The sequence below is a fragment of the Scardinius erythrophthalmus genome (genome assembly GCF_964197995.2).
Source record: "Scardinius erythrophthalmus genome assembly, chromosome: 12".
Lineage (NCBI taxonomy): Eukaryota > Metazoa > Chordata > Actinopteri > Cypriniformes > Leuciscidae > Scardinius > Scardinius erythrophthalmus.
The window spans coordinates 29,677,148-29,821,326 of record NC_138232.1 but is presented as its reverse complement, the minus strand read 5'-3'; the positions used below and the strand labels follow the sequence as shown (position 1 = coordinate 29,821,326).

Below are 144,179 nucleotides of genomic sequence, written 5' to 3'. Positions count from 1 at the left end.
ACAATTTTAGATTTTTAACTGGAGAAATATAAAGAGATCTGCTTACCAGCCATCTTGAAGGTTCTGGCACGTTTTGCTTAATTCTTACAGTTTTTTACGATTGCTATGACAGATTTTTCAATACATTTAACAATTTTCCAAAACTCTTAACACAGTTAGCACTACATCCGTCTGTGTAAGCTATACTATTAACACATTTCTTGTTGCTTTAACACAAAATGCATACAGTTAGCACAAATTTAAAATGCTTGAACTTCTTTTACACAAAAGCTCAAACAAGACCAAAACAATGGATTTTTACTGCCAAATTTACCAGTGCTTTAACACTGTATGTCAGAACATATAACACCATGTTCTAAACCTAACCTTACAGGCTAAAGTCAAGGTGAACAGCTGTTTATATTGTGAACTGAAACACAAATATATCCCCTGTATTTTATTCTATTCTTACTGAGAAACAGCTGATTGAATTATGCAAATAATTAGAAGATTACTTTTTTTTTTTTTGTGCCTTTTCTGTTCGTATATTTTGTATTTTCACATTATTCCATTGCTAGTGAGAAACAGCTGATTGAAGTTATGCAAATATGGGACAATGTGGCATTCCACCATTCACGTGCAATCACAGCCTGGTTTGATGCCCATCAGAGGATGATGTCCATTTTCCTTGCCCCTTACTTCCCTTTCCTCAACCCCATTGAGGAGTTTTCTCAGCCTGGAGATGAAAGGTTTTTGACCATAGTCCACAGGACCAAATGTCCCTCCTGTATGCAAAAGATGCTGTATACCAAGACATCACAGCTGAACACTACCAGGATAAGGCAAGCCAAAAGATTCTTCCCAAGATGCCTTGCCAGGGAAGATATCAGGTGTGATGTGGATGAGAAAGTGGACAAATGCAGAAGACCGGGCAGATTAGAAGATGGCCTTTTCTGTTTGTATATTTTGTATTTTCACATACAGTAATACTGTAAATGGCAGCTATATTGCATATTTTTGTTATCTTGCAGAAATGTACTGTTGCAAATATAGCCGTTACTGCAGCAATTCTGTCTCGGTCTTCTTTTTTCATAAACCATACATTCTATAAAGCTACTCTAAGAAGGGTCATTTATTTTGTTGTATTGAATTTCTGCTGCTGCTGCTGCAAAAAAAAAAAAAAAAATGCATGCATTTACATTACAAACAAAACAAAAATGTAGAGAGACTTAAAAAGAAACTGCAGTGCAAAACACAATCTATGATCAATACAATATACTGTCTATTGTATAAAGGCATACCTGACACATATCAAATAATGCAGTCTCTGTAATTTCAGCTGATGATAGTGTTTTTTTTTGTCATTGTGTTATGATTGACTAAATGTTCCTGTTGGAAGAGAACATGTGTTAGTGTTTTGAATAATTATTTGATTTTGAAACATGTCTGCAGTGTTTTGGTAAACATAGTGTATTGTGTTAGTGTATTATTGTATTTTGAAAATTAGTTTTGGAGTTTAGTTTATAATGTGATTTTGAGCATGAAATTAACCGTTTTCCCAATTGTGTGTTTTAGGTGTGTTGGTGCGTTAAGAGTTTAGGAAACTTGTTAAATGTATTGAAAAATCTGTCATAGCGATTGTAAAAAACTGTAATCAATATTTATTTTAAAATTTTGTGTGTAAACGGCCCTTAAAAATGTTGAGGAGGATGGCAACATCAGTCATGGACACTTTACAAATGAATATCCAATCTGTCATTTTTCTGTCATTTGAAAACATATAGTAGAACATCCATTTATTTTTTTCCAGAATATTTTCATTTGAATCTTTTTAAATTACAACATAACATACATTCATTGCTAGACGCATTGCGGTAATTAGAATTTTAGCAGAAAATGCAGTAAAATACAATAATAATTAATTCCTTTGTTGAAATTACTCTTTGTGCAAGGTAGAGAAAACTAATGTCTTTATTATGATTTTTTTATATATATTACTAAATTACATGTTTCATTATTTAAAATGATTAGTGCTGCAGTTTTAATGGTTTTGTGTGAGAATGATCCAAGTATATATATATACAGCGGGGGAAATAAGTATTGAACACGTCATCATTTTTCTCAGAAAATATATTTCCAAAGGTGCTATTGACATGAAATTTTCACCAGATGTTGGTAACAACCCAAGTAAGCCATACATACAAAGAAACAAACAAAAATAAGTTCAGAAATTAAAGGGGGGGTGAATTACTGTTTCATGCATACTGAGTTTTTTACACTGTTAAAGAGTTGGATTCCCATGCTAAACATGGTCAAAGTTTCAAAAGTTAAGTTGAACGTTTGAAGGAGTATTTTTGTTCCAAAAATTGTCCTTCCGGTTTGTCACAAGTTTCGGAAAGTTTTTTTCGAGTATGGCTCTGTCTGACGTAAGAGAGGGCGGAATTTCCTTATATGGGTCCTAAGGGCACTTCTCCGGTAAGATCGAGGGCGCGCGCGCACTCGTAAAACAGAGCAAGAGAGTGAAAGCAGTTCGCCATCAAAGCGCCCTGCCCGGCTTTTGGGAAGTCAATGTCACCAAAGAAGTGTGTTTTTGGTTGCCAGGGCAAGACAACCCTGCACAGATTCCCAAAGAACCCGGCGTTAAGGCACCCGTGGATGGAGTTTGTTTTCCTGAGCATAAACGGAGTTGTTGTTCCCTGCATTTCGACGATGATTGTTTTATAAACAGAGCCCAGATCGATGGATTTGCAGATCGTCTAATGCTTAAGGATCAAGCAGTCACAATGATAAAGGTTCGCGGTCGTTGGAACCGGACGGTGAGTAAAACTGTTGAACAAATGTCTCTGTGTGTTGTTAGCTATCGGCGCGTTAGCACAGCTTTAGCTTCGCCCACACGGCCTGCCCCCAGCCGCTCGTTTTTTTCCGGAAAGACTCGGTACAGCCAATCTTTCAATTAAAAATATAATAAAACAAAAGACTTTTTGGAGATATGAAGGATGCAATATTACTCTATAGGTACTCAAGATTAACAGGAGATTGAGTGAAAATGAGCATTTCACCCCCCCTTTAAGTTATGTGTAATAATGTGAAATGACACAGGGAAAAAGTATTGAACACATGAAGAAAGGGAGGCGCAAAAAGGCATGGAAAGCCAAGACAACTGCTGAAAACTTACAGTAATTAAAAAGCAATCCAGCCCCCTGTCAGTGGAAATTAATAACAGCTGGTTCAGTCCCAAATGATGGCCTACAAAAAGGTCTTATTGCCAAGGTGTCACACAAGACACATCTCATGATGGGTAAAAGCAAAGAGCTGTCTCAAGACCTTCGCAACCTAATTGTTGCAAAACATAATGATGGCATTGGTTATAGGCGCCATTCTAAGCTTCTGAATGGTCCAGAGAGCACTTTTAGGGCCATAATACGGAAGTGGAAAGACAATAATTTCACCATAAATTTGCCTCGACCAGTGCTCCTCGCAAGATTTCTGATAGAGGAGTGAAAAGAATAATCAGAAGAGTTGTCCAAGAGCCAACACCAAGTTGTATGGTGTTTTTATGGTAATGTGCACTGCCATTTCTCCTCCAAATATGGTGTGTATTATGGCATCCAAACAGTTCAATTTTGCTCTCATGTGACCACACTATATTCTCCCAGTATTTCACTGGCTTTTCCAAATGTTGTGCAGCAAACTTTTAATGAGCTTCAACATGCTTTTTTTTTCAGTAATGGAGTCTTGCGTGGTGAGCGTGCATACAGGCCATGGCGGATGAGTGCATTACTTATGTTTTCTTTGAGACAACAGTACCTGCTATCTGCAGGTCTTTTTGAAGCTCTCCACAAGTGATCCTTGGCTCTTGGACAACTCTTCTGATTATTCTTTTCACTCCTCTATCAGAAATCTTGCAAGGAGCACTGGTCGAGGCAAATTTATGGTGAAATTATTGTCTTTCCACTTCCGTATTATGGCCCCAAAAGTGCTCACTGGACCATTCAGAAGCTTAGAATGGCGCCTATAACCAATGCCATCATTATGTTTTGCAACAATTAGGTTGCGAAGGTCTTGAGACAGCTCTTTGCTTTTACCCATCATGAGATGTGTCTTGTGTGACACCTTGGCAATGAGACCTTTTTGTAGGGCATCATTTGGGACTGAACCAGCTGTTATTAATTTCCACTGACAGGGGGCTGGATTGCTTTTTAATTACTGTAAGTTTTCAGCAGTTGTCTTGGCTTTCCATGCCTTTTTGCGCCTCCCTTTCTTCATGTGTTCAATACTTTTTCCCTGTGTCATTTCACATTATTACACATAACTTAATTTCTGAACTTATTTTTGTTTGTTTCTTTGTATGTATGGCTTACTTGGGTTGTTACCAACATCTGGTGAAAATTTCATGTCAATAGCACCTTTGGAAATATATTTACTGAGAAAAATGATGACGTGTTCAATACTTATTTCCCCCGCTGTATATACACTCACCTAAAGGATTATTAGGAACACCATACTAATACTGTGTTTGACCCCCTTTCGCCTTCAGAACTGCCTTAATTCTACGTGGCATTGATTCAACAAGGTGCTGAAAGCATTCTTTAGAAATGTTGGCCCATATTGATAGGATAGCATCTTGCAGTTGATGGAGATTTGTGAGATGCACATCCAGGGCAGCTTCCGTTCCACCACATCCCAAAGATACTCTATTGGGTTGAGATCTGGTGACTGTGGGGGCCATTTTAGTACAGTGAACTCATTGTCATGTTCAAGAAACCAATTTGAAATGATTCGAGCTTTGTGACATGGTGCATTCTGCTGGAAGTAGCCATCAGAGGATGGGTACATGGTGGTCATAAAGGGATGGACATGGTCAGAAACAATGCTCAGGTAGGCCGTGGCATATAAACGATGCCTAATTGGCACTAAGGGGCCTAAAGTGTGCCAAGAAAACATCCCCCACACCATTACACCACCACCACCAGCCTGCACAGTGGTAACAAGGCATGATGGATCCATGTTCTCATTCTGTTTACGCCAAATTCTGACTCTACCATCTGAATGTCTCAACAGAAATCGAGACTCATCAGACCAGGCAACATTTGTCCAATTTTGGTGAGCTCGTGCAAATTGTAGCCTCTTTTTCCTATTTGTAGTGGAGATGAGTGGTACCCAGTGGGGTCTTCTGCTGTTGTAGCCCATCCGCCTCAAGGTTGTGCGTGTTGTGGCTTCACAAATGGTTTGCTGCATACCTCGGTTGTAATGAGTGGTTATTTCAGTCAAAGTTGCTCTTCTATCAGCTTGAATCAGTCGGCCCATTCTCCGCTGACCTCTAGCATCAACAAGGCATTTTCGCCCACAGGACTGCCGCATACTAGATGTTTTTCCCTTTTCACACCATTCTTTGTAAACCCTAGAAATGGTTGTGCGTGAAAATCCCAGTAACTGAGCAGATTGTGAAATACTCAGACCGGCCCGTCTGGCACCAACAACCATGCCACGCTCAAAATTGCTTAAATCCCCTTTCTTTCCCATTATGACATTCAGTTTGGAGTTCAGGAGATTGTCTTGACCAGGACCACACCCCTAAATGCATTGAAGCAACTGCCATGTGATTGGTTGATTAGATAATTGCATTAATGAGAAATTGAACAGGTGTTCCTAATAATCCTTTAGGTGAGTGTATGTTTCAATTACAGCCCACTAGATTTTCAGCTACTTTTCTTTCAACTTTTCTGAAGAAAATTATTTTTTTTTTGTCAAACTTTTTGGTATTCATCTAGCTTCACTAAAATTGGCAAATACAAAACTTACACTATAAGTTTACACTATTAGGACAATTGGGGACATGCTGGCTAAATGTTGTTAGAAACTTTTTAATATATAAAACTGTTCTCATGTAACCAACCAATATGATGGCAAGATGTCAAAAAGCATGTGGCTGTATAGCAATGCTTTGGCATACAGACATATTGTATAAAACCATACCCTGATAATATCAACTTGGTTACAGTGCCACCTAGTGTATAATAAGTAGGTTTAATTTTCTTTCATAATATAATTACTGTTATATTGTAACTATGAAACTTGTAACAGACTATTAAAACTTGTAACAGATTTGCTGCTGTCATGCTTGACCCTGTAATAAAAAAATAAAAAATAAAAATCACACTCATGAATTGACAAGGAAGAATTTTTTTAGTCTGTATTTTACCCAACACCGGAAGTTGCTACAGTACAGAAGGACGTTATTGTGTCATAAACGAACAAAAAGAGAAACAGCAGACATGATCTTAAAATCTAAGTTACAAAAAATTATGCAGCCATGCATGGAAACAGAATGTTTATTTTTTTTTATCATTATCTCCTTAAAATCAAAAGGCACAATAAAAGGCCCTGAGGTAATGAGGCCACAAAGGTTTTATGTCCAAAATACTAAAAATTCCATGTTTTCAATCCTTGAATTCAAGTGCCACTTTATAGCCATTCATGCAAGTACAGGAATCAATATACTGCCAAGGCAAATCAGATATTTTGAGGCATTTACCAAAAGAAAATAATCATTCACAAGAAAAAGTTGTCTGATAATAAAAGGACTTGGCTTCAGAAAACGTAAGTGTACTTGATTGATACAGTTTAAAAATAATCTAGAGTCAACAAAAATTGAATTAAATTCATAACACACTCATTAAATAATCACAAAATTGTTAATTAAAAGAACAATGACATTGTCTTACATTACCACTGCCCAAACTGTTGCCATTCCTAAAAATACCCCAAATCAACTGACAGTCTTTAGGCTTAGTTCAAATCTTGAACTCTGCTTAAGGTCTTTGCAGTCTTTTTTTAGAAAAAAAAAAAAAAAAAAAATTTTTACAATAATTTCTTTTAAGTATATAAGACAGTCAGCAACTAAAATAAAACAAGCGTTTAAAATGGAGGAGCAAGACCCTCTTTCCTCTTTCCCTCAACTACATTTACCTTTTTATTCCTTGAAATATAATTTTTCAATGTTAAGCTTGAGATAATTTTCCCTTTTCTGTCTGGATCTCATAAACCCCTCTCTATTTTTCCCTATTACAGTACAAATGTGCAACAATCAAAATAAGTAAAAGAGAGGGTAAAGAAAAATTAAATTGAAGCAGCGCTGCTTAAAATCTAAATTAGAAAAATCAACAAATGGACATATTATTTGGTCTGTAAAAAACACAAACTCAAAAAGTAAAGGGTAAGTGAAGGAAAAAAAGTAAAAGATAAACAGTCAGTTTAATGTAGCCCTGTATTTAGATTTGGCACTTTTCCTTTCAGCAAGTAGAGAATTGCATCGGAATAAGTGAGGAGAGAATAAGAGCGAGAAAATAGGAAGAAAAGAGATGGAAAAGAAGGGGATGAAGAAGGATTTACTGTACAGCTACACCAATAAATGAGGTACTCCCGATGTGGTAGATATGGTGCCACATCAAGGTGCAGTAGGAGGAAAAAAGACAATGACATGAAAAGTCCTGAGGGTGTGTACAAGAGCTGAGTGAAAATGATGGGTGCAACAGAGGAAGGCTCAGATAATGGCGTTGGTGCCACGAAGGCCGACCCCACGGGCAAACTGCTCCAGCAGGCCTGAGATGGCACCAGAAGGGCTTGGAGATGACGATTTAAGTCCTACTGTAGAGCTATAGGCTGAAAGGAACAGCTCCCTCACTGCCTCCAACCTCACCTGCCTTTCAGGTACAAATGTGCACCTAGAAAGAAAAGAGAGAGAAGAAAACACAGAAACGGCATTTATCATATTCTCTCCCTTCACTCAATGACGTCATTTTTGTGCCTTCCTCCCACACAAAAACACAGCTCAATATGTACAAAAAAATCTTCATGTATTTTGAGATCCTACAATATCAGAAATTAACATAACAGCCATTACATTTCTGGCATATTTACAGTTTTACACCAGCTGTCATGTTTCCATACGCAGAATTAGTGATGTTAAAACTACACCACAATAAAACAATATATATAACGATAACATCTTTCTGCAGTAATGATAGTATAGACTTAAGTGTTTGTTCCATATAGTAGTGATCATTTCACATTTATGCATTTGGTAGGACCTTTCATCCAAAGTGAATTAGGATGACATTGACCATGACCTTGGACGTGGCTAGCCTCATGCTCTACTACTTGAGCAACAGGAACACTTATCCTATTCACTTTGAAGACTTTACATTCCACTGTAAGAGTTTGTATTTTACATTTCAATTTCCAAATGCCCTACTAAGACATTGCTATGCCATATGGAATAAAGGATATATTTGATGTATAAAACTCACTTGCTATGTCAGAATATCTCTACTTCCATACTGGTAGGTGAAAAACAGTATATGAGCTGTGTAGTATGTCCGAATTCTCATAGTACTCATAAAACAGAAGGCGAAAAATACCTGGTGACCTGCTACTTATGGCGAGATATTGAAGTGCGCATACTATAGAGACTTTACCATCCCATGAGGCCATAGGAGAGGATTTGTGAATGGAGGTGAAGAGATGCAACTGACAACATAGGTCACATGACAATGACAACATGGTGGATGTAGTACGTCCAAATTTCATTCATACTACACACATTCATACTATACAGACCATACTTTTTTAATGGTCACGAAGTAAGTTTCAAACCAAACGTAATACCTACTACACAGTAAGGGATTTCGGACGCAGCAACTGACTGAAATTGCATTTTGTGACATTTAGCTTGTCTACATGCTCTATAAAGAGCGCCGACTGCATGTGGCTTTGCATGATTAGCTGCGGGCATAGGATCATCGAGTATAGGATAGGCTACCCAAATATTAAAATTCTGTTAATTACTCATCCTCTTGTCATTCCAAACCAATAAGACTTTCAATTTTAAAAAAAAGAAGATATGAGTGATTTCTGTCCCTCCACTGAAAGTCCATTCCACCAATTGATACTTCATAAAGTTCATAAAGAGATTGTAAAAGAAATCGTATTGAATCAAGTGGTTTAATCTAAGTCTTCTGAAGAGACATGATCTCTTTAAAATGATGAACAGATAATATTTTTGACCTTTATTCACATATAAACATTGATTAGTGCACTTAGATAGAGAATATCGAATATGGTAAACAGAAGCTTAACCATATGTACTTGATGCACAAAAACAAACCTCTTTTGTTCTTTCTTAAGCTTAAACATGCTTGTGTTACAAGCAGAAACAAACTTCATTGACAAATCTCAACAGTTTGAATCGTCAGTGTTTTGGGTGAATGGAGGGAGGGAGAGAAATCTCTGACTTCATAAAAAATATGCTTATTTGTATTTCGAGATAAAGGAAGTCTTATGGGTTTGAAATGAGGGTGAGCTGAATTTTCATTTTTGGATGAACCCTTCAAATGCACTTGAATGACAAAAAAATTTATGTAAACAGTCAGTTATGTTTTAAGGCAGTGGTTCTAAAACTTTTTACACCAAGTACCACCTCAGAAAATATTTGGCTCTCCAAGTACCACCATAATGACCAATATGAAAATACAGTAGCGTAGTAGGCCTAACTATTCAGCTACAGTTATGCACAGCTCCAAAATGAGGCAGCTTAATTTCTAATAAGAATATTTATTATTGTCAGCCACTTTAAACATTGTAAAAAGACAGTTTGAAAATTTACAGTGCTGCTTACATACAGGTAAATAAAAAACTTAAATAATGATTCAATTCAAATTTATTGCACCTAAAAGTGAAATAAAAACTGTAGCCTACTGTACTTAAAATATTAAGTAAAAAAAAAAAAAGTACTGTACTTAATTAAAAAAAAAAACACAGGCGGTGTATTCATATAACCTTTTTAAACGTACATTTAAAATATTCTGGCTGACCCCTGTGAGTTTTTCAAGGCGATCATTATTTAGAACTGATCACTTTATTGTTTCCATGGTGACGCGCCATTGCACACCGCAGCCACAATAGCGCTGAATGACTAATGATCTGCTTTTATTTCATTTTTTTATTCAAAATATTCACAAATTTTGTTAGCTATGGCATGAAATATTTGATATTCCGATTGTCAAATATATGCAAGTGGAAGTGTTATGTTGTTTAAACACCTTTATAACGATCGCGTTAGTTGAGCTATAACGTTATGCGCCGTCATGTTTGTGCCATTGTTCAGAGAATCGGATCTGTTGGATTTACAGGACTTGATTCATCCACTTCTCCCGAAATACATGAAAGTAAGTGGCCGGTGAACTGTGAGAAGAATAGAGTTAATTTTAAAGTTACACACAATGTGTAACTTACACAATCTGATATTTCCGCTTCCATAGACATCAGTGTGTATTTTACAAATTCTAAATGTATTGTTTTTTTAGTAGGCCTACTTATGTGAATTTAAATGTCTGAAAGCACATTTGAATTTAGCAGTTGATCACGTGATGCACTGTCCGTTATATTGGATCTACTCACACCGGTGTAATCGTATCGTATGCTCCAGGGACCAGCCAAGACCTCTATGGCCAAGACTGATCACAGTAAAAGATCACACCGGTTTGATCTTACATGCGAAATTCAGTGAGATTCCTCTGCGTACCACTAGACGGAGCCTCACACTTTGAGAACCACTGTTTTTAAGGGATTGTAAACAGATGTGACAAAACATCTTATATGTCAAAATAGATCTGGACATTAGGTAGGCTATGCCCATAACCATAAGGAACTGCAGCCTTTAGGTCTGCCGTTGTCTATGATGTCATTAATAATAAATCAAACAAACAAACAAAACAAAAAAACTCACTGCTCTTGTCTAAAACTTTAGTAGCTATAATATGCCCTCTTCAGTTAGATACTTAAAGCATTCTTTGTTTATTGCTTCTAACGTGTTTCTTTGCTCTTCTTTATTACTGATTTCCTTGTATGTTTTGAAGTTCACCACATCACTACATTTTTTATTTTATTCTTTTTAATTATTGTAATAGTACATTCAAAATGAAATGTATTTATAATAATACTCAATTACACAGATAATCTCAATTACAGACTTACATACACTATCATGAAAACCCTGACTCATAATAGCCTATTTATTTTTAATTTTTTTTTTAAATATAATATATTGCTCTTTTAATCTCCTTATTACAACTTTGTCAATTTTTTTACATGCAAAAATGTTGTTGTACAGAGAGCACATGTTGTGTAGTTTAACAGAAATCAGAAATACTTGTTCCAAGCTTTATTTCTGATTTCTGTTAAACTACACAGCATCAACCGGCTGGGTCTGATGAAGCAGAACGATAAAAATGGATGAAATAAAAGAGAATGAGATAAAGAAGGGCTGAACTGTATACAGCTATGATCTTTGCAAACACCTTCTTACTAATCTAGTGCACAAATTATCTTAGTGGTAAACAGCAGGACAAGTAGCGGAGAATACAAGAATACAGTGAATAGGAGGGGTTGGAGTGTGTATGAGACTTACATTCGTCCACTGGGACCCTCATCCTGGAAGCTGAATGGAAAAGGAGACTCTGAGGGCACGGGGGGAAGATCATGGATGCTCCCACATCCTGAGACAATCTGCCAACTGCCATAATCTGTGGATAGCGAAGAGCCTGATCGAGCATACTCGACTATTGGTCTGAGATTGAGAGAGACATTCAAAGTATTAAAAGATTAATAGAGCAAGAACATTTTTTAGAAAAGTTAGAAAGGACAGGTCATTTTGGCCAGTGGGGTTGGTCCAATAAAAAATGTTTGGCTCTTTGGTACTTAAAATTATTATTAAAGTGTGTATGTTTTGACAAATTTCAACTTTATCTAAATGATATAATATATTACCAATCACACCTTTCGATCACTAAACTGCTCCATATAATTACTTGTATCCACTTTCAAGTTCAAGTTCAAGAACAGGAATTGGTTCTTAACTCAGTTTACTTTTGGGTTCACAAATGGGTCTAAATTGGTTATTTTACAGAAGACTAATTGTGAAAATATCATAAGGTGCTTTCATGAAGTATGTACACTGAAAGACAAATTGGTTGGTATAAGTCCTTCAAGTCATCTTCATTTATATAGCGCTTTTAACAATGTAGATTGTCTCAAAGCAGCTTCCCAGAGATAACTTCAAAACACAGACAAAACAAATTCATCAAGTTTCAAGCAAAACAAAACACAAGCACTACAAAATAAACTTTACAAGTACCCACCTCCTTCCTGGCACAGCTAATGGGGTGCTTCCCGTCGGCCGTGTGAGATTTTGATCTGAGTGGTTGGATGAGGAAGAGCTTGAGGACTTAAAGGACCCCAGAGGACTGGCCTCAGTGATAACATTAGGTATTCGCTCCTCTGAAGTGATCGGTCGGTTCCAAAGCACAGAATTAGAAGACAATGGCATGCCCTTCCTCCTGTGATAAACACTAAATAAGTTAACAGCATTTAAAACTGCAATTGTCAAGACAATTATTTACTCAAATAAAATCATGTGAACATTTTTTGTTAATTTCTGCGATTATTATGGATTGTTTAATGCATTCAAAATAATGATTGTAATCATCTGTAAACATTAGTTCAATCAATGAATTTAACCAGCATTTATTAAAAAACATGACATGTACATAGGCTTGGTCTTGGCGGACTAGATCTGCTAGGCTGCTGCTGCTGGACGAGTGAGGATACATCTAAAAATTCACATGAAAACAGTGAACTGAATTCAGGCTGCTGTAAGGAAACATAGGGAGACCCCCCATTGTTAGTTCATGTAACTAATGTATTAACTAATGTTACAAATGAAACCTTATTGTAAAGTGTTACCATAATAATGCAGCATCCGTTTTTCCCTCCACTCCCGAGGTTACGCCTTATATATTTCTGTGGCTAGATATGTATGCTCACAGTAGAGTGCTGCTCTCCCTCGGCCGAGTGAAGCTGACCAGAGCACATATCTTATGATTGGCCACACTCCTGATCTTGCCAGTAACATGTGCTTGTCTTACACAGGTGTAAGTGCATTCATACTATTAAGGTGCCATTAAAGGTGCTTATTTTGTAAGTCCTACCCGCTAGAAGCCTGTGGTCCAGTGGTAATCAGATCTGTAGCTTCTGCAGGTAGACTGGAGGGAGCAGATGTATCTTCTGTGATGAGAGAAAAATCACTGCTCAGACTTGTCACACTACCCCGATCTCTGGACTCTGAGAGAGATAGAGAGAGACGGAAAGAAAGAAAGAAAGAAAGAAAGAAAGAAAGAAAGAAAGAGAGAGAGAGAGAGAGAGAGAGAGAGAGAGAGAGAGAGAGAGAGAGAGAGAGAGAGAGAGAGAGAGAGAGAGAGAGAGAGAGAGAGAGAGAGAGAGAGAGAGAAAGAAAGAAAGAAAGAAAGAAAGAAAGAAAGAAAGAAAGAAAGAAAGAAAGAAAAAGAAAACCATAAAACAGCAAGCCATGTATAATAAAGTCTGTAGTCTATTTAAAAAAAAACAATCCTGCAGGGACAACCACAAGCAGGAGAATCTACTATTGGCTATGTATACTAGACAGTTCTTATAATCATAGTATACATATTCATTGAATCACTAATTTTAACTAGAATGCATTTCCGGAGGAACTGCGAAGTGTGCTTGCTCGGGTAGTGGATAAGGGTGCGTTGAAGTTTGCTTGATCTGAGAATTTCAACAATAGTACTTTTTTCAAGATTGTGCAAAAAGATGAAAAGTTATGTGCATTAAGAGACATGTCTGCAATGTAGACTAGTGCCAATGGCATTGTTTATGTGGCTTGGTTGTTGGTTTTGAAATAATTGGTTATGAATATACAGCAGAGAGTGGGAGTGTTTTGGGTGATGAAATAGTAGCCTATTGAAAAGAAGTTGACAGTCTTCATTTACTGTATCCAATAAGCCAATACAAAACTCACCCAACTGTTCTGTGGTTGAGTGTTCCCTTTGATTAGGAACAAATTTACTATCTCAAATTAAGGTCTACCGTAATTAGCGATGCTTTGATTGCTGCTGTCAAGATGGTTGTCATCACCTACACAGAAACGCTGATTTTTATAGCCTACCGTCAGTCCTTATATTGTAATTAAATGAAAAACGCTATCAGTTTCACTATTAGCTTACTCTAGCGATGCAATCGCAACAACATGGATAACGCTGTTTGGCCTTGCCTAACTTTATATGACATATGCACCATATGCTAGAGTTACACATCCCGCTGCCATTTCAGGGCTTGAATTTCGGTGCGGAAATGTGGGGATTGCGCATAATTTAAACCATTCCCGCAAGGTTAGCTTTTATAGTGCGAGAAATTCCCGCACAAATATATTCGCTTCATCTCAGAACAAATGATAAAAAAAATAAATTCACAGATGTGAGAAAAAAGATGTCAAACTGTCTTTTATTTTCGAATTTAATTCCTCAATCAGAGCTGGACCGGCATTTTCTGTCTTCCGCTGAGCCCTGGCCGTAGACAGATCATGTTTCACGCTGTCAATGCAGTGGTCTGCGTTGCGCTGATCTTATTCACACTATCGAGTGTAGGTGCAGCATTCTAACATTGAGTCATAATGAGCTGTTTGTGAAGAAATTATCCGCTTCCAAATGATGTCATTTTAATCACAAAATTGAAAGATTAAAAAACAATTTGCTCTTTATGGTGTGCGAGTGATAGAGCGCGGCAGCAACGAAACAACTGATCAGCTTGCAGCGTAACAGCATTGAATGCTCGGCCGAACAGCTAATCATAGCTGTACAGGGCGCCTTATTATTTTTCATCTCCATAAATATATCTAGTAGTAAAGATAATGCAAGGGCTATAAATCAATAAATCTTTTGCTGATACTTCCTTGTCATCATGGAGAGCTCAGTTCATGGTTGCATAGCAACAACAGATGCCACGGCAGAGCAAGCGCTTGTGGAAAGGAGACAGCGCCGCACCCGCACTTTCCACTTGTTTTTACACTAGAGCGACATTGTTGATTGTTTGAGCATGTGACTGTGCGTTTCTCCTTGTTTTCTATTGTTATGCGCAGCATATTTCCCGCGCGCACAAACACAGCCACAGACAATGAATTGTTTGTTCGGTTAGCGAAGAAGAGCATGATGTATTTTGTATAAAGTTTTTTTTTTTTGTTATTAACTGTTTTGAGAACTGGAAATGCACAATTCATGCATACAAATCTGTAGATATTAATAAATGAAGATGATTAAATTAGACCGATGCATCAAAAGTTATTCTCCCCCCCCACCCATAATCTTTAGATCCCCCCCATCTGACCCATGTCAGCGGGGAATTCCCTCCCAGTTTAAAAAACGAAATTCAGGCCCTGCATTTATTAAGACAAAAACGAATGCAGTCTATACACTGACTTGGCAGCTCTGTGAAATGTAATACAACAGTGCCACCTACTGTCTAAATGCATTAACATTAAAAGTGTGAGGTGAAACACTTTTGCATAGACACAAGTAAATGGGTTTGTCAATTAGCCTGAAATAATTTTTTTTTTTTTTAAATCAGATCTTGTGCATCCTCACATTGGAGTCCTGAGTTCATGTACAAAGTTTGGTTTCGATACGTGACAGCATTCCTGAAATATGAACTACTTCCTGTTTTGGCGACTACGGCGCCGATTTCGTTTGGCTGTGACGGGCAAACACTTCCGAAAATCAAAAATCCTTCTAGTAATTTTTGTGAGGCTTGGTCCAAGGATCATGTACGTCCAGTTTCGTGAAGTTCGGACCAAATTTGTGACCTGTGAAAATTTAGTTTCGCTTTCTGTTCAATCCAATATGACGGACGAACGACATGGACTTGTGATGTCATCTTCGCAAGCAACTTACACCGGTACTGACCGGACGTTTTAAAGTTGGAACGGTGTCTCTGTCTCAAAGGGCCTAGGCGCAGGAGCTGGCCAAAATTTATGTCCCGGGAATAATAATAAGAGGAAGAAGAAGAAAACTTGAGAAGAACAATAAGTGTGCTGCTTTCAGCAAGCACACTTAATAAGAATAAGAAAACTTAAGAAGAACAATAAGTGTGCTGCTTTCAGCAAGCACACTTAATAAGAATAAGAAAACTTAAGAAGAACAATAAGTGTGCTGCTTTCAGCAAGCACACTTAATAAGAATAATAAAACTTAAGAAGAACAATAAGTGTGCTGCTTTCAGCAAGCACACTTAATTAAAAGCTATTCTGAAACAGCAGTAAATTAGGAAAACAGGACTTACTTAACTGGCAGAGGTCATCAACTGTGAAGTCAGCATCTTTGAACTGAGAATTTTTTCTTCTGTTAAGAGTTATAGAAAAGAGAAAAAGAAAAAAAATGGCAGAAAGTACAATAAGACAGTCACAAGATGCAATGCAGAACAGAAATGTTTTTCATCAATTTGGTATTTCAAACTTTAATTTATGAAACAATCACAGAACCTATAAATATATTGAACTTACAGCCTGCCTTATTAGTGGAATTTGACAAAATTTTGAGTGCAATACAATTGGAATGTATTTGCTAAACAATTGAATCTATTTTGCTGTGTGGGAATAATACATTAAACATTTCACTATTCACACTAATTAGACAAACAATCTGGGAGGAGCTTGATTTTTATTTAAAAAAAATATCTAATCTAAAGTTATTAAAGAAATAGAAATCCATATGGCCATTTGATTTGGAGGTACAGACACATTTAGAGGAAGAAAAAGCCTTTTTCGTTATCAGGCTGGTGCAAATCTCACACATATGGAATTTTGTAAAAACTGTATCTTGTTCAGGTGTTATACATAATTTGTGATATCATGCAATGCCTATAATTACTGATTGTCCTGTAGATATGCCGAATTCAAAGTTCAACATGTATTTGATAATTACGGACCTATGTACTCCAAAGAATCTTCCTGCACAGTTTTTTTTTTTTATTTAAGCAAAAATCCAAGGATTAGTTTGTAAAATTAGGTTTCGCAAATAATAATAAAAAAATATTAACTCAAGAAACACTAATGTAAAGGCAAAGTTGTTCAGAGTGAGGGCCTAAAGAAAAAGGTTTTGATTTTTTTGTTATTTTTTGTTGAGGTAATACAATTGGAGACAAGAGACCGTAATTCCAATGATAGCAATACTCCTGAGTCTATGATAAACACTTGAGAAATATAGGCCAAAATGCTTTTTTGCCAAATTGAAATATTTCCAGTTATTGATCTATGGAGTGCACTGTTTATGTTGAGATCATGCAAAAAACCTTACAGTTTGCAAACATACTTTATGCCATCTTAAATATTTGCAAATAATTCCTACAAATTTTCCACAGACCCCCAAGAGTTAAATAAGTCATCTGGATTTTGTTTCCAATTAAGCTTGTTTAATAGCTACTGTACGTTGGGGTGGGCAACTCTGGGCCTTGAGATCCACTTTCCAGCAGAGCTTAGCTCAAACTAATCTAACACACTTGAACAAGTGAATAAAAATCTTCAGGATTACTAAAAAGCTAGGCAGATGAGTTTGATAAGGTTTGGAGCCAAACTCTGCAGGAAAGTGGATCTCAAGGGCCAGAATTTTGTTATATAGTGATGCCACTACAGACAAAATAAAAAGTCAAGTTCTAAGAAAAAAAAAAGTTAAATTTCTTAACCTGTAGGTGGCTCTAAGCCAAAACATCTACTCACATTGTGCTTTTTTTTTTTTCAAAATCAAGGTGAGAACCAACCTGTACTGAAATTACTGGTTATTATGCAACTTTAAAAATCACACCCTTGTAATCAACCACATGTGGTTGCACCAAAAGGTCACCTACCAGTAATTTCAACATTTTCTTAAGCTCACAATTTTTGCATGTTTAAAATAAAAAAAGGTTAAAAGCTTACATAAAAAAAAGCTTATTGTTTCTATTTAGATTCAAAGACTATCAAATTGCTATATTCTAAATATACTCATGAGACACACAAATATTATTCTTATATTTAAAATCATAAGTCAGATAGCTTACCTTTGTTTCTTTTTGACTGAAAATGTCTCACAAACAATATGCTTCAGAAAATTGAAGCAGAAAAAGAAAATCTAGGAGAGAGAATATCAAAACTTAAATTGTTTTCAGACAAAATAAAATGATAAAACACAACACTCTTGACTTATATGTGCAATAAACACACAAATAATCATCTATACAATTCTCACACATGAACAATGACTGGACGGTGCACACCAAACCATAATTACCATATAAATCACATAGACTCTATTCCATTCAAAAGTAACAGACAATTTCATGGTGTAGGTTTAAAATAGGTGAAGTCTCACCTCCTCTCCCTTAGAGAGCCGGTCAATGTGACTAGTGAAAAGGACACAAACAAAATCAGTGAGAATATCCTTATATTTCATTGCATATTTAATTATGTTAGATCAAACATCACTTCCTGCAGACATATTTTCTTTTTATTCACCTTTCAGACATTATTATATTATATATAAAAATTATATTCATGTTGTTCAACAAAATATAAAAAATCAGATATATATGTGGTTACCATTACTTGAAGATGCTTTCGTGTTTTGTAATTATTGCTTGCAAATTGAAAACTGCCTTTTTTATCTAAAACAAACTAAATAAAAAAAATAGTAACATTCGAAATGAATCAAAGGGAACACTTGGTGCCGTGTAGCTTTCTGGGTTTCTAACAAATTAACGTCATAAAGCTGCTAAATAGTTATCACATAATTTACAGTCACATGGCAGACTGCAGGTCACATACTTCCTGGGCTGCATGTGTCAGTCAAACAAGTGCCAAGAGATGAATGAAAATGTTAAAGAACTTCTCTCTCGGTATATCAGAACTGATATATATAACAGATCAGTTGTGTGCATTTAGTAATATTAGGGTTGGCGTGATCATGCATTCAATGAGTTTGGTACTTTAGTACCATTAAATGTTACCTTTGTGTGATTTATTTTATGTTTTAGAGAAATTAAAGTGAAAAGAATTATCAGCTTATGCCAGTCGTTTAATACTGGTACATTCTAAAACACAGATGTGTAAGTCAAACAGGAATGAGACTAACCCAAAAAGAAACCAGTCATATGCGATAGTCAGGTAAAGGATCTCAGACGGCTCCAGACTGGCATGAATGGCACCATCCTATGAAAATGCAAAATTAATTCAAACACTGAACTCTTTAAACTTAATAATTGCTAAACATTAGCCACAACACAAAGAATTGTAAGGATAGGAATGGGGGAAGAAATGAGGGTAGTTAGCACTGTGGGGTGAATAAAGTTGAGTAAAATGAGGTCAGATGTAATGAGAGACAGAAGAATGGATACTCACTGCCCACAAAGAGAGTCTAAGCAGGGACACAAAGAGGGGTGTCCTGTCCCAGCCTGATATACAGTGCACCAGTAAACCGTTCTCATCTACAACACACAACAGGCCACAACACACCAAACAGTTATCTAAAACTATACATACGAGTAAAACCTGTTGTACAGTTTGATGAGGACGTGTGTAAATATAATAGTTTACCATCAGAGTTGATGATGTGTAGAAGCAATTTCAGGTAGTTCTGAGTCTGCTGCACCAGGTCCCATGACTGAAAAACACGAAGGCCATAATTCAATTTAAGAACATAAATCTGTGGATCACCATCCTGCATTCTTTATAAACCTCTGTTAGAGTATTAACCATTAAGCTACACTGTTTATGATAACAATTACATTTTTCAAAATTTTCATTTAATTTTGTGGAGACACCTAAAAGCTACCAGTCAATACAATCCTCTCCCTCTAGGACTACATTTTAATATGTATCAGTAAGCACTGTGCCTTGGCACCAATTACTAAACTATTTTTGACAAAAACTCTCAAATTCACTCTCAAATTATCCAAAAAGTATTATTGCGGGCAGTGTAGTTTGTATTTTGAATGTGAAACCTTCCAGCAGAGTTTACATACAGCTTGTGCCGTTTCCTTAAACCCAAACAATTCCTGTTTTTCAATCTAAAAGACAGTCAATAAAGTTGAAGAGTAGCTCTGAGAACCTGGTATTCACTCCAATTCATGTTGAGGTTTCTTGTAAAGCAATCAGGGATTGTCAAAGGAGCATCCACATAGTCCTACACACACAAACACACAAAAATAATGGTCAGTGTAAAATCAACTTTATTTACTCTGTCCAAACAACAATCTAGCCAATTATGCAGACATATGAAATTGACTTTGTGTTTGTACTTGGTATGGACCTGATTCCAGTTGAAGACAAGTCCTTCTGCTGTGTAATCTCTGTCTTTATATTCCCTGAAGAATTCACATCCTGAAAACAAGCACATGAAATTACTACTATTAAAACTACAGTACAATGGACTGATTACTGCCATTTAATAAGTAGAATAGAATAAAAATTAAATCAAAATGAGCATTAACTCAAGCAAGATCTACACCTGGATAAGGCACAGAGAGTAGGGTGAAGTCAGCATAGCGTTGGGCCTTGTCCACCTTTTCTGAGGAAGTCACACTGAAGACAAACAAAATTGTAAAGAGTAAGAGATCACTGAGAAAGACAACACAACAACACAAACATAAAACATTGTCATGTCATTGTCAATGAACAGTGGCCAGGGTCCAAAATTAACTCCTGCAGAGTGCCAAAAGTGGGTAAATTTTCCATTTGGCCAGGAAAATGCTGAATTTCGCAGTGTCACATGCCAGTCAGACAGGTAATAAGTTCATTGCAGATAATTTGGATTTTATTATGTGTGCTGTGGTGGTACAGAAAACTTTACAGAAGTATGAAGTATGAAATACTATCGTAACCTTGGTTCACTGAGAGGCAGGAACAAGACATTGCGTCAGCTGACGCTACGGGAACTCCTCCCTTCTCCACTTTTGTTGAAATCTTATAGGCTAACGCCAGCTTGGAACAGCTGGCCAATTGTCGCCAAGTATGCAAATACTGACAGGCTCGCGGGCAGTATAAAATGCATGGGCGCGACAATTGCGTCAGAATCGCGACTGAACGCTTACACAACTGATCGAACAGTGAACACGGTGGCTAACGCAATGTCGTGTACCGCCTCTCAGGGAACCGAGGTTACGATAGTAACCGGAGACGTTCCCTTTCGAGAGCGTTAACTTCTACATTGTGCCAGCTGACGCTGCGGGAACTGTATTAAATCCCGCGTGAGAGTAATGAAGATAAGCCCTGAGAAAACGGAGCCAAGCTACAAGAGCCACGGAAAAGAAACAGTCAGCTAATAGCCGTGCCGCTAGGAGTGCTCGCATCTGAAAGGTGGAACTAGACCAATGAGACATCAGCTCTAACCCTATCAAAATTTGCATATACAAACAATGAAATGAAAGCAAAGGCTGCACTGATCCAGGGCAGACACAACACAATAAGCACTCAAGCATGAAAGTAAAACACAGTGTCAAGGCGGTAGCGGTAACAACTGTATTAAGCACTAGTAGCCATATACACAGAGTCAACAGCATAGCGGTAAACCACTGCGTACAACTAGGACAGTCCACAATACATGAGTAAGGAACTTATCTCACCGAAAGCACTTGAGACGCCACAGACGGTACATCCAGCTTGTAAAATCTGGCTAAGGTGTTCTGAGAAGACCAGCCAGCAGCAAAACATAAATCCTGGATAGACATACCTCTAGACCAGGCCCACGAAAAGGCAACAGCCCTCGTCGAATGAGCTCATATGTTACGGGGACAATCCTTCCCCTGGCACGCGTAAGCCAGCACGACAGCGTCCACAATCCAGTGAGAAAGTCTCTGTTTTGATACAGTTCACGTCTTTCCCTTAATACAGCAACCAAAGCTGGCCCGACTGAAGGAAGGCTGTCGCGCGATTCACATACATCCTGACAGGGCAAACAGCGCTCATGCGAGGATGACAGGTCAGTAGATAAGCAGGCAGAGGAACATCCTGTGCTTTGAGGGGTGTAACGTTAGAGAGAGACTTAGGCACATGGCCCCGTCTCGGCCGGAGAGTAACACTGCAGTCGACGGGTCCGAAACAGATAATATCACAGTCCATGAGAACGTGTGTTAGTGCCCAATAGGGCTGTCACTTTTTATTCGATATTCGAATATGCATTCGAACATGACGTGAAATATCCGAAACCGAACTATAAATAAACTATCCGGTTTTTAAAGTGCCATGTTTTGCGCATTTTTTACAGTCTATGATTAGACCGTTTGCTTTTTATTTTATTGTTTGCCATCTCATCCAGTAGCGGCCGCTCTAAACGTATTGTAGCGTAGGCCCATGACCAAATCAAGCGAATAATAGCCAATAGCCAGCTTGTTTTGAAAATGGAAGATAACGACAAGACAAATGAGTCTGCGCTGTAATTCCTGCCTATTACACACACACACGACCCACAGAAAAGACGCGTGTCAGTATCGAGTTCTCTTTCGGGCTTGAACAAACCATAACACACAAATTATGCCAAATGTCTGTTTTGTCGAGTGTCCTCATAAGAGCAGTCTTAAATGATTTAAATAAAGTCTTAAATGAACGTAGAGATTTGTGAGAAAATGCGACGCGTGTCAGATCGCGTCTCTGTCCGCAGCGGCTGGTCTTAAAGTGTCATTAATGTTAATCAAATAACAAAGGTAAGAGAGTACATTACTCACTCAGACCCGGCGCCAGGAGGATTATTATACCGGTAGCCTAATCATGAATGCACTCCGCTATCTTTTAACACATCTCCGGCGAACGGCTTTTTCACGCAAAAGAAAAACTCTTCATGAAGCACAGTGAAATTCAGCGACCATGTGGCGTTTCCTGATGGATCGAGGTTGTTCGTTAACTTCATTTTACATTTTACTCGTAGATATTTGAATATATTAGAATACATTTCTTGATATTCGATATCCATTCGAATTAGATTTTTCTCAAAAGTGACAGCCCTAGTGCCCAATGCACTTAGCTGAAGCAAAGGCAAGGAGCAGAGCCGTTTTTTAGGGAGAGCAGAGCCGTTTCTTAACAGCAATCAAAACCAAGGGCTTGAAAGGCACGAGTGACACAGTGTTGAGTGTATGAGGAGGAAAAGGCTTTTTGTGTGAAGGGATGTGTGCTCTTATTTTGGAACTCACACAAACAGACACAGCATTCACACAAACATTGCAAATGTCGCCTGCAGGAGCAGAGGGGACATGATGAAGAACACGGCGCTTGGGGGCAGGGTCTCTAACAAACTCTCCCCTCCATTTGGATGGTCCGTAGGACGAAGGCTTGGTAGCCGAGCCGTAGCGGGCGCAGGCTTCTCCGGACTGCTCAGCCAATCTTAGGTGAGACGAGGTGCCGACGAAGAGAGAGACCTCGATGAGGGCTGGAACGAGCGAAGGGGCAACATTCGTGACTCATAGCCTTCGCGCTTCTGCGCCTCAGAGAAACGCTCAGTAACTGACTACACGGCGTCACCAAAGAGGCTGGAGGGAGTGATTGGAGCCTTTCTTTTTTCAGCCAGATGAAAGGACGGGCACAGATGCACGGCGACGGTCAGCATGAAGAAAGAGATTCTGACGCTATTGTCACGCTCATGCATTTTATACTGCCCGCGAGCCTGTCAGTATTTGCATATTTCGTGACAATTGGACAGCTGTTCCAAGCTGGCGTTAGCCTATACGATTTCAACTAAAGTGGAGAAGGGAGGAGTTCCCGCAGCGTCAGCTGACGCAATGTAGAAGTTACTGCTCTCGAAAGGGAACCCATTTGAAAAATGGCAAAGTTGATAGTGTTGCCACTGGAATCCATAATGTCACGTGCTGTTATCTTGCATTTACGGTAATTACAACATGGCGTGAATGTAGCATAAATGACAGTAACGTGTTACTACGTTCAGAGGTGTAAATGTGTGCGTTTCTGTAGATTATTCTTCCTCTTGCCCTTTGAAAACTGTGACTGTGCTTTTGTTTTTTTGTTATCTATAATTTAGTGATTGTCCTGCTGTGGAACATGTGAAGTGTGAAGTTTATATTTTAACATTTATGTTTAATCTTTTTGGCACACAATATAGAGCATATAAAAAAATATTTCTGAATAAATTTAGAACAATATAGAATAAAAATAAAGATTTCAATGGTAATTGTTTTGACACATTGGCTGGTAGGCAAAAAGTTAATTTTGGACCCTGATATTTTGGGTGTGAAAGGCCTACATAATTTATGGCACACGTCATTCGGAGAATGGCACATTATGTAATTTTTAACAAAAGCATGAATTTAACAGGAAGTTCACTCACTTGAGGCCAAACTTGACCTTCTTCTTCTCCACCATGAGGTCACAAATGTAGTGTATAGACAAATACTTCAACAGCTTAATGTCAGAGCCCCTAACCTTATCAAACAACTGTGAATCATTCCTGTAGAGTGAGAAAGAAAGAAAGAAAGAAAGAAAGAAAGAAAGAAAGAAAGAAAGAAAGAAAGAAAGAAAGAAAGAAAGAAAGAAAGAAAGAAAGAAAGAAAGAAAGAAAGAAAGAAAGAAAGAAAGAAAGAAAGAAAGAAAGAAAGAAAGAAAGATTATTCTCACAAAATCAATTAATAATTCGAACATTTGGCTCCTTGTAAGATTGTGTTCCTTGCCAGCTTATCTTACCGAACTGCACAGTCATCCTCCAGAACCTCTTCAGCATCACCCAAGGTGTCATCTGAACCACCTGAAATAGTTTGAGACTAAACCTAATGCAATCCAACAAGTAATTTTCACAGCAACATCTGTACTGCCCTACAGCTTAAGCTCAGTCAATAACTGTAGCTTGAGCAGTTCAGACCATGATTGAAATGTTTCAATAATCTCTTAAATGTATTAAAGGGGTGGTTGAATATATTTCACTAACTTTAGTTAGTGTGTAATGTTGCTGTTTGAGCATAAACAACATCTGCAAAGTTACAACGCTCAAAGTTCAAAGCAAAGGGAGATATTTTCTTTTAAAGAAATTGCTTTTTAAGGACTACAACAAACAGCTGGTAAGGACTACATGACATTCCTCCCGGGTTAGTGACATCACTAACCCTAAAATTTACATAAAGCCTTCCCGGGATCGTGATTTATAGATTATCATGACAGAATATGCTAATCAATGACTAGAAGATAACTACACATAAGCACCATAAATTCACCAACTAACCATTCAGAAACGTCCTGTTGCTTCTACATGTTGTCACTTCTTCTTGAGTCTCGTCTCCATCATTATCTGAATCCGGTTTGAACATAAAAGGCTAAAGATTTTTGAAATTTTCAGGACACAAGCTGTTGAAGCTCCGCCCTCTGTGCTGGGAGCAGCAGCTCATTTGCATTTAAAGGAACAGACACTAAACGGTGTGTTTTTGCTCACCCTCAAAAAGTGACAACTTTAACATGCTATATAAAAATATCTGTGGGGTATTTTGAGCTACAACTTCACATACACACTCTGGGGACATCGAAGACTTATTTTACATCTTGTGAAAAGGGCATTATACCACCCCTTTAAAAAACAGCCCCTGGTCTCTTACATGTGTACCGCAGCGTTAGCAGGCATTATGCTTTTTATTCTAAGGTTGCATGCTTTGCCTTCAAGTGGCTTTGGCTGAACGCTGTTACTAGAAACTCCCGAGTAGTAATATCAGAGATTTTCAGAGATTCAGAAACTTAGCACTCAGATTCAGAGACTCAGGACATCAGAGATTTATTTTACATTTTGTGAAAAGGTCATTATACCACCCCTTTAATGGCGGGCAGTCGTGGCCTAATGATTAGAGAGTCAGACTGGATTCTAAAGGTTGCAGGTTCGATTCTAAATACCAGCAGGAAAAAAATGCTGACGGGGAAGAATGAACAGCACTTTCTTTCACCCTCAATACCCACGACTGAGCAAGCTACCAAACTTCAATTGCTCCCCGGGTGCCCAATCACTACCCACTGTGTTGTGTGTGTGTCCACGGTTTTCACTTTGCAGTGTGTGTGTTCACTACTCACTTTTCATAATGTGTTGGAAGAAAATTGTATTTGGATTATCCATGCATTAGTTCTTAAAGTGACAGTAGCCTAAACCTGCTTCTGTCTGAGTCCTTAATATGAATTCAAACAACAAAAGATAAAGAGAAAAATCACTCACTGCTCTTGACTAACTTTAGTATCTTTAATAAGGGTTTATACAAGGGAGACTATTAACTGTTATTTTACATTTAATTACATTATTCAATTTCTGTAGGTAGTTTTTCTTACCTGAATACTACTGTTAAACCTACCTGACGAAAAAAATACTATGGAAGTCAATGGCTTCTGTCAACTGTCTGGTTACCTCAACATTCTTTTAAAATATCTTCTTTTGTGTTCAACAGAGGAAAGAAACTCAAACAGGTTTGGAAAAACATGAGGGTGAATATATGATGACAATTTTCATTTTTGGGTGAACTATCTCTTTAAAGCAATGTTTATTTCATTTTTTATCTTTGTTCTATTGTATTTATTTCTTCTTATTTTTGTTTCTTACTTAATGACTGTTAAAAATTAGTTGTATGATATCCTATGATATTTTGCTAGACTAAAAATAAAACAATTCAGATGACTAAAATATGACTAGCATAAATCTAAATGGCAAGACGTTGACTAAAACTAAATCAAAATGTGCTGTCAAAATTAACACTGTCTGCAAGGAGTCACTCACACAGGACACATTCTGTCTGCACTGTCAGCGATGACATCTCAGATCAAGATCTGTATACTCCATTTAACCAAGGTTGCAAAACAAACTCCATGTTACAAATATGGTATAACAATCACTTCTACCACTAAAGATTGCTTTATAAATAGTCTTCCTGATCGGTTTCCTCTCCTTGGCAAACCAGATAGCTATTGACTCTCTCTTTTATAGCACTTTAGACACAGTTGCTCCTTTGCACTTAAAGAAGATTAAAGAGAAAGTTCACCAAAAAATGAAAATAAGCCCATGATTTACTCACCCTCAAGTCATCTTAGGTGTATATGACATTCTTCTTTCAAACTAATACAATCGGAGTTATATAAAAAAATCCAGCTGATGGCCGTACGCATCGATTTACGCCAAAAGAGTAACCCTTCAACTTGACGCACAACGTTGTGACGGAAATTGACGCCAATTGATCGCGGTTCAAACAAACAGGACTGGGCAACCACGTTCGTCATTACGTTGCGTGTCAAGTTCGATCACTAATATTAGTCTGTATGTCTCATCCTTATCCCGAGGTTACCGTAGTCAGTCGGATCCGGTCCATATCCAGATCAGATGGACCTGCACCTAGACACGACCAAAACGCCTATAGGCGCACATTACTAACGCGCTCTTTTAATAACAAAAAAATGATATTGCACCATTCACTTTAGACCAAGTTTCAGTTGGTCAATGGCACAGTCTATTTCTGTTGCCTCAAAATAGCAACGCACCAACAAAGCGCCTGAACACACCTCGTTTTCAGACCAACACGCCCATGGGTGCACAAATGGGCACAAATGCATTTGCTATTTAAACAATGTGGCGCAGGATGTGAAAATGATAACTGCGTCGGACTGAAACTAGCAAAAAACACTTGCATCGCGCTTGCCGCTGCATTGCGCCGGGTGTAAGATAGGGCCCTAAATCTGTATCGTCTAAAGTGCTATATAAATAAAGGTGGCTTGACTTGCACTATTTTTCCATCTTGCAGCTGATGCTGGTACAGCTTGTTTTGGAAAGAGGAACAAACACAGAGCTGTCTTAACTAATAGAGTGTGTACCTGAAAAAATGTAGTTGTATCCAGTGCGTCCATAAAGTTCGCCCCAACCTGCTAGTGTGGAGGATCGACACACATGCTACAACAGAGGAGAAAAAATAGGAGTTTAAGGTTGCCACAACAAAAAAAGAAACACAGGACTCTGGTAAAGCTAAAGGAGGTTTGAAGTTTGTTGTTAGCTCCCAGTAAATTATACCAACCTTTAAAGTCAAAGGCTGATAGTCCAGAACTCAACACTTCAGTACTAAAGATCCCGACAGCCAGATTTTACAATAAAAAATTAAATCTGTTATTGACACTATGATTTGTCTACTATCAATATATTCAAATGTCTAAAAGGGGCATGTCCTACAAGGATAACATTAAAGGGATAGTTCACTTTGAAATTAAATTTTGGTATGTTTTAGCTTACCTGAAGGGCATCCAAGATGTAGGTGTCTTTTTTTCCGTAGTAGTTTCAATTTTGATATTTTTAGGTCAAACCGTTCTTGTCTGACAGTCATATAATGCAGGTATATGGATACTGTCTCTAAGAGCATGCACAGAGTCGAAATTAAAACAATTCCCCATCGTCCAAATTAAACAATTCCCCATCGTAGGTACACATTGATGGCCTAAGACACGAAACGAGCGGTTTGTGTGAGAAAACGAACAGTATTTATATCGTTTTTACCTCTTATAACACAGCCGCGTCCAAATGATCTGAGGGCGCAGGCGGGTATAGATATATACACTAGATGTCGCTTGGCTGCGGTTTCGTTCCAATGAACTGCAGTAGCGAAGGCGACATCTAGTGTATATATCTATACCCGCCTGCGCCCTCAGATCATTTGGACGCGGCTGTGTTATAAGAGGTAAAAACGATATAAATACTGTTCGTTTTCTCACACAAACCGCTCGTTTCGTGTCTTAGGCCATCAATGTGTACCTACGATGGGGAATTGTTTAATTTGGACGATGGGGAATTGTTTTAATTTCGACTCTGTGCATGCTCTTTGAGACAGTATCCATATACCTGCATTATATGACTGACAGACAAGAACGGTTTGACCTAAAAATATCAAAATTGAAACTACTGCGGAAAAAAAGACACCTACATCTTGGATGCCCTTCAGGTAAGCTAAAACATAACAAAATTTTATTTCAAAGTGAACTATCCCTTTAAATAAAGGATAGCATGAACATTAAACATGAAGCAGCAACAGAAAGCATCTGGTGGTCAAAAAAATACTATGAGGCAAACTTTTCAGTGAAAATTTGCCGATTTGATTGGAGTGGCAAGATAGTTACCTTTCCATTGTAGAGGATGACAGGACAGACAAATCTCCCTCTACAACGAGCCATCTTACTACGGTTGACCAAATCCTGCAATTTACTGATCTGCACTGTACTCTCAAAGCTAAACAAAAATGAAGAAAAAGAAGAAAAAATTACAATACACTGGTGACAGACCAAAATATTGGCTGATATTCTACCATTCGATCAACCAAGAACTTTGCCCACTTGACCAATTAACAGAAGTAGTCATGAGAATAAAAATTCAATTTCAACATTTAAACATTATGCCAGATGCAAGATTCTGGTTCAGTGCTAACCTAATTTAGATCTAAATTAGCATTGTTTTGGATGTTCGGTAAGTTTCGTCTCAAACAGGCAATACGTCATAAAAGCCGACCAATCAGATTGTGAAGATAGTATCTCTTTGTCTTAAGGTTCGGTGAAGATTTCTTCGGACACTGCGACAGATAAGGCATTACATCATCCTCTGTGTTGCCTTCTTTAAAAACATTAATTTAAAAAGTAACAAATAATAATTAAATCCAAAACGAAAACATATTTAATATACTCTACTTCCCTGCAATGATGAAAACCTGCAGCGTAATTAAAAATAGTTAAAATGTCTTAAAAATACTTTCGTAAGGAAACGATTATTTTACACTCCACGTAGGGTTTTGCACTGTCTACTATTAATTGTTTTATTTGTTTTGATGCATTTATCATCTATTCTGTAATGTGATGTGATCCTTAACAAGTCCCAGTCAGGTCCCCACTGTCCTTTTAAGTAAAAGGGCAAAAAGCTAATAATCAAAACAAAAAAAGATTTAGATATATCTATCATCTATAAACACAAAAGTGTGATTTACATTAAAAATTAAATTACAGCATAAAAAAAATAAACAATGAATTTTAATTTCTGAAATTCTTAACCATTTGTTAAAGCAGAAATTAGCTACTTCGTTGTAAGAAAAGTAATGTGTTGTCACATAATATGGCATTGATACAAAAACAAGCATTAGAAGTAGTGTTGACAAACTGTGCATGTCAGTTTTCTGGTTATAGAACTTAAGGCCCGTACACACCGGGACGAATATCGGCGCGCGTTATTCGCCAGCGTTTTTCAACGCGTTTTTTGTGTTCACACCCAAGCGATTTTCGCTGACGATGAGCCGAGTGAACATGCAAATTCATTCCCTGACATTAGATGGCGCTTAATACCACTCCATAACAGTTCTCTTTTATCAAGATTTTTGTAGTCGCTGTCGCGTTTGTCATAGTTCTTTATGTTCCGACACCAACGAGACCAGCAGCTCTACAATCATCTTGCCTTGCATCTTCCTCGTCTAATTTCTTCCCGGCAGTGTTTAGATGCTACTTGGCATATATCTTCTTCGCCGTTACGTATGTGTGCTCGGCAAGATCGTTTTGTGTTTGAGCGCCCCCAAGTTGTGTTTTACTGTAACTTCAGAAGCTCCAGACACGTGAGCAAAAGCGCCAATCTCATTGGTCGGATAGTTTTTGACGCAGCGCGTCAAACCAAAAAAACGAACCCGAGGAGTTTTTTAAAAAATGACGCTTTTACGCGTGCCGTTTTTCGCGTCGGTATGCACACTCACATTGGCGCCCTTTGTTTAGTTACGAGGCGTTAAATGTCGGCGAATATCGCGCGCGAAATTCGTCCCGGTGTGAACAGGCCTTTAGTCAGGGTAGACGCCACATTGAATTTCATGTGGATGAAAACAAGGCAGTGAGAGAAAGACTTAAGGCCCGTACACACCGGGACGAATATTGGCGCGCGTTATTCGCCAGCGTTTTTCAACGCGTTTTTTGTGTTCACACCCAAGCGATTTTCGCTGACGATGAGCCGAGTGAACATGCAAATTCATTCCCTGACATTAGATGGCGCTTAATACCACTCCATAACAGTTCTCTTTGATCAAGATTTTTGTAGTCGCTGTCGCGTTTGTCATAGTTCTTTATGTTCCGACACCAACGAGACCAGCAGCTCTACAATCATCTTGCCTTGCATCTTCCTCGTCTTGTTTCTTCCCGGCAGTGTTTAGACGCTACTCGGCATATATCTTCTTCGCCGTTACGTATGTGTGCTCGGCAAGACCGTTTTGTGTTTGAGCGCCCCCAAGTTGTGTTTTACTGTAACTTCAGAAGCTCCAGACACGTGAGCAAAAGCGCCAATCTCATTGGTCAGATAGTTTTTGACGCAGCGCGTCAAACCAAAAAAACGAACCCGAGGCGTTTTTGAAAAAATGACGCTTTTACGCGTGGCGTTTTTCGCGTCGGTGTGCACACTCACATTGGCGCCCTTTGTTTAGTCACGAGGCGTTAAACGTCGGCGAATATCGCACGCGAAATTCGTCCCGGTGTGAACAGGCCTTTAGTCTTTACCATGGTATGCGCTGTATACATTTATAGATTATACATTTTTCAAAACTCACAACTTTCAAACAGAGTTTTTGGCTACTGAAAAGTCTTTTGGAAAGATGTTTCGTTTTGGAAAGATCAGTTTGTTGTTAAAAACAGTACAACCCATTGAACACACCTACTTCTATCCCTCACAGCCATGTTTTCATTCCTGTCGAAAAGTAAATATAACACTACCCTGACTAATGCCTGGTTCAGATTACACGATTTTTTTGTCTGTTACGATAGTCACTGTGTCAGATTACACGATTTTGACTCCTAAAAATCTTGTCATGTCGTGGACAAGAAACATGTCAGACTACACGTTGCTTTCCGACCAGTCATCGCGAGCCGTCTCACACGCTCACTCACTCGCACATACACTCACTCACTCGCGCACACACACACACACACACACACACACACACACACACACTCGCACTCTCTCTCGCGCACACACACACACACACACACACACACACACACACACACACACACACTCGCACTCTCTCTCTCTCTCTCACACACACACACACACACACACACACACACACACACACAGTCACACACTCACTCACTCACTCACTCACTCACTCGCGAACACAGACTCTCACTCACTCGCGCGCCGTCGTCGTAGAGGACCGTTAAAAAATTAAACATGCTAGTCTTTCTGTCGTGATGTCGTGAAGCATCGCAGACGCGACGTAGGTTGTCGCCCACTATGACACACTATACGAGATGAAACGATCGAATCTTGCGTCCCGACGCCCGTTGTCGTTTGCGAATCCCCACGACACCCTACGTCAAACGGATCGTGCCAAAATCGGGCTAAAATCGTGTAGTCTGAACCAGGCATAAGGTCTATGATCGATGTTTAAGACCTCACACAACTGTCAACAATGATAAATTACATTTCTATTGAAATACCATACTGAAATTATTACATTAAATATTAAGGAATTGTATCTATTACTGATGAATGTAAGGTGTGTGCATTATTTTTCTAATAATTCAACGGCCTGAAGTCAATTATATACTGATCCAATATACTGTTAACGTTTATGTTCACTTAAAGACATAACCAACTATGTTTACTAGGATACTCGCAAATACACTTTTTTTACACAATTTTATGTGAATTCATCAGTAATACCACTCCATAACAGTTCTCTTTTATCAAGATTTTTGTAGTCGCTGTCGCGTTTGTCATAGTTCTTTATGTTCCGACACCAACGAGACCAGCAGCTCTACATTCATCTTGCCTTGCATCTTCCTCGTCTAATTTCTTCCCGGCAGTGTTTAGATGCTACTTGGCATATATCTTCTTCGCCGTTACGTATGTGTGCTCGGCAAGATCGTTTTGTGTTTGAGCGCCCCCAAGTTGTGTTTTACTGTAACTTCAGAAGCTCCAGACACGTGAGCAAAAGCGCCAATCTCATTGGTCGGATAGTTTTTGACGCAGCGCGTCAAACCAAAAAAACGAACCCGAGGAGTTTTTTAAAAAATGACGCTTTTACGCGTGCCGTTTTTCGCGTCGGTATGCACACTCACATTGGCGCCCTTTGTTTAGTTACGAGGCGTTAAATGTCGGCGAATATCGCGCGCGAAATTCGTCCCGGTGTGAACAGGCCTTTAGTCAGGGTAGACGCCACATTGAATTTCATGTGGATGAAAACAAGGCAGTGAGAGAAAGACTTAAGGCCCGTACACACCGGGACGAATATTGGCGCGCGTTATTCGCCAGCGTTTTTCAACGCGTTTTTTGTGTTCACACCCAAGCGATTTTCGCTGACGATGAGCCGAGTGAACATGCAAATTCATTCCCTGACATTAGATGGCGCTTAATACCACTCCATAACAGTTCTCTTTGATCAAGATTTTTGTAGTCGCTGTCGCGTTTGTCATAGTTCTTTATGTTCCGACACCAACGAGACCAGCAGCTCTACAATCATCTTGCCTTGCATCTTCCTCGTCTTGTTTCTTCCCGGCAGTGTTTAGACGCTACTCGGCATATATCTTCTTCGCCGTTACGTATGTGTGCTCGGCAAGACCGTTTTGTGTTTGAGCGCCCCCAAGTTGTGTTTTACTGTAACTTCAGAAGCTCCAGACACGTGAGCAAAAGCGCCAATCTCATTGGTCAGATAGTTTTTGACGCAGCGCGTCAAACCAAAAAAACGAACCCGAGGCGTTTTTGAAAAAATGACGCATTTACGCGTGGCGTTTTTCGCGTCGGTGTGCACACTCACATTGGCGCCCTTTGTTTAGTCACGAGGCGTTAAACGTCGGCGAATATCGCACGCGAAATTCGTCCCGGTGTGAACAGGCCTTTAGTCTTTACCATGGTATGCGCTGTATACATTTATAGATTATACATTTTTCAAAACTCACAACTTTCAAACAGAGTTTTTGGCTACTGAAAAGTCTTTTGGAAAGATGTTTCGTTTTGGAAAGATCAGTTTGTTGTTAAAAACAGTACAACCCATTGAACACACCTACTTCTATCCCTCACAGCCATGTTTTCATTCCTGTCGAAAAGTAAATATAACACTACCCTGACTAATGCCTGGTTCAGATTACACGATTTTTTTGTCTGTTACGATAGTCACTGTGTCAGATTACACGATTTTGACTCCTAAAAATCTTGTCATGTCGTGGACAAGAAACATGTCAGACTACACGTTGCTTTCCGACCAGTCATCGCGAGCCGTCTCACACGCTCACTCACTCGCACATACACTCACTCACTCGCGCACACACACACACACACACACACACACACACACACACACACACACTCGCACTCTCTCTCGCGCACACACACACACACACACACACACACACACACACACACACACACACACACACACACTCGCACTCTCTCTCTCTCTCTCACACACACACACACACACACACACACACACACAGTCACACACTCACTCACTCACTCACTCACTCACTCACTCACTCGCGAACACAGACTCTCACTCACTCGCGCGCCGTCGTCGTAGAGGACCGTTAAAAAATTAAACATGCTAGTCTTTCTGTCGTGATGTCGTGAAGCATCGCAGACGCGACGTAGGTTGTCGCCCACTATGACACACTATACGAGATGAAACGATCGAATCTTGCGTCCCGACGCCCGTTGTCGTTTGCGAATCCCCACGACACCCTACGTCAAACGGATCGTGCCAAAATCGGGCTAAAATCGTGTAGTCTGAACCAGGCATAAGGTCTATGATCGATGTTTAAGACCTCACACAACTGTCAACAATGATAAATTACATTTCTATTGAAATACCATACTGAAATTATTACATTAAATATTAAGGAATTGTATCTAAAACAAACCATTAAAATTGACATTTTCATATTTTTCATTTCATATTTGACATGCATAGTGAAACCACAGCACACACACCATTTAGATGAAAACATGACTCATTGATGTAATCAGTCAGCTATTTTATTCCATTAGTTACTCCTGCTCGGAGGATATGGATATAATGGCATATTAAGCCAATAAGTGGTATTTTACTGCCCCCTGCTGTTTAAAATAGTCATTTTGTCATATTGTTCTATAATTTATATTTAGACTTTATAAAATCCCTATTTTAACATTTACAATTACATTTACTCAAAATCCATCTGTTAAAGTATTAGTATTGACAGTTTGATCACATCATATATTTCAAGTATCTGTATCTACAACATAATAATGTGTGTGTGTAGTCTTAGGTTTCTGAATAAATTCTGAATAATCTGATTAATAGCTTACAAAGACTTTGTGAAATGTTTATAGACCATTGAAATATATTTTCATAATGACATATCCCAATAGCATTGTCTTTGTGTGTGTGTGTGTGTGTGTGTGTGTGTGTGTGTGTGTGTGTGTGTGTGTGTGTGTGTGTGTGTGTAAACATGCATTATGGAGTTAAAATGGAAAAACTGGTTTGCTTTAGTACAGAAAAATGGTGAAAATCATGAAGCTTAAAGTGAAAGTGAGCCAATAAGTGGTCTTCTACTGCCCTCTGCTGGCCATTCTACTTATTAATGAAGTCTACTCACATATGCTTTTGCATTCATTATACACTAAAAATCACTTATGTAAGGAATAATTGACGACAGGCCGTTGAATTATTAGAAAAATAATGCACACCCGAGGTGGTAATGCGGTCACGACGCGAAGCGGAGTGGCCGTTCACCTCGGGTGTGCATTATTTTTCTAATAATTCAACGGCCTGAAGTCAATTATATACTGATCCAATATACTGTTAACGTTTATGTTCACTTAAAGACATAACCAACTATGTTTACTAGGATACTCGCAAATACACTTTTTTTACACAATTTTATGTGAATTCATCAGTTCAAGCACAAGGCGGCAGGAAAGAATCCAATGCAGTATTCAAAGTAAACTTCTTGTCTGTAAATGTCCTGTAATAATGTAGGGAACCACTCATTTGGAGTGAGTGTCCCTTTATGTCAATCCAAATGACGCATGTGTGCTGAGTAATTGATCAGCAATCCCCCGTGAGTTACATTTATGCATTTGGCAGATGCTTTTATCCAAAGCGACTTGCATTGTATTTCAAGGTACACATTTACATTCTTATCAGTTCTTGCTTTCCCTGGGTATCGAACCCATGACCTTGACGTTGCAAACACCAACACTCTACTGTTTGAGCTACAGTTAACATTAGTAGCCTAAAATGTGCCTCGTTTAACATTTGCTATTGACATAGGCCTATAAGACCAAACTACAAACTTTCCAGCGATGTCTGTGAAAAAGAGATGTGCTTGACAAACTTGTGAATATGCTCCTAGTTTCGCTTATCAGCTCACACACAGCATCTATTTAGGCATAAATATTTGCTATTTGTTTTACATTCTATTAGTTCAATACTTCATAACATCCTTCTCTGATATATCTATTCTGCTCTCTGTTTGCTCTGTTATTGGTGTTTCTTTGTCACAAGCACTGTAATGCACACGCTGCATGGTATCAGTTGTTGGTATCAGAGCATTTTAGAGTACGAGTACACGAGCGCAGTATTGAGCAGTATTGGGCAGCAATATCGATACTGGTTTCGGTATCGGTGCATCCCTATATAAAATGCTGCTTGCTGAAATTCACTTTTCCCCAATATTACTACTATTACTATTATGTCTACTGTGTGTCTTCAGTAGACTAACAGAGATGGTGATGTTATTACCTCTCTTTATTATTGTCTGAAGATTCATATTCCAGAAACACAATCTTCCGTGGGTAGTGACCACACACCTCCCCATTGGTGTTGTGGATGATGCTATACTTGTAGTCCCGGTCAAACAGCTCCAGATAGCGCTTCTCTATTCTTTCTATCTGAAAATACATATAAAATACATTAAGCTTTTAAAGGCTTTTTATAAGAAGCAGCAAGTTCAAACACTCTAATTTTAGTAAGAAAATAAAAACTAAAGTATTTTACTTTTTTGAATGCTGGAATTTAATCATAAGTCAGCAGCAAAAAATAATTGGTAAATAACATGAGTCCTCTTATATACAGTGAGGAAAATAAGTATTTGAACACCCTGCTATTTTGCAAGTTCTCCCACTTAGAAATCATGGAGGGGTCTGAAATTGTCATCGTAGGTGCATGTCCACTGTGAGAGACATAATCAAAAAAAAAAAAAAATCCAGAAATCACAATGTATGATTTTTTAACTATTTATTTGTATGATACAGCTGCAAATAAGTATTTGAACACCTGAGAAAATCAATGTTAATATTTGGTACAGTAGCCTTTGTTTGCAATTACAGAGGTCAAACGTTTCCTGTAGTTTTTCACCAGGTTTGCACACACTGCAGGAGGGATTTTGGCCCACTCCTCCACATAGATCTTCTCTAGATCAGTCAGGTTTCTGGGCGGTCGCTGAGAAACATGGAGTTTGAGCTCCCTCCAAAGATTCTCTATTGGGTTTAGGTCTGGAGACTGGCTAGGCCACGCCAGAACCTTGATATGCTTCTTACAGAGCCACTCCTTGGTTATCCTGGCTGTGTGCTTCGGGTCATTGTCATGTTGGAAGACCCAGCCTCGACCCATCTTCAATGCTCTAACTGAGGGAAGGAGGTTGTTCCCCAAAATCTCGCAATACTTGGCCCCGGTCATCCTCTCCTTAATATAGTGCAGTCGCCCTGTCCCATGTGCAGAAAAACACCCCCAAAGCATGATGCTACCACCCCCATGCTTCACAGTAGGGATGGTGTTCTTGGATGGTACTCATAATTCTTCTTCCTCCAAACACGTTTAGTGGAATTATGACCAAAAAGTTCTATTTTGGTCTCATCTGACCACATGACTTTCTCCCATGACTCCTCTGGATCATCCAAACGGTCATTGGAAAACTTAAGACGGACCTTGACGTGCTTGTTTAAGCAGGGGAACCTTCCGTGCCATGCATGATTTCAAACCATGACGTCTTAGTGTATTACCAACAGTAACCTTGGAAAAAAAATCATATATTGTGATTTCTGGATTTTTTTTTTTAAGATTATGTCTCTCACAGTGGACATGCACCTACGATGACAATTTCAGACCCCTCCATGATTTCCAAGTGGAAGAACTTGCAAAGTAGCAGGGTGTTCAAATACTTATTTTCCTCACTGTACTTGTGTTTGTATTGTATATTTGCATTTCCTTAAATTGTGACTTCTTCTCATCACTCATTTGCAAGGATGTTACACCATTGTAAAGCGTTCACACTGATTTTGGCCTGTAGGGCCATATGAGTGTCCGTGTGAGTGCAAATTCATTTCAGAGAGCCGAGGTTCCGTTAATTTATTGCTTGGCTTCTGAACTGTATGTAGCCTGAACCTATTAACTAAACTTAAACTGAAGTGATGCTTTAACAGTTCTGGGTCAAACAGGGTAACTCTGATGTCAATTATGAAATGCTGATGCTATGAGAATACTTTCAATAAGACAAGCTGACTATGTTACAATGGAATATTTAATTGTGGGTACAAAGTGGACCAATTAAAGTTGTTGTGGTCCATGTAGACAACATATAATATTTTTTTTGAAGAGGAGCACGTCAGGCAACAGAGAAACATAATTTAGTCTTTAGGGTTGTGGATTAGTTTTAACTACTGTGAGATATTTGGTACTAGTGGGTTATAATGACACATCTGAACACCAGCATCCTCTCTTCATCACATCCAAATTTTGCTCCCCAAAAAAATTTGCAAAAAATGTAGAAACGAACTTGAAGAAAAACATGTATAAGGTTTTTTTTTTTTCTCTGCTTTAAGGGTGATTATGGAAAAAAAAAACTGACTCATGAAACCAGTTTCCCTTTGGAAGTTCCTTACAGTCACATGAGCTGCCAACCTAGATAATATTTACGGTCCTGATTATTATACATGATTACTATTAGTAATAACGTGTAATTTATGTTGTGACATTTTCTAAATCATTCATTTTATTTATTTATGTATTTGTTTATTAAGTTGCTTATATTTCATTTGAAATGTGTATAAAAGTTTTTTAAAATCAAATTAAACCAACATGAATACATGGATTACATTTATAAGAATGTGGGAAGTGTTTTTCTTTATCAAGTCAGTGACCCATTTAATAGCTGCTGTGCATTATGGGAAAGAACTGATTGATGTTTGACGTGTTCGGTCTTACCCACGGGGTGACCTCCTTCGCTCTGAACTGGCTCTTAGAGAACTCATCGATCAGATCGGTTATCTCCTCGCTCCTGCTAGCCATCATCGAGCACGCGCCGTCACCCGCCTTCTGCTCGATTCGAACCCGCCCTTCCTTAAATAGCGCAGCTCCCTGGGGCCGAGAAGATCCTCCAGGCCATCCCTTCAGGACAAGCTTCTTCCTCACTGCCCGCTTTAAGGCGCCGGGGCCGGAGCCGGAGCCGGGGACGCGTCCTGAGTTCAGGGTCCTGGCGAGATTATCCCCCTCCACAGCACTGGTGATCAAAATAGCCCGTTTCCAACGGTACTATAAGACACGAGAAATACTTTAAGAATTCTTACCGCGATTATTTCTCCAATCGGCAAAAATAAAAGTATTGTCCGTTTATAATGAAACCCCCGCTTTGGTTTGTCTTTTATTTTTAGAGCTCACATTAGAACACTGCATCGCACAAAGTAATCTCAACACCGGTCACTAAAACAATCACAGGAAATCCGCGCGACATGTCTTCAACTTAATTTTGATATGGAGACAAATCATTCATTGTTGTTTACAACGCCAAAACTTTCGGATGTTTTAAAAGCATACAAAAAACGGTTTTGTAATATTGCATTGAAATCTATCCGTCTTTGGATATAGCCAAGGAACTTTAACCAGGGCCAGTAGTAAACAGGAAACTGACGTGATCATGTGATCAATACTTCCTGAAATGTGACGTCAAGCGTCGCTGAGCTATCTATGGTCATTTTAGACAAGATCGTTTTGCTCTTGTTTTTATCCAAATGTTTAAATAAGTATTAGATTCAATAATCGATGTAAATCAATCTAGATTCGTGAGAAACAGTTATATATTTAATAATATTTCATTTATTTTCAATCATATTGATTATTCTGACCTTATTAGAATAAATTATTTGATCCTTTTTTTTTACAGTCTATGGTTTTTGCTCACCCTCAAAAATTGACAATTTTAACATGCTATACAAAAATAACTGTGGGGACATCAGAGACTTATTTTACATCTTTTGAAAAGGGCATTATACCACCCCTTTAAGGGAGGGTATATCGATTCTAGCAGAGAATTTATTGTGATATCTTTGTGCATCATGATATATTTGTGCATCAATTACATCTACTGTTGTAAGAAACGTAATTGTTATATTATTGCCATTGTTCCAGTATTTATTGCAAATATTTAAAATTTGTTTGAGTACGTGTTTGACATATGACATAATGTTGAACTTTTATAGAACATAATATTTAACTTTTCTTAATATAAATATAAAATAAACAGATTATTATTATTATATATCATGGATCGCGGTTATGGAGGACGAAATCTGCAAAAACAATAAACATGCAAATATATATATATATATATATATATATATATATATATATCCACAAAATTCTACATAGATAAATATATAAATAAATGTGCAAATAAATACATAAATCCACATATTCCTGCATAAATAAATAAATAAATGTGTGAGGACATAAATAATAAACTGATAAAATGAATGTTGGGGTAAATTAAAAAAAAATGTTAAAGGAAATGCTAAACTGAAAGTTGTCTTTTTCTTTCAAACAGATTATTCATTTTTCTCCATTGAATGCATAGACAGTGTATAAACGACACAGCGACCCAATAGGTTTCAACGGAGAAAGGTGAAGTCAATTAGAAGCTCTCACTTCCTGATGGTCGAGCCTACTGCGCTAGCCTGGTAATACCAAACTCTGCTACTTCGCTTTGCTTCGTAGACAGAAGGTGTTTCTCAATGTCAAGGATACTTCCTTGGCAGGACTGGTCCTTCCAAGTCACTTCCTTCAGAGGCTAGGCGAGGCTCTTCTTTAGCATTCGGAGAACACGTAAATGGAACAGGCTAGCAAGTGCACGTCAGTTCGTCATTACGTCAGTGAAAATGAAAAACAGAGCGTTGCTATGGACGCAGTTCTGTTCACTCAGGCAATATAATCGTTTTTAAATCAATAAACTCCTTTTTAATCATATTGATTATTTGACTGTCAAGTGTGTTTAAACAGTGCGGGTCAATTTGACCCATAACATAATGGATGTAATTATTTTTTTAAACAAATGTTTGGTAACGTAAATATATTTACATTTGAAAGCATATTGACCCGTTATCCTCGACATTGGAACAGTCCTTCGACGGATGTCGATGACGTAGCATCCTCGAAATTCTAGGCATTTCTCAATGTTAAGGAAGGATCCTCGTAAGCCAGAATTTCGAGGATGCTACGTCATCGACATCCGTCGAAGGACTGTTTCAATGTTGAGGATCCTCGGAATTTCCACAAAGGACTGAGTCCTTCGTTCGAAAAATATCCCATATACAGGAAAGGATGCATATGTGTAGCCTTCGCGCTCTCAAATCACCCACAATGCGCACAGCTTTGCTATCTTGTTCAAAAAATTCTAAATGTTGGACGTTAACGGAGTCGGAGCGTTACCGGGTCAGTATGCTTTCAAATGTAAATATATTTACGTTACCAAACATTTGTTTAAAAAAATAATTACATCCATTATGTTATGGGTCAAATTGACCCGCACTGTTTAAACACACTTGACAGTCAAATAATCAATATGATTAAAAAGGAGTTTATTGATTTAAAAACGATTATATTGCCTGAGTGAACAGAACTGCGTCCATAGCAATGCTCTGTTTTTCATTTTCACTGACGTAATGACGCACTGACGTGCACTTGCTAGCCTGTTCCATTTACGTGTTCTCCGAATGCTAAAGAGGAGCCTCGCCTAGCCTCTGAAGGAAGTGACTTGGAAGGACCAGTCCTGCCAAGGAAGTATCCTTGACATTGAGAAACACCTTCTGGCTTCCGAGGATCCTTCCTTGACATAGAGAAACGCCTACTAGTGTCTGGAATGGCATAATAGAGAAGTGTTTTCTCTCTCGCGGGGGTCGCTTGTCTGAAGTTTAAAATCATTGGTTACCCGTAAGCCAATCACTTAACGTTTGGTTATGGCATGTGTTATGCGCATGCTCAGCCGCATCTAACTTCCACTGTAAACACATGTATGATGCGAAAACAAAAACCATTGAGCAAAATACCGGAGTGAACATGGCTGTGAACGACTTTTGCAGATTATGTGAAGTAAATCTACGCATCCACGGTACAATCAGCGTCTACGTCACGGCTCTCAGCCCGCCCTCTGTTCGTTGATTGGCCCGGCTGTTTTCAGGCCGGAGGAAAACGGAAAGCTATGATGCTGTCTCAGACTGAGTACAGAAGTGAAATGAAATTGAGCTGAAGTACGAAGTCTGACGTAGTCAGGCTAGTACTGCGCAGACTCAAACTGAGCTTGACGACGTAGATGTGACATGAGCAACCCGTCTGTCTTCTAGTAGCTGTGCCAAGAGAAATCTGAATCATTCCCTTCCGAAACTTGCAGAGATGGAGATCGTGAGTAGGAGCTGTCCATGAGCTAGGAGCAGGAGAAACTTTTGCTAAGTATTTTGATTAATTATTTTGTCATTTTGCCTCCACATCCCCCCGATTGCACGCAAGCTTCTCCTCCTGTCCATACGGTAATTTCTCTACTGTGCGACAGAGTCGCGTGGTTATGACGCAATTGTTAGCCTATTTTTTACAAAAACTGCATCTACGGGGCCATAACGTAAGATACAAGGTAATGGAGCCTTTTATACATTTTCATGTTTCTTTAGAAATAAATAATGGACAAATGGAGTCTTTAAACGCCTCAGATGTATAGTTATTCGCTGTCAAAGTGACGCCAAAATGAATGGGAGTCAATGGAATGCTAACAGCAGGTGATGGTCCGCTAATCAATGGCAGCGCCCGGGGAAGCTTCAATATTTTATGAAACCCTGCCCCCCTGATTGAATGTAGCTACGTATTTATTTTTCCTTGGCGCAACATGCAAATGAGAAGGTGTCAATCAAACATCAGAAGGCGATCTCTATGCCACCATTGGCTGACACTGTTGAAAATAGATTTAGCATATACTGTATTTAGCAAAATATTCCTCTCTGTAGATCATTTTTCTAGCTATGGTCATTAAATGGTTTTCCTTAGGTAAATGTTGCGTTACGTGACATAGCCTATAGTTTGTTTGCACTTGACTGTAGCGTGAAATGCAGATGGAGGGCAGGAAGCGATTTTCTACATAGGAAGTACTAGCACAAACTCAAAATAAACCAGGTAGGACTCATTTATGGCATTACCACCAGAAAATGTGTAGTAGTATTTAATTATAGGCGTAGTGCAATATTGAGTGATATTGTATATTGTCTAAAGAAAAGAAACAATATCAAGGTTATCTTTCTTTGGCTTTCAGGTTTTACCAATTGTAATAAGAAAAATTAAAATAAAATTTTAGTATGCCCTATAAATCTGTTTTTTTAATGAACAGATTCAAATCTAATCTTAAATGTGGTTTTATCCGCACTCTACAGACCAGTAATCTGCAGCTAACAGAGCAATTCACATTCTTTTTTTCTGCTTAGTAAAGCACATTCCACAAACATTTGTAGTTCCACATTTACTAGAGACATAACACCAAATATAGAACATAATTAACAAGACAAATGTGTTAATCCACAAGAAACTGTGCAACGTAAACTGACTGTCATAAAACTGGCAGTCATTGGCCACTGACTTCATTGCCATTATATAATAGGCTGAGGTGCCTCACGTGATTTAAGTAAGCCTGTATGCTTTTTTTTTTTTTTTTTTTTTTTTTTTTTTTTTTTTATGGTAAGAGCTACAGACCTTCTCATCTCACAAAAATAAGAAAATCTCTGATATTACTACTCGGGAGTTTCTAGTAACAGCGTTCAGCCAAAGAAAGCCACTTGAAGGCAAAGCCTGCAACCTTAGAATAAAAAAGCATAATGCCTGCTAACGCTGCGGTACACATGTAAAGAGACCAGGGGCTGTTTTTTAAAGGGGTGGTATAATGCCCTTTTCACAAGATGTAAAATAAGTCTTCGATGTCCCCAGAGTGTGTATGTGAAGTTTTATCTCAAAATACCCCACAGATATTTTTATATAGCATGTTAAAATTGTCAATTTTTGAGGGTGAGCAAAAACGCACAGTTTTGTGTCTGTTCCTTTAAATGCAAATGAGCTGCTGCTCCCAGCACAGAGGGCGGAGCTTCAACAGCTTGCACTAGCACAGACATGCACTGAAAATTTCAAAAACTTTTAGCCTTTTATGTTCAAACCGGATTCAGATAATGGAGACGAGACTCAAGAAGAAGTGACAACATGTAGAATGCAACAGGACGTTTCTGAATGGTTAGTTGATGAATTTATGTAGCTTATGTGTAGTTATCTTCTAGTCATTGATTAGCATATTCTGTCTTGATAATCTATAAATCGTGTTGAGGGGGCGGGGTTTATGTAAATTTTAGGATTGGTGATGTCACTAACCCTGGAGGAATGTCGTGTAGTCCTTAAAAAGTGATTTCTTTAAAGTCCAACTGAAATCAAAATTGACCCTATTTACTTTGTTAGCGCATATTACTAGTCTTGTGGTGAACAATTAATCCGTGCAAGTTAAAACACAGAAAAAAATTGTTTGCCGTCGTAATCTTTAATCAAAGTCTGAAAAGTTACTTCCGGTCTGGAATGGCGTCCCTTCTCTGATGACGTAGGTTTGAGGACTTGGGTTGGGAAACGCTTAACCACTCCCCTCAAACCGTTAGTCTGTAATGAGCGAGAGATGGAGAGGAGGAGCGCTAGAGTAAAACCCTGCCCTCTGTTCAATATTCCGTTTCACTGGGAAATACGTCACAGCACTGGAGAAAAGTCGTTTGCAACTTCCGGTTCACGCGGACTTTAAAAGCAAATATCTCCCTTTGCTTTGAACTTTGAGCATTGTAACTTTGCAGATGTTGTTTAAACTCAAACAGCAACATTACACACTAACTAAAGTTAAAAAAGTGAAATCATAAATTAACCACCCCTTTAATGGATGTCAATGGAGGAGAGGCTTCACTATGCTGAATAAACCGCTATTGTGAGGAAATAGCTTATCATTTAATGTTTCGACAGCCCATCTTAAACATGTTTGCTCTTAAACATTCATTTTGGATTCATCTATTTTTAGAGTTTACAACAAAAAAAAAAACTGTTTTATAAGAGAAGTCACAGACAATTGTGCGACAGTTATGATTCAATTTACGGCACTTCTCATTCACTTCTATGGTATCCGCAAACTGTCACATAGCTCTTAACTAAATTCAAAGGCTGTGTATATTCATGTATGTATAAATTGGTGCTCTATATATTTTAAATTACATGATAAAATATTTCAACTGTAAAGAAAATGGCTTCAACCCGGAATGTGTAAATCATGTTTTTATTTATTTATTTATTTATTTATTATTGAATTTAAGATAAAACCTCTTGAATGTATCAGGATGAAAAGCTCTTATTCCTGGCCTGGGCCTGTACACACTCCTCAGTTTTATACCTAAAGAGTAAAGAAAGAAAATACATAATTAGTAATATTTGGCTGGTCAAATATGCAAACAGCATAAAGCTGTAATTCTAATACAGTGGTTCTTAATCCTGGTCCTGATGACCCACCACTCTGCACATTTTGTATCTCTGCGTCCCAATGTCCATACTATCCATCCTAAATAGCATGTGAGATTTTTCTGTAGATATGAAAAATCGGGTACTTTTAGCAATATAGCGAGTGAATTATGTATATGATGTATATTATGATGTTATGATGAACTATATTTCTCCACTGACGTTCTAAGTTGTTCAAAGCATTTCTATAAGTATGCTGATTTTTAGAAGGCAGACTGAGATGGCGAACGGGAGCATGGTTTGTGTAACATTAGCAACACATTATTAGCTGTTTGATAACGTAGTCAAGCAAAAGACGAATCGTATTAATCACCGTTATGTGTCCGATGTTGTAAAGAGCGATACCTTAAAAGTTGACAGAGTGGGTCTCTTAGCTGGGGCCACGTTCTCTCTTGTTTGGTGGGTGTGTCAAAAATGTCAGCCCAATCAGCAGCAACATGTATATAAATCACGCAGTATTAAAGAGACAGCTTGCACAATGGGTCCAAATAAAGTTGTTTACAACATGTCCGCTGCTGCTCAGTGTACGCAACAACTGAAGATATTAGAAGACATATTTGTCGTAAGAGTTTTATAGTAAAAAATATAGCATATCAACAGTGATCAGCAATAATTATATAAGCCTAATACTCACAATAAAAATAACAAGGTCAAATAGATCATAACACAGTCGGAGGTAAGAATTGGATTACCCTTCACCTGAAATATTTGTCTTTTCATCCTGAAATGTGAGACAAATGGATCACAATAATTAGGAACCACTGCAGTTTCCACAAATCCCCACAAATTCACTCGATTGGGATGTTCTCTTTTATTCTGGACGACAAGGGCTGTGACTGTAACATCAAGTGTATTTTGGAGCATTAAACACGTATTTATACTGATTTCATCAGGCTCTGAAAATTCTTGAAAAAGAACACAAAGAATGGCCTTTTCAGCTGCCATAGTTGCAACTCTGGGTGTTCAACGCACCACCGTTTCCGTTTAAAAAACGTTTTGAAACTTTTTGTCGGGGCTGAAAACACAAACACAAAACACAATATATTCCTGACAGTAATCCCATAAGGCGCTGTATGCAAAAGTCTAACTGGAGGGAGGGAGGGGGTTTAGGACGAGAGCGAGGAGAGGCTGAAGATGGACATGAGACAGGAGGATTCAGCAGAGAGGAATGCCACGGCAGAACTGGCAGAGGGAGGAGTCAAGGCGGAGTCCTAAAAGTCTCATGGCACGCCTGGTCGTCAACCGATGGTGGTAGGGAGGGACGAGGTGGAAACCCTAGCGAAGCCGCAAGGATAACAGCCCAGGGCGACATCGAAGACGGGGGTCTGCCAGAACGGGGCGACATCGAAGGGAGCGAGGACCAAGGTGGAACCGGAGAAAAGTAGGATCCCGGTGAAGCTGGAGGGTTGAGGCATAGCCGGAGGCCCTGGAAGTCCACAGCGAAACTGGCGGAGCTGTAGCATCTGGACCAATCAGACACACACAAATTATTTATTGTATTCCTTATATAATCCAGCAAACTCAGTCTCCTAACAAAGGTCTGTGAATCATCCCCCAAAACTGCAACTAACATCCCAAATGCAGCTAACACCGGGCCTCTGGTTACAGGACACATGAAGACTGAGAATGTTTATGATCCAAAGGAATTTTAGAGAGAGGTTTGACTCTCACTTAATTTTTGTTCAAAAGGACAAATAAACCCTTTTAATCCTATATATTCTACATATAACCACTTGAGAAATGTATAAACATGTATCCAATTTTCCCATCTCATGATTTTCCTTTTATAAGGCTTGGCCTATATATTAATTCAGACTCTTTTAGATTAATGTTTCAGTTTCAGAATCGCATACTATGGTTAACTAAAATCACATGTGTAGCATGAACTCCAATTTCTGTTCCCTATTTGTTAATTTACATTATATTTTGCTAACTCTGTGACACATTAGGCAAGGCAAGGCAAGTTTATTTATATAGCACATTTCATACACAATGGTAATTCAAAGTGCTTTACATACTATTAAAAATAATCAGAAGAAATAAGAATATACAGTTTAAAATAAAGAAACGAGAAAGAACTAAAAATAATTAAAACAGTTTAGAATAAAGAACAGTTTAAAATAAAGAAATGAGAAAGAACTAAAAATAATTAAAACAGTTTAGAATAAAGACTAAAATAAGACACAGTATAAACAGTCGGACAAACAGTGACACAGTGCTCATTCATTAAATGCAAAGTTAAACAGATGTGTTTTGAGTCTGGATTTGAATGTGACTAAATTTGAATCTGTTGGGTTTGTATTCCGTGAGCATATCTGCAATGTATTGAGGTCCTAGGCCATTAAGTGATTTATATACTAGTAATAATACTTTAAAATCAATCCTATAAGTAACTGGCAGCCAGTGTAATGACCTGAGTACTGGTGTGATATGATCATATTTTCTGGTTCTGCTTAGAATCCTGGCTGCAGCGTTCTGTATGAGCTGCAAATGTCTTATGGTCTTTTTGGGAAGGCCAGTGAGGAGTCCATTACAATAATCCACCCTGCTGGTGATGAAAGCATGCACTAGTTTTTCTAAGTCTTGACTGGAAACAAAGCATCTAATTCTTGCAATATTTTTCAGATGATAGTATGCTGATTTAGTTATTGCTTTGACATGACTATTGAAACTAAGGTCTGACTCTAAAGACACACCAAGATTCTTGACCTGATTTTTAGTTGTTTGACCTTTAGAGTGAAGGTATGCGTTCACCTTGAGAACTTCATCTTTGTTTCCAAACACAATGACTTCAGTTTTGTCTTTGTTTAACTGTAGAAAGTTTTGGCACATCCAGCTGTTGACTTCATCAATGCATTGGCACAGGGAGTCAATGGGGCTGTAATCGTTAGGCGATAGGGCTAAGTAGATCTGTGTGTCGTCTGCATAGCTGTGGTAAGAGATTTGGTTCTTTCTCATTATTTGGCTCATTGGGAGCATGTACAGGTTGAACAGGAGTGGCGCAAGAATTGAGCCTTGAGGGACTCCGCATGTCATGGGCGTCCACTCAGACTTATGGTCACCTATACTCACATAATAACCTCTCCCATCTAAGTATGACCTGAACCATTTTAGAACTGTCCCAGAAAACCCCACCCAGTTTTCCAGCCTGTCTAGAAGTATTTTGTGATCGACAGTGTCAAATGCAGCACTGAGGTCGAGTAGAACCAGCACTGATAATTTGCCTGAATCCGTATTTAAGCGAATATCGTTTATTATCTTAATGAGCGCCGTCTCTGTGCTGTGATGCAATCGGAAGCCAGATTGAAAATTATCAAAGTATCCATTTGAGTTTAAGAATTTGTTCAGCTGGTTGAAGACAACTTTTTCAATGATTTTGCCTGTGAAAGGAAGATTTGAGATCGGTCTATAGTTGCTTAATATAGAGGCTCATTGTCTCCATCTTGGTATAGCATTATAAGAATATATCTATATAGCATTATAAGAATCTTGAAGGTTCTTCTCTTAAATACCCAATCAAATGACATATGCAAATGGCCTGCTAGAAGGACAAAGGGTCATAAAATTTCCCTCTAATGGAACAACTTCTTATTGGCTCACAAACCTCCAGAGGGTGTGACATCTTCACACTTTAAAGATCACTGATCACAGATTTCCCTGCTTTCTGAGAAATCCTTATGTGAAGATGATGCTGAACTGGAAATCTTCTAAGGAGCCCTAAGTTTGTGCCAGGCTGCGGCCTCGTCTTTCCATTCACCAAAGATCCTCTGACTCAACTGGTTCTCTCTCATCAAGACAACTTCAGCAAAGATCAACTGGAGCTTCAACTAATTGCATCAGGACAGTTTTATTCAAATGGGTGAGACATGCAAGTATCAAACTTAGTCTCACTATGTGATACATTAAGTATCCCTACCCCTTTTAAAGAAGGGTGTGTAAGAACCAACAACTGATGGTTTGCTCACGGCTGTTGATCTTCTGAATTTCAAACAAGGCTTTAACTTCTTACTTTCCTGTATTCTGCTTCAGTTCGGTTTCCATTGCAAACTACATGTATGTGTGTGTGTATGTTAGAATAGTTTAAGTGTTTAATGTAGTTAATAAAGTCTAGTTCGTATCACACTCCAGGTTGTTTGTTGTTTTGCTCATAATTGGAGTCCCTAATCATGCAGATTTTGGATACATGCTCTGAGTAGTACTAAATAAATAAGTAATAAAGTTATTTCCCATAGCCAGGAAATTATAATTTTTTAGAATTAATTTATGATTAATACTGAACGTTCGCTGGACGAACAGGTTAGTTTATTGTGGTATTTATTCTGCTACATCAAGTTAATTCTATTAACTGATCCAAAAATTTATAATTAATTATAACGAGTTAATTTGCTACAGAGCCTTAGTGATGGGGGACCAACGGCAGAGCTGAAGGAGCAAAGAGCCAAGACACATCTGAAGGGCTGGCAGGTTGAGGTGGAGAACTAGGCCTGGAGGCCAGAGGTGTTGCCAGGGGATCCGTATCACACAGCCGTGCTGGTGTTGAATGAGCCCAAGATGGAGACAATGAGCCATCTGGAATAAGCAGCGAGGATGGAGTTGAGGAGCTATGAGACACCAGTGTGGCAGGTTAGTCTGGGGAATTAGACGAAGTAAGCAGAGATGATGGTAACAATGGGGTGGGCAGGATATTGGGTGGGATGCGTTATCCATGATGTTGAGTGTAGTGGACTGGAGAGGGATGAGCTCCTTAGTGAAATTGATGAGCCAACGCTCCTCAACTGGCTCATCAGAGAACTGTCTCACCGGACCTGACTCCTCGCTGGATCTGGCGATCGGCTCCAGCTTAGGAACAGGTGTGGCGACCTACTCTGGGGTGGATTTGTGGTGCTCAAGCTTGTGGTCTGCAGCAGGTGCTGACTCAGGTTTTGACTCTGTGGCGGGCATGAGCATCATCACTGGATCAGTTGCAGGAGGTCTTTCTGTGTTTCCGGGACAATCCGGAGACTGGGACGAAGTGTTTTCTCTGAGGTGGGCAGAGAGTTGGCTGCTGGATGTGTTGATAGTCCTGGGGAGTAGGAGTTAATGGTGTCGTTGTCCTCAACGACTCCCACGGTGAGGGAGGATCTGCACACCCACAAGGCGTAATCGATGAATTGATGAATGGATGTTGATCCTTCCCCAACAGCAGCATCTGGCCAAGTATATTGTCCATCCCGCTTTAGAAATGCTGTTTTAAAATTTTATCGTCCCAGCGCGCCTCGAGTTCCAGGTAATCCTCCACATAATCCTCCAGCGACCGGCCGTCTTGTGAAACGTAGTCCTCATAATCCATTTTGTGGGTCGATTCTTCTGTCACAACTGATGTGGTAGTTAATAGAATCATGACGATTAAGATCAAATGCAAACTTGTTTAAGGAACACAAAGAAAATATAGAGACAAAGGCATAGAGAAACATAACATTAACTACTCACACTAAATATGAGAACTAACAATGACCTGAATTGAAGAACAAGAAACAAACACACTGGAATGAAAGTAACACAAAACACAACATAATCCTGACAGAGGGCTTCCCGGGAAGGCATACACGCCAATCATTTTGGCTCATGAGGAAGGTGCAAGTGTTTTCCTTTGAGCTTTTTTTTATTCATATACTTTTTTTTTTTGTAGATACATATAAATAAAAAGAAATGAGTCAAGGATCATGGATTACTATTATATATAAAAGTATTCTATAATCATATAAAACAAAGGAAATACTTAAAATGTAATTAATTTGTTGCTAATGTTTTTATACAATTATGGTCTCCCATGTGAGACCATAAACCAAATCAACTGAAATATATTTATATATATATATATATATATATAGCCTAATACTTTCACAGTGTTGGGTTTGTGTTCCCCGGTTGTCCAGTAGATGTCCTCCTTCCCCGGTGTCACTTACATCATGAACTACGTTTCCCATCATCCTGTCTGACTATCACGATCATTGCACTCAGGTGTTCCCCGTCATTATTGCACTCAGCTGTTTTCCCTCACCTTGTTAGTTTCTGTGTATTTATACCCTTGCTGGTTCAGTGTTTGTTGTGGATTCCTTGTTGTATGTATCATGCCACTTCCGAGTTCGGTTCCTGTCTGTGTCTTGTTTGTTGTTGTTCATGGATTGCTTCATTGGATTTTGACCTTTTTCCTGGACTAGATTGTGAGTATAGATTATCCCAAATAAACTGCAAATTAGATCTTTACCCTGTTTCCAGTGTCTGGATCGTGACTGAAGGAATCCACCATGTCTCGATCCAGCAGTGGGATTTCTCGATCTGGAGAGTCGGAGCCTTGTATGACGCTGTTCGAGTGTTTTGCCTTGTGGGCTGGTAGGACTAAGGAAACCATGGCGGTAAACACCCCTGTCCATAGACAATTTTTTGAGGGAACCCGTCTGGCCAGGTTTCCTGGGACCCGTGTAGGCCGCAGGGGAGGAGGTGGTGGATATGGACCCCAACACCACTCTCCGCTTCGGTCTTTTTTCAGCCCCGAGCCCGAACTGTCCAGCGGTTCCAGATCTGAGCCAGAGGTTAGCCCAGTGGTCCCTGTTCCGGTGGTCCCGAAACGGAGGAGGAGAAGGAAGACTTCCTCCATGCCTGTTCTGGTGGTCCCGAGTCCGGTGGTCCCAGTTCTGGTGGTCCCGAGTTCTGGTGGTCCCGAGTTCTGGTGGTCCCAGTTCTGGTGGTCCCAGTTCCGGTGGTCCCAGTTCCGGTGGTCCCCAGTTCCGGTGGTCCCAGTTCCGGTGGTCCCGAGTCCGGTGGTCCCAGTTCCGGTGGTCCTGAGTCCGGTGGTCCCAGTTCCGGTGGTCCCAGTTCCGGTGGTCCCGGGTTCGGTGGTCTCGAGTCCGGTGGTCCGGAGGCGGAGGAGGAGGAAGACTTCCTGCCTCCCCAATGGCCCGGAGGCCGTCCCCTCCGAGCAGCCCACTGTCATCCCTGAGATCGTCTCGGAGCCGCCCACCATCAGTCCTGCCACGGCCAAGAGAGTGGTCTTCCTTTTTTATGCAGTGGCGGTACTGCAGGCGTGGAGGAAGCACAGGACGTCTGCCGATCCAGAGACTGTTCCTGAGCCATGTCTTCGGACAAGATGGCCGCCGCCGCCGAGCCTGTTCACGTCATGCCTGCCGAGCCTGTGTCTTTAGACAAGATGGCCGCCGCCGAGCCTGTTCACGTCACGCCTGCCGAGCCTGTGTCTTCGGACAAGATGGCCGCCGCCGAGCCTGTTCACGTCACGCCTGCCGAGCCTGTGTCTTCGGACAAGATGGCCGCCGCCGAGCCTGTTCACGTCATGCCTGCCGAGCCTGTGTCTTCGGACAAGATGGCCGCCGCCGAGCCTGTTCATGTCATGCCTACGGTGGCCCAGTAGTGCACAACACAACGACATTTAAAAAGCAAACATAAGTTCACAACACAACGAAATAAAGCCACAACACAACGGAAATAAGCCACAACACAACGGAAATAAGCCACAACACAACGGAAAATCTACAACACAACGAAATAAAGCCACAACACAACGGAAATAAGCCACAACACAACGGAAAATCTACAACACAACGAAATAAAGCCACAACAAAACGGAAATGCTCCCGACCACTAGACGGCTCTCGGAGCGCGATAAAGTTAGTTTGACGCGCTACCACAGCGCTTGATCCCAGAGGAAACGTCTGCCAATTCCTCCAAGTTGTTAAAACGTATAATTTGTATTAATTAAAATTACTTTTAACATTCAAAAACAGACATGTTCAAAATCCAAAGCTTGATTGTATTTGATAGTAGACTGACTTAATACAGGTGACTTTTTTCCAATACCCTTCATGTATTTACAGTAAACATTTTTTTTAGGAAATTTCTGTAAAAGTTTTTTTTTTCTTTTATCATGTCACAAAGCTTGTGGTTCTAGTGACCAGACTGACTTATTATAGGTGGAATTGTGCCAATACCTTCCTATTTCAACAAATGTTTTTTATTTTTATTTATCAAATTATATTATAATAAATTATACGTTTTAACCACTTGATGGAATTGCCAGACGTTCCCTTATGGATCATGCGCTGTGGTAGCGCGTCCAAGCGTTCTCGAGTATAAATCAAATACGCAGCTATAATTCATGTAGGTTATTTTGAAGTAATATTTTATGTCTATATACACTGTTAAAACTAATCGTGGTATTGATATATTAAGACTGCTGACTCTATAGAACAATGGCTAGGAAAACTAACTTTACCGGGCTCCGAGAGCCCTCTAGTGGTCGGGAGCATTTCCGTTGTGTTGTGGCTTTATTTCGTTGTGTTGTAGATTTTCCGTTGTGTTGTGGCTTTATTTCGTTGTGTTGTGGCTTATTTCCGTTGTGTTGTGGCTTTATTTCGTTGTGTTGTGGCTTGTTTCCGTTGTGTTGTGAACTTATGTTTGCTTTTTACATTTCGATGTGTTCTGCACTACTGGGCCACCGTACATGCCTGCCGAGCCTGTGTCTTCGGACAAGATGGCCACCGCCTGTTCACGTCACGCCTTCCGAGCCTGTGTCTTCGGACAAGATGGCCGTCGCCGAGCCTGTTCACGTCATGCCTGCCGAGCCTGTGTCTTCGGACAAGATGGCCGCCGCCGAGCCTGTTCACATCATGCCTGCCGAGCCTGTGTCTTCGGACAAGATGGCCGCCGCCGAGTCTGTTCACGTCATGCCTGCCGAGCCTGTGTCCCCTGACAAGATGGCCGCCGTCGAGCCTGTGTCTGTTTCTGAGCCGGTGGTGTCTGTTCCTGAGACGGTGGTGCCAGTTCCAGTGCCTGAGCCGTTGGTGCCAGTTCCAGTGCCTGAGCCGTTGGTGCCAGTTCCAGTGCCTGAGCCGTTGGTGCCAGTTCCAGTGCCTGAGCCGTTGGTGCCAGTTCCAGTGCCTGAGCCGTTGGTGCCAGTTCCAGTGCCTGAGCCGGTGGTGCCAGTTCCAGTGCCTGAGCCGGTGGTGCCAGTTCCAGTGCCTGAGCCGGTGGTGCCAGTTCCAGTGCCTGAGCCGGTGGTGCCAGTTCCAGTGCCTGAGCCGGTGGTGCCAGTTCCAGTGCCTGAGCCGTTGGTGCCAGTTCCAGTTCCTGAGCCGGTGGTGTCTGTTCCAGTTCCTGAGCCATGGCCGCCCGAGGGGTCGTCTCCGCCGTGGCCGCCCGATGAACAGTCCGCTCCGCCCTGGCCACCTGAAGGGTCGTCTCCGCCCTGGCCGCCCGAGGGAGAGTCTCCGCCCTGGCCGCCCGAGGGAGAGTCTCCGCCCTGGCCGCCCGAGGGAGAGTCTCCGCCCTGGCCGCCCGAGGGAGAGTCTCCGCCCTGGCCGCCCGAGGGAGAGTCTCCGCCCTGGCCGCCCGAGGGAGAGTCTCCGCCCTGGCCGCCCAATGGAGAGTCTCCGCCCTGGCCGCCCGAGGGACTGTCTTCTTCTTCGCCCTGGCCGCCCGATGGACTGTCTGTTTTTCCCTGGCCGCCGGCTAGACCGTCACCCCCTGTTCCTGTTTCCCTTCATGGACCTGGCCCCCCATCCCTCCCCCTGATCCTCCACCGTTCCACTTCCCGCCTGGACTCTTTGTTTTGTAGTATTTGTCGTCTTGGAGCGTCTGGCAGCCGCTCCGTAGAGGGGGGGTTATGTCACAGTGTTGGGTTTGTGTTCCCCGGTTGTCCAGTAGATGTCCTCCTTCCCTGGTGTCACTTACATCATGAACTACGTTTCCCATCATCCTGTCTGACTATCACGATCATTGCACTCAGGTGTTCCCCGTCATTATTGCACTCAGCTGTTTCCCCTCACCTTGTTAGTTTCTGTGTATTTATACCCTTGCTGGTTCAGTGTTTGTTGTGGATTCCTTGTATGTATCACGCCACTTCTGAGTTCGGTTCCTGTCTGTGTCTTGTTTGTTCTTGTTCATGGATTGCTTCATTAGATTTTGACCTTTTGCCTGGACTAGACTGTGAGTATAGATTATCCCAAATAAACTGCAAATTGGATCTTTCTCCTGTTTCCAGTGTGTGGATCGTGACAAATACAGCCCAAATGTTGCCCATATGGGATGCTCAAATAAACAATAATGGGCAACCTAACTGGGACCCACAACTTTAACCAAGCTGGGGCCCACATTCAACCCATTAAAGTGCCCACTCTGACCCCATGCCCAGATGATGCCCATATAACCCAGATTAAACCCATGTGGGGCATGTTGGCTGGACTGTCACCTCCTAAAGCAATGGGCAGAGCCACTACCTCACCTTGCTGTCGTGGTTTTAGAGGGAACCTCAATGGTCGATGTTGCCAAACAGCTCAACCCCTCTCAAAAAGGTGATTTCCCACAAAAAGGTGATTTCCCACAGATGGTACAGGATGTTCAAGGACATCTTCTTGGAGACCCCTTAGCAGACACGTTACTGTTCATAACATCAGATCCCCCAGAGATGGGCAGTATTTCAGTTAAATATGTCAAATACATATTTAATTACAATGTTTTCAATTTATTTTGCTTGATGGAAAATAATCAGATGTACTTTGTTACAATATACTTTAAAAGATTGCTATTTTTTTGTGTATTTTAAATACTGACTCATCCTCTTGGGTTCAGCATGCTATAGTTGTGAACTGTTTGTTTTCCTTATGACAACCCAAGGAAATAAGCTGCGTTGGTGCTCAGTGCACAATGACTAAAGGTAAAGTATAGTATAAAATACCATCAGATATAGCTCCCTGAATGTCATTATAGGACAGAAGAATAGAGAGCAATTAGCAAATAGCTGTGCTGCTCTAAAACTTGCCAATTTACTTGGTAGCTTCCAATTATTGTTAACATAGCTATTTTGTTCCCATGGAACTAAGTATGGAACTAAAACTAAGCTTTTTATCAGGTAAATTTAGACTTTTTTTTTCCAAAATAGCTAGCGCCATCCTCATAAGGGTGACGTTATCTGTTTGTGATATAAAGTGATCGTGTCTCTTCAGAAGACTTGAATTTAAAGCAGCACTCAGTAGCTTCGGGATTTCTTCGCTGTATTCTCGCTTTTTGCTCGCAGGTTTCTCTCTAGAGCTCCCCCCACAGCTTCTGAATAGATATTTGACAAAACTGTTGTAAAAACTCATTGGTGATTCTCAGACACCAGAGGCTATAGATCAATGACATCAAAGCAAATGGGACATTCTTTAAAACGTCTTCTTCATTCGGGTTCGGACAGCGTGAGGGAGCGGGCACCAGGGGGGTGCGAAACGACCACCATTCAACCCGAAATAAGTAATATAACCATTCCAATGACTCCGAAGCCGTTCAGTTAAGGTAAAAAAAAGTTATTTAGTTCACCTTTAACCACTCCATTCATATGGATTACTTTTACTGTGTGTTTATGAACTTGACATTTTGTCTTATATGTCAACAGAAAAACAGAAGACAAAGAGAAAATCACTCACTGCTTTTGACTGAACAACTTTTAAAAGGTAGCTTGAATCATAGAGAGAGATCCTGTTCTCCTCTCCCATTGCTTTCAGAAGAAGACTAAAGGAATATCAGTATCATAATAAGCTTTAAAAAGACTATAAGTCTGTTGGCTTTGACAAGACAACCAATTGTTTTGGGTGTGTTGGTTCAAAAATTAGATCAAGAATAAACTAATCCGTACACCAAATATGGTGTCAGACAATTCTGGTAAGAGGAAACCCCAGATAATACCTTTCACTCCCTCCTTTCCCTTTCCCATTCCCATTCCCATTCGCAATTATCTCATTATCATTAATATGGATTTTCTTATGTAAATAAAAAAGCATGTGAATATAAACTATATAAATATTTTTTTCATAAAATCAAAGGCTCTTGATTACTTTTGAGCCATGGTTTGTAGACATACATGTTGTCAACATAACTGAATCCATGTGGGATATTGACACCAAAAAAATGGAAACCTAAAAAAATGTGCTTCATGGTAACGTCTAAATTAATTGATTTTATTTGAATAAAAAAAAATTATTTAACATTACTGAATCAACCTAAATATTAAAGCTGCAAGCAGCGATGAAAGGGCCCTCGCACCCGTGCCGCCGCCACCCGGTGGCTTTAGGAAGACAGAGCATGGTTGGAAAATGTGCATTTAAGGAGGTATATATAGTAGTTGCTAGCATGTTTAGTATGTTTTTAGCATGCTTAGTACACAATAGTTATGTGGTTAGTACTGCATTACTGTGTTAACCATGTCAGTTTCTGTTGCCAGTAGGTGGGGCTATGTCTATATCTGAATATCGCTATGTAGATGTGTTCAGTGCAGGACTTTTATCAAACATGTGGAGTTTGGGGCAGATTGGACATTGTATGCTTGAGTTACAACAACTTCCTTTAGCATTTCTAGCATGTTTTATGATGTTTCTAGCATATTACATATTAATTTTGGGGTAGATTGGACATTGAATGCCTGAGTTACAGCAAATTCATATTTAATTGCAGTAATAGGATGCTTTAACACTTAGCTAAGTATTTGATTGCATGTTTCTAGTATGTTGCTAACATGTTTAGCAGTTGGTGACACTTTTTTATATGTTATTAGGAGTCCAGAATAGTGTTAAACGTCACTTCCTGTTGCCAGCAGGCGGCGCTATGACTATATCTGAATATGAGCATGGACTTGTGTTCAGGAGATAACTATTATCAAACGTTTGAAGTTTGGGGTAGATTGGACATTGTATGCCTAAGTTACAACAACTTCCTTTAGCATTTCTAGCATGCTTTAGAACTTAGCTAGGTGTTGCTAGCATGTTTCTTGCATGTTACATATTAAGTTTGCGGCAGATTGGACATTCCATGCCTGTGTTACAGCAAATTCATATTTAATTGCAGCAATAGCATGCTTTAGCACTTAGCTAAGTGTTTGCTAATATGTTTCTAGTATGTTGTTAGCGTGTTTAGCACTTGCTGGCACTTTTTTATATGTTATCAGGAGTCCACAACAGTGTTTAACATGTCACTTCCTGTTGCCAGCAGGCGGTGCTATGACTGTAACTGAATGAGCATGGTCATGTGTTCAGGACAGAACGCTTATCAAAAGTGTGAAGTTTGGCGCAGATTGGACATTGCCTTCTTGAGTAACAACAACATCCTGTTTCATTGAATTAGCTAAGTATTGCTAGCATGTTTTAACATGTTTCTAGCATTTTTAGAAGTCAATGGCATTTTTAACATGTTGCTAGAACGGCATCAACGTGTTAAACATGACACTTCCTGTTACCAGTAGGTGGCGCTATTACTATAACTGAATATTCTCATGTAGATGTGTTCAGGCCATGACTCTTATCAAACGTGTGAAGTCTGGGGCAGATTGGACATTCTGTGCCTGAGTTACAACAAATTTCTATTTAATTGCAGTAATAGCATGCTTTAGCACTTAGCTAAGTGTTTGCTAGCATGTTTTAGCATGTTTCTAGTATGTTGTTAGCATGTTTAGCACTTGCTGGCACTTTTTTATATGTTATCAGGAGTCCACAAGAGTGTTAAACATGTCACTTCCTGTTGCCAGCAGGTGGCGCTATGACTATAACTGAATATGAGCATGGTCATGTGTTCAGGACAGAACGCTTATCAAAAGTGTGAAGTTTGGGGCAGATTGGACATTCCATGCCTTAGTTACAGCAACTTCCTATTTATTTGCAGCAATAGCATGCTTTAGCACTTAGCTAAGTGTTTGCTAACATGTTTCTAGTATGTTGTTAGCATGTTTAGCACTTGCTGGCACTTTTTTATATGTTATCAGGAGTCCACAACAGTGTTTAACATGTCACTTCCTGTTGCCAGCAGGTGGCGCTATGACTGTAACTGAATATGAGCATGGTCATGTGTTCAGGACAGAACGCTTATCAAACGTGTGAAGTTTGGGGCAGATCGGACATTCCGTGCCTGAGTTACAGCAAATTCCTATTTAATTGCAGTAATAGCATGCTTTAGCACTTAGCTAAGTGTTTGCTAGCATGTTTTAGCATGTTTCTAGTAAGTTGTTAGCATGTTTAGCACTTGCTGGCACTTTTTTATATGTTATCAGGAGTCCACAAGAGTGTTAAACATGTCACTTCCTGTTGCCAGCAGGTGGCGCTATGACTGTAACTGAATATAAGCATGGTCATGTGTTCAGGACAGAACGCTTATCAAAAGTGTGAAGTTTGGGGAAGATTGGACATTCCATGCCTGAGTTACAGCAACTTCCTGTTTCATGGCGAAACATCAAAATTTGTCAGGCCGCCGAGGACCCGCCCTTCGACGAAAACTCAAGATCTTCGCAATTTAACGTCGCAAAGGCCTTAAGATTACACTCACCAAATTTGAAGATGATCAGATTAAAACTGTAGGAGGAGTTCGTTAAAGTACGAGGCCTGAAAATGGCAAAAAGTGCACAAAAATCAGAGAGGAAGTTGAAAATGGCTGACTTCCTGTTGTGTTTAGAGCTATGCTCCAAGAGACTTTTTTGTAGGTATTAGGTCCTTTCACATATGTACCGAATTTCGTACACGTACGTGGAACACAGCGGGAGGCGCACTCCGTTGAACTTTTATAGGTGGCGCTATCGAGCCATTTTGCCCCGCCCAATTCTGAAACCTATATCAGATGTAAATTTTCGCCAGTTCTGACGCGTGTGCAAAGTTTCGTGAGTTTTCGAGCATGTTTAGGCCCTCAAAAATGCAATTAAATGCGGAGAAGAATAATAATAATAATAATTAAAGCTGCAAGCAGCGATGAAAGGGCCCTCGCACCCGTGCCATCAACACTCGGTGGCTTTAGGAAGACAGAGCATGGTTGGGAAATGTACATTTAAGGAGGTATATATAGTAAGAGTATGTCAAAGTCAGTTACAAAATGTTTTGTATAATGGTGATAATAGCATGCTTCATGACTCAGCTAAGTGTTGCTAGCATGTTTAGTCTGTTTCTAGCATGCTTAGTACACAATAATTATGTGGTTAGTACTGCATTACGGTGTTAACCATGTCAGTTTCTGTTGCCAGTAGGTGGCGTTATGGCTATAACTGAATATGAGCATGGATGTGTGTTCAGGACAGAACTCTTATCAAACGTGTGAAGTTTGGTGCAAATTGGACATTGCCTTCTTGAGTAACAACAAAGTCATGTTTCATTGAATTAACATTCTTTAGCACTTAGCTAAGCATTGTTAGCATGTTTTAACATGTTTCTAGCATGTTTAGAACTCAATGGCATTTTTAACATGTTGCTAGAACGGCATAAAAGTGTTAAACATGTCACTTCCTGTTGCCAGTAGGTGGCGCTATTACTATAACTGAATTTGAGCATAGACATGTGTTCAGGCCATGATTCTTATCAAATGTGTGAAGTTTGGGGCAGATTGGACATTCCATGCCTGAATTACAGCAAATTCCTATTTAATTGCGATAATAGCATGCTTTAGCACTTAGCTAAGAGTTTGCTAGCATGTTTTAGCATGCTTCTAGTATGTTGTTAGCATGTTTAGCACTTGCTGTCACTTTTTTATATGTTATTAGGAGTCCATAACAGTGTTAAACATGTCGCTTCCTGTTGCCAGCAGGTGGCGCTATGACTATAACTGAATATGAGCATGGTCATGTGTTCAGGACAGAACTCTTATCAAACGTGTGAAGTTTGGGGCAGATTGGACATTCCATGCCTGAGTTACAGCAACTTCCTGTTTCATGGCGAAACATCGAAATTTGTCAGGCCGCCGAGGACCCGCCCTTCGACGAAAACTCAAGATCTTCGCAATTTAACGTCGCAAAGGCCTTAAGATTACACTCACCAAATTTGAAGATGATCAGATTAAAACTGTAGGAGGAGTTCGTTAAAGTACGAGGCCTGAAAATGGCAAAAACTGCACAAAAATCTGAGAGGAAGTTGAAAATGGCTGACTTCCTGTTGTGTTTAGGGCTATGCTCCAAGAGACTTTTTTGTAGGTATTAGGTCATTACATGTATGTACCGAATTTCGTGCACGTACATGGAACGTTGCGGGAGGCGCACTCCGTTGAACTTTTATAGGTGGCGCTATCGAGCCGTTTTGCCCCGTCCAATTCTGAAACCTATATCAGATGTAAATTTTCGCCAGTTCTGACGCGTGTGCAAAGTTTCGTGAGTTTTCGCGCATGTTTAGGCCCTCAAAAATGCAATTCAATGCGGAGAATAATAATAATAATAATAATAATAATAATAATAATAAACAGAGCAATTCCAAGAGGGTCCTCACACCATCGGTGCTCGGGCCCTAATAATAAACAGAGCAATTCCAAGAGGGTCCTCACACCATCGGTGCTCGGGCCCTAATTATTAGGTTACACCAACAAAGCTAAATTTAAGGGTACGGTCAGGAAGAAATAGCCTAGCTTTAATGTAAAAGACTACCATTTTTTACAGTGTTGAGATGCAGAGCTTTAATTTACTTTAATGTTAGTCTACTATTTATAGCTCTCTTTATTTTATTGTCTGTAATATGCTGTGCAAAGAAAAAAACAAGTAAAATTCATGATTTATCGTTAAACTATAGATAAACGAGATGTTAATCTTTAAGGTAATAATAAATTGGTAAGGTTTCATGCTGAAAGCACAGAAATTATGAATAAACAGATAAGCCATTAGTTTTCGCTATCGTTGATTATCTGTTCCTGTCATGTCTTGGGTTATGCTCAAATAAAAGGAGCCATAGCCTACAACAGTAATGTGCTCTATAATGAGTCTGGAAACAATTTCAGCTACTTTGTATTAACGCATGTTAAAGGGGCGTGTGTAGCCTACTTATTGAAATTTCTGCAATCACCCAAATCGTGTACGCGCATTCACCGGCAGAGCCATTCTGAACATCACCAAGCGTGTGCGCGCAGAGAAGAAATAGCCTAACGGGACAACGGAGACGTGGTGGTTTTGGTAAAACCGCCAAACGAAGTGCTCTTCTGAATGAAAATCAGATGTTTGTTTGTTTTTTCAGGTTATTTTTACGACAATGTGCGACGTCTCTTGCTGATGTTCCAGCTTTCGTTATTATCTGCTTTCGCTCGTCTGCGGAAGATCCGTAATTGAGATCTTGACAGCATTACAGCCGGTGAGAGGTGCACCGGATATGCTATTTATACCCAGACACATTGAGCAGCAATAATGCGAATTGTAGAATTGTCATAGACATTTACTTTGCCATGTAATCTCAGACGTCTCGCCAGCATTCTTGCACGGAGAGCGGAGGTGGAAAGGAACAGAACGGTTTTTTTTTATTATTTTTTTATTTTATTTTTTATTCACCGAATGCATTATCATAACAACGCTCCAATCGATGACTTAATTGTTTCATGATCAATTCTGATGTGACAAAGGACGTACTGTATTTGATGGGCTAAATCAAATCAAGGAAGGACACCGCTTACATCTTTACTACTTCAAATCAGACAAATATTTATTTATCTCCAGTCAGTGGACTCGCGGTAGAAGCGCATTTCTGAGGGTACCGGTGGGGTAGATAGGGGGAGATAGAGACGCCGGAAATAGCAGAAACAAATCACAGGAGAGTAGACGGTTGGGAGCAAGCGAGAAAAAAAAATGCTACCTTCGCAAGAAGCCTCAAAGATTTACCATGACAACTATATGCGTAACTCTCGAGCAATCGGTGTTCTGTGGGCCATCTTCACCATCTGCTTCGCTACCATCAACGTGGTAGTCTTCATCCAGCCTTACTGGATCGGGGACAGCGTGAGTACACCACATGCCGGTTACTTCGGGTTGTTCCATTACTGCGTGGGTGACGGTAACTCGAACCGGGAGCTGATTTGCCAGGGAACATTTTCCGACTTCAGTTCCATCCCGTCCGGCGCGTTTAAGGCGGCCTCTTTCTTCGTGCTGCTGTCCATGGTGCTCATTTTGAGCTGCATCGGCTGTATGGCGCTCTTCTTCTTCTGCAACACCGCCACCGTATACAAAACCTGCGCTTGGATGCAGTTGCTTTGCGGTGAGTATTTTTTTTTTTTATTACTGACGGTTTTTGTTGGAAATAGATACATCTAGAATACGGCATAGGCTATGTATCTTTTCCTCAAAACCAATGTAAACGGTTGTTGTAAGAACTGATATGCTTGTTTATTTGAATTGAGCTCATTGTGGGTGCGTGTGTTTTCAGGGGGTTCAATAAAGCTGCCTTCTAGACCATGCCTTCTAGATCTGAGGTAGCGCAGAGGGAAATGTTACTTTGTGTGAGATTTTAATATTACAAAATGTACTGTTGGTTATTTCTCCCTTTTTTCCCAACAGAACAAACAAAAAACAATAAAGCACTGTGTTGAACCTCTTTTTATGTTTGAAATATTTAATGCTGTTCATTTCCACATGGCAGTGTTCTGATTTGCTCTAGAAGACAATAAATCTTCTATTACTATTTTCTATTCCCTGGAATGGGGTCATTTAACGTTGTGAAAAAATGATAAGACTGTGCAAAACAGGTCTTCCACCATGCTGATTGTTGTGTTCTGAACATTTGTTGTGTTAAGCTATTTCAATTACTTTTGCTTGATTTGTTCATTGCAAACAGCTGAAAGTCAGTACATTTGGCAAACAAACCTTATTTGCAATGAGGGTGGAATAATTTTGATTACAACTGTAGGGTTTCAGCATCAGCCATAAGTGGCAATCATCTACGGGTCCAAGCTTTTGTTTGGAGAACATCACTTAAACAGACAAATTTGAACAAATCGATCCTGTGGATGATGTGGATATAATTGTTTTGGTGTCAGTATCTATCTAACTTGATCAGAGTAAAGGGATTTCTTAAGCTATAGTAAATAATTCAAGATATATCATTTTGATCGACAGCAGGTCGTTAAGGCAAAATATGCATGTATAACATGATATGGTATTGACTGGTGGCCATATTTTTTTAATTATATACATTCCTTTTAGGTTTGGAGGGTAGGGGGCAGGCAGACCATGATATTGGGTATTCAACTTTATAGGTTTCACATTGTACATTCACAAAACCTGTTTTAAAAAAAAAGCTTGTCTCACTCTTGCACATCAGTTGTTCTTGAATGTAAGTACCATCTGAATGTACCATCAGTTTGTCCTGAACAGACTTTTTGGACCATATAACAGTAAGGTTAAAGCATTTAAAAATGGTATATTCTTCACTCCAATTAGGATGTTTTCCACCACAGTTTGACATTTAGTTTTTCCCCCAAGCTGAAAAGAAATACATCACGTGAAAGTTTCTGACTATACAAAGCATGTGAATATTTATTGAGGCAAGGGACGTTCTGACTATTATTGGTTAATTGTTTGTTGCTAAACAATTGGCCATTGTATATTCAGCAACAGAATAAAAAATAAAAAGGTAGTTGTGACTTTTTATCTCAAAATTCTGACATTTTTCCAAGCTTAGTTCTCACTATTCAGACTCACAATCACTAGTTTATATCTCACAATTGCGAGAAATAAAGTCAGATTTGTGAGATAAAAAGTTGTAATTATCTTTTTTATTTTTTATTCCGTGGAGGGAACAATCTTTCATATGGGGGAGCCCATCTTCCTTTGGTAAGACATATCAAAACTAGCAAAACTGTCAAAAATCTCACAACTACATACAGTTAAACTCATCATTTTGACCTTTTTTCTCACAATTCTGACTTTATTTTCTCATAATTGTGAGATACATATTTGCAATTAATAAAAGGTAATTGTGACATTTTAATCTCACAATTATTACTTTTTTCTTGCAATGAGTTTATAACTCGCAGTTCAGACTTTTTGTATCTCAGAATTGTGAGGTATAAACTTGCAATTATTTTGCAAGCTTCCATACTCCCAGATGACTTTGGTTCCTACCGATATAAACTTGCAATTATTTTTTATTTTGTCGTGGAAACAAGCTTCCATACTCCCAGGTGACTTTTCAAGGATTTTTCCTCAAATATTTAAACATCTCTAAACATCAAGAGTTTTCTCTTGCCACTGTTGCGTTTGGTTGCTGTTTGGTCACTGGGGTAACTTGAGATGTAACTTCATGAATGTAAAATCTTCATGAAACTGATCAGGGTAAGAGATAAGAGTGGGACTGCAGGAGCCTGATCTAGGATGATCTGAGAAATAGGCCTGACTGTCAAATGGGTAGCCCGGGGCAATTCTGTAGTACATTCTGTCATGTAGCCTTGCTTTTCATTTCTGTAAAGAAAGGGTTTTATGATGGCATATATTGCATCTGCTTTGCAAAGAACAGTTTTCAGCATTTAGAAAAAACTCTGTACTGGGCAACATTTGTTTTCTTTCCTTGTCTTTCCTGTCCTGTTTGACCATGTGAGTGTTTTTAGTCTTAAGTTTAAGTTTAACTTAACTTTGGATGTGTATATGTCACATATTATAGCCTACATTAATTCAGTTACCACATGTTTTTATCCTTAGCAAATTATCTGTGTCATTGTATGCCAGGCAGTGAAGTGCACATACAGTATAAGGCAATTATTAAAGTGAATGGTTTCCTTTTAAATATGTACCTAACCAGCTATGTTTAAAACTCTGTGGTGCAAAAGTGACAGGTGTACGCTGTTGTCCAGGACACGTTTGTGTTTATACTATAAATACAATGTCGTCACCTTTGTTTCTTAAAAACACTGAATGTGGTTAGCATGACTGGATCACAATATTTTATACAGCACTTGAAATTTTAGATTAAGGAAATGTAATCTCTTAGAAATGTTTTTTTATTTTATTTATTTTTTATTAATAACTAAAACTGTTTCACCCACAATTTTTACTCTGAACAGAACGTTAGGTTACTTGTAGGGATGGCGAAAACTAAAAAATTTCTTGACCGACCACCGAGCCTCATTAGCCGGTTGAAACCGGTTAACCGATTAGTTTAAAATATGCTACGCTATTTGAAATAACAGCCATTTCGAGCTGCGCCTGCAATTTCGCAACTCTGTCGCATCTCTCTGCCGCTCTGCCTCCCGCTAACACACACACTGCCGCCATTCCACTCACCTTTTTTTAATCCCCTACAGCGCGAAACATGAGTCCCGCAAACGCGGCGCCGAGGAGCTTGTAATCGGAGGACAAATGGCTCGTTAGTTTCGAAATGGTTTGGGTACAAGGTGATCGCGTTGAAAATAAAGGCGTTTGTCTAGCGTTAGAAGCTCATTTGAAATATTGCCGCGGCTCATTTAAGAAAATGACAGCTCCAAAGAGACGCCGATTTAGTTTGAAGTAGTGCTAACAATAATAAAGAAAGATGATGATCATCATCACCTTGCATCATAGATGATGTGCTACTACTGTATTTAAGCACTGTATCACACAAGTTGCAACTTACATCTGTGTCATTCTTTTTGGTGAAATGGTCCCACACACTACTTTTCTTTGCACGCTTCATCCTGTCGTCTGCCCTGGCTCTAGCCTCGAGTGTTTTAGCCTGTAGCCCAGACCTGGGCATATTACGGCCCGCGGGCCACATCCGGCCCTTTGTGTATCCCTGTCCGGCCCAACATAGATTATAAAAATATCTACCGTATTTTCCGCACTATAAGGCGCACCGGATTATAAGGCGCACATTCAATGAATGGCCTATTTTAGAACTGTTTTCAGGCGCACCGGATTATAAGGCGCATAGAATAGAAGATACTGCAGTCAAACTCGACGCGTCCGCATGAGCGCGAAGGTAATAAAAAAACTAATATCCGTCTGCTCGGGCAGATTCGACTTAACAGCGCGCGCGCCTCCGCATCCGAAGATGCACGACTTTGAGTTTGAATCTGCCCGAGCAGACGGATATTAGTACATCACACCAGCACCCAGTTTGCACGTCTAAATCAGTTGTATGGTCTGGTGTTCAGTCTAAAACAAAACAGCTGTGTCAAGTATAAATGCCTCGTCTGTTTGGGGAGTTGCGCGCGCACTCAGCTAAGGCTCGCGCTCTGTTGCCAGGCGACAGTATAAACAAGGTTTAAATCAGCGGTTGTTACTTTTTATATAAGGCGCTCCGGATTATAAGGCACACTGTTGTTACATTTCTATAAACCTTTTGTTAGGCTATTCTTTGTTTTTGAAGATTAACAAGTTCAAATTAAATTGCACTGATTCAGTGATTGTTTTTGTTTTATTAGACACCACAATTTCACTTTTCACAAATCTTCAATTTCACACCTAATATAAACAGAATTTTATCTTAGTTTTATTCTACTGATTACCAGTACCGGCTATTCATAATATATAATTTAGGGAATTGTACAATGGAAGAAAGCTGAGCAGAATTAAGTGTTATTGTTGGTGTGGCCCTCTGACACGATTCAGGTTTCTCATGTGGCCCCTTGTAAAAATGAATTGCCCACCCCTGCTGTAGCCTTTACTTTTCGCAAACCTTGTGAGCGCGCGAACCCAAACGCTGTGACCTCGTGCCAAATGTTTTTATTGGTTTATTAATTACAAACAGAAAATTGAGTCTGAGGGATTTGTTCACTTCACACAAAAAGATCTTGGAATGAGATGGCTAACTGTAGTAGCGTTTAGTCCACTGTCTATAATAGCCTAATTTAGAGACTTTTTTTTTTTTAACCGACTACCGACAACTTTGATCGGTTAACGTTGATATGGTCAACCATCGGCCAAACGGTCATTGGTTAATCCCTAGTTACTTGCGTAACCCCAGTTCTCTGACAACAGAAGTGATGTATCTCACTATGGGAGCTCCTCAGGTGTGACCGACTGTGGAAGCACCAATTACACCTCGTCTGTCAGACTGAACCAATCGTTACAGCGATTAGGGAATCCCGCCTCCCTGGTATATAACTCACAGCAGCCCGCAACTACATCATTCTACGCTGGAGAACATGTCAACAGCTTTTTCGTCTTAAGGAACTGAAGTACTTTTTTTTGTATGCTTCAACCTGAAAACTTCAAAAAGGTAATCATGCCTTGTGAAAAACGCTTCAGGAAGTGTGTGCATTCGTCTCTAAGATATTGATACTTGATAACACACAACTTGTGTGTTTATTATTTGGGCTCATGGCATGCACGATCAGTTCTTGAGGGATCTGCTTGTGCCACTATGAGTTTTTTTCCCTTGAGAAAACTCCACTCTCGTCTGCTCTCTTCTCAAGGGAAGAGGGACAGACATCTGTTCCAGGCAATTCAGGTCCCGCTCGCTCTGAGGCAGAGTAGAGACTGGAATTCTTGGGTTTTTCAGAAGGAGCTTGCTGAGGAGGTTCAGAGAGTTGTTAATCTCTCACGCCCTTCAGAGACTCGCGAGAGTGAGCTGCAGGATGAGGATGTGTTGTCACTAACATCCTCTGATTCAGCAGCGAGTGCTCTGCTGTGTATAAAAACAACCAGCCCAAGAGAGCAGGAGATGGCTGATGAGGGTGAAGAGGATATACAACCCAAACCCTCACACCTGGTGTTTGGTGTTTTTAGCCCCCAACGGCGCCTTCCAGGCAGCGAGGGGATGGGTAGGTTTAAAGTTGAGGTTAGGGTTAGCTGCCTGGAAGGAGCCATTGGGGGCTAAAAACACCATCGAGCCTCACAGCCACCCTGCACCGCGTATGTTAAGCTGTTGTGTGTTATGGAATGTGCTTCAACAAGGCTTCTGCTGTCGTTGGAGCACATGAGGGAAGAGAACGCTTGTGACAGACTGGTGAATGGTTTCTTTCCAGCCATAAAGCTTCAGCTCTCATGAGCCTTCCATTCCTGCTGAATCTACACAATAAGATCGGAAAGGCATGGAAGAACTCGTATTCAGCACGTATTCATCGCCATCGGTGAACTACGCTGATGTTTTGGGGAATGCGCGAACACGGGTATGTGTCGATGCCCCAATTGACGGGATGTTTGCTAACTATCTCACGGCTGGAGAGGCATCGACACTAAGTGCTCCGACCCTGCCTCTTAAGCCACTAAAATATGACAGCACACTTAAATGGCAGGGCATACACGGTGGCGGGTCTGGCTGGTGATGCCTTGCACCCAATGACGGTATTGCAAGCATACCAGGCTGATCAGCTGACAGATTTGAAGCATTTCAATCTCTCACCCCAAGCGCTTCTTGCATCAGCCTGAGGCTGGACCTATTATGAGTTATTCCTTCAATTTGGAACCCTTCTGTAGGTCTGGCGTCGGGTTTGGTAGTAAGTGCGCTCTTTCGTGCTCTTATGGTGATAGGCCTCCATTTTGTGATTGTCGTTTAGGCCATTGCTCTATGGGCAGCAGGTTGAGCTCTGTAGGTCTTCTCCCTTTACGTGAGTTTTTAGTAAGGTTGAATAATAGACCATGGTCCCCTGTTAGGAAGTATTAAGGGGGTGTTAAATATGGTTTTCATAGGATGGTGAAATTAGGGCCCTGAAGTTCCCATATATAGGTAGGTTATGCATACCCTTCCCATAGGCCTTCTCTTATGTTAGAGTCGGGTAATGCCAAACTTTAGTAGTGAACAGGTTGGCTGTCTGGGAAATTCTCTAGTGAGGCCACCGTTCATCCGAGCACCTAATAGACATTTTTTTGTGTGAGATGGCTTCCTCCCTATCGGGAGTTATTCTACTGAGGCCACCGCTCTGTCAAACTCCAGATAGAACTACAAGCCTTGGCCCTCTTCGGGCCACCTTGATAGCCACCTTATACTAGAGCAGCAGTTCTCCTCTAACTTTAGAGAGTCGTTGAGATTATAGCTCTGAACTTCAGTCACTTTATATCTGGCTTAGGTTTAGTAACTTGGAAATTGGAAATTGGTATTCCTGTAAATCTAGTTGTTCCTAGTACTGGCCTCCTCTTACTACAAGAGTCGTCTAGCCAAGGCCCGCCTTTTGCACTAGGTGTAAAAATGCTAGTGGTGTTACAGGGTAGATAGCAGCATAGGTAGCAGGCTATATTCAAAAAGCCTCCCATGCAGATATCTCATGGGCGTTGTCAGGCCTTTTCTCTCTAGAAAGTAAGAAGCAGTATGCTCAGGCCTTCAACCTTTAGAGCTGAGTATTGTAGCTAGTTTATCCAGCTAGGCCTTAAAATGTACAAAGGTCTCCATAAAGACCTTATTGTGGCCTCCATTTCCTTGGGTTTAGTAGAGAATGTAAAATCTGTCTTAAATCTGTCTAAAATACATGCTGATAGTACTCCCCTTGTTAGGGTCTTTATTTAGAGTACTTTGATACCCATAGCTCATATGATATCACCCTTCACCACCCAGGCTCAGGTAGAGACAGATTAGTTACTCCCTCCCACTTGGGATGGTTGAGTATGCTCCCTAAGAGCCGAAGCACTGCCAGGGCTGATGCCTGTGACATTCGAAGATGTAGGCCTTAAAGTAGTCCTCCTCGATAATTCGGTAGCGTCAGATTGTACTCCCCTTGCTTTAAAGTGTCGATAGCACTTTTGCTGAGTACACTGCCTGTTGGCAATGTGAAATAAGTATAACCAGGCCCACATAGATGTCTGTGAGAGCACCTGACTTATGTAGCTAGCTCTGCTAACAGTCCCGCTATCCAGTAGTTAGGCCTTGACAGACCCCTTGAAGGCGGATCCCCAACGAGTTGGATGCTTAGCACTGCAAAGGCAAAACCTAGCCCCTAGCCTGGTCAATACTTTTCAGGTTTTGAGTATAGTGTTCCAGAATCTATCTGAGGATCGTTCTGCATGAATACTTAGCTCCATAAATCTGGTCGGAAGGTCAAAGGACTCTCACGAGGCCTCCCTGTTAGATCAGCCCTAGAGCTGGAGGCGCTCCCCTATTAGGGTCCCTTTCAGAGTGCCCAGCCTCCACATGGCTTTGAAGCACTGTGTAGATCCAGGATTGGGTAGAGTTACTCCCCTCGTTCTCAAGAGTTAGAAAGTGCTATGCTGAGTTCTACTCTCCATGATGCCCGTCTTTATGATCCGGTCTGTGAGTGATCACTGCCACTATCTGCAGTCCTCCCTATCGGATGCCTCCACAAGTGAGGCAAAATATGTTAGAGACTCTGTTTAGGAAACAGACAGGTTGTTGACAAGACTAGGTCATTAAATTAGACCAGGTCAGTCTCCCTGGTGGCATGTGGGGTTGACTTCATGTCCCCCTCAGAAAGTGACTGGACAGGACTCCTTTGGAGCCCCTGGCCATATTCCCTTAAAGGAACCCCTTCCACAGAAGTTGTTGGTTCCAGAGCCTTTGAGCAGCCTTGGTAGGCCTTCGTTGTATCGAAGGCCTCTTTGAGACTTATAGCTTGGGCAGTGGCCGTAGGGAATACTGTCACTGACAGCCTGTATGTGACCTGAAGGGGGAGTGTTTTTGGCATTTCAGTGAAACTGCCGTTTTTTGTCACAGCCAGAATTTGGCATGCACTCCCCTCAGCATGGCAACGTGGGTAGATTGTTCCCCATAGTATTCTGATGCAGTGCGAGTTCCCTTTCGAAAGGGAACGTCTCAGGTTACGACTGTAACCTATGTTCCCTGAGAGCAGGGAACGAGACACTGCGTCTTTTCGCCATGCCTCGGGGGTTTGCCTGCTGAACAGTCCCTTCAGACGATAAGTTGTTGACAAGGTCTCCAGGCTCCCCTTATACTTCCGGGTCGCACTAGTGATGATGTCATAGGCTGTCGCCGACCAATAGGATTGGCGTGATTAGATAAGCATTTCAGACACCGGTTCATGCGGAGGCGTTCCCCATAGCGTTCTGACGCAGTATCTCGTTCCCTGTTCTCAGTGAACATAGGTTACAGTCGTAACCTGAGACGTTCTCTTTCTAACATCTGTTCGGTATCTCATTATAGGATATAGACCACTCCCGTATTGCTGTATGAACAGACGCAACATTGAAGGTGGCAACAAGTGGACTTGGTTCTGACACTAAAGTAAAACCTGTGCTCTTATAAGCCTATATTAAAACCCTAAAGTGAATAGGCACCAGGGTGTTTTACTTTTTATGTGTGAAAGACATGTGCGAAGTGCTAGGACGTTTCACGCGCCGCTTCCACATCAAGCACTGAGTGAGCCAACGATGGCTCGGTCTCATCCAATCTATAATATCTCACAAAAGTGTGCGGTGATGCTCAGCTCTCCGCAGCACAAATGTCCTGAATAGAAACACCCCTGAACAGCGCCCAGGAAATAGCCATTCCTCTAGTGGAATGAGCTCGGAGCCCTGGTGGAGATTGTACATTTTTGTCCTTGTAACACATTACAATTGCATTCACCGCCCAATGAGAGAGCCGCTAATGCAAAATAGGTCTCCCCTTGAAATTGTCAGCCCACGAGACAGAGAGCTGACTGCGCTTTCGTAACACACTTTTTCCTCTGTACGTAAGTGTGCAGAGCATGTACCAGGCACAGACAGTTTAACTGGTCTTGGCTGCAAACTGCATACAGGAAGAATGTACAGACAAAGCATATTTACTCACCCACTTTGCTGTAGTGAGAGCCAGCAGTAAAGCTGACTTTAAAGAAAGACGCTGTAAACCAATACTCAGTAATGATTCAAAAGGAGGCTGGGAGAGCATGTCATAAATCGACATATCAAGGGGGCTTATCATTCCTGAATCCAACCCCACATGACATGCTGAAATGGCTGAAAGATAGACCTTTATGGTCGAAAAGGCTCTAACTTTATCTAATAGTTCCAGCAGAAAACAGAGAACATCCAATACAGAGCATAAGAATGAGATGATTCGTCTCTCTGCACACCATTGTTCAAAAACTCTCCGCTTATGATCATACAGTGAGCGTGTAGAGGGTGCCTGCGCACTCTGAATCGTTTCGATCACATTAGGGGATAACCCGATGGTGGTTAAATTCATCCTCTCAAGGGCTAAGCCCAAAGAGCTATCTTGTGAGGGGCAGGATGAAATATCTCTCCACCTGCCTCTTTGCGGGAGAGGAGAGGCCAGGGCTGGTTGTATAGAAGTGGGATTATCTCCGCTACCCACAATTTCCCTGACCAAAACGGTGCAATCAGAATCAGTGAATGTCTGAATTCCCTCACCCTCTGAAGTGTTGGCCCGATGAGGCTCAGCAGCTCTCAAGGGCTAAGCCCAAAGAGCTATCTTGTGAGGGGCAGGATGAAATATCTCTCCGCCCGCCTCTATGCGGGAGAGGAGAGGCCAGGGCTGGTTGTATAGAAGTGGGATTATCTTCGCTACCCACAATTTCCCTGGCCAAAACGGAGTAAAATCAGATAAAAAGCACGCACATCCAAAGCATTATGTTGAAGACGAAAATTAAATAAAGAAAATTAATAAAAAAGGAAAAACGGTGCAATCAGAATCAGTCAATGTCTGAATTCCCTCACCCTCTGAAGTGTTGGCCCGATGAGGCTCAGCAGGGGGAATGCGTACAGCAACGAGTCGAGCCATGGGTGGGCTAGAGCATCCATACCCAGTGGTGCATCTTCTCCCACTTGGGAAAAGAGCAGAGGGCACTGCATGTTTTTACGTGATGTGAAGAGATCTACGGAAGCTTGTCTGTATCTCAGCCACATCTGTGTCCATTCTCCGTATATGGGATTTCCCCTGGACAACAAATCCGCCCCTCTGTTCATTATTCTCGGTACATGCGTGGATCGTAACCAAGTGCTACCCCACACAATTAGTCTCTGCGCTAGTCTGTGCAGCTGTCAAAAGCATATAACACCCAAGCATGATATGCAGATCGCATGTGGATCTTTCGCCGAAATCCATAAGCCACACAAACACATGAATCTTTTCCTCCCATGTTCTCTGCCGTTCTAGCAGTGGCCATAACTCTTTCCACCCTCTTAGTTCGGTAAACTCTCACCATGACGTGTACAGTAGGTTTACCACCCCAGAGCAGTGTTATACTAGCCTGGAAATCCAGACCTAAATCTAAAAGATTAATGGCCCAGCTCGAGGGGCGGCACCAAGCGTGAATTTGAAAATCTCACTGCACGCAATTGGATAACACTACAACCAATCACAACAATAAACCCCAGCTACTAGCCGAGCTAACCTTATTAGACATTCTCTGATTATACTCTTACAGTATCCAGTTGGCGAAACAGCAAAAACGTCCTTCTTGCAAAGGAAGGATTCGAGCGGCATCTTCTGTTCCTGTTTTAGATAAAAAGCCAAGTCTAACTCGTTCATTGTAGCTGCCAAAGCCGTTTCAAACTATTATTTCAACAATTTATCCATAGCCATCTTGCAATGTTTACTAATGACTTTGACGTCACAGCGCTGTCGTCATCTGTTTAGCTCGCCTCTGGCCCGCCTATATCAGATAACCCGATGTGATTGGTGCAGCTCAGATCGCGGGGCATATTTAATGAGCATCATTATTCAACACCAGAGTAACTCGCTGAGCAAATTCAACTTGTGCTCTCGCGAGAAGTCTGGATTACCAGGGTAGTGTTATACAGAATTATTTCTATGAATAAACTCTTATTTTCTCATATCAAATACGAACTGAATCGTATTCGATCAGAAGATAAGGCTGTTTATTCTCCTATGAGTGGAAAAACTAGCAAACATACATAAGTAACAGCAATACATAATATTTACAGCGTTTGCGACGTCACCGGTTGGCTTCGTTTGTAAACTGTTCAGCAGTAATAATGCGTCAGTGAGTACAGCTTCCACAATCTTCACGTGGAATAAAGTGAGAATGACGTAGCAGCGGGATGCAGTGAGTTAGATACCAGGGAAGCGGGACTCCCTGATCGCTGTAACGATTTGTGGTGCTTCCACAGTCTGTCACCCCTAAGGCGCTCCCATAGTGAGATATCGAATAGTTGTTAGAAAGACAACTGCAATTCTATAAAAAAATTTTTTTTTTAAATACATATTGCTTTAAAGCAACTTTACAAAAATTCATGATGTTTTTGTTTATAATACCTTGAGGTCAATCATGTGATATGAATTATTTGTGACAAGCACTTTGGAGTATAAAGCTGTATACATGCATGCATAACATGATATGGTATTGACTGATGACCATATTTTTTAAATTTGACACATTTTACACATTCACTGCTCCGTGTGTGTGTGTTCAATCCTCACTGCTGTGTGTGTGCACTTGGATGGAGGAAATGCAGAGCACAAATTCCGAGTACACATACAGTATTGGCTACACTTTCACGTCACTTCACTTTGTCATTGTCACATACTGGGCCCTATTTTAACGATCTGAAACGCAAGTGTCAAAGCGCAAAGCGCAAGTAACTTTGTGGGCGGGTCTCGGCGCTGTTGCTATTTTCCCGGCGGCATAAATGACTCTTGCGCCCGGCGCAAATCTAAAATGGGTTGGTCTGAAGTAGCTTCATTATTCATAGGTGTGGTTTGGGCGTAACGTGAAATAAACCAATCAGATCATCATCTCACATTCCCTTTAAGAGCAGACGCGCTTTTTCCTTGGCGTATTGCTATCATAAAGGCGGATTTGCCAGGCACGCGCCAGGGGCGGTTCATAGCCGAGGAGGTCGACTGTGAGGAGGTCACAGTCGTCACGGCCGTAAAAGAGAGAGAAGTGACATTGGGGATGGAGAAACATACCCAAATTAGCTTCGGTTAAACAGGTATATAATAATGTGGGTAAATGTGTAAGCTAGATGTATGCTTTTATAATAAATTGTCTATCTATCTATCTATCTATCGTTTGTAATAATATGATTTGCAAAAATGAAAACTGCTGCTTCTGTGCAGATTAGAGAATCAAAGTGTATGCGCGTTGTGCACGCTATACATTATGGTCAAGCATGCGCCCTTAAAATAGCATAATGAACAACGCGCAACGTGCCACTGACTTTAGACTAGGTTTTTTCTGGCCAGTGGCGCAATTGTTTTATGGAACAGTAAAATAGCACCAGGGATTGTTTGCGCTGGAACACGCCTCCTTTTTTGCGCTGAACCGTCCAGGGAGCGCAAGTTCATTCCCTAGTTTAGCGATATGCTTCTGTGGAGGGAAAAGCGCGCTTTGCGCGGGTGCAAAATAGGAATGAAACATGCGTCGGTGTACAAAGTCAATTGCGCTGGGTGCAAGATAGGGCCCATAGTCTGTTATGGTTTCTTTTTCCCTGTGTTCTGTTTCTGTTTTGCCTGCCTCCCTAGTTAGTTTCCCTGGCTGTTAATTAGTTCCATATCAGTCAGTCATGTTCAATGATACATGTTCAATATTACGTCAGAGTGAACTGACGAATTGGGATTTCAAATCTCAATCACATTTGAGTGTAAACGATTCTAGCCAATGAACATCAGGGAGTAAGATTTTCATTGCAAATCACACTCTGTGAAGCAGGCAGGTGCTGAACTTACCCATTCAGCTTTTGCTTCGGAGCCGAGTGTTTCTCACGATTCTGCTCTGCAATCATCATTCAAGTGTGTACAACGAATCAGGAAGAAGCTCTTTAGTGAGTGTTGGTGTGACGGCGGTGGTTGCTTCTAAAAGAGCTTTCTCTGCATTCATTGCAGTTATCCTAAAAGAGTATTTCACATGCTGCAGTGCAGACTGCCTAAAGTGGGTCTTGCACGCTGTGTAGCGACCGTCCCTGTGCGCTTCAGCACTAAGAGAGCTTTTTCCCTAAAAAGAGCAAGTTAGTGGTGAGCGTCACTTTAAAGACATGGGTTATCACTGCAACTGAGCATATTATTCGCCGCTTTGGATGAAGATCAGTTGTCGATAGCTGCATCAGAGAGAGGGCTATTATGCTCTGGAGATGAAGATGACGCTGAGCTTCCTGCTTCAGTGGTGTTTTTTGATACTAAATAGGATTCAGAGTTGTTAGCCATGCTTTGCTCGGGCAGAAGCACCCCCTGGCTAAACATTGCAGAGGTGCAAGATGTCGACAAAGTGCGCTTTCTTGATGCTCCCATCTTACAAGGTGGCCTTTTCAGCAACACTGTCGAGGACATGCCAAGGGCATCCGTCCCCCTGTGGTAAAAAAAAAGCAAGCATTCAGCTGCGATGTTGGCGCACGACACCTTTCTGACAGATATTTGTAGAGATGCAAGCTGGCCGACACCCAACACATTTGCAAGGTTTTACAATCTCTGTGTAAAGCATGTGTCCTCCCGTGTACTGGCTACCAGTAGCTAGTCATTGGGGGGGACCCGCTCTGTGTCACGTTTGCAGCGCCACTCCCCTCTTAGAACGGGATATGTGCGTTTATCTGCGCTATAGATGACTTTCCTACCTGGCGAACCCTGCATGGAGATTCTTCCAACACCCTCGGAAGTCAGATGCAGCAGACCTGTCAAATGCTCGGTCTAGCACTCGTGTGTATACCCAGAAGGTCAGTCCCTGTGCAAGACTAGGTGCCCATGTGTTGTGATTCGCCTACGGGTGATCCCACATGTGTATTCATCCACAGTATGGCTTACCTGTCGGCAAGCCTGTGTCTTTCCCTTGGCAGATACCTTCCATCTGTAGCACTGCCCTAATGGTCAGTCCATATGTGTAACTCCACATGTTACCTCCCTATGGGCAGGATGTGGTCTCCTTAGCGTCCACTTGTGTTTAGAATAGGCACGGTTTCCCAGTGTTATTCAAATAGTCTCACTGTGTGGGTAAGAAGGAACAGCAGTGATAAAATCTCTCTGCATTAAAGCCCTGTCCTTTCTCTGCCCCAGCAGGTGCGGGGGGATTAGGCGCTGGATGGGGCAGCAATTGTGGCGCATTGGCAGGGATCCCAATTCGTCAGTTCACTTCTGACACAACGTCGAACGTGACTGACTAATAGGGAACGTATAGGTTGCTAATGTAACTCCCGTTCCCTGAAGGAGGGAACAGAGACGTTACGTTCCATCACCATAATTGCTGTACCACCACTTAAATGACTCAGCTCCTCAGAGCAAAGGTTGAAGGGGTGAGTTCAGCACGATTCCATTCATACCCGCTTTGCGGGGGTATGGTTTGTGATGCAACCAATGTCAAGTCAAGTCACATTTATTTATATAGTGCTTTTTACAATACAGATTGTTTCAAAGCAGCTTTACAGAGATAAAAGGAAAAGAATGCAAAAAAGTTTGTTTCCAGAAGAAAATAGTGTCACAGTCCAGCTTAAGTAAGTTCAGTGATGTTTCATTTTTGTTTTAAAAAAAGTTATTAATTTAGTTAATTTATATTTATGCAGCTGCTCTGGAGTAAACCGTGATGTCATCGTCCAGCTCAGTTCAGTTCTTGTATAATAGTGTCAATGCAGGCAGATCAATATTATTGTTGAATCTTAAATTAAATGTTAAATTTAATGTCCCCAACTAAGCAAGCCAAGCCAATGGCAACAAAGGTGGAAAAAGGCAAGGAACCAAAACTCCATCAGGTCGGAGAATGGAGGAAAAAAACCTTGGGAGAACCCAGGCTCAGTTGGGAGGCCAGTTCTCCTCTGGCCAATGAACGAACAGTGTATGATTATGATTCAGGCAGCATTATAGGTAAGAAGTCAGATTTGTTTGGAACATTCAGAATATTATCCAGTTCCATCTGGTTTAAGATTAGAGCCATCACAGCGGGATGGAGACGGGTTTGTTGAGGAATGGTCAGTGCTGATGGCTGTCGTGTCGATGATGCGTTGTGGTCGTGTCTAGGCGCAGGTCCTCCGTCTGGCCTGGATCCAGCTGATTACAGTAAACCTCGGAATCAGCAGAAAGACTAACATTAGCGTAGATGCCATTCTTCTTATGATGTAACGAGTTCATCGGGTGTTATAGGAAGTGTTCCCGGTTCCTGCTGACCTAATGTCCATTGGCTTGTTTTGTTTACACTCAAAGGTGATTGGGCTCTCAGGCGAGATCCCAATCTGCAGTTCACTTCTGACGTAATGTCTCCGTTCCCTCCTTAAGGGAATGGTGGTAACATAAGTAACCTATTTCACACACCCATTACTGTTCTCCCTGATTACGTTCCCTTTGTATTCAAGCCTTGAGTTCATTCTGTTCAGTGTCCAGTATCGTCAATGTTAATGTGGTTGTGTTTGAATTGTTGTTCCTGTTATCTTTTCTGTGTTCCTGGTTTGATTCATAATTAAAGACTTAGTGATATTCATTTGTTGTGCGCTCATTAAAGCCATTTTGTGACAGTATTGGGCATAACCCTAATTGTGTGGACATGCCTAATTGTCCACAATTAGCAGTTTAAAGCTGGGTGATAGCATAATAAAAAAATAAAATGTGTAACTTTCAGAAAAACCCTAACAATAATAAATATTTATTATTTTGTTGTTGTTTTTTGTTGTTGTTGTTGTTGTTGTTGTTGTTTGTTATTTCCAATTGGTTTCTGGTCCTTTGTTTGAAATTTTGATCTTTTCATTTAAGCCTTCAGTGTGATGCCTACTGTCATGACTGTCTATCATCTTTACATAGGAAATAAGTTACAGCGCTGTTGCTGTTGAGTTTCTTTATTTCTTTCTATTTTTGTTTAAGATTTTCTTTATTTCTTTCTGTTTTAAGATTTCTTCAGTTTCTCCCGGTGGACTCTCAGGCTGCCATCTCACACAACCATACTGAGCAGCTGGTCCTTGTCCCCCTGTCTTCTGCTGGTGAACTTGAAACCCTTTTTTGCTTTCTGTCTTGAGATAGAGGTGCAATTATTAACATGCTTAGCTAATGTTCAATTAAGCAAAGCTTTGAGGCGTATCAGTCATCATTTAATTCTGTCAGTCAGTCTCATCGATCTCATCAATGTCAGTCTGTTTGTAGATTTTAGAATGGTGACATGGTATAACTTTTATGTTCTTTGTAACATTACATATAAAAACAATGAGCATTACAACAGTGAATTTAACTTCAAGTGCCTTCAAAACAGTAATTATTTGGAATAAACATATTAAAGACACCATTAAATCAAAATTGACAAATCTTTTTTTATATATTGCAGGAGCTATTTATTATAAATGATTTATCCTACACATTATTTTTGATTTATCTGTGCACATGGGGAGGCTGCTCCAGAGGAACTGTACGCGCAGGTTACTGTTGACTGTTGATCGCACAATGGATGTTCTGTACTCATGTGCTCAAGTTCAAAGCGGCAGTCCAAAACTGAATATAAATCATACAGGCAAAAGTTCAATTTAAGAATGACCACACTGCTGATGTGATCTTATTGCTAGCACTCCTTGCACATGTGAGTTACCGCAGGCACATAATCAACACGTTATCTTATTGGCAAGGCATATTGGCATAATTTTGTGCTGCTGGTGACAAACAACAAACTCCTGCTTGGATGTACTCTTGTGTACTGTATGTTCATTTTTGTTATTCCTTGTCATTCATTTAATCAATGCTTTATTTTATTTTTAAGCATTATTTTGCTTCGCTTCAGCTATGATAAAGAGACATCTACTCTTGCATTGCATGTGTGTGCATTTTGGGGGCAGAGAAATAAAGGGAGGGGTGTGTTTATTTGGGATGATTTCAAAGATCAACAGTGTTTCTCAGAAATCACTTACAGCACCTTTAGGCTGGCTGTTTTTTTTTTTGTTTTTTTTTGTTTTTACACAGTTTATCATCATATTACAAACAGGTATTTGTTATCATATTATTTAAATTTATTATCATAATAATCATAAACACTGGTTTGTAGCACAAATATTTTTACTGCACAAATAGTTTTTACTGCACTACGTTATTCTTCTGGTTATCTACCTACAGTATAGCGGCTAATGGATCGGAAGTCTTTCACATCCAAACAAAATAGCTTACTTCCACATTGAAAAATAAGGTGGAGAGAATGCAGTATAGAACAAATTCATAAGGCAAAAATTTTAAATAATAAATCAGCTCCATTGTAGGGATGTAGTGTTGACACAGGAGTCGGCCAATACTGATCCGGCGTTCTGACGTAGAACCTGGAAGCGCTGCACTGTGTTTACAACGCGAACAGATCAGAGACTGACACAGAAGAGAAGAAATTGTTTAATGAAGTCGTTATTTTGGGTTGTCTGGCGCACAAAAAGTATTCTTGATGTTGTCGCTTCATAACATTAAGGTTGAACCACTGTAGTCACATGGACTATTTTAACAATGTCTTTACTACCTTTCTGGGCCTTGAAAGTGGTAATAATGTTGCAGTCTGGGCGGTCGTTCATTTTTGTGTTCCGAAGATGAACGAAGGTCTTACGGGTTTGGAATGACATGAGGGTGAGTAATTAATGACAGAAATAAAAATTTTGAGTGAACTAACCCTTTAACAACTGTGAAGCTTTAGGGGTGTTGATGAACTCGATCTACTCCATATATGTTTTAATCATTGTTCCATATATGTTTTAATCATTGTTCGGAATCCGATCCGGACGTAGTCTTTGACAAAAATGCAATTTTCTCAGCTTTTTGTTTAAAATGTAGATTTTTTAATGAAACTTACCTGCATTCAAGTGCTGATTAAAAAAAGGATACATGAAGCTAGAATAAAATGTTTTTGAAATGGAAAGAGTTAAAGTGCAGTTAAAGGTATATTTCAAATATAAAAAAATACCTAAATAGGTAGCATACTTAGAGTGCAAAAATAATTTATAAATAGTAAACCATAAGCATGATATGTTCACTGAAATAAAACTTAAGTATACTTGCAGTATAAAACTACTAAACTAGTTGTTTACTGAGAGTATACTTCAAAGTGTACTTTATAAACAAAAAATGTTCTACAAGTATTTGACAAGTAAACTATCAGTGTAGGCTACCTATAAGTTAACTTGTAGTATAGTTGCAGTACAAACGAAAAACTTATTTGTAAACTAAAAAGTGGGCCAATTTAGTCTCAATTAGTATTGAATCAGTACACCTACAATTATACCTCTAGTACATTGATATTAGTATACTTACTACATAAAATATACTTAAAAATATACTTTACTAATAATCATTTTAATATAGGGGTGAGCCGGGCTCAACCTAACGCGCAACTTGTTGTAACACACATGGTTTAAAAGTTTCCACGCATGCCATCATGACAAAACTTTGAGTATTTGCTAGTTGCCATATCAACATTATAAAGAGAAAAAATGCGCTAAAATAAAAAATCTTTGGAAAATATCACTGAACATGTATTTAACCATTGCGATAGTACATTTCTTACTGAAATATTTTTTTCATTTCAGTTTTTAGTGTTTATATAAAATGAAAAAATATTTTAGTCTCCAATCTGTTATTTAGCCATTGAGATAGTTCTTTAATGCTGATCTAATCAGCAGAAGACACTAGCAGGATTTAAATCCCAGTTGTGCAGGTGAGGTACGCTATTAGAACTATGCTCTTCTATGATGTTAGCGATATAATTCACATTAACAACTTATGAATTCCATTGAGAAACAAAAAAAAAAAATCTATTGAGAAACCATGAGAAAGAGGTGAATAAAGAATGAGAATCAATGTTCAGAAATTATTTACTTTGATTATATTTTGAACTGTGGTATATAGTTGTGTTTTGCAGTGTGTTTATTGTCAAAATCAAAACAAAACTAAATTTTTAATTAGCAAAAAATGCCTAAAAGTAAATTGTATTTTATTGACAAAATATTTTAGTTTGTCTTTTATTATTATTATTATTATTATTATTATTATTATTATTATTAGATCAGATAACATTTTAAGATGTCATATGATCATGTTACAATGTTCCTCTCACATGTTACAGCTACAGTCTATGGGGCATGTTGTCACATTTTACTTCCATTCTATTGGGGTAAATTAAGAAAAAAGTATACACTGTATTAATGAAACAAAACCACATAATTGTACTACACGTGTGAAATTAATGTTGGAAAAAATAAATACTCTGAACCCCAAGTGGATTTAAACAAACTGAGAAAGTCAAAATGGAAAAGACCATTTACAGCCAATACAGGCAATTTACCATAGAAAATATATGGTTTTAAAGCATTTTAACAGTTATAGTGCCACCTATTGTCCGATAGCCATAAAAGATTTAGATAACATTTATCCATATAACATTTTTCTTTAATTTTTTTTTTGAGTTTTCTTTTAGGATTTATAGGCTTTTTAGTGTATTTTGCCACGCCCATTTTATAAATGACCCTATTACAGCCATTCAAATGCAAAAGTTCAACTTTTTTTGATAATTATTGATCTAGAGAGTCCAGAGAATTGTCCTAGACTGGTTCCGATCGGGCGAAAAACCTAAGACTAGGTCGCAAAAGTAGGTTTTTAACATGTTCACGAATATTTAATGAACGGTTTGATTGACAGCAATGGTTCTTGAGGCAAAGTTGTTTGGGATGAGGAGATCTTTCAAATGATATGCATATTGTGTGGATGTGTGTAACACCACGTGATTACAGAGCCATAAAACTCGTTAGCACCAACTAGTTGCCGATTTCTTTCAAAATTCTTACAGCTGAGAACCAATACTCAGCTCTATATTCCATCGTGGCCTGACAAAACACACCAAAATAACGGAATGCATTGTCGATACAAAAAACTTTGTATTGGCGAGGCTCTGCCAAAGGAGTTATAGGTCTCTCCTGCTTTTATTACATTTGAGAGGGGCATGGCTCGTGTATCTATTAAAGCCCGTTCACACCAAGAAAAATATTGTTGTTATTTATTTATTTTATTATGGACAGAGTACTTTCAGGGTTATTTTCTGTTTTGGTCATGTTTCATTGTGTTTTGGTTCTGTCTTCCTTGTTTGCCTGTTTGACCTAATTTCTCAGCTTGTTTGATTATCATTTCGTTCACCTGTTGTCTTATTAATTATCTCATTAGTTCCTGTCTACTGTATGTATACTCCCAGTTTAGTTCTGTTCCTTTGTCTGGTGTCGTACTTACTATGTGTTGTGTTACCCCTGTTATTCAGACCTGTATTCTGTGGATTATTGTATTAAAGCCTGTTTCTGTGTATTCACCATCTTTATGTGATTACTATTGCAGCCATGCATTACAAGTAGATATCATGGCTGTGAGTATAATTGGTCTCATTGCTTTGATGACGTATATACTGTACAAATATGTCATAAAAGCTTCTTTTTTTTTTGTCTCCATGTCTCATTATCAAAAATACACCGAAATTCAATTCATCTGCAGAGACTCCAAAACCTGAAATGTCTATTTCAGATTAAAAAAAAGGCATAAAAAATGTGTACTAAGACTTCAAGAATGTATCTCTCTTCATTTATGACTGTGAAACAGTGTGTGAAACTAAAAGAAGAATAAACTGGAGCTAATATGCATTGGTTTCACCACCAGTTTTGGCCAAAGACCTTGTTATGGAGATAAATGCCAACCTTTTTGGCCTGGGGGCTGTGCTTTTGCAGGAATATGAGTAAGACTAAGACCTTTCTAGTAGGGGGCTTGAACCATCTGGAACAAATATACAAAATTAGATTATTATGCTTAGATAAGCATTCTCAGAAAACTCCAGGAAGTATCTTTTAGGTACCTATGTAGTGTTTACTGATAATAATCTGTCTGTCTCGACAGTATATGGAATCCGGGCAAACAGGTTCTAGGAGAGAGGGTAGAGAGAATGTCTACCTGTGTTCAGTTTGAGGTTGCCACTCCCACTGTTGCTTGAGTGCAGACCATTGTTGCAGGAGCAAGAAAATGTTGTTGGACCCACTTGTACCTTCATCTCACTTACAGACATCCTTGAAGCATTGATGAGGGTATTCTTGAGTTGTCTTTCCAATTACTAGCAAACACAGAGAAGTTGTTTTATGATCCTCCCATGTTTCAGTCAGTAGACAAGGCACAGCAAGCAAAGTCAACTCTGCCTAAGGAGCATGAACAAGTTTGGGTTGTTACCACTGTCCAAGACCTCTTTGTTTGTAACTCTGTTGGTCCACTTGCTGCCAAGAATGCGCCACAACCATTACATGTGAAAAACGTTTAAACTTTTCTTGTCTTCAATAAAGGTTCTAAGATTAACAGCCATACATCAAGGTTCCCTTTTAGTCACTCACTTTCGACGTTGTCGATGTGTCGACTGATTGGGATCACGCTTAGGGAGCCTGTCATCTTCGAGTATTGTTAAAACGTGCCAATGCACATTGGTGTGTGTGAATTGCATCACTCGCTCCGCCCCGCAGCGCGGGTATAAATACGGAAGTGGATGCATGCACCAGTTGTCTTTCGCTTCAGAGCCGATCGGGTCTTTTGATGTCTCTGAAGAGTGTTGTTGTCTACAACAAGCGAGTGTGTCTGTGTTCTTCTGGAAAACTCTCCCAGTGCTGGTGCATTACAGCGAGTGCAGCGGTGATCGCAAGCTACGGAAGGTTCTGGTGTACACATGGTTTTATAAATCTAAAAACTTTTGTGAGTACGCAAAATCTAGCTTTTGTGCATATGCAGTTTTAGAATGAAAACTATGTTTTTGCAAGAAGGCCCCTGATGTTTTTCCAAAAAGCTTTATTTTGGTCTCATCTCTGATCCTAAAACCCAGTCCCACTGAAAGTTCCAGTAACGCCACTGGCATGAGATAGCTGTTTTAAGTCTTCGAGGACCCGGTCACGCCTTCTCACGCACTCTCTGCTGTCATGTAGAGACAGGTAAGAGTTGCACTACACACTCAGACCCCGCTTTGGGCCGTCTTCGGGTCACTTTTCCTACCTCGCTGCCTCACTCTGAGTATGTCTGTGGTACCCTTGGTCCCCCTGCATCGGTCCATGGTGCTCCCGACCGATCCATCTGGTTCCTCCGTGCCAGCAGACTCAGCTAGATGATTCAGTTCGTCCGGCACCCATGCTCAGCGCTATTCGTTTACACTTCAGTGTTTCCAAATGTGCGTCTGTCGTGCGCGCGGTCATCGCATTCCTATTGGCGAAGGATGCGACTGAGCCGTCCCTTCAGCCGGTATGAAGACTGGCTTCTGAAAGATGCCCGTACTTCATTGTACTCAAGCAATGGTGAGTTACGACCATCTTGGATCTGTGTCTCTTGATTCGGGCCCTTTTTCAAGCTTCCGTTCAAGTTACAAACAGAGAAACGCATTCCCAATGCTCTGTCCCCAAGATTGGTCTGCAGCATTCGACCTGTAGGACGCGTACTTCAGATCTCTACCCTTCCGTGGACTTGGTCTACACGTTACTGAGCAGGAACGTGTCCAGTCGGTGCTTCATAGAAGTGAGAAAGGGTCCCACTGAAACTTTCAGAGGCTACTGGGGCATATGGTAGACGCAGCCGCATATAACCGGCTTCCTCCATATGAAGACCGATTCAGCACTGGCTTCATGGCCGAGTCCCGAGGTGGCCGTGGCAGAGCGGCATGCTCCATGTGTTAACAACACCCGGCCTGGCGCCAAACTCTCAGCCGTGTTCAGACCTTTTGATTCTCCAGGCCAAACGCTCCTAGAACAAGTGTCTGCTAAACACCAGCTGAGGGGCCACGTATAACGGGCATGCAGTAACGGGGGTCTGGGCGAACCTCCCACTGCATTGGCATCCATTGCCTTGAGTTGTGAGTTTTACATGTGACATAAACAGATTTTATTAACTAGACTAAACACTTAAACTACTCTAACATACACATACATACATGCATACCGTTTACCAAGAGAAAGAGAGCTGAGGCAGAATACAGGAAAGCAAGAAGTTATAGCATTGTTTGAAATTCAGCAGATCAACAGCAAACCATCAGTTTAGTTCTAAAAGCGCCCTTCTTTAAAAGGGGTAAGGATACTTAATGTAGCAAATAATGAGACTAAGTTTGATACTTGCATGTCTCACCCATTTGAATTAAACTGTCCTAAGGCAATTTGTTGAGGCTCTAGTTGATCTTTGCTTATGTTGTCTTGATGAGAGAGAACCAGTGGGAGTCAGAGGATCTTTGGTGCATGGAAAGACAAGGCCGCAGCCTGGCTTGGGGGTCCTTAGAAAACTTCTAGTTCAGCATCATCTTCACATCAGGATTCCAGAAAAGTACTAAGCGAGTAAGAAGCTAAGAGGCTAAGAGACTAAACATGCCACACATATGATTTTGGTTAACCATATGCAAGTCTGAAACATTAAACCAAGAGAGTTTAAAAGGAAAAATGAATACATAGACCAAATCACATAAAAGGAAAATCATGAGATGGGAAAATTAGATACATGTTTATACATTTCTCAAGTGGTTATATATAGAATATATAGGATTAACAGGGTTTATTTCTCCTTCTCAGCAAGAAATAAGTGAGAGTCACAACTCTCTGGAAATTCCTTTTGGGGTCGTAAAACTCTTATCAGTCTCAATGTGTCCTGTAACAGGACACTGGGTTCTGCCAGTGTGTTAGCTTCATTTGGCATGTTAGTTTTGGGGGAAGTTTCATAGACCTTTGTTGGGAGAGTGAGTCTGCTGAATTATTCATGAAGTATAATGAATAATTTGTGTGTGTCTGATTGGTCCAGATGTTACAACAGCGACCGTTGCTCATACGCTTCACTCGCATGTCACAACTCGCCTGCCACCTCCTCCTATGGAGTCAGAAGCTTCTGAGGTCGCTTCTTCCACTTTAAGTTCTGGCCTGCTCAATCGTGTCGCCCATGAGGCCTCACGACAGCCTGTAGCCGAGGAGAGTGGAGACTCCATCCCCAGGCGGTCCAGCTGTTCCGGGATCACTTCGGGGGATGCAGAGTTACATCTGTTGCCTCTCCGAATTCGTCCCCTTGCTAGTTGTTTACTCCCTGAAACACGGAGACACTGGCATACAGCTGACCCCGGGGCCTACACAAAATGCATTAAAAATCCCCTGTGAGCCTTCTTGCACAACACTGTGCTAAGTCAGGAGGGAGAAGGAGCAGGTTTTCTTAGTTGCCCCTTAATGGCCCAACTGGACCCTCGAACTTATGCTCCTCTCGACAGCCCCTTCCTGACCCATCCTCTGAGACATCTGAGGGACGGGGCACCGTTGGCCCCCGCACCAGACCTCTGGGAACCCCAGGTCTCGATGCGGAGGTTCAGCTATCTACCTCAAAAGAACGTAGATACCATCACTTCTGCGAGAGCTCCCTCTAAAAAGTGAGGCTTGCTTACGACCTGAAGTGGAACCTGTTCGTTGTTGGTGTTCTTCTCACGGGAAGACCTCCGAAGGTGTTCAATCACTTCTGTGCTTTTTTCCTGCAAGATGGGTCGGAGCGAGGGCTGTCTCCCTCCACCCTCAAAATGTATGTTGCCTTTATATTAACGCACATCATGATGCAGTGGTTCTAATCATTAGGGAAGCACGACTTGATCGTCGGGTTGCTGAGGGGTACCTTCTTGGGACTTATCTCTGGTGCTACTGCACTTGGAGACCTCCCCTTGAGTCACTGCAGCAGCTGAATTAAAAATCCTGTTTTTAAAGAAACAGTTCTCCTGCTTGCTTGTCTCTATCAAGAAGGTAGGGGACCTGCATACATTTTCGGTCAACGAATCATGCCTGGAATTCGGGCCGGCCAACTCTCATGATATCTGAGACCCCGGTCTGGATATGTGCCCAAGGTTCCTACCTCTCTCTTAAGACGGGACTAGGTGGTGAGCCTGCAAGCGCTGCCCCGGAGGAGGCAGACCCAGCCCTGTCTTTTCTCTGTTCCTTCCACCTTGCGGTTATACAGGACAGAATGTAAAGCCTCAGGACCTCATCCAGCTCTTGTCTGTTACGGAAACCAGCAGAAGGGAAGGCTGTTTCTATGCAGAGGTTGGCCCACTGCATAGTGGTTGCCATCATCTTGGATGTTTTTTCCAAGGTGCACCGTGTCCACCTGGGTAGTGAGCTCCTCCAAAGAGAGACTGTAGATCCTTCCTTGGGCGTTGACACAGATTGCCTCGCTGACAGATCTTTTTGAGCTGCTGGGCTGGGCGACACCAGTACATCCGCTAGGAAAATAGCCTATGTGGCGAGCCGGTTGCTTTCCATGGGCTTCCTTCATATGAAGCCAGCTTCTGGCTTGCTGCACCATTCCCCTCTGATGGACTGGATACGTGCGCCATTGCTCAAATGGAATTCCCCTTTAGCCGAACCCTGTTGAATTCTCCACACCCCCTCAGCGTTGGATGTGGCGGAGTGTCCGATGCTAGGCCCACCACTCGTATGCACTGGTGGAACTTGTGCTAGGCTGGGTTCATATGTTGCGATCCCTACGTTGATCCCATATGTGTGTTCTTCCATGGTACGGCTCCCTCCGGCGAGCCTGTATATTCCCTTGGCAGAGCCTGCTCTGCCGTCACTGGAGTGACATTCCATATGTTGCACGGCCCAGTAATTCGCTCAGTCCATGTGTTATTCTCCACATGTTACCTCCCTACGGGCAAGATGTGGCTTCCGCAGCGTATGCCTTCCAATAAAAGGTAATGCTTTCTCAGTGGTCTTGTGGAACAGCAGTGACTTTCCTGGCCCTGTCTAAGCCCTGTCTTATACTCTGCCTCAATATGCGGGAGGATCAAGAGGCTTTTGTCTAGGCACTGGAAGGTGGCAGTACTAGTGGCGTTTTAATAGTGATTCCAATCAGTCGACACATTGACTACGTCAAACGTGAGCGACTGAAAGGGAACGTCTCGGTTACGTATGTAACCCTCGTTCCCTGAAGGAGGGAACGGAGACGTAGTACCGTCACCACTATTGCTGGACCACCGCTGACTCCGGGCTCTGCTCGGCCCCTCATCGAAAAACAACTGGTGCGCGCATCCACTTCCGTATTTATACCCGCGCTGTGGGGCGGAGCGTGTGATACAATTCACGCACGCCAATGTGCATTGGCTCATTTTAACAATACTCGAAGATGACAGGCTCCCTAATCGTGATCCCAATCAGTCGACAGGGAACGAGGGTTACATACGTAACCGAGACATTCTTAGAGCACATGCTCTTAAAACTGTCAGTTTGGTGCTTTAACGGACATGCATTTTCAACCTTGATGTCAAAGGCCCTGATGATGAGCGATCAAACTGAACAATTCTTTCCATGTCTGTGTTAAATGACTCAATCATGCTGATCATCTTAGGTGGGTCACCAATCTTTTAAAGGACCGTAAACTGGCCATCTTCAAATTTCAGGTCCATGAAGGCGATTTGCAACAGCGGTTTCTGTTTTCTGCATTCTATTTTCCTGAAGCTGTCACAGGAAGAAGATCATGTCTATTTTGGAAAGTTTGGATAATCCCATTCTGCATAATCCCAATTCTCTGGATAATCCCAATCTGCAAGTTTCTGTAGACAATTTAGGATAGCCAGAGCAAAGACTTGAGCAATCAAGCCAGATAGGACCAGCAGAGGAGGAAGGGATAAGTTCATGAGTGCCACCAGGGATTCAATCAAGTCAGACAGGACCAGCAGATAGTCCTTGAAAATAACAGAACAGAAGACATGTGACACTACCATTCACAAGGAAATGGACAGTGGACAGACCAGTTTACAACATGCTGTGCACCTTAAGTCCCAAATATGGAAAAAAATGCTTGAGCGTGGTTTCTCAAGATCGAAAGCGCAGATCATTAGTAAACTTAAGACGCTGCGTAAAAAAATCCACCAAGTGCACGACTACAATGGAAAGAGCGGTAGCGGAACATTAGACTGGCCTTTCTACAACACATCCTTCACGTGTCTTTACAGGATGTTTGTGAACTCACTAAACGATTCCTCTGTGTGAAAGTGGCTTTTGTTAGGCTATGTATTTACCACAGTCCATCTGTGAACTGATAGAATTTCATATTATTTCATTGTTTGGGCGAGGAATGTATATATGTATGTTGTAAAAGATTGTAAGAACATTCAGGATTCAGTGTTGTGTTTTGTGTTGTGGCAGCCTGAAAATATGAGGCTGTCTTTTGTATTACCTCATTGGACCAAGATGGATTTATAGAACTGAGCAAGGTAATGTGTCATTGGGAGCTGAAGGGGTTCAGGGACCTTTTGTCGGAAAACAAGTAGATGATAGTAAGGAGAAAATGTCAGCATGGTCTATAGCTGATGTGTGCAAAGTTTGGTGAAGGTCTGACAAATGGACTGGGACCACCTTGTGGCTGTTTTTCAAACAAATCTTTTTTACGAGGTGCAAATATATGCATTTTTGTAATGGTAAGCCATGTAGATTTGATGTCATAAGCCATGTAGATTTGATGTTATTAGCCGCTGAAATTTGATTGGCTGCTTTTCTGAGTCATATTAGAGGCTATGTCAGGATGTCCACCAAAGAAGATGCATACTAACTTCATGGATCATACGGTTGCAGAGTTATAATGGTTATTTAACTGTAGGAATTGGTGGAATTTTATTAAACTTGTTCTGCATCCTCAAAATGACATGTCTTTGTGTGTCAAGTTTCATTAAGCTTGGATATTGCGTTCAGCAGCTATAGGTCAAATTGTAAAAATAGCCATTGCCTGACCAATTAATTAATTAACTTAGAACTTTCCAATGCTTCAATGAATCAAAATTATTTTGATAACTTTTTGCCAGCACCATCCCTAGCTGCTATGTACCTGTTTTGGTGAAGATCGGACCAACAGCCAAGGAGGAATTCGACAAAGTAGGTTTTTGGGAAAATTCTAAATATACATTTGACTCAAGCAGAAGAGGCTGGCTTGACACAAGGATTCATGGAAACATTATTTTGTTTCCAACTCTTACAACCGGTTTCACAGACAAGGCTTAAGCTTGTCCCTGACTAAATTGCATGTTTGAGCTGTTTTAACTGAAAGCAACTTGCACTGACATATCTTAAAATTTGTCATTGCCATTGTTTTGTCTCAAAATACACACCAGTAACGTTTAACGTAATGTTTATAAAAGCTACTTAAATGCCCTAATTGAACTAAGGCCTAATACTGGCTTAATCTAAGTCATGTATGTGAAACCGGGCCTTAGGGTTTCAAAGTTATGATCCAGATTGCAAATTACCTTATTATACACACACCTATTGTCGAACAGTTTTGTGTCTGTGCACCTTAGTAGCGGTGTACGATTGTGACCATCCTGCGTCCATACACACAGAAAAATAAAAAGGAAAGGAAAGCTAAGGAAACATAAGGAAAAACTTGAACGCAAAAGAGTACACAAGAGTCTACAGATCAGCCAAAACATTAAAACCACCTTCCTTATATCGTGTAGGTCCCACTCGTGCTACCAAAACAGCTCTGATGCTTTGAGGCATGGACTCCACAAGGCCTCTAAATGTGTCCTGTGGAATGTGGCACCGAGACATTGGCAACAGATCCAAGTCCTGCAAGTTGCGAGGTGGGGTCTCCATGGATCGAATTTGTGTGTCCAGCACATCACATAGATGCTAAGTTAGATTTAGATCAGGGGAATTTGTCAGCAGGGAGGAGGAGACCACACACTTTCCAATGAAAATATAATATATTTGGAGTTATATGATGACAGAGAGTTAATAAAATGATACAAGCTTGATTGTCAATGTATTCTTATTGTAACTGACCTAGTTAGACATTTGATAACTTTTCCCACTATATAAATCAGTGCTCTTAAGCAGTAATAATGACATTGTTTGGCAATTGGAAAAATGCAGCAGTGCACTGGCGATGACTTGTGCCCATCAGTATACAGTAAACAGGGTCTCATATTGCACTATTGCACTAACCACACCAAACATACAGTAGTGGCCAAAAGTGATGTACAATATTTGTATTTAATGAGGCTACAATTAACATGAAAATGCTTAAAACATGAAAATATGAGGAATAAAATAAAAAATAAATTATGTATATATATATATATATATTAGGGGTATAACGATTCGTTTTAACAACGATTCGATTCGTATCGCGATTCGTGGTTGTCGATATGATTCAAGGACGATATTGGTTCATTTAGAACGATGCGATCCGAAACGATTCAGTGACTTTTTAGCCAAAAATTCTTGTAAGGGAATCAGGTATCAATTAATTATGGATATAAACAAACAAGTAAACAACAATTAATGTCAAATGCAGTCACATTTTATTTGAATAACGTAGGACTGCACGATTATGACAAAAATCATAATTGTTGATTATTCCCTTGAAATTGTAATTGTGATTATTAATTACGATTATCACAACATTGAATGATGTTTTGAATAGTTTGGCCATGGGACCCACATTTCCCCATGGTCATTAAGCCGCGACCCACCTTTTTAGGAATTATATAGGCCTATTTTAATACATTTGTTTACACAAAAATTGTTGACACACAAGTTCTGTCCCCCTTAACATACAAAAAAAATTGTAAGAATATGACAAATACTGATAAGCAGTAGGCACTGTGAGGTTAAGCTATTAAATAGCAGTCCCAAACTAGTTTTTGTTAATACAATCTTGGTATGAGCCACCACAGTCATAAAAATATACAAAATAACCAGTAAGTGGCATTTTGTTATGGAAACAAACAACAATTAGGCTACCATGGTGATACACAATACTTAGAAGAAGGTAAAGAAACATGGAAACTGCTCCTGATTTCTTTTGTGCTTTAGTGAAGTGATACAGTGCGCTCCGCCGCATTTGCGCGTGCAATTGAAGAGTGCGCGCTATTGCAGTATAGCGGCTGAGAGGACAGGAAAGTCCATTTTTCTGAGGTGAGAGACTTTGCACTGCTTGTTGTCTTTGCGCTGCTGCTGGCGCGTCACGCATGGCGATGACGTCACAGATAGGCAGACTGAATCGAGTAACGTTTAACGCCTTTATCATTAAAAGTGCTAAGAAAAAACATCCATATATAGTCTGACGTGCTTAAATCCAATGCGTTATTTTCTAGTATCGATACAATCGATTCATTACCTTTTAAAACGATGTTAGATCGATATATGTCGTCCGGAAGGCCAACTTGCCGAGCACAGATCGATGTAGTTGGATCATAGGAATATAAATCGATACATCGATGTAGTTGATGAATCGTTACACCAGAGCCCGTCTACGGAGAGCCTTGGCACTTCCTTGGTTGCAGTTCCATTAGAATTCCACTGGAGGTGATCGCGGGCGAGTGCAGAATGAATGGGAGTCTATGGGGCTAGACGGCTAAATTTGTCTCTTTTACCCGATTGCCGTTGAGAAATCTCAGATTTTATTGTAGGTTTTGCAAGTTCAACATGGGTTATAGGTTGAAAATTGAATGAACGAGTACTTATGTCCTTTCGGTTTCTTACAGGTAGAGTTGTTGTTGCCCATAACACGCTAGCATTCTGCTAATGAACGTTGATTGGTCAGTGAAGGACTGATTACGACCAGAGATACTGCTTGATGGCATCGTGGCATCCGAAGCGGGACCAGACACAAACAAAACTAAAACTCTTCTAGCACGTGTATTTACCTGTGTCAGCTGTGTTGTCGATGCCTCGAGTGAAAAGAAAGTGCAGAGCGCAAATGCACCAGAGTGACTGAAGGATTGCCGTAAAGCAGTATCTCTGGTCGGATGTGTATGACGTCATTGACATTTTAAAAGACTATCCAAAGTGACTCTAAAAAATCTAACACCCAGCAATGTGTAATTTCTTTGCATCTCCTTTCGAATACAACATTCAAATTACAAGAAAAAAAATTATATCCTGAGAAAAGTGGATTTTGAGGCATATAGCGCCATAGACCTCCATTCATTCTGCACTCAAGCGCCCCCGCATGGACAGAGACGTGTTACTGCAGCCAGCCCAGAAACCGGAAGTAACCAGAGAGTGCCAATTATCTTCCTATTAGACATTCTCTGGTTACACCCCTAATATATATATATATATATATATATATATATATATATATATATATATATATATATATATATATATATATATATATACAGTGCTATGCATAGGTTTAGACACACATACTAAAGTTGACTAAAAAGAGGAATAAAAAATCATCTTTTGGAAACTGAACTTAATGCCTTAATTTAAAAAAATAGGAAAAATCCAACCTTTAAGGACACCAATTTTCTTTGTGAATGAATAATGTATCATACATAAATAAATATTCTTCCTTAAAATACAGGGTGCATAAGTTTGGACACCACTATGTTAAATTCCCATAGAGGCAGGCAGATTTTTATTTTTAAAGGCCAGTTACTTCATGGATCCAGGATACTATGCATCCTGATAAAGTTCCCTTGGCCTCTGGAATTAAAATAGCCCCACATCATCACATAGCCTTCACCATACCTTGAGATTGGCAGGGTTTTATTTCAGTTAGCCTAATAGCTAGTTTGATTTGCATTGAGAGATGATCTTATGGAAAGTACTCCATGCCAATCTCTAGGTATGGTGAAGGCTATGTGATGATGTGGGGCTATTTTAATTTATTTAATTTAATTTAATTAGTACTGTAAGTCAGTTTGAGCAAGCAAGCCCTTTGAATCTACTGATCTTTCACCACAGTTCTCATTAATTTATTTCCTGAAACACATAAAACACTGCTGGTAATCTATTCAATTACAGCGTGCCAAATACCTGCATGCCCAATGTGTGTCACTCTGTCTTAAGAAATATTTAATAGCTTTGATTGTGAAGCAGTACAAGATTTATGCAGTATTACAATCCATATAAAATGCCTGCTTTGCCACCCCTTTCATTCTGGATCAACAGTGTTTTCCCCTTATCACTGATGATTAGTTTCCTCAGCAGCACTGATACTAGATGCTTCACTTTCTTCTGTGTGTTCTATAATTGATGCATACCATCTCTGCATGGCAAAATGGCAGCATGAATGCATTAAGACTTCTTGTCTTCTTGTCCTGTTGTAATGTGGCATTTTGTCCAAAATCCCCTCTGATGATATCCGGACAAAGCTTGTACACAAGTGACAGATTTATCTTAAAGCCCAGACACTAAACTAACATCAAAGTGAAAGTCATCATAATGAAAGATGATTGATGTGTGGCACTTGCGTCTGGGCCAAAAAGTTGCGCTTTAACACGCTGCAAAGTCTGCAGTCTTCGGCCAACTACACCAATCCTGCTTACCACAAAAGTATTCGGAATATAGCTTGAGAAAAATAAGTAAGAAGAGCCTTGTGTGTGTGTGTGTGTGTGTGTGTGTGTGTGTGTGTGTGTGTGTGTGTGTGTGTGTGTGTGTGTGTGTGTGTGTGTGTGTGTGTGCGCTCTTGAATTCTTCATTTGCCTGCATTCGTCACTTCCGTTTTTCTTCTTGTGCTTCAGTATAAGCTATAGTGATCTCTCTCACAATATGCAACATGCTCAATAGCCTGCAAAGCTGCCAACAGGGTTCTGACTCTGACTAGTACCAATATTTTGTCACGCGACAAAAACTAGGTTGACAGATGCTCAGTGCCTATGGCTTGGTGTGTCAAGGTCTTTACCATTCATCTTTCCGTCTTCATTAGTTTACTGTCTTTGTTTAACAGTTTCTGACTAAAAATTAAAGGGCAAATGCAATGCCATAATGCTTTTTTCATATAGTGTCGGCATTTAGCAAATTTTAAACCTTTGAATATCTAATAAACATTTAAAAGGGTCATAACAATATGAGTTTGAACACTAACACTGTATATGTGTGTGGTTACTACCATTGAGTTTGTATGCTTCAGGGTGGCAACCTTTGGAAGTACTCCTTAACAGTCCAACTGTCATGATTCCTTTCTTGTGTGGACTTTTATGTTATTTCCTGTTTTGCACCATTTTTGAAGTCTTTTTGTAGTTTTTTTTTTTTTTTTGTAGTTCCTGATTGTTCTCAGGTGTGTCTTGTTTGCCAATCACCCCTTATGTTTAAATACTTTACATTACATTTACATTTAATCATTTAGCAGATGCTTTTATCCAAAGCGACTTTCAAATGAAGAGAGCAATAGAAGCAGTCAAATCAACAGGGCAACAATATGCAAATGTTGTGACCAATCTCAGCTAGACCAGTGCAGCACACAGATTTTTTTTATATAATAGATATAGAATAGTAAGTGTTAGTATTATTGAGTCAAATGTTGGTGAAAGAGATGCGTTTTTAGTAGAATAATACCTAGTCTTATGTTGTCTTATGTGCATGTTATGTGCACTCTGTTTACCCTTACAATAAAAAAGTATACTTCAAGTTCATTTTTTGAGGTATACTTAAGTAATGTTCAAGTATATTTTTAAGTATACTTTATGTAGTAGCCTAAGTATACTAATATCAATGTGTACTTGTAGTAAACTTGTAAGTGTACTTTTCAATACTGCTTGGGACTAAATTGGCCCACTTTTATATAAAAGTATACATTTATGTGTACTATAAGTGTAAGAGTAGTAAAGAGTAGTAAACTACTTAGTTTAAGTAGTAAATGTTTTAGTTTATGAAAAGTACACACTGAAGTGTACTCTCAGTAAACTACTAGTTTAGTAGTTTATACTGCAAGTATATTTGTAAGTTTTCTTTAAGTGAACATAATATTATACTTATAGTTTACTATTTATATATTATTTTTGCACTTGCAGTATACTACTATGTTCAAATGTAGATATTATTTTTTTATACTTGAAAAATACCTTTAACTGTACTTTAATTTGAAAAACATTTTATTAGCTTCATGCATCTTTTTTTATCAACACTTGAATGTCGGTAAGTTTCATAAAGAAAGGCAACATTTTAAACAAAAGAAAATCACAATTTTGTCAAAGACTATGCCTTGATCAGATTCAGAACGATGATCAAAACACAGATGGAGTAGATCGAGTCCAACACCCCCAAAGCTTCACAGTCGTTTTCTCTTCATGGGTTATGCTTCATTTCATTTGGTAATATTAAGCAGTTTTGATTTACACGCTGTTTAATGTCTGATGATCACGTTATTATACATTTGAGTGAGCAATATTCTATCACTTGTTTCAGCTTCTTCTCATGTGTTTTGATCCGGAGATTCTGTACTGGAAGATGGGTCATAGCGTATGGGATCAAATTCCCGCCAAATATATAGCGGTCACGTATCAAAAAATAATAAGCGTGAATCAAAAATTTTAAAAACACATGTAGAAATATAATACACAAACTGAAAAAAATAATGCAAAATGATCAGAATAGCAAACAACGTGGTCACGGATCAAAATATGATAAGTGTGAATCGAGAAATAACAAGCATGAATAAAAACTTTAAAGGGGGGGTGAAACACTTAGTTTCAGTCAATCTCATGTTAATCTTGAGCACATATAGAGTAGTATTGCATCCTTCATATCTCCAAAAAGTCTTTAGTTTTATTATATTTATAAAAGAAAGATAGGCTGTACCGAGTCTTTCCGGAAAAAAACGAGCGGCTGGAGGCGTGCCGTGTGGGCGGAGCTAAAGAATCACGAGCATACATACAGAACGCATTTTTGCTTAGAAAAACGTGAGATGGGCAGTGAAATGGGGGAAAAACACAAGGTCTCGAGAGTTTTTTAAAAGTAGAAATTTTTAACTTGAGCGCAGTGTTTTTAGCACACCATGTCATGCGCGAGTTTTACAACATTTGTGTGTGTTTACTCGTGGTTTATGAGGACATGAATTGGTTTATGGATTATTGTATGTGACTTAGCAGTAGCAAGCGGAACAGTGTTGCACATCAAACTTATATTTTCATAGAAAAACAATGATATAGTAGCGCATAGCTAACAACACACAGACATTTGAAGCAGTTTCACTCACCGCCTGAGGTTCCAACGCACGACTGTGAACCTTTATCGTTGGGACTGCTCCATCCTTAAGCATTAGACGATCTGCAAATCCAGCAAATACTTCCCTAAAGCCGAGCACAGCGCTTTGATGGGCGATTGGGCGTACTGCTTTCGCTCTCTCGCTCTGGTCTACGGGTGCGCGCGCGCCCTTCCGGGAGAAGTGCCCTTAGGACCCATATAAGGAAATTCCGCCCCATCTGACGTCACACATGCCCATACTCGAAAAAACCTTTCTGAAACTTGTGACAAACCGGAAGGAGTATTTTTGCCACAGAAATACTCCACCAAACGTACAACTTAATGGGCCCTATTTTAACGATCTGAAACGCAAGTGTCAGAGCGCAAAGCACAAGTAACTTTGTGGGCGGGTCTCGGCACTGTTGCTATTTTCCCGGCGGGATAAATGACTCTTGCGCCCGGCGCAAATCTAAAATGGGTTGGTCTGAAGTAGCTTCATTATTCATAGGTGTGGTTTGGGCGTAACGTGAAATAAACCAATCAGAGCATCATCTCACATTCCCTTTAAGAGCAGACGCGCTTTTTCCTTGGCGTATTGCTATTATAACGGCGGATTTGCCAGGCACGCGCCAGGAGCGGTTCACAGCCGAGGAGAGCAACGCTCTCGTCACGGCCGTAAAAGAGAGAGAAGTGACATTGGTGATGTAGAAACACACCCAAATTAGCTTCGGTTAAACAGGTATATAATAATGTGGGTAAATGTGTAAGCTAGATGTATGCTTTTATAATAAATTGTCTATCTATCTATCTATCTATCTATCTATCTATCTATCTATCTATCTATTTATCGTTTGTAATAATATGATTTGCAAAAATGAAAACTGCTGCTTCTGTGCAGATTACAGAATCAAAGTGTATGCGCGTTGTGCACGCTATACATTATGGTCAAGCATGCGCCCTTAAAATAGCATAATGAACAACGCGCAACGTGCCACTGACTTTAGACTAGGTTTTTTTCTGGCCAGTGGCGCAATTGTTTTATGGAACAGTAAAATAGCACCAGGGATTGTTTGCGCCGGAACACGCCTCCTTTTTTGCGCTGAACCGCCCAGGGAGCGCAAGTTCATTCCCTAGTTTAGCGATGTGCTTCTGTGGAGGGAAAAGCGCGCTTTGCGCGGGTGCAAAATAGGAATGAAACATGCGTCGGTGTACAAAGTCAATTGCGCTGGGTGCAAGATAGGGCCCTAAAAGTTATTTTGCACAAAACTTGAACTCATGGTCATGCTTTCTTAAAAAGTATGTTTTCCTTGGTTATATTACTCCGTGCTGTGTGCTCTCTTGCATTTTCTGCTCATATTTTACTCTATTGTACGCTTGTTCTGTTTTTCTTTTCGCTCGTCTTTCTATGTTCTGCGCTTGCTTTCCCAAATGTTGCAGTTCGAATTTCATGTAAATTAGGGTGGGCTTAAGTGTTACCATTGGTCCACTAGTTCTAGATTGACAGCTACTCCTCTAGCCAATCAATCGAAGAAGGGAGTTGACCAATGCGACTCGTGGCTGCTGATGCTTATGGTGCGTTCAAGTCATCTCGTATAGATCGTAAATACGAGTTGAACACACTTGAACACCACCACAATGTCGTAAATACCAGTGGGGAGCTCAGGATTTTCTTTAAGCCCCGATCTGTACGAGTTGGGGGCGTGTCAGTGAGAAACATGGCGGAATCAATGGATGCAACATCTGTAGTTGACGGTAAATTTTAATTGAGAGAAAAGTGATAGTAAAATATACATCACAATACTTACAGGTATTTAGCAGTGACATTGTGAGGCTTTTTCATTTATAACAAAGTAAGCTTTCTGCACAAAATATGATATCATTGTAATATAACAATTATATAATAATTATATAATGATACAGTTTACATTGGCTTCATAAGTTAATTAAAAACATAAAAAGAAAAACACACCTGATGCTCATTCTTTGTTTTTCATTTGCAGGAGTTAACAAACCTTGTTGTATTTTCGTGTAATCCATTAAAAGAAGGTACACCGCCATCTTGCTCCGACGAAACTGACTTGAACGCACCTCACGTCGTAAACACGACTTCCCACCTCGTACGTACGAACTTCCCAGGAGGACTTGAACGCACCATTATGTAATATAGTGAGTAGGCCTACAAGCTGTTTATGTTTGTACAATTTCTTCAATTCCATTATAATATACTAAAATGTTATTTTTCTAATACTTGTATGTACCGTTCAATTTCTTATTTGTGCTTTGTTATGTGCATTTATTAAATTAATTATTTTCGCTTGGCATACCAGCGTGATTACGTCACCGCACACTTCAGTGGGTGGTGCGCGCCCATGATGCACTTCATATAACAACAAACAAGCACTGCTGCGCTCTCTTTTATTTCATTTTTCTTTAATCCTTATACTCCTTTTTAGGGGTGCTACACTTACTTATACAGGGGAAGACGGCAGTTCAATTTAACTTTACAAAGACTTTCAAGCAGTAAAGCTATCTGAAATCTGGACATAAATAATTAAATTCATCTTTTTTGAGATACATGAGAATGTTAATGTGCACACTGGTAATTGGTGTTAAACAATATTACTTGGCTCATGATGTCAATATGCTATGGCTGCTGTAAGTGAAACATCCTGCAATTATGAAACGCTACAATTCGTTGTAAAAACTAAGTTAAAAACGGCCATTGTCTGAAGACTTTAGGACTTTGACCTGTCACCGCTACGCATTGCCTACCTTTTTTATTAACTACGCCAAATTTGACAAAAGATTATTGAAAATGATTGTGTTACAGAGAGATATACAGAAACAAGTTGAATTTAATACAGTGATTTATTACAAACTTATTGTGTTTAATTACATAGCTACATAATTGCATATTACTTTAGGATTAATGTTTTAAATATAGCTTCAAATTTGAATACAGCAACATCTCCATCAGCAGGCTTGGGAGGGTTACTTTAAAAATGTATTCCGTTACAGTTACAAATTATTCATAAAAAAAGTATTCAGTAACGTAATCTAAGTACTATAATATGAAAGTAATGTAACTGATTACTTTTGGATTACTTCAAGGTCACGTATATAATAAAGTAAAGCAAGAAGAAATATTATTCAAAAAAAACTTTTATTTATTAAGAATTTGGTCCAGTGTACAATATTTGCAAAATATACACACAGGCCTGAATATATATATATATATATTTATGTAATGGTCTATAAAGACATCTAGTGGCTAATGTATGGTATTACAGATTATTTTGTTTTAATTTTAACTAATTTTTAACTAAAAAATAAAAACACAACATTTAAAAATTTTACACAATTTACATAGAAGTTTATTTTAAAATAGGCCTACATGTTGACTAAAGCCGTGATCTTTCTTAATTTGCCTGACTGAACTTGGGGCGTTGGCAGTGGGAGTTCCCCTATGTTACCTAGACAGCGAACATCCCGTTACGTGAGAAAAGATTAAGAAAGGACATTTTGAGTACTAAAAAAGATACTCTCCTAATTTCTACAAAATAGCAGCCAAATTTCCATGAATTAAAAGCGATTTTACTCGCAGGCAGCATCGTTTCTACTAGCAGCAGTGATTTAATCTGCGTCTGAGGAGTTTGTAGACAGCTGTTATATGCACATGCACCAGCGCGTGGCACACCTGAGTCATTACTGGCAACAGAACCAGGAACCATTGTAACCATCTGATTACTACGTTTTTTTTTACGTAATTGTAACGGATTACAGTTACTGGATTTTTGTATCCTGATTACATAACGCCGTTACATGTATTCCGTTACTCCCCAACCCTGTCCATCAGCGATAGGTAACATTGTTTCTAGAGTGCCGCTGTCCTGCAGAGTTTAGCGTCAACTCCGATTAAAAACCTCACCTGTCTTAAATATCCTGAAGACGATGATTAGCTGGTTTAGGTGTGTTTGATTAGGGTTGGAGGAGCTAAACTCTGCACCCAGGACTGACATTACCCATCCTTGTTATTGATTAAATATGAAAGTAAAACGGCCAGTAGGTGGTGGCAAGTTACTGTTTTTACGAGCGATTTATTCGTTCAAATTTCTCGTTCAAATCGGCAATTCTCTGATGAAACACTGTTGTGTTGCTCGGAGAAGATCGACGCTCGCGGTGCCAGGTCCAGAGGTAAGTGCATTAGAGGTGAATGATGGATCATTAGACAGGCACAACTGTAACAGGTCGTCGTTAGGATGACGAATTTAACGATAACATATTGCCAGGTATACGTATATACCGGCAACAGGTTGAGTTGCAGGCACACATTCAGTTTAAAGGTGTCCTGCCACAGAAAGATTTTTGCCAACTGAGTTGATGGTCGTCTTCCCCTGTATAAGTAAGCATCAGCAGCCACGAGTCGCATTGCTGTGACGCCAACTCCCCTCTTCGTTGATTGGCTAGAGGAGTAGCTGTCAATCTAGAACTAGTGGACCAATGGTGACACTTAAGCCCGCCCTAATTTACATGAAACTTGAACTGCAACATTTGGGAAAGCAAGCGCAGAACATAAAAAGACGAGCGAAGAGGAAAAACAGCACAAGCGTACAAAAGAGTAAAATATGAGCAGAAAATGCAAGAAAGCACAGAGTAATATAACCAAGGAAAACATACTTTTTAAGAAAGCATGACCATGAGTTTAAGTTTTGTGCAAAATAACTTTTAATGTGTTTAAAGTTTTTATTCATGCTTGTTATTTCTTGATTCACGCTTATCATATTTTGATCCGTGACCACGTTGTTTGCTATTCTGGGGTGCGTTTCCCGAAAGCATCGTTGGCCAACTATGGTCGCAAGTTCATCGCAATGTCCATTGAACTCTATTGGTAACGAGGGAACTTGCGACCATAGTTGGCTAACGATGCTTTCAGAAAAATGCACCCCTGATCATTTTGCATAATTTTTTTCAGTTTGTGCAATATATTTTTACATGTGTTTTTAAATTTTTTGATTCACGCTTATTTTTTTATACGTGACCGCTATATATTTGGCGGGAATTTGATCCCATAATAGCGCCCCCTTCTGTATAACAGTGAAAACATGGATAGCTGGAAAATTCAGTCAATGGTGGGGAAAAGTAGAATTAGAGTAAATTCCCATACATTACCAGTGGTCTAACCTACACAAAAATTCAGATACGCAGAATTAGAAACATATCTGTTTTATATCAATATTCTAATCAATATTTTCAAACAATGTAAGTTTCATAAGACTGTATGAAAAACTATGTAAAAGCTTAGTACACTTAAAAAAAAAATCTGTTGAACGAACTTCCACGAAATTGAATTACATTTTTCCAACAAAATCAAATTAGTTTGAAATAATTTGTTGTAATCTTGTTGTATGAATTTAAATTAATTTAGTCATTCCTGCTAGATAAAGTTTTGTCAGGTTGACTACATTTAGTTTTTGTCCTGCCTTAAATCACCAACATTATAATTTTAGTTAATTTGACTCTACGGTCACTTCTAATGATAGACACTACTAGTGTTCAATTGAACTAAAACCATTTTTTACATAGTAATATAATTTTACTTGTGCAGGTCCACGAGACTGCGAGTGAGGTTTACACATAGTGTATACTGAGTGCCCACAGCCTGAACACAAGGTTTAATGCATATATAGCGTATTACTGAGCCCATAGTCTAAACACAGTCACCACTCTTCTGCATAATGGTAACTGCAAAATTCAAAAACATTACAGAAAGTCCTCTAAGTTTCTAACATAACTGAACATTAAACACTAACATTAACTAACAACATCTTTCCATTTACTGAAAAACATAAAATAACACTTTTTCCCTAAATTGACCCTCTTAATGCAGTCCCTTGCAAAGCATGCTGGGAACTACAGATCCACTGCCCAGTTAGATGTCAACAACAATGATTCATGTAGTTTCCACACAAATGAATTAGGTTGATTGAACACAATTAAATTAAGTTATGACAATATTAAACAATCGTGTTACTTTTGCTTATTTTAATTAATTATTTTAACAAGAGGCCAAAATTCATTTTTTGAGTGACATCCGGTTAAGACGAACGAAAAATATTCATGTTGACTCAATAAAAAAAAAAATTGGTAAAACAAATTTTTTCAAAATTACATTGATTACATTTAATGAAATTAAACTGGAATCATTTCTATGAAGGGTTGTGTCGTATATGCTCATTTTAATTAATGAAATTGAACAAAGAGCTAAAATCATTTTTTTGATACTTTGAATACTTAATTATACTTTTAAGTATATCTCGATCAAAAGATTGAGTACAACTACAGGCCAAATATACTTGGACTTTTCTCTCAGTATAAGTCAAGTACACTTAAGTGTAATTTTAAGTATATTTCTGAGAAGTACATAAAGTATATATTTGAGAAGTATGTAAAATGTAGACTGAAAGTATACTTTCTTATCTTTAGTTTAAAAGAAGTGCCAACTCTCACGCAATTTTCACACGCTCTCACGCCACACATCAATTTTCTCATGCACAGAAAAATTGCGGAGCAAAGAGGTACTTTTAATATTACACTAATTCTCAGCTCTTAGATTCCGTCAATTTTATTACGAAATTCAGACAAAAATACGTTTGGCGCTTGTAAATGTGACGTGACAGATCGCTGAGTGCCTCAGTTCAGGTGCACGTGAACCGATCATCTGTTACTTTTTTATTTTAAGATGCAGTACAACTTACCGAAAGTATACATAATATCGACCAATTAGTGTTTTTCAACCACGGAAAGAAGTCAGTATAACAGCAGGAGAACAATTATGTCACATAACATTACATTTACCTCAGGAAAGCCATTTAATGACCATAGCATGTTAATTGAATAGAAAAAATGGCTAGAGAGAAGATTTGCTGAGCATATTACATATTTATTATAGTTTTTACTTATGTCATTAAATGATTGTTATTATAGCAAAAACTGCATTATATTTAATTTAATTTGTTATTTTTAACCCTTAATAATACCAGCCGATTGGGCCCTCTATGTTTACAGCATTTGGTGAGATTATTTTTTTTAATAAAATTTAAAATAAACATGTATTCAAATTAGTCAATATTGAATCAAAATCGGAATCAAATCACAAGAATGGAATTGAAATCTTGAAATTTTTGTCAAGTAATAATAAAAACTGTATCCTACCAGTCATTGTACAATGTAAACATTGTAACATGTTGTCACTAAACTTCATAAAATTCTGTTTAGTTACCAAATGTTTTGACAATCACAATTACACTTGTTGTGATGCAATATTTTTTACATATACATTTTACATATACATCTCACTCCAAGTTAAACTCAAAAATTGGCAGCCCTGATAAACTTCTTTTTCATAAGGGTAGTTCTGTTTATCTCATGTTTTGATTTCTCCTGTTTGTTGCCTGGATTTACTTTTGTCGTTTTGTTTTAATAAAATAGTCTCTGCATTTGGTCCCTCCTCTCTTGTCATTTCTGAACTTGTCACAAAGAACTAGCAGCGACGAAAACTGATGGTGTTGTCGACCCATATTGGCTGCGTCTGGACCAAAAAGCTGTGCTTGAACTCACCAAACAGACTACAGCCGACTGCAAATTTGCATGTGCTATAATTTTGTAAAATTGCCTTTTTGTAATTTTGTACATTGTAAAGCGCCTTTGTGCAAGGAATTAACTGTCTGTTTCAGCAGGTATCAATAGTCTATATTCTAAGCAGCGCTTGCTTGCCATTTTGAATATCAGTTATGTTGATAACTTTATTAATTTTAAGTGGCTCATGTTATTATGAATATATACGCGTTTTGGAATGCTCGGGTAGGATAACGTAACATTAGATCAGCAGAGGTCTGTGCCGTCTTAACCCTCTGGGGTCTAAGGTGTTTTTGGGGTCCTTGAGATGTTCTGACATGCCCTGACATTTGTGCTTTTCTCAGTTTCTTATAAACATATTAATGGCAAAGGTGTAAGTACACTCTATTTAGCACAAACAGGGCTACCATAATATGTGAGCAACATGTATGTACAGGTTTGTATTTTTGAAAGAATAATGTTAATGCATGGTTATTGAAAAAACTAAAAACTAAAGTTTCTGAAATAAGGCCACAAAACACATACTTAATATGTGTCCACAAGACTTTTGACTAATGGATGTTGTCACCTAGAGTTTTTTCTTCAAAATGATCTGAAAATCATCCTGCCTAATCATTCACATAAAACAATACATTGATTTAAATTTTGCAAGACACTTTCTGTTTGGAAAGGCAATATGCGAGTGGGCGTCAAAGATCCAACACCATCTTGCATATTGAGTAGTTCACACCTGAGGAGACAATGGGGCCCGCATACATAATGAGCCATTCATTCAGGTGTGTCACTGAGCCACAAGAAAGAATGCAAGAGTAATATATAATATATAATATATATATATATATATATATATATATATATATATATATATATATATATATATATATATATTCTACCAAATTGGTTCACAGTTGGAAGCATCTCAATTTTTTTTTTTTTTTTTTTTACAAATTGTGCTTGCAAATTGTATAATAACCAAGGAAAACATGTCTAGTAATTGTGCAGTTAATTCTCGTACTGTATTTTCAGTTTTGGAATATGTATCCTCACCCCAATTTGTCACTAATAAAACACAATACAAATTATTTAAAGATTATTATTTAATATTTACCTTTTAATAGTTTGTTTACATCTACATTGTAAATATATTTTTTTATTAAAAAGGTTACAATTACAACAACAATTCAAGTGTAATCTTTCTTTGTAAAACTAAAGTATACATTTTATCATACATATTTCAAAGTTAAGGATTCGTTACTTTGAAATTAGCCTATAGGCTACATTGGAACAAACACTAACATATTATTTGATGTATTATTTGATGACTTTATTTTTGACAAAACATACTATATTTAACATATGAGCAAAAATTGGCAAACAAAAGCTTGTTTGAGGTGGCAGATATTTTACAGTAAAAATGTATATTCTATCCAAAACTAGTCAACGAAATGTTGTCTTTCATATGTCTGTAACATAGGTCTTTCGTTTTTATTTGAAGGAATATAAATGTTAATTTGCAGTTTAATATTAGGGCTGAAACGATTAGTCGACATTGTCGACAACGTCGACAATAAAAAATTGTCGACAAATATCTTTGTTGTCGAGTAGTCGTTTGATCCCACGTGACCTAAATGTAAGGGCCTGCAATATCGCGATTTGACCGCTACGGCGCTGTAGCGCTAGAGTGTAATGCAGCCGTTACAAATGCTATTGCGGTAGAAGGAAACACAGCGCGAATTATGACGGAGTGCAAACGAATCCGAGCTAGCTAGGTGTGTGAAAGTTTCACAAAGCTTCAAACCAAGAATGCTGTCGTTTGCAATACATGCAAGGCGTAACTTGCTTTTCACGGGAGCACAACATGCATGTTAAAGCACTTAAAGAGGAAAAACCCGGCACGAGACGAGCCGGTGAGAGGTGAATGTTCTCCAGCTGGAGCTAACGTAAATAACTAGCAGTAAATCTCTTTTTAGAGAATGCAATACTACTAATAATAGCAATAATATTAACAATAATAATATAATTACAGTAATGTGATGATTATTTTTTGCATAGAATAAAGCTTGATCGAGCTTAGGAGTCAGGGCTGTTTTTATTATTGTAACTATTAGTTATTACAGTCTTATCACTTGCCTGTATTTTGTTCCATATTCATGAAGACTTACAAAAAGAGATGTTATGAAGAATATCATGTCAGTTATTTTTTTATACTGTAAATTAAAAGGTGAATGAGAATGTCTCTGTCAGCTCAGCTGTCATTTTTTTTTTAAATTGTGTTCTTATAATAATTGTTTGCAGTTTAAGTTTGTCTGTAATGCAGCTGATAATTTTTTTTGTTTATTTTTTTCTATTGAAAGAGAACCGAATATTTAACCAATGCTTTTTGCATTTGTGTGTGATTTGAGCTGGACAGAAATCTGAAAACTTAAAGAGAATGACCTGTTTAGTTGGCTCAAAGTTCATTAAACCAACCATTTCAAAAGCTGAAGTGATTTTCTTTTTTTATATTATAGTTAGAATATGTATGACTCAGTGTTTTAACTAATTGAAAAGGCTGAATAATCGTTCCAAACTTACTGATTAGTCGGCGAAATAATCGATGATTAGTCGATTAATCGTTCTAATAATCGTTAGATTAATCGATTATCAAAATAATCGTTTGTTGCAGCCCTATTTAATATGTTGCTTATACAAATACATTTTATTTCAACATATTTCAGTCGTTTTTTACTCATCTCAGTATAGCAATACAGTTTGCTAAAAGCAGATCATTCTTGCACACACAGAAACGCGATTCAAATTTAAACAGTCTTTTTGCGAGCTGTGGTAAACAGCGCGCATCTCTGCCGTTCATTCATTCACACACAGAAACGCGATTCACTTGAGAATGAAAAAAACTTACAACAGTATTCCATAGCTCAGGATCCGTTGCTCCTCGAAATACCAGCACTTCTGAGGTACATTTTCCATTATTATTATTACGATAGTATTATTCCTCACAGCGCCGCGAGACGGTGTAAACAAGTACAATGATCTGAATAAACTTAATGTGTTTTCTCAAGCTGATAGGGGGGCGTCATTTGCGTTTGAATAGCGCGCGCTCCCCGTGGGCGGGGTCACATTAAAAATAATGAGCTGAGATAAGAACGACTGACATCTCTCTCTTTTCATACATATTACATAAACTGAGAATATTTGTTTTTAAACAAAAATTACTTCATTTAAAAGAAGAGAATTCAAGCTTCATGCCTGTGTGTCTGTATGCCTGTTTGACTGAGTATACGCTGAGTTATGGTTCATTTTCGGACACATTTCAGAATGGGCTTCATTGACAGAGAGTAGGCAGAACTCGCATCATGTTTATTTTTCTTTATTTGGCAAAAAGCACAACACTTTGTTTTTATTGTGAGTATACACAAAAATAATACACACTTAACAGGATCGATTGATGTATGAAACTTGTTTGTAAGATTAAAGTCAACATAGTATTTTGAGTCTCGTTTGAACTGATAAGAAAAAAGTAAGCAAATCACGCCAGCGCGATTGCCGACCCCAGGGGGTTTTAAATTACTTGAATTACTTAAATTACTTCTTCACTTTGGCTTTAATTCTCGTGCATTGACTCGTTCACTAAACTGAACATCCGATCAGAGTTCCCACTCTCCCCGACAGCCCCGACGCCGATTCAACATCGGGCTAACTGGCGCTGACATTAGCACTGTATCCTAACACCTCCAGGCGAATGGGGTGTTAAAAGGTACAACCAATCCCTCAAAAGTGGACTGTGTGCACAACTTCTCCCAGACATATCTATACTATCATGTCACTAAACATACTACCAAAACACCAACAAATCATGAGGATATGATAAACAACATTGGGCCAAAGACACTACAATCAGAATCTCAGACTGGGACCGGACTATTCTCCTCTCTAGGTTACTCATTAGTTAGGGCAGAAGACATGTCAGTTGGTTGGTGATTCGCACTGTCATGCTAGTTGTGTCTGTAAAGTGCCAACCCCCATAGTACCAAAGCTGTAAACTAGAGGATATGCCACTCCTGCCTGACATTAAATGAGTCAGCAGAGCTGTGTCACTATGGGGTGGACATTCGACGGTGCTGGAATTGGAATCACAGTCACAGTAGATCTCTCCCTACCTTGAATGCAGATGTGCCCAGGTTATCTAAAAGGCTTATGAGGTTTGTGTGGGCAAGGAAAATAAGTATTTATAAAGATTTATCCATATTACAATTAGACATTAGACACAAGATTACTGATTTTGGTCTTTCTTCTGCCTACTAATTTTTAGCACAGTCCTGGAGGTCTTATGAGTGGGATGGGATAATGGAAAGGAGAAAGTGTAAAAGAAAGAGAGTCATAGTGATTAGAGTAATGAAGTTGACTGAGGGTTGTAGTGGAATAGATAAAGAGTTATTTGTCATGGAACTAACTTAAATGCTTTTAGCAAATTATGTAAATGCTGGAGTTATTGAAAAATTAGTTGGAAACGGAAACTATTGATTATGAAGGCCGAGGTGAACAATTTAAAATTTAAGGCAGCAGCAAGGTGGAGGTTCTATTTGTTTATTTATAAATAAAACTGAGGGGACTTTCAAATGCACACTATAGTCTTCACAATAGATTGCCATTCAGCCAGTTAGCCAACATTATTGATATTGTAAATCTCTCAGACGTGTTAAAAGACAATTTATCAAAGAGGTCTATATGTCCTTTTATATAGTTTATATAGTTGTCACAATTTATATTAGGTGTCTTTAACTATTATGTACTTACATTAAAAAAGAAATCCAGTGTACTTAATGTATTCATGTTGAATTGTAAAACACTTGTGCTGCTATTGAGATGGATATGGGTAAGATTATGAACAGGTTTCGTGGTATGGGTATAGGTTTAAGGGTGGGTTGGAAGGGAAGGGTCAGCCGTGTAACTATAGATGTAATCACATAAATTAATTACAGATGTAATTATATGCAGTTAACTAAAATAATATAATAAGTACAATGTAAAAACATGTATGTAAATAATAAGTGCATTGTCTCAAACAAGTAATTAAAATGTTAGACCAAAATAGTTATCGGAGTGCTCAGTTAGCAATATAATTTGCTGTACACCTGCTCTACACCTGTACAACCCCATATTTTAAGAACAACCTGGGACTTTAAAAACTAGTGTATTGAGGTTCATTAAAGCAACATTAATAACAGTGTTGTAGTATTATTATATGGGCCGTAATGCAAAAGCACTTGACGGTTTCCCTACCACCCTCACACCCTCATTATTTATTATTAATTAAATTAACTACAAGCAGTTACACAAAATAATTACAAATTAAGAATGCGTAATATATTGTAATATTAAGAATTAGGAATTAAGAATGAAATGTACTAGTGCAATATTACAGTAATTTTACAGCTGTGTAGATACACAGAAACTGTGTAGTGAATAAATGGTGACCAATTTTTTTTTCAAGCTGTTTTTGAAATCTATGACAAAACTATTAATTTGCCCTAATTGATGTGTGATTAGTGTACGTATAAATCACACATCTACTTTTTTTTTTTTTTATGAATATTCTTTTTTGTTAAATCATCCTTTGTCTCAGTCTCTCAACTTTTCTCTCTTGGCAGCTGTGTGCCTGGTGCTGGGCTGTTTGATTTTCCCAGATGGCTGGGATGCAGAGGTCATCCGGGATATGTGCGGAGAGGAAACAGGAAAGTACACACTGGGAAACTGTTCTGTTCGCTGGGCTTACATACTGGCCATCATCGGCATCCTAGATGCTCTCATCCTGTCCTTTCTTGCTTTTGTCCTCGGAAACCGCCAGAACGACTTTATGCACGAAGAAATCAAGGCTGAAAATAAAGGTGAGGGGTGCCCTACAGATCACTGTTTATGCATGCAACCTTATAAAGTAAGCAGATAACATCATTCATAGCCAATCAATAAAGTGGTTATTGTTTGATATGACAAAACAGTTGCAGTGTTGCAGCTTGAGTGCCTGGGGATATTTACACTTGGCCATCATAACTATTCAATCATGAACAGACCAAGTGCATTGCAATCCAATCTTAAATCAATTCAGGTTCTGGTTTAAGAAGAATTTCAGTTGCAACTCTCAAATGTAAAACCATCTGCTTGTTCATGTCACATATTTAAGCTGTACTCCTTCCAAATGGGGATATGTAAGCATGGAAGATTGGTAGCCCTAGATCCACATGTGAGTGAGCAATAATGGATGAGACTTATGGAGCAACCACAAAACTCAAACATTTATTGAAGAAGAGAGTGTTATCATCAGCACAGAAGTGATGCATGTGCAAAATGTGCACAAAAAAAGTGCAAAGTTCTATTTAGAGGTACAACAGCTTGTCACTGGGCAAGCTTTCACCAACTGGACTCACGCAATCCAAGAGTGGATGTCTGTTTATACAGAAGTGCAACAGAATAATGCTTCACGATAAATAAAGCACAGATGATGAACGAATGACAAGGAAGCACAAAAAATGTATGTACACTACAAAATAGTAATTACAAACAAGAGTTGGTTGTTAGTTGCCAACAGCACAGCAGCTCCAGACACACAATGACACTCAAACCCAGTGTTACTCACGTGTGGACCCGAATCAAAGCAACATCCTCGTCTGTTTTCAGGCCTTCACACTTAGCTCTCTCCAGGGCTGGACAGCGTTTCTAATATTAACACGAGTCCTAAAGCTCTTGCCCAGACATAACCCTTTATTTTCCAGTAATTTCTTCTGAGCCTTTCTCTTTTGTATTGTGTCTCATCTCTGTTTCTGCAGTCTTTCTTCAGTTCATATCTCCCTCTTGCTCGTTCTCTCTCCTCCACCGTCATACGCCCTCTAATGCTGATTGGCTGACACGTTTGTTGTTGGTGTCGGACTGACTAACATCCAAACAGCATATTTCAAAAACTACTGATCCCACCTTTAACATATTCCAAATCAACTTGGGAAGTTTCATGGTTACATGCCAGATTCCAGGAAGATGGGAGGATCTCCTTTTCTCTCCCCAGCAACTTAGCTATCCACAGCTGTCATGGCACACGCATGTCCTCTAACATCCTTGCTTTCTGCTAACTAATTTGGAAAGAGGGTACATGCAACAATGACAGAAATAAGAAGAGAGTGTGTGTGAACAACATCTGTGATTTCTGGGCCATATGTACTGAAAATCAACAAAAAAAGGTTGCCAAACCTCCCCCACCTTCCATGTGTTTTCTCTGCCTTTAATCCACTCTACTGTACTTGACCCCTAAACATAAACCCTTCTTTAAATCGTATTCATTATTCATTAAGTGATAAAACAGGTATGTCATTGTCCAGCTCAGTTCAGTTCTCATATAATGGTGTCAATGCAGGCAGATCAATAATATTGTTGAATATTAAGTGTCCTCAACTAAGCAAGCCAAAAGCCAAAGGTGACAACATGGTGGTTTATGTAGGACACCAATGCTATTTTGTCTGAGCGGACTAAGATGTGGTATCCTTTCAGGTCTGTCAGGAAGGTTCTGAGGACCAGAAAGACTGCCTGCATTTCCAGGCAGTTGTTGTGCAGCCATTTTTCCGTGCTCGACCAGGAGCCAGAAGTCGGCCTGCCCTCGCACAGAGCTCCCCAACCATTGTTGGAGGCATCTGTTGAGACCACCTGCCTTCTGGAGACTGACCCCAGGTTCACACCAGATTGGAACCGACAAGGATCCTTCCAAGGGTCCAGGGTCATGAAGCAGCCGTGGTCCACCCTGATACGAAGGCATCCAAAACGCCAAGTACTGATGATTCAGATGCTATAAGGCCCAGCATTCTTTAAAATGTTCTGAGGAGGGGTGAGACCCTGACCAATCGTCAAAGCATGCACTGGTGTGAGCGTGGCCCGCATTTGGGCTGAAACCAGAACTACTCCCAGATTCAAGATTCACTGGCTGGAAGAAAATGAGCTCTTGACAATGTTGATCCGGAGACCCAGGCATTTCAAATGGCTGAGGAGCAAGGATATGTGAGTGTCTAGCTCGGCCTCCGACTGGGTCAATAGGAGCCAGTTGTCGAGCCAGTTGCACTCCTTCTGTCTCAGAGGAGAGAGCCAGTGCGTGAGACAGTCCGAATGGAAGGATGGTATATTGGTAAGCCACACCCTCGAACATGAATCTCAAGAACGGTCTGTGATGGGGGCTATCTGGATATTAAAGTCGGCATCTATCAGATCCACTGAAAGAAAAAAAAATCCCCTGGACACACTTACTAGAGGATTTGTTTCAAATGTTAACATCTTGAAAGGCCGAGATCGAGGGATGGGCCTGCGGCTGCAGGATATGGGCCAGCGTGAGCTCACTTAGTCCCGTTCCCTCAGCCCTGCGACTTCATTGTTTCTCCATCTCATGCATCTCACGCTTTAGAGAAAGCGGTCCGTGAATGCAGCAGGGCGAGACTCACGCACTCGTAGTGAGAGCATGTCTTTGATAAACGCGGCTTAGCGAGGGGGCAGCCCCAACAAGCAACGCGCTCAGAGGTGCGGCATTTTGAAACAAACTAAGGGCGAAAATATGCTATTTAAGAGAAATATGCTCTGTCAGACTCACCTGATAGTAGCAGGGGAGGAGCGTCATTCTAAGCCACCGTCAGTGGAAATGAACAGAAATACGCTCTTATAGTAATCGCCAGATAGCCGCAGGGGGAGACGCTGAATCAGCTTGCGTGCAGAGTACTGTCAATCAGCTTGCTCGCAGAGCGCCGCTCAGTAGCTTGCTGGTAGACCGTCAGCTTGCTTGCAGGGCACTGCTGAGTCAGCCTGATCCACTGCGAGGCTTGATCGACGGCGAGAAGGCTTTTTCTGTCTTGTCATGGAGTCCAGCGAGGAGAAGATCTTCGTCGCTGAAGGAAAATTAATCTGAGTTCTTACGGTGGAATGCCTGCTTGACGGGTAGCCCCGCCCATTTTGTCAGGCTTTAGCGCCGTAGGTTTATGCAGCTCTGCTGTGTAGCCATTGGCTCGTGCAGCTCCGCGGCATAACCATTGTCTCATGCAGTTTCACTTTGTGATTCTATAGACCCTTTTACAGTTGGTAAACACGGTGACGTATTTGTGTGGGCGGGGCTTAGCTGGAGGCAGAAAGATCCCTCTGGCCGCTTCACTAACGCTAGTTTGCAAGTTTTGTTAGCTTGTTTTTTTCACAATGACTGGAGAAAATCCGATTTTGTCTTAATGTGCAAGGTCACTCACTGTCCAGGACCGCGATTGTCATTTGCAAAAGTTCATTTTAACGGACGGAACCAGATGACCGTACACGCGCTCAGTCAATGGACAATCTGACAGGATTAACGTTAACGCTAACGTTACCTCCGGTTGAGTGGCCTGACTTCTACACCTACCCGATAGAGAAACCGAGGGTAAAGAGAAACTGAGGGCATATATATATATATATTTAGATGCCTATAACTATGTGCTGAATGGTCATGTAAAGACTTTTGTGGTACGATCCGCATTTCTGCCTAGCCAGCGCCAAGAAGACGACAATGAATGTAAAGAGTGACACTACGGTGCAATTTTAATGATATGAATATTTTCTAGAAATAAAAATTCCAGATACAGCATACTCATTTTTCATCGATTCTTGCACCCAACAACACAACAAGATGACATTTAATAATAAAAAAAAATAATTTAAGCTCCTTATTATGTAGCCGAATCTGTGCTGGTTTGTATTGGCCGCCTCCAGTTTTCCGTTTGTTTTGCCTCCAGCTAGCGCCGTGACGTAACTGTGACGTCGGCGCAAAAGGGGTCTATAAGACTTCTAGCCCAGAAATCTAGATGCACCCTAGCGGCAGCAAATTTTATTTTGCAGCCAGGGTGGTCTAGCAACTCTCCGTTGGCTTTCGAGCTGGAAAAAACAAACTCTAGTTAGGCCAATCACATCGTGTACAGAGTCGACGGGCGGGCTTAACATAATGACGACAGTTGCGACGGTTTCCTGCTACTTGAAAACAAAGAATGGCTACTGCTGCTGGCGAACAGCGGTCTTTCAAATTGGCTTCGGCTGCGACTCTTGAGGACTTGGAGTTAATCTTTTCTTTGAGGAAAAGAACAAAGAACGGCACTGAAGTCATTATTAGAAAAGGAAGATGTGTTCGTAGTTTTGCCGACCAGATACGGCAAAAGTTTAATCTGTCAACTAGCTCCGCTGGTAGGAAAACGCTGTGGTTGGTTGTAGCGCTATCCTATTGCGTGCAGAGGGAATTTGAAAGACAACTGTTTATCCCGTCCCTCGAATTGAGCCCTGCCAATGGTGAGTTCCCAGACCCAACATCTTGATGTGGGTCTGGCTTGCCAGGCTATAAGGCTTCAGTAATCGGAGAAAAATGAGTTTTACCCAATGCAGCTAGTGACGCAATACAAGTGAACTGCATCGATAGAGAACTGTATATTCTGTTTCCTACCCCTAAACCTACCCATCACAGAAAACTTTCTACATTTTTACATTTTCAAGAAACATCTCTTATTATGATTTATAAGCTGTTTTCCTTATAGGGATAAAAAAAAATCCTCACAAGGACAAGGATTTCAGATATTGTCATGTTTGTGGGGACATTTTGTCCCCATATAGGGTTTACCAGGACCACACACACACACACACACACACACACACATATTCACACCTTACTAAATAACCACTTCTATTCTGTCTTCACAGATTTGGCAGTATCCAGGGTAAGTTGTTCTGCTGCTATGAATCTTGTGGTTGTGTGAAGTTCTTGTAAAAAGTCTTGTAGTCTTGTACTACCTTTCTTACTATATGTACTCTTTGTTGTCATGGTTAGAAATTAGTTTAGATTATTTAATCCCCATTTTAGCACACATATTATTTATGAATGTCACTCAATGGGTAGACAATAAACAAAAAAATCACAGCAAGACATTTATTGTTTATAGCAGGAAAAGACTGCATGAAAAAAGTGCATGTGTCAAAAGTTATGTTGCAGAGCATGGAAGCAAATATCTGTCCTGTCCTGTTCTATACTACATGAATATAGTGCCTTTTGAGTCTAACATGTACAAGACTATTATATTATAAAACATTGTATACTGTAGAAGCTTTCATTAGCACAGAGAAACGTTTACTTATCATTTTGGTTTACAAAGGCATTTAACACACATGCACACACAATATTATATTTGCAGTGTTAACAACTCTACACTCTGCACATTTGTTACACCTGATTGTTGGTATTTTATGTATACAGTAAAAATGTTATCAGAATATTATTAACAGCAATTTTCATCCTCAGCAACCTCTACATGTAGGTTCTTCTCTTCGTGTGGTTGGAGTAAACTTAATTGTAGTACAGTTTAACTTCGCTGTCTCTTATCAATTGATCCATTCCCTCCAAAAACTAAGCATGCAATCATAGCATGTAGCTTTAATCCGTAACAAGGAACTTCACACATGGAATATTCACTGATTCTGTGGGTTCCAGTGATTATGAAATGGTGTTTTACTCTCCTTTGTTTTGTTCTTTTGTGTGTACTATAAATTCCTTGGCAATAGCATAACTATTGTGTGTTTTAGGTGAAGCAGTCACACTTGGTCATTTCACATTGTTATGCATTCACATGCAGTCCTACTTATTAAAGCAGTGCTTCTCAAACCTGCCCTTGGGACCCCAGCACTGCACATTGTGTATATCTCTCTTATCAGACACCCAATGCGAGTCTTGCATTCTCTACTAATGAACTGATGAGTTGAATCAGGCGTGTTAGATGAGGGAGAAATATAGGACAGGTTTGAGAAGCACTGTATTAGAGGACCTGGAAAATGTTTCAATCAGTGGTGTAGTCCTTAAAAAAATAGTGATGTACTATTAACCAGTGCCTTAAAGTAAACACTCCCCACTAGGGGTGTAAAGATTCACTCAGCTCACAATTTGATTAAATTCATGATGCTGGGGTACACAATGCGATTATCTTACAATACTTACAATAATTATTTTTTTACTTTTTTATGTATTTCTGAAACACTCAGACACTGTTTTTTTCTTCCAGTCAAAGCTAAATCTACTGTTAAAAATGACAGACCTTAAAATTAAAATGTTAGGAAAAAAACATCTTCAAAAAGTATTGTTCAAACATATACAGTGTTTAATTTCTAGACTTTCAAAGCGTTTGTCATTGAAAAAAGCTGAGGACTGCAGATAAATATGATCCTCTTCTGAGTGCTTTACCTACAGGTTTTTGTGGGGAGTCTTTTTGGTAATTTTAGTAACAATCACATTCTACAGCCAAATCAAATAGTAATCAAAAATTCAAATAGTAACAGCGGCACTTGTATAAAAAATTGTGTGCATAGCCGAAATGTACAACTAGTTGTTAAACTGTTTATCTTCTCCAACTATAGGCTGGATTTGATCAATACTGTTATATTTATAGGTTTATCTGTGTGTAGTCCCATCCTGCATAATAAAATTACAGAAATTATAGGGATGGTTCACAAAAAAAGAAAATTCTGTCATCATGTATACACCCATTTTCTCCTCATTCCAAACCTGTATGCACTGGTAGCGAAACAGTTTTGGTGACCATTGACTTCTACTGTATGGAAGAAAGGGGGAAAAAAACACTACAAATATTCTCAAAAATATTTCTCAAAATATCTTGTTTTATGTTCCACAGAAGAAAGAAATGCAAATATTTGGGTGAACTATTGGATTAAATCAAAAAAGTCTCCATTTTTATCATCCTCAAACTCTCAATCCAATGGCTAATTTCTGTATTTTACTTTCATTAACTCAGTTTTGCCATTAAACTCTGCAAAGTGCTTAAGTTTGAGTCGGATCATGCTGGATCCTGTTCCAGAAAATGTCAAATTTTGGATTTTTGTGTTCTGGCATTTGTTTTTAAACAATCCAGCATTAAAGGAATAGTTATCATTTCATCATATCATGCCATCATTTACTCGCCTTCAAGCCTGTATGAATTTCTTTGTTCTACTGAACACAAAGGAAGACATGTTGTCTTCACTTGTAACCAAACAGTTGTGGGGCACCATTGACTTCCATAGTGTGTATATGGAAGAGTGTACACTTAGAGTGTATATGCCTGACAAGTTATAATAAAAATAAGTAAATATTGCCAAAATGTCAAAAAGACAGTCAAGCTTATTTTCATTTTCCATATCCACAAGTAAAGCTGATGGTGTTTCTGATCAAAAGAGATCCCGAAGATGTATATAATACTAATACTAATACTATTACTAATACTAATCAGGATACCGGGAGTCACAAGCAACGGGAGTTAGATCAGTCATAATCAGAAATCGATGTAATGGAAGAGGCAACGACATCATAGGTGAGAGAGAATAATATTTTTTGGTCTCAACATATTTTACATTTTACATTTACATGTAGATAGGGCCATGCAGAATCGTATAAATTATGCTCTTATAGTTGTGCCATCACTGTTTAGTGACATCATCCCTGGAAAACTGAAGTTGCATGGTCAATGTCAGTCACAGTGCCTTTTAATAGCTGTTTTTGATCCTGCAATTATTCATTTACAAATTAAGCACTGCAACCACCTCTAAGTGTTTGCCAGGGTTTAATGGCAAAACTGAGTTAATTATGATTATTTACCTCAAATTTAACTTTAAAATGCAACATTTAATATTAAGTTAACAGATACTGTAGTGGTAAAAATCCCATAAAGTGTTTTTTGCATACACACAATCCTAGTTACACCACTGAACCCAACAAAACTTTTCCATTTAAAGCACAGCCTCATACTTCCAGCCTAAGGATGTCTTGGAAACACAATTTTGTAACTCATGTTACAAAGTTGAGATAAGATGAGTCAAGTATCAGCTTCTAGCTTCTCATATAAAAATACTGATCAGAAACTTATCCTGATCATAAAAATTTTAGGTTACGAAAAGTTACCTCTCTGGTAATCTAACAAAAATTCAGTGACAATCCTAGTTGTACTGAATTTAAGAAAGGTGTACAATTATGGGTGTAGGTTTGACACAATGCCACAGAGTTAAAAGTGTCATATGCAGATTATTAGTAGTTTTATATTTTATTTAAATATAAAATATTGCTTGTGTATGGCAAATTATTGTTTGTGTAAATCATCCTTTACTGTAAACTGCATTTGCTCCCAAAACCCACAATGATTTATTATGACTCATGTGTGTAATCTCATTTTTGTTAAATTGGCTAATGTTTCAACGTGAGTCATCAGAAAGTGCTATTATTAAAACAGCATGGAAGACAGTGAACCTTTCTCTGAAGTCTCTCTTATCTGACTGACTCACAGAGTTGAGTTCATGGAGCTCTCTCCTAATGAGCTGATGATTTGAATAAGTGGCCTGTTGCACAAAGCTGGTTTTGCTACCCATAAATTCGAGATTAGTTTTAGCAAACTGGTTCCCTTACGAGAACGTTCTCTCGTACTGCGTTGCAAACGCTGTGGGAAAACTCCTTTTCTCGAGAATATTGAAGCCTTTATTTTAAAACGCATTGCATGCAGCACAGGCGAGAGCATCAGGCTCGCGCGAGCGAGCTGATAGGCTGTGCTGTGGGCAACTGCACGAACCAATGGCGGATCAGCAGAGGCGCGCAAACCAATCAGGTCGCTTGGCACACTGCCAGAGTCAAGCGCGCGAAACTGCACGTGATCAAAGCATATAAATATAGATAATAATCCGCCATTAGACAGATTTAATCTCCTTCAGCTCTCGACTCACCTCGTCGCTGATCTTCTCCGGATAGAAGCCTCTCGTCGTCGAACAGCCGTCCAGCGGAACAGCTTCGCATCCCGGCATCTGCCAGCTGAGCGTTTCCCTGTGGCATCCGACGAGTATCCTTTTTCTCTATCTCTCGCTTTCTAAAAGAGCTAAATCGCTGTTTTCACAGCGCGCGGCGTTGTTTCAATGCCGCTCTCTATTTGTGAATCCTGCGGGGTTCCCCTGCATGTGTCTGACAGACACACACAGTGTGCGGCCTGCCTCGGCCCTGAGCACGCCGACTCAGCGCTCACTAAAGGCGGCTGCCTTCTCTGCGACGGGATGCCTGTTTCTACTCTCCGCTCGAGACTCGCGCTCGCTTCGTCGGTGAGTGGTCCCGCCCGTCTTCCATCTTCGGCGCCTTGCGAGCCCCGTAGGAAGAAGCGGCGCGATCAGAGGCGTCCTGAACGCGGTGAGTTTAGCGAATGCACGCCGGGCCTTTCTCCACGTGCTTCGCCCACGCCCTCTTCTCCAGTTCTGTTCTCTCAGAGCGACCAACGCCCCTCGTTTGAAGCGGCGGGACTCGTCTCTTTTGGCGGATCTGTTGAAGAAATGGATGACGCAGTTTCTGTGGCGGCATCTGAGAGTGAGGATTGGTCGGGCTCCGCGGACCCCGCCCCCCCCCCTCAGTTAGATCCTTCTGACACTCGAGCGAACATCGACGCCGAACTCTTCCGTGTCATGTCTCGCGCTGTCGACGAGCAGGGACTCGACTGGCTTTCCCCAGCCGAGCCCGCCAGAAGCCGCCTCGACGAGTGGTACCTGCCGGGGCGCCAACAGGCCCCTCGTCAGCGCGCCGCTCCATTTCTGCCCGAGGTCCACGAGGAGCTCACTAAAAGCTGGCGCGCGCCCTTTTCAGCGCGAACGCGCTCATCGGCTTCTTCAACGCTCTCCACTGTTGACGGCGCTGAAGAAAAAGGTTACGTGTGTCTCCCCCCACTGGAGGAAGCGGTCGCTGCACACTTATGCCCTCCCACTGCAGGAAGTTGGAGGTCTAAAACTGTGCACCCATCCAAGCCGTGCAGAACTACTTCGGCCATTGCCAGCCGCGCTTATGCTGCCGCCGGTCAAGCCGCCTCTGCTCCTCACGCTATGGCGACCCTCCAAGTGTTTCAGGCAAAGCTCCTCCGCTCTATGGACGAGTCAGGCCCTGACCCAGACACTTTTAAGGACCTCAGAAGTGCGACGGATTTGGCGCTACGGGCCACAAAAACCACCTCTCAAGCCCTGGGCCGCAATATGGCCAGCCTGGTTGTTTTAGAGCGCCACCTGTGGCTGACTTTGACGGAAATCAGGGACGCAGACAAGACCGCCTTCCTCGATTCTCCAATCACAGCATCTGGTCTCTTCGGTCCATCTGTCAGCGGCTTCGCAGAACGCTTCACTGAGGCTCAAAAAGCTTCCAGCGCTATGAAGCATTTTCTACCCAAACGCTCCAGTTCGGTCCAACGGCGCCCCAAGAGCACGCCGCGACCTGAGAGGGTAGCTTCAGAGGTCCTCCAGCCAGGCCCAGTGGCTGAGACCAGCCAGCGCCTGAAGCATGCAAAGCGGTTCCCGTTCCCTAAGCGCCAGGGCCCGCGGCCGAAGCTCACGCTCGATCACGAGCCCAAGAAGCCGTCCTAACCGGCATAAAGAGGGGTCATTGTCCAGCCGCGGCCGGACCAGCCCCGAAGATCGCTCGAGTGCTACTCTCAGCCCCCTCTTCAGTTCAGGCGGTTGGAGCAGTTTTAAATGCAGTACATGGGCCTGTCACCTGTCACGCACCCCTGCACACAAACGCTGTTTTAACAGCGACCCACAAAAAGCACAAATCGAGCAAAATTTCCCCCTCACATACATGTCAGTTCGAACCCCCAACTCCGGGCGTTCCAGATATGATAATGCCTCTGGCTCTGCGGGCTCTAGCTTGGCAAGCTATCCCCAGAGTTTCAGAATGGGTGATGAACATCATAAAGCGTGGTTACTCGCTTCAGTTCGCCCGCAGACCACCGCGTTTTCACGCGGTTATACAAACCACGGTAAGGAGCACACTGAGTCATGTCCTCCGCACCGAAGTGTTAAGTCTGCTGGCCAAAGGGGCCATCGAGAAGATCCCCCCTTCTCAGAGCGAGTCAGGTTTTTACAGCCGTTACTTTCTTGTTCCAAAGAAAGACGGCGGCCTGAGACCCATTTTAGATCTCAGACATCTGAACAAGGCTCTCATGTCACGGCCGTTCAGAATGCTCACGACCAGACACATCCTGGCGCAGATTCGCCCAGGCGACTGGTTTTTCTCAATAGATCTAAAAGACGCTTACTTTCAGCGGGGCATGTGCATCCTGAACTACCTCGACGACTGGCTCATATTGACTCAGTCAGAGGCGGAGTCACATACTCACAGAGCCTGGCTCCTCAGACACTCCTCAGTCAATTTTGCCAAGAGTATTCTGTTGCCCAGCCAACGTATCACGTTCCTGGGAACAGTTTTCGACTCCGTAATTATGAGAGCATGGCCCACACCGGCCCGTGCTCTAACAATTCAGCAGCTCGCGACATCGTTCACAGAGGGCTCTTATGTACCCCTCAGAACATTTCAGAGGATCCTTGGCCTCATGGCCTCCGCATCATCAGTACTCCAACTCGGCCTACTGCGTATGCGTCCTCTTCAGCTGTGGCTAGCACCTCTGGTGCCACCCCACGCCTGGCACTCAGGCCACTTGATTATCAAGGTGGACCAGCGCTGTGTTCAAGCCCTGGCCCCTTGGAAAGACGCCAGCTGGTACCAGCAGGGCGTAAGCATGGGGGTGGTCTCAAAGAGGAGGGTGATTTCAACAGACTCTTCCAACTCGGGTTGGGGAGCTCTGTAAGAGGGCAGGCCTGCCTCCGGCCTCTGGTCGAGCTCGAAGAGACGCCTACACATCAACTGCCTCGAAATGAGAGCAGTTTTTCTAGCCCTAAAAACCTTCCTCCCTCACCTGGCTGGACACCACGTGCTGGTCCGGACGGACAATATGTCTGTGGTCTCTTACATAAATGCTCCTGCTTTGGGCTCACACCAACCTGCGCTCGCTCAGGACAGCTCACGTGCCAGGCACGTTGAACACAGGAGCAGACATGCTCTCTCGGGGCACAGTTCCCCCAGAGGAATGGTCTCTCCACCCTCAGATAGTTCTCCTGCTATGGGAGGTCTTCGGGAAGGCAGAAGTAGATCTTTTCGCCTCAGAAGACAACTGTCACTGCCCAACCTTTTTTTCAAAGAACAGGGATGCGTTGGCCCACGACTGGCCCAACCTTCCTCTCTATGCGTTTTCTCCGGTCTCGATGCTCCCTCAGGTCATCGAACGGATCAGGAACACCAAAAGCGCGGTTCTCTTGGTGGCTCCTCTCTGGCGGACCCAGATTTGGTTCCCAGAGTTGATGCAACTGTCTGTAACAGACCCGTGGCCAATTCCACTGAGGTGCGACCTCCTGGCTCAGGCCAACAGGACAATCTGGCATCCCCGTCCCGACTTGTGGGCCCTACATGTATGGCCACTCAACGGGTACCCCAGGATCTCCCAGAGGGTGTCCTGAACACTATTATGGAGGTTAGAGTTCCGTCTACTAGACGCCTCTATCACCTTAAATGGTCAGCGTTCTCCAGCTGGTGTTTAGCTCGGAACCTCGACCCACACACTTGTGAAGTGCCAAAAGTGCTTTCTTTTCTGCAAGAGATGTTGGATGCGGGTCGCTCCCCCTCCACTCTCAAAGTGTACGTGGCAGCCATTGCTGCTTTTCACGTATTGGAAGCCGGAGCCTCCTTAGGTAAAAACGACCTTATAGTTCGTTTCCTTAAGGGCGCCAGAAGGCTTAACCCGCCTCGGCCACCGTCTGTACCGGCCTGGGACCTTTCTCTGGTCCTGCGGGCTCTTAAGGGACCTCCCTTTGAACCACTTCAGTCAGCTGATCTCAAGCCCCTCTCTCTGAAAACCGCCCTGCTTCTAGCACTGGCGTCAGTTAAAAGAGTAGGGGACTTGCAGGCGCTTTCTACTAGCGCTTCCTGTCTGGAGTTTGGCCCTAATGACTCCAAGGTCACTCTTAGGCCAAGACATGGATATGTGCCTAAGGTGCTCTCAACTCCGTTCAGAGCCCAGGTTATTTCTCTGTCAGCTCTTCCCTCCTCTGAAGAGGACAGTGATTCTCTCACGCTTTGCCCCGTCAGAGCTTTGAGAATTTATCTGGAGCGTTCGGCCTCTTTCAGACAGTCTGAACAGCTCTTCGTTTGTTTCGGGGGCCGAACCAAGGGCCTTCCTGTGACTAAGCTCACGCTGTCCAGATGGATAGTTGACGCCATTGCTCTGGCTTACACCTCACTGGGCCTCTCTTGTCCCATAGGTGTTAGAGCTCACTCCACTAGAGGCGTCGCCTCTTCGTGGGCTTGGTCGAGTGGTGTTCCTATTGAGGACATTTGTGCGGCGGCCGGCTGGTCCGTTCCGTCCACATTTGTGAGGTTCTATAACCTAGATGTTCCTGCCCTGCAGGCACGAGTTCTTTCTGTCTAGACCCTGGCTCTGTGGACCCAGACTAGTTTTGGAATTGGACACACAAGCTGTCTTTATGAATTATGATTAAGCTAATCTGGCCCTTGGCCCAGATCTTAATTATTGGATAATCTCTGGGCCCGATGTTCGGTCTCGTTTATCCTGGCTATTCTGTAACTTACCGGAACTTCTGGTCAGTCAGAGCGGCCAAAAGATTAATAGCACGGCGTTTTAAATAGCGTTCCCACAGCGTTTGCAACGCAGTACGAGAGAACGTTCTCGTAAGGGAACGTACTTGGTTACTTACGTAACCTCGGTTCCCTTAGAGATAAGGGAACGAGTACTGCGTTGCCTTGCCGTGCTATTTCTCTTATGGCAGGTGTTTTTCGCTTCAGTCGATTATACCTGTCTAATGGCGGATTATTATCTATATTTATATGCTTTGATCACGTGCAGTTTCGCGCGCTTGACTCTGGCAGTGTGCCAAGCGACCTGATTGGTTCGCGCGCCTCTGCTGATCCGCCATTGGTTCGTGCAGTTGCCCACAGCACAGCCTATCAGCTCGCTCGCGCGAGCCTGATGCTCTCGCCTGTGCTGCATGCAATGCGTTTTAAAATAAAGGCTTCAATATTCTCGAGAAAAGGAGTTTTCCCACAGCGTTTGCAACGCAGTACTCGTTCCCTTATCTCTAAGGGAACCGAGGTTACGTAAGTAACCAAGTACGTTTTTCAGGCTTAAGAATGTGGATTGTTTTTTAGCGGTGTTCGTCCCCATGGTAACTTGCTACACGGCAGGTTTTATTCTGAGTTAGAGATCGCAAACCCAAACTGGACCAATCACCTGTGAGCAAAGTGACATGTATCTGATGCAATAAAGCCACTCCCCCGGCCTGTCTCACTCCAAATTAAAACAGTTAATACTGAAAAAATCTTTGCTCATCTTTTGCTGCTAATTATTTATTATATTTATATTAAATTAATTAATTATAATTACTTTTAATTAATCTAGTATATTCATATAATTATTACAACCTATTACTTGACAAGTCATTTTAAACTTTGCTTTTAAATTAATATACATATAAAACATGTATTCATATATAATGCTTTTAAACAACGTGTATTCATTTGAGGTCTTTGTGAACCTATAATTATTAGGCCCATTTCTTTGATTTACATCATGCATTAATAAAGTCAGATCTTTTCTTTCAGTTGCCCTCTCAAACTTTGGCTGCAGCAGCAATGTTTATTCCTGCCTTGTAAACGCTTTTAATTTCATGATCATTTTCAAAATGATCTCTTAATCTTTAGAAGAGAAGTGAATTGCGCCGTCTCTTGCGAGAAGTGAATCAAACTGATCAAACTCTGGATCAAACTGAGTTGACAGAGAACTTTATATTGAGCTTTGTGATCACTGAACCTGATCTAAACCAGGTTGGATTTATCTGGATTTGTCAACTCTAAACCTACTCTGAAACAGTTTGTTCAGCTAGCTTTGTGCAACAGACCACTGGTCTATTAGATAAGGAAAACAAACAAAATGTGCAGAGCAGTGGTTCCCCAGGACCGGTGTTTAGAAATACTGCATTAGGGAGTTTAAGTATAATGTTTGTTATTTATTACCTGTATGTCACATTCATCTGTTTTTCCATATAGACTCCCAACCTTGTGGGCAATTCATCATTTATGTAATCACTCATGTCTGTCTTGTTTCACCTGTCTTGCCATTCCTATTCAGTTAATTCCCCATGCTTTGTCTTTGTGTTTCATTGGTTCCTAGATTCTTCACCTGTTTTTTGACTATGCTCTGCTGGTGCTAGTCTGTGTGCATGCCTTGCTGCCCTGCAGATACCCATTGTTGGCAGCTCTTTCTGTTTGCCTTTTTCTGGATAATTCTCATTAAAATCTGTGAACTGACCATCTGCTAGTGATTCCTCGTTCAAACTTGGCATTACAATCTAGCCAGCATGGAATCAGAGGAAGGCTGTCCACTAAGGCTCAGCAAGGTTTTGGGAAAGTCTGAGATTTATGCAGCCAGTCTCATCAGTCTCAACTAAGTTGATTCCTCTTCCAGTGTTTGCTGGTTTCCATCAATCAACCCTCAAAGCAAAGTTCATTAACATCATCATGCTGCTTACTGCTGGGAGTGGCCGTGCAGAAAGACCGCTCCCCTGTAGTAATTTTTTTTTTTCAAATTCTCCAAGGAGATAAAGAAGTAATATCGTTTAGTTTACTGCAGGGAAGCACATCTTCTTTTTCACCTTCATCAGGGGAGTTGAATATTGGACTATGTCATTGAGTCTAAATGGATTGTTGTTGAAAATAAAGGATAAGATACTCATCCGTAACTTTGTTTGTTTATGTTGCAGCAAGCCATTAGTCATTATTCAGCTGCAAGCTTTGTAAAAGAAGATACTTGTCACTTGTTAGGTGTCTATTGCTTACCAACAGTTGGTTTTCGTTAGGTGAAGTTCACAACGTAATTTCGGGAGGAGTGAACCCATCTAATCTTTCAATTAACCGTCTGAGCATATAAGCAGCCGCTCACCTTAGTCTGGCATCAGCTGTTTTGGCATCCCTCCACCTCCCCAACATAATTTAGGCATCTTGCTACCATACTCATCATCCAAGCATTAGTAGTCCCACTGGGAGGTATATCTAAGCTCGAGTTAAAGCTGCTTCCTCGAGCCCCTCCACTGTGGACAGCAAGCCAAATATGCTTAACCTTATTAGCTTAAAGATTATATGGGCAAAGGAACTCGTGAACTCTGGGGTTAATGAGTACTTTTCGCAACAGCACTGGCAGACAAATAGGGGCTAACTGTTAGTGAGTTAAGCTTCCTTCTGAGGACCAGCACCCTCAATGGTCAATGCCTGGCTTAAATCTCCTAGGCAACAACTCCAGAGAGTATTCTCCTTTGCAGTAACCACTGAAATGAGATTGATTTATTTTTGTTATACTCGTCTGTATATTCCTGCACATCTTTGCCTCATGGTGGCCTCTTCACTTTATATCTTTACATCATGGTTTACTTTTCACTTTATCTGCACCAGTTGGACCCATGGAAAAATACATCTCGGAGGTAGTGGCAGTCAGCCTAATCTATCCCTATTCATGGCCTGCGGATCCAGGTTTATTCTTTACGAGCAAGGTGGGTGTCTCCCTGCCACCACATATTCACTATGAAGGACTTGTCTTCTGCTCTGTAACTGCAAGGAGCCAACATCTTTACAAAGTTGGATGTCCTGAATGCATAATACCTTGACTGTATTAATAATGAAAAGACTTTGAGTATTTGGTTATACCCTTTATTTTGATCATTGCCCCAGTTGTCTTCCAGGAACTAATCAATGTCATATTGCAGGACTTCGCCTTCATCTATAACAGTGGATCTCTTAACTCTGGTCTTGGGGACCCACATTAGGCTACTTGACATTTTGTACTGTATGTCTCCTTTAGTTATATCCCTTATTTAAATCGTCAACTCCTTAGCATAGAGCTGCATGAACTGAACTCGGTCTGTCAGATAAGGGACAGATGTCATCCAGGTGGTGTCATTCTTGGGGTATATCATCTTGCCTGAAAGTGTTCAGATGGAGTCAATGATCACTTGATTACACAGGTTTGTCAACTTCTATGTCTGGAACTACAGCCAGGTGCCCCACTCATAGCTTTTCTCAGAGGGCCTTGATTGGCCTTAAGATTCACTGATTCACTTCTGGATCAGTCCACGGGAGAGAAGAACTATGACATTGGAAGTTTGACATCGGTTCACTACAAACAGAATCAGTATTATATCCATTCCTTCTGTAACATTACAGTTCCGAAAACGGTTTAATTACAAAAAAATACTGGTTAATAACGTTTTTTTTTTTTTACTTTTCTGCCTAAACCTTATACCATAGCTTGAATACTAGAGCTTGTAAATAGCTGTATACTAGAGCTTGTGACTAAAGCTCGTAACTACAGTGGGTCCTCAAACTGTCAGAAAAAACTCATACAGTGGCTCCACCCACCTCAATCGTGAATGCAGTGCTGCACACAATTTGGAGACAGTCTCTGCTTGTATGCAGTGCAAAGTTAAATAAAGAACTGGTTAAAACACCAATTTATATTGCTGGATATTACCTGCCATTCATCATAATACTACGGTATTGACATTTTCTTAAACCCTAAATCTACATATACCTGGATTTTAAATTTTAAATAAAATTTTACAGTAGATCCAAAATTCAACCTCAGAAAAGACCACAGATATTTCCCATTCAATTAAGCTACTTCCAATACATTCAAGATTCATTTTACTCTTCTATTATTTTGCATGTTCCCTGGGAGTTGTTGAAAGTGCCATGCTCCACCAGTAGAGATACATGAAGACCTTAACAAAAGGTCTGCAACTAAATATTATTTACTCCTCAGGCTGCTCTTTTTCATACATTTTGTGCATTATATTCCAAGTGTTATGAGGCTGTATGATACATTTGTGAGAGGAACACCACAACACTATATATGCTGCTATCCACTAGCTATTAGGGGTGTAACAAAACATTGATATGGATTTATACATCGATCAAATGACTAACAATACGGTGTAATGATGGAACGCATAAAAAACAATACCTATATAAAAAAAAATTAAGAGGCACCTTTATTTTGACACTTTTCACATCTTCACACAAGGGGCCCTATCTTGCACCCAGCACAATTGACTTTGTACACCGACGCATGTATCATTCCTATTTTGCACCCCCGCAAAGCGCGCTTTTCCCTCCACAGAAGCACGTCGCTAAACTAGGGAATGAACTTGCGCTCCCTGGGCGGTTCAGCGCAAAAAAGGAGGCGTGTTCCGGCGCAAACGTTCCTTCATGCTATTTTGCAGGTTTAGAAAACAATTGCGCCACTAACCAGGAAAAAATAGTTTAAAGTCAGTGGCGTGTTGCGCATGTTATTCATATGCTATTTTAAGGGCGCATGCTTGGCCATAATCAATGTACAGTAGCGTGTGCACAACGCGCATACACTTTGATTCTCTCATCTACACAGAAGCAGCAGTTTTCATTTTTGCAAATCATACATTATTGCGATAGATAGATAGATAGATAGATAGATAGATAGATAGATAGATAGATAGATAGATAGATAGATAGATAGATAGATAGATAGATAGATAGATAGATAGATAGATAGATAGATAGATAGATAGATAGATAGATAGATAGATAGACAATTTATTATAAAAGCATACATCTAGCTTACACATTTACCCAAATTATCATACGCCTTTTTAACCGAAGTTAATTTGGGTGGGTTTCTCCATCCCCAACGTCCCTGACGAGAGCGTTGCTCTCCTTGGCTGTGAACCGCTCCTGGCGCGCGCCTGGCAAATCCGCCGTTATAATAGGAATCCGCTTTAGAACAAAGCGCGCCTGCTCTTAAAGGGAATGTGAGATGACGCTCTAATTGGTTTATTTCAAGTTACGCCCAAACCACACCTATGAATAATGAAGCTACTTCAGACCAACCCATTTTAGATTTGCGCCTGGCGCAAGAGTCATTTATCCCGCTGGGAAAATAGCAACAGCGCCAAGACCCGCCCACAAAGTTACTTGTGCTTTGCGCTTTGACACTTGCGTTTCAGATCGTTAAAATAGGGCCCAAGATCTGTCTATGCATTACCGCCAACAAGTGCATTCTCGTTTAAACTCGCCTGTTAGGGCTCGACAGTAAGGACTGCCTGATGGCCCTGGGTGAGAGTGAAAGACTCAAGAGAACTCATTTCTTTACTCGCACACTGTGTGAAAGGTTTTCTGCGTGCACACATCAGTAGTGCGCGCACATGGAGCAAGTTCTGTTTAGGTCTTAAGTGATCATAAGCAGATGAAAAAGAAAACGCATGTGTAACAGTATATTGGATCTGTGCATTAGGTCTTAAAGTGACAGCAGCCCAATAAACCTGCTGCTGATTGTCCTAAATGTAGATCAAACAAAAGAAAGAAAAAAATCTCTCACTACTGTTGTCTGAATAACTTTTGTAACTTTAATAAGGATTAATCTATAGTTAATTTATACAGTTAAGACTATGGAGTTATGTTACATTTGATTACTTTATTCAATTTCTGTACCTAAAAACTTTAGTTAGACCTACATGAAAAACCTGATAAGCACTGTTTATTTCAGTTGTGTCTTTCTTCTGTGGTGTTTCTTTATGCTATTGCTTGTAATTTGGTTACAATAACACTAGTGGCCACTAGTGTTTAGTTCACTTAGAACTTGCATTAATTTCTACCTGCAGGAACATTTTCTTGTTTTGCAAAAAAAAAAAAAATAGATTCACTTATAGGCTATAAGACCAAGTAGAATTCTTTAGTATGTCTTAATTATGTATAAAATGATAATAATAATACTAAGTTTTATTTATATAGCGCCTTTCCAGTGCTCAAGGACGCTTTACAATGAACAAGCAACAATAATGGCAAGGGACAATGACAACATACAAAACAACAGAAGGTAGATGAGAGTAAAAGTAGAGTAAAGGAGAATTAGGTAGATGGGGCAGCATACAGCAGAATACAATCAGACACAACGAAATGTTGTACACTTAAGAATGATAACATTCAGAAAATAAGAGTTTTGAGCATAGTTTTAAATTCAGAAATAGTAAAGAGAGAATGAATGTTTGTAACCTAACACATAAAGAACACTAGAGTGAGATAAGATCCATTGGGAAAATGTATGTACTTGCTTGATTAAACAAACACAACTAAATACAAGCATTGTGTAAACTGTAGTTTTACCACATTCACAGACATAAAGCTGTGTTTCCACCACAAGAACTTTCCCCAGGAACTAGGGACTTACTCTGTGTGTTTCGACCGCAGGAACCAGGGTCTAAATGAAGTTCCAGGTAAATTTCCTCTCAGAAAGTCCTTGCTTGCAAGGTAGTACTTTTTCAAAGTTCAGGAACTTTCAGGTGTGGGATTTGGGCGCTGAACATGCTGATTGATTGAGTTCATGCCGCATTTTAATTGGTTAACTCCACATAGCATTTAATTTCAACCACCATTTTTAAAATTCTGTTGCAGTCCTACATCACCAGACTAATTTGCCTAATCTTCACGATACTTTAGACCGTCAGAAACGCAGAAAGTAACAGGTCTGGGGGAAAAAGTTCCTGTGACAAATTATTCTTGGTACTTTCGTTGGAATATGTCTATTAAATGAGCTTTAGATTAATTGTTTATTCAGAAAACAGACTCTTTAGACTCTCTTTATCTGTGGTTTGGTAATTGTTTTCCACATGTTCTATAAGATCCAGATGAAAACAGGGACCAAAGTTGGTTAGGAGGTAGGAGGACGTGTTATCTGTCTGAATGAAACCTTTCCCTTCCTCTGTGAATTTGTGCTGACCCAGGCTATGCCATACTACTCCTGTGTCATCACTCCCCCAATTCCTCCTTTGTTTTAATGTTCCTGATTAGGTCAGTAATTTTATGCTGTATTAATTCCCAGGGGTTTGGATTGTTGTGTTGTGTTGTGATCTTTACCAATGGGATGTTGGTTTAATTATGTATACATGGAATTAACAGATGTTTGATTTCTTCTCACTGGGCTTAAAGGGATAGTTCACCCAAAAAAGATTTTTTTTTTCTGTCATTATTTATTCACCCTCATATCATTTCAAATTATATGAGTTTCTATCTTCTGTGGAACACAAAAAAATATATTTTGACAGATGATGGTTACCCAATTATTTTGGTCTACAATGGACTTCCATTGTATGGAAGAAAAAAAAAACTGTGACGTTTTTCAAAATATCGTCTTGTGTTCCACAGAATAAAGAAACTTGTACAGTCGTGCAACAACATCAGTGTTAGTAAATGATGCCAAAACGTTCAGTTTTGGTTGAACTATCTCTTTAAAGTATATTTAATTCTTTCTTTAGGTCTTCACTGCTCTGTATATAATTATTTCTCTCTCTCTCTCTCTCTCTCTCTCTCTCTCTCTCTCTCTCTCTCTCTCTCTCTCTCTCTCTCTCTCTCTCTCTCTCTCTCTCTCTCTCTCTCTCTCTCTCTCTCTCTCTCTCTCTCTCTCTCTCTCTCTCTCTCTCTCTCTCTCTCTCTCTCTCTCTCTCTCTCTCTCTCTCTCTCTCTCTCTCTCTCTCTCTCTCTCTCTCTCTCTCTCTCTCTCTCTCTCTCTCTCTCTCTCTCTCTCTCTCTCTCTCTCTCTCTCTCTCTCTCTCTCTCTCTCTCTCTCTCTCTCTCTTTCGTTTTAGATTGAGATCCGGGATACCAGGGACCCTCGATTCGGTGTCCAGCGGTTTCCGTAATGACACAGCATCCTCCCTACTTTATCTACTCCTCCATCCCTCTCTCCTTGTCCTCAGGCCTGTGTCTCTAAACTCAGCCAGGATGCTGCTAGTGCAGCTCTTTGTAATATAGAAAAAGACTGAAATACACTTCAAAAAGAGAACATATTCAACATACACCAGTTTAAAAACCATGAGAAATTAAAACCAATAAAAAGAAGAAAAGATCAGCTTTACATGAACCAACAACTCTGGGAAAGTAAAAAGTTACACAAATTACTACTGTTATTTAATAATGCTTTGATGACAATTATGATGATAATCATGATTATGCTTGCAACAGCGATATTATGTTCAGACTTTAATATTTATCTAAAATGGGGAACATATTCCTAGCTTTAAGAAAATATAAGGGAATCAATGCATATGTACAAGAGATTGGGTGCTATTCTGGACACGCAGATGAAAAGGAAAAACATCAAGCCAAAAATTTAAATAAACAAAAAAAAAAAAAAAAAAAAAAAACATTTTGTACAGCACCAGATGTAATTTTGAAGACCATCTTTTTCTGAAAAATTTTGAATTCCCCTCTTTGTACATGTGGTCAGCAATCAGAGTTAATTGATTAATTAAATTGTAAATTCTATATTTATATGGATACAGGGTACAGCCATTAAGCATTTATTCACCCACATCATATTCCTTCTACTAACTGGAGTGGATTTAACACATTTATTATTTTATCTTTCATTTCACCTGAAGGTACCAATGATCATTCTATGACTGTGCAGCAGAAAACACTAACAACAGCTGAATACACCACTATCCCACATACATCTAATTTGGCATGCAAATCTCTTCTTACATTTCTTTTTTACAGACACTTCTTCTCTTGATATTTCCTTTTTCAATGAACTGCTGTGAGATTTATGATTAGAGATTTGCATAATGAACATTTTTTGGACATTTCATAATTGTACGTTTTCTTCAGCTTTTTGTGTTCATTGGACAGAGAATTTTTCCCCATTAATCATTTGTCTTGAGGAAAAGCCCTGCATGCTGCATTTTACTCAGGCCCTTATCTGCCATATACCACACTATAGACAGAGCATAGTGGTACAGCACAAAGTTAACCATAACACATCTAGATGACCCCTGCTGAAAAATATAGCATATGAAACAGCATGAATTTCATGTTGGTATATTCTAGTTTTAGCTGGTATAGTGATGTTCTAGATGGTGGACCAGCATAGTGATGCTGTTCTCAAACAAAACAGCATGGTCCACCAACACTCCGGCTTCCCATGCTGGTGACCAGCAGTGCTGGATTTTTCAGCGGGACTCCTGAGACTTGGTACACAGTCATGAAAATGACTACCTCTGTGTTTCCAAGGCAAGATGTGTTGCACAATTATTCACACAATTTCTTAGCATAAACTCACATTACATTCAATGGACTGGTGTGACTTAATTCTTCACATATGCAAAATGCAACAACTTATTCTCGTAATACAAATCAACGAATAAGAAAAGTGGAATATTTTGTTATAAATTCCTTAAATATTTGAATCATGATGAACCATTCAAACAAAATAGGAATTTGTGTGCAAAATCAAAATTCTTCTAAAGTTGTACTTGTGTTTGTGTTTTTATCAACACCTCCTTCCACTTTGTGTTAAACTTCATCTTGTTATCTTGTAATGGCATAATTTCTGCTGTGGCAGTGGCTGGAGCAAACAAAGACCCTCAAGGTGAACTGGAGAAGAAAGTTTACACTAATTAGGATCATCTCAAGAGGAAAGCCCTGTTGGGCGTATGTCTGGCCCCTAGTCTGCAGCCCCTTTTTGCCAGATTTTGGAGATGACATGAAATGGACATACTCCATGGTGCTTAAATCCTCCTAACCCTTATATAAAGACTGCTTTGCTGCTCCCCATCTACCTCAGTCTTGAACCCCTCCTATTTTCTTGAAGATTAGACTGCACTGGACTTGGCTTTTTTCCGTAATCCTAAAACAGCTACTATTCAAAAGTTTGGAAATGCTAAGACATTTTTTTGTTTTCAAGAACCGAGTCTTTGATTCACCTAGGATGCATTCAATTGATCAGAAATTAATATAAAGGCATTTACAATGTTACAAATGCTGTATTATATAGTTATAAATGCTTCACTATTTAAACTCTGTTCAAAGAGCTGCATTGACAGCTTAAGCATTCTAGCTGTCAGTTTATTAATATATTCAATTGAAGTTTCATCTCTTGCTTTCTATAGCTCTAGGTGTTTCTTGTGAACCTCGACTCAATCCATCCAAAATACCTTTTTTTAAATAATCCATAATACCTTTACTACTCGTGCATGTGCACCATTCACTTCTCTCTTTGTGCTGGTTAGATTCCAGTTTTCATTTTCCTCTCAAGTCAGCAATATAAATAATAGCCTTCACCTCTCAAAAGAACAACAGACTGATTTTGTTGACTCATCACTTGCAACTGTAGTCCATACTTTGTATATGCAAACTCTACTGTAGGCCATACAATGCACTGCTGTTTCCACACATTATTAAGCTGCACAATTATTTTCAACTGTGCAAATACTAAAACAAATAACTTCTCGAGTGCCAAACAGACACATTCAAAGGAATTCTTAAATATTACACGGTATAACGCAAGTTTTTTTTTAATGGACTGGAGCAATGGCTTTGCAATGCTCCGTGATTACAGATACAAATTTTATTTTAAAAATAGACGTTTTTTCAAACCGTGTTAATAATTTTCAATATCACTGGTTTGTTGTATTTTGGTTTGATTAATTAAATGCTACATTGGTGAACACACAGATTTTTTTTTTGTTTAATAAACATAAAAATGTCTTGGTTTTGCCAAATTTGGTAGCATATTTCTGTATTCATCATTCACATTCATTTCATGTACCGTAGGTCATACACACAAAGAAATTCACAGCCCAGCAAACAATACATATTCAATGGTAATTTCATCCTGGGTGCACTGTGCTGGTCAATCTTTATTTGACAGGAAAAACACAAAGCAGAGACCCCAACGACAACTAGTTATTTCTGAAAATGTAGCCACCTCAGGGGCAGTGTATATCTGCAGTATTCAATATAATTTCTTCTTAAAGCCATTTATATTTTGTGTTTGTCTCACAGAACATTAACATGACCATTGCCCAGATGTTTTTACAAATTAACTGATTTATGCAACATTTTTGTCTACATACCCAAGAAACTTTTAAGAGAAACGTACCGGTATTCTGATCATAGTGTAGAACTAATTTGATATTTATGTGTTGGTCTTAGCTGTTATCTTCATTGCCACAAAACTATTTTTCAGTTAATCTCATGTGAAACAACATTTTCATCCAACGTCTAGTTATTAATATTTCAATTTAAAAAACAATCTTTGATAGGCCCATGTTACTGAAGACTTAGTAGTGTTTGTTTAATTTATTTTGTATTTTTACTTTCTTTCCTGTCTTGCAACACTTTTTCTTAATCTACCATTTAAAAAAAAAAAAAAAAAAAAGAAAGAATTAAATGTGCCAAAATTGCACAACAAGACTACTGTGGAAAGATACTACAAGGTTAATTTTTGAAGTTTACATTGTCTTTTCCTGTGCTTCACGTGTTTAATGCCTCTCTTTTGGACATTATGCTTTTTGCTCTAGTTGTAAATGTTTTTCCCCCTCTGATCTTTCTGGAATGCTGTAATGTCTAAATTAAACAAAAATGTATAAAAAAAATATTTCTGCAAGTCATAGAGGAGTGCAACATAACTGACATCGTCACCATCACTGAAACATTGTTGGTGTTGTTGTTTAATATATATATATATATATTAAAAAAAACATTGAATACCATGTTATGGGTTTATTTTGAGGGAAGATGCACTCCAAATATACAAACCAAAACAAGCAAAACAGATGAAAAAAAGCGTAAACTGAAAGGATTCCTGATCAGTGCTTCTGATCCACATTCTGAACAATATGCCCAAGTTTGTTGTTTATCTTTTTGCATTTTAAAAATATTATGCTTAGCCTATCTCTAATTCATGGCTGAACAACATACAACCTCATACAAATCATGCAGGTAAAATGGCCATAGCTTAAAATCCACACACAAATTATAACACAATAACATCCCATTTAACTCCCTGTAAACTAGAAAAAGAGGTCCACACACCTGACGTATGAATTTGAGTGAGTGTGTATAGTATAGTACAGTGCTATATTTAGCTGTATCAGTACAATAAAAAAATATGCTGGAAGCATGTTGCAAATCATATAACAATTCTGAAAAAGATTTGTCTGTGTGTCCAGTCACCTCCTGTAGTGCTCATTAACAGCACTAGGAGAATGAAGGACTAGATCAAAAGAGCGAGGGATTATGAAAAGGAAAGGCTGGGCACTGGCCAGCACAGACAGGATGGGTCATGGCCAGAGGAGGTGCCAACATATCAGCAGGCATTAAACACATCTTTGGTACAGCCAGGTGCAGCAAGCTGTGCTATACAGAGAGGAACTCCTCCATCCTGGGAGTAATTACAAGTTGGCTTCGTATAAATGCCAAAAATGTGACACTGCCACAGTGGGTCACAAAATGATACATACTGCGTTCCAGTACACCAAGTATTGCTGTATATTTCCCTTTATTGCTATTTTTAATTTCATTGTCACACATAATTTCATGTAAACATAACTTGCAGATTGTATGGATCACATGAAGCAGTCACACTTTATATTGGGTGTCTTTAACTTCTATGCAGGTACAATGTAATTATTGTGTTCATATTGTATTGCAAAACAATACAAATTTGCCACTATTAAAAGGTAACTCTCGCCAAAATGCAACCTAGGATCTTTTTGTTAATCTACCCCAGGCAAACTTTCGTTTAAAAGCATAATTAGAATGGAAACGCCACTTTTAAGTTTGACCGTATTTTCGTTTTCGGTCAAATTGCCTTCTGAATGGGAGTGCTTGGGGCACTTCTATGATAGCATCAAAAATCGTTATTTTTAAAACACTAAGAAGGCTCAACACAACATGAAACTTTGCTCGAAGTATCACCAGGGGCTCTACACATGAACTCGAGCATTGAGAACATTGTTTGTGTGCACAGAGTTTAATAAAAAGAAAGATTTTGAACAACTCACTGTAGCTATGTCCGCCGGCATTTTGACAGTCAAAAATAGTCGAATGCAACGTAACGGAGGAGAGTAAAGATGGCAAGCTTCTAAAGCTTAGAGCCATATAAATTCACGGATAATTTGTTGTTTTGTCGTTAGTGAAAATCAATATTGACCTTGTATTTGAAAAAGGATGCTCATATAAGAAGCAATACTAAAATTCAGAGTCAGTTCATTCACATTCGGAGATAGACTATTTTTGACTGTCAAAATGCCGGCGGACATAGCTACAGGGAGTTGTTCAAAACCTTTCTTTTTAGTAAACTTTAGTGTACACAAACAATGTTCTCAATGCTCGAGTTCATGTTTCAATAAGGAGGTTCAACCAACTGACTCCGAGTTGATTTACCCTGAGTTTTTTGGTTTCAAAACAGCTGAATTGAGTTAGTTTAATCAACTCTGAGTAGGTTGACTCTGACTTAAGCACGTGCACCATGACTATGAAAAGCCATGCTCAATGGAGCTCCGAAATTACAATTCACCATGGCAACAGAACTCGACAAAAAGACGTCCGCAACTTCTGAGTCAATACACAAGTATAATTCTTAATCACTGTTATATTATCAGGTAAAAACTGACAGAAAGTTAAGTTATTGAACTTATACTCATTTTCATGGTATCCCACAGACAAAAAAAAAAAAAAAAAAAAAGATTGCGGTTGCAACTAAAATTGACCAATAAAACCATAATTCAATCAGTTAAATCACTAAGCATAAAAGGTTCATGCCTGTAGGCTGTGACTTTACAAACATTTGACAAATATAATTCAGTGTCTATTTCAATGTGCCACAGCTGTTTCCATGTAGTATAGTGCTCTTTTCACATAATTAAATGCTCTCTAATCCAACTTGTTACATTTTCTAATTAGGCTAATGAAATTAACATTTGACTTCTACTCTGCCAACAGCAAGAAGGCAGAGGCTGGTCCTGCACCACCACTGATAGATGAAGTGGAGATACACAATATTGGAAGAATATTAAAATCCAACAGGAAAAGAATTACTTGAAAAGAGGGTTCTCTGCGCTTCTGTAATCCACAAACAATCCGGTGCAACCAGGGCAGGACAAAACAAACCAGACAAAAGGAATCGCCGGCTCAGCGCAGATGTCTTTGAGTGTCGGGTCACTGTTAAGAACGTGCCAATGTTTGAGAATGATGTTCTTTATTCTTCCTGCTGCTGGAGTGTAGCTAGTGGAAAAAAATACTTTAGATGTCACGTGAGGCTTAGATTTTTTCTTTAACAATGAGGTGCGGTCTGTATTAAAAGCCCTATCCCATGCTTTAGAAATATCAGATTTATCATAACCTCTTTGATCGAAAAGACGTGCTAGGTGGGCTGCTTTTGACATAAATTCACTTGTAGTACTACAATTTCTTCTGACTCGTAGGAACTGGCCCACTGGTATATTACGAATCAGATGAGGCGAGTGATCGTATTCTATGGTCTACCCAAAATTCACAAACGACTTGATGATCCTCCTTTGCGCCCTATTGTATCTAGCATAAGAAGCTTAACCGAGCCTCTCTCACAATTTGTTGATTTCTTTTTAAGACAATATGTTCACAGTTTACCATCATACCTTGGGGGATACAACTGATGTTTTAAATTTGATTGAGAATTGGAAGTGCGAAAGCAATGATGTCCTTGTATCGTTGGATGTACAAAGTCTCTATACATGCATACCCCACCATATAGGCCTACAAGCCATATTGTATTATCTTACCAAACGCCCCACTGATGTTTTGCCTCCATCAGAATTTCTTGTTAATCTTGTTGAGATCATTCTATCTAACAATTTTTTCAAATACTATGACAAATTCTATTTACAACTTCAGGGGACTGCAATGGGGTCCTTGTTTGCACCCTCATATGCTTGTTTGGTGATGGGTCTATGGGAAGAAAAATATATACAGACTACTGAAAATAACCCGTTCCATTCTAAAATATCACTTTGGCGCAGATATATAGACGATATTCTATTAATATGGAAGGGCACACCTAGTGAGTTAAATCATTTTTTGACTTATGTAAATTCTACTACTGATTATTTGTCTTTTACTATGGAATTTAACAAGCAGTCCATTGATTTCTTAGACCTTACTATTTTTAAGGACGCAAATAATATCTTACAATCTACTATCTTCCGTAAACCTCTTAGCAGGAATACCCTGTTAAGAGCAGACAGTAATCACTCGCCTCATCTGATTCGTAATATACCAGTGGGCCAGTTCCTACGAGTCAGAAGAAATTGTAGTACTACAAGTGAATTTATGTCAAAAGCAGCCCACCTAGCACGTCTTTTCGATCAAAGAGGTTATGATAAATCTGATATTTCTAAAGCATGGGATAGGGCTTTTAATACAGACCGCACCTCATTGTTAAAGAAAAAATCTAAGCCTCACGTGACATCTAAAGTATTTTTTTCCACTAGCTACACTCCAGCAGCAGGAAGAATAAAGAACATCATTTGCAAACATTGGCACGTTCTTAACAGTGACCCGACACTCAAAGACATCTGCGCTGAGCCGCCCAGGTTTATTTTCAGACGTGCCCGCAACATTCGTGACCGATTGGTCCACTCAGATATGATTATCCCACCCTCTACTACTTGGCTTCCCAGCCCACCTCTGGGTTTCTATAAATGTGGCAACTGTGCGCAATGCTCTAATTCAACCAATGCGAAAGACTTTTCACATCCCCGCACTGGTAACAAATATTATGTTTCTTCATTCATCAACTGTAACAGTACTCACGTAGTATACCTTTTAAAGTGTCCCTGTGGACTGGTGTACATAGGTCAAACAAAACGTCAACTTAAACTAAGGATAGCTGAACACAAAACAGCAATTCGTACCCAGAACTTAACATATGCCATGGCGAGGCACTATAAGCAGGCCAATCATGGTTCCCCTGCATCATTGAAGGGGAATCGAGAAAATTACACCCCCACCCAGAGGTGGGGATATTATCAATAAACTCCTATGTAGGGAAGCGTTCTGGATACATACACTTAATACTCGAGAACCTTTAGGTCTAAATGAAGAATTGAGTTTAACATGCTTTCTCTAAACACTTAAGCATATTAAAATACAGTACCTAAGATGAATATACTTTTATTCCCATTGTATTGTGAACTTTATATTATTATTTTTATTTATTTTTATTTTTTGATCTGTATGTGGGTATTTGCCCTTTAATGACTGATGTGTGAGTGTGACACCTTGGTTTAGAGGGGTGTATTTTTGGGTGGCCAACGCCCCCTTTATCACACCTGTTGATGATCCTTATTAATGGCTTCATTGCTCATTCTCTCCAAGGACTCTGATGAAGATGTAACTTTACATTGAAACGTTAGTCATTTATTGTTATGCACCTTAAATAAATATTTTAATTAGTAGACATCTGTGCTGCACCGTCGATTCCTTTTGTCAGGAAAAGAATTACTGTTTCTTTTTTATTTGTAGTAAATAAAAATGACCAAATAAATTGTTAATAATTTGTGTTCATTTAACAGCTGTGGTGGTTACGGCATATATCTCTACCCTTCCATCTGTTATCCAGTTCCATACAGTAATCTGGTACATTTTCGGAAGGTGCGATGATGGGATTATATGTGTCATCAATGCATCCAACCACACTGGAAATCATAAAGGAAATTCTAATTATTAGGTTACTTTCAGAGGTCACAGCAAGATATCAAGTTATCAAGTGGACATCATTTATGAGATTAGCCTAATTTAAACCGATTTCTCCACCATTAACCTGCAATCATGTGAATCTCCTCTTTGATGGCTCATACAGGTTTGTGTCCAGGAAACAACACAAAAACTCTCAGAAGGAGCGTGAGAGCGAGGCACACTTTCCTTCCCACTCTGATACAGTGGCCTTACTAATGTGCTCTGCATCTCCAGTGTTATATAGAAAAATGCGCAATAAATGAATGTACTGCACTGCAAAAAAATTTTGTTTAACATTTTTGTTGTTTCTGGTCAAAATATCTAAACATTCTTAAATCAAGATGCATTTACTACAAAAGAAAAACTCTGGGTTTATCTAAGAAAACCTGCTCCTGACCAGGTTAGGTTCACAGAGTAAGTTACCATGGTAACTGACTCTGAGTATAAGTTACCTCTCTTTCAGAAACGGGCTTGACTTACTCTGCTTTCTCGGGTTTGAGATGCCTCCCATTCTGAAACGGAAAACCCAGAGTTTCCCTCATTTCAGGGTTAACATACTCAGAGTTTTCACTTAACCTCCTTTCTGAAACAGGCCCCTGGTGATACTTTGAGCAAAGTTTCATGTTGTGTCGAGCCTTCTTAGTGTTTTAAAAATAGTGATTTTTGATGCTATCATAGAAGTGCCCCAAGCACTCCCATTCAAAAGGCAATTTGACCGAAAACGAAAATAAGGTCAAATTTAAAAGTGGCGTTTCCATTCTAATTATGCTTTTAAACGAAAGTTTGCCTCGGGTAGATTAACAAAAAGACCCTAGGTTGCATTTTGGCGAGAGTTACCCTTTAAGGTTGGATACAGGTAAAGGTTAGAGACAGGTTTGGTGGTAGCTATGGTTAGGTTTAAGGTTGGGTTAAGGTGCAAGGAAAGGGTAAACAGTGTAATTATAGATGTAATCAA

At 40.0% G+C, this 144,179-nt stretch overlaps 2 protein-coding genes across 2 annotated transcripts; one reads left to right on the top strand and one right to left on the bottom strand.

Moving 5' to 3' along the window:
* Window positions 1-6,295: 6,295 nt before the first annotated feature.
* mtmr14 (myotubularin related protein 14) lies at window positions 6,296-39,618 on the bottom strand. Its single transcript, XM_081381372.1, has 20 exons — window positions 39,513-39,618; window positions 39,060-39,386; window positions 36,600-36,748; window positions 28,981-29,089; window positions 27,694-27,769; window positions 24,556-24,616; window positions 24,203-24,322; window positions 20,381-20,454; window positions 20,183-20,253; window positions 19,982-20,056; window positions 19,468-19,534; window positions 19,273-19,358; window positions 19,007-19,083; window positions 18,248-18,278; window positions 17,937-18,007; window positions 16,185-16,243; window positions 13,026-13,101; window positions 12,177-12,374; window positions 11,447-11,605; window positions 6,296-7,703 (listed from the first exon to the last, which is right to left on the bottom strand). The coding sequence occupies exons 1-20, from the start codon at window positions 39,525-39,527 to the stop codon at window positions 7,523-7,525; spliced, it is 2,082 nt and encodes a 693-aa protein (XP_081237498.1). The 5' UTR covers window positions 39,528-39,618; the 3' UTR covers window positions 6,296-7,522.
* Window positions 39,619-63,270: 23,652 nt separating this feature from the next.
* On the top strand, window positions 63,271-134,364 carry lhfpl4a (LHFPL tetraspan subfamily member 4a; the record flags this gene model as incomplete). Its single annotated transcript, XM_081380229.1, has 5 exons — window positions 63,271-63,676; window positions 112,380-112,616; window positions 117,454-117,470; window positions 118,049-118,087; window positions 134,311-134,364. 5 exons carry the CDS (start codon window positions 63,271-63,273, stop codon window positions 134,362-134,364), a joined length of 753 nt encoding a protein of 250 aa, XP_081236355.1.
* Window positions 134,365-144,179: the final 9,815 nt, after the last annotated feature.

Coding starts and splice junctions, on each gene's coding strand:
- mtmr14 (XM_081381372.1), bottom strand. Junction 24,617..27,693: donor ATACAACTACATTTTTTCAG/GTACACACTCTA, acceptor AAACTATTTCAG/GTGGTTCAGATGACACCTTG. Junction 13,102..16,184: donor TGATGACCTCTGCCAGTTAA/GTAAGTCCTGTT, acceptor CTCTCATCACAG/AAGATACATCTGCTCCCTCC.